Source organism: Pygocentrus nattereri, chromosome 2 (genome assembly GCF_015220715.1).
Source record: "Pygocentrus nattereri isolate fPygNat1 chromosome 2, fPygNat1.pri, whole genome shotgun sequence".
In the NCBI taxonomy this organism is placed as follows: domain Eukaryota; kingdom Metazoa; phylum Chordata; class Actinopteri; order Characiformes; family Serrasalmidae; genus Pygocentrus; species Pygocentrus nattereri.
The window spans coordinates 32,854,455-32,960,629 of NC_051212.1; the positions used below are offsets into that span (position 1 = coordinate 32,854,455).

The 106,175-nt window shown below is 39.1% G+C and overlaps 6 protein-coding genes, 1 long non-coding RNA gene and 1 gene segment (V, D, J or C); all 8 read right to left on the bottom strand.

The window, feature by feature from the left end:
- Positions 1 to 25,322: 25,322 nt before the first annotated feature.
- Positions 25,323 to 27,860, bottom strand: LOC108440849. Of its 2 annotated transcripts, XM_037545620.1 has the most exons (7): positions 27,738 to 27,860; positions 27,544 to 27,607; positions 27,066 to 27,416; positions 26,584 to 26,934; positions 26,264 to 26,371; positions 26,118 to 26,152; positions 25,323 to 25,513 (listed from the first exon to the last, which is right to left on the bottom strand). In XM_037545620.1, the coding sequence occupies exons 2-7, from the start codon at positions 27,602 to 27,604 to the stop codon at positions 25,388 to 25,390; spliced, it is 1,032 nt and encodes a 343-aa protein (XP_037401517.1). In that variant the 5' UTR covers positions 27,605 to 27,607; positions 27,738 to 27,860; the 3' UTR covers positions 25,323 to 25,387. The 2 variants fall into 2 exon arrangements, with proteins under 2 accessions (XP_037401517.1, XP_037401521.1); XM_037545624.1 differs by lacking the exon at positions 27,738 to 27,860 and having other exon boundaries at positions 27,540 to 27,607.
- An 8,288-nt stretch (positions 27,861 to 36,148) lies between these two features.
- On the bottom strand, positions 36,149 to 39,274 carry LOC108440850. The gene is made up of 7 exons (XM_037545629.1): positions 39,216 to 39,274; positions 39,027 to 39,096; positions 38,532 to 38,882; positions 38,038 to 38,388; positions 37,729 to 37,833; positions 37,571 to 37,605; positions 36,149 to 36,418 (listed from the first exon to the last, which is right to left on the bottom strand). The coding sequence occupies exons 2-7, from the start codon at positions 39,067 to 39,069 to the stop codon at positions 36,293 to 36,295; spliced, it is 1,011 nt and encodes a 336-aa protein (XP_037401526.1). The 5' UTR covers positions 39,070 to 39,096; positions 39,216 to 39,274; the 3' UTR covers positions 36,149 to 36,292.
- A 6,403-nt stretch (positions 39,275 to 45,677) lies between these two features.
- LOC119265954 lies at positions 45,678 to 46,121 on the bottom strand. The gene is made up of 3 exons (XR_005131786.1): positions 46,017 to 46,121; positions 45,873 to 45,904; positions 45,678 to 45,775 (listed from the first exon to the last, which is right to left on the bottom strand). It is a non-coding gene; the product is annotated as an uncharacterized LOC119265954 (long non-coding RNA).
- Positions 46,122 to 47,787: 1,666 nt separating this feature from the next.
- On the bottom strand, positions 47,788 to 52,305 carry LOC119262447. Its single transcript, XM_037534528.1, has 7 exons — positions 52,184 to 52,305; positions 51,788 to 51,857; positions 51,298 to 51,648; positions 50,831 to 51,181; positions 50,428 to 50,535; positions 50,277 to 50,311; positions 47,788 to 48,031 (listed from the first exon to the last, which is right to left on the bottom strand). The coding sequence occupies exons 1-7, from the start codon at positions 52,241 to 52,243 to the stop codon at positions 47,906 to 47,908; spliced, it is 1,101 nt and encodes a 366-aa protein (XP_037390425.1). The 5' UTR covers positions 52,244 to 52,305; the 3' UTR covers positions 47,788 to 47,905.
- Positions 52,306 to 60,618: 8,313 nt separating this feature from the next.
- On the bottom strand, positions 60,619 to 63,568 carry LOC119262518. 2 transcript variants are annotated; one of them, XM_037534968.1, is made up of 7 exons: positions 63,447 to 63,568; positions 63,049 to 63,118; positions 62,559 to 62,909; positions 62,092 to 62,442; positions 61,689 to 61,796; positions 61,538 to 61,572; positions 60,619 to 60,909 (listed from the first exon to the last, which is right to left on the bottom strand). In XM_037534968.1, the coding sequence occupies exons 1-7, from the start codon at positions 63,504 to 63,506 to the stop codon at positions 60,784 to 60,786; spliced, it is 1,101 nt and encodes a 366-aa protein (XP_037390865.1). In that variant the 5' UTR covers positions 63,507 to 63,568; the 3' UTR covers positions 60,619 to 60,783. The 2 variants fall into 2 exon arrangements, with proteins under 2 accessions (XP_037390865.1, XP_037390869.1); XM_037534972.1 differs by having other exon boundaries at positions 60,825 to 60,909; positions 61,689 to 61,714.
- A 16,092-nt stretch (positions 63,569 to 79,660) lies between these two features.
- On the bottom strand, positions 79,661 to 82,545 carry LOC119264813. The gene is made up of 7 exons (XM_037543821.1): positions 82,424 to 82,545; positions 82,065 to 82,134; positions 81,575 to 81,925; positions 81,112 to 81,462; positions 80,709 to 80,816; positions 80,558 to 80,592; positions 79,661 to 79,927 (listed from the first exon to the last, which is right to left on the bottom strand). The coding sequence occupies exons 1-7, from the start codon at positions 82,481 to 82,483 to the stop codon at positions 79,802 to 79,804; spliced, it is 1,101 nt and encodes a 366-aa protein (XP_037399718.1). The 5' UTR covers positions 82,484 to 82,545; the 3' UTR covers positions 79,661 to 79,801.
- A 5,465-nt stretch (positions 82,546 to 88,010) lies between these two features.
- LOC119261547 lies at positions 88,011 to 91,350 on the bottom strand. Its single transcript, XM_037533305.1, has 7 exons — positions 91,298 to 91,350; positions 90,932 to 91,001; positions 90,442 to 90,792; positions 89,975 to 90,325; positions 88,431 to 88,535; positions 88,276 to 88,307; positions 88,011 to 88,167 (listed from the first exon to the last, which is right to left on the bottom strand). The coding sequence occupies exons 2-7, from the start codon at positions 90,987 to 90,989 to the stop codon at positions 88,057 to 88,059; spliced, it is 1,008 nt and encodes a 335-aa protein (XP_037389202.1). The 5' UTR covers positions 90,990 to 91,001; positions 91,298 to 91,350; the 3' UTR covers positions 88,011 to 88,056.
- A 1,036-nt stretch (positions 91,351 to 92,386) lies between these two features.
- Positions 92,387 to 102,154, bottom strand: LOC119264814 (the record flags this gene model as incomplete). The annotated part of the segment is given in 3 exon segments: positions 92,387 to 92,391; positions 101,475 to 101,813; positions 101,992 to 102,154. Coding segments are annotated over 3 exon segments (507 nt in total), but the record flags the coding sequence as incomplete, so codon positions are not given.
- Between the last annotated feature and the right edge of the window lie 4,021 nt (positions 102,155 to 106,175).

Below are 106,175 nucleotides of genomic sequence, written 5' to 3' on the forward strand. Positions count from 1 at the left end.
CAAACCGCTCCAGTGAGTGATGGAGGCTTCTATGTGATCCAGCCAAAAGAACAAAATTGTCTGCAAATAGCAGATACGCCACAGTCTGGCCTCCACACATAATGCCCTCCTGACCCCGGCTTCGCCTTCACACTCTGTCCATGAATATCACAAACAGGAGTGGAGACTCCATGTCCTCTACCTTCTCCGGGACATGAGAAAAGCTCTCCCGGAGGTGGGAGTTACAATCATTCCCAACAGCGGCCTCTGACAGTCATTCCCAGCACACCTTCACTATTCACTAGGGCCTACCAGGTCTGATCATCATTCTTCCCTGCCACCTGATCCAACTCAACGCTAGATGGTGATCTTCCCAATCACGCCTCTCCAGGTCTCCCAGTCATTTCCAACATGAGCATTGAAGTCTCCTAGTAAGATTATGGAATCTGTAGGCAGGACCCTTTCCAGAACCCTGCCCACTCGCTCCAAGAAGGCTGAATACTCTGACCTGTTGTTTAGTGCATAAGCACATTTTTAATTTGCATCAAGGAGACCCTCTCATCCACTAGGACAAACTTCAACTGCACGGTCACCAGCCAAGGACTCATGAGTATCCCCACACCCGCCCAGCACCTCTCACCCTGTGCAACCCCTGAGTAGGAGAGGGATCAATCCCTATACAAGGGATTTGATTCCAAAGCCAACACTGTGGGTGGAGGTGAGCCCAACTATATCTAGTTGGTACATCTCAACCTCACGCACAAGTTCCGGCTCCTTACCCCCAGTGAGGTTACATTCCACATACCAAGAGCCAGTTTCTGCCACAGGGGCCTAGGCCACCAAGGGCCCCCCTGCAATCGCCCACTGCCTATATGGCACTTCACCGCTCCACCCATGCTGGACCTTGCGGGTGGTGGGCCCACATCGTCTCCCCATGTTGCCTTTTTGGGCTGAGTCTGGCCAGGTTACATTTACTGCCCAGCCACCAGGAGCTCGCTGAGGGACGCTAACCCCAGGCTTGGCTCCAGGGGTACAGTGGTGCATGAAAGTTTGTGAACCCTTCAGAATTTTCTATATTTTTGCATAAATATGACCTAAAACAGCTTTAGATTTTCACACAAGTCCTAAAGGCAGATCAAGAGAACCCAATTAAACAAATGACACAAAAGTATTGTACTTGGTCATTTGTTTATTGAGGAAAATGATCCAATATTACATATTTATGAGTGGCAAAAGTATGTGAACCTTTGCTTTCAGTATCTGGTGTGACCCCCCTGTGCAGCCATAACTGCAACTAAATGTTTCTGGTAACTGTTGATCAGTCTGCAAACTGGCTTGGAGGAATTTTAGCCCATTCCTCTGTACAGAACAGCTTCACCGCTGGATGTTGGTGGGTTTCCTCACATTAACTGCTCGCTTCAGGTCCTTCCACAACATTCGATGGGATTAAGGTCAGGACTTTGACTTGGCCATTCCAAAACATTAACTTTATTCTTCTTTAACCATTCTTTGGTAGAACGACTTGTGTGCTTAGGGTTGTTGTCTTGCTGCATGACCCACCTTCTCTTGAGATGCAGTTTGTGGACAGATGTCCTGACATTTCCCTTTAGAATTCTCTGATATAATTCAGAATTCATTGTTCGATCAATGATGGCAAGCAGTCCTGACCCAGATGCAGCAAAACTGGCCCAAGCCATGATACTACCACCACCATGTTTCACAGATGGGATAAGATTCTTATGCAGGAATGCAGTGTTTTCCTTTCTCCAAACATAACGCTTTTCCTTTAAACCAAAAAGTTCTAAATATTCTATTTTGGTCTCATCTGTCCATGAAACATTCTTCCAGTAGCCTTCTGGTTTGTCCATCTTCAGCAAACTGCAGACGAGCAGCAATGTTCTTTTTGGAGAGCAGTGGCTTTCTCCCTGCCATGCACACCATTGCTGTTCAGTGTTCTCCTGATGGTGGACTCATGAACATTAATATTAGCCAATGTGAGAGAGGCCTTCAGTTGCTTAGAAGTTACCCTGGGGTCCTTTGTGACCTTGCCAATTATTACACGCCTTGTTCTTGGAGTGATCTTTGTTGGTCGACCACTCCTGGGGAGGGAAACAATGATCTTGAGTTTCCTCCATTTGTACACAATCTGTCTGACTGTGGATTGATGGAGTCCAAACTCTTATTTGTAAAGTATTGCCAGTTCCTCAGTGTCTGCCTTACCAAGCTTTGTTTAGTCCCTTGTCTTTTATTTATTTATTTGGTGTGTGTGTGTGTGTTTTGAACTGTTGCCTGCTCTTTGGACTAATTTTTGCTCTTGTCATATTGGATACTTTTGCCTGTTTTTTTGCTGACTGCTTTTTGGCTTTTGACCTCCTTTTCTGTCCTCGACCTTGCTCCTTGGATTTTCCCTGTTTTATTTGACCACCTTTAACCTGCAGATTTATCCTTCTCATGTTCCTGTTACATACCATTGATTGAAAACACGTGACTCTAATGTCACCTTCAAATTAACTGATAATCCTAAAGGTTCACATATTTTTGCCACTCACAAATGTGATATTGGATCATTTTCCTCAACAAAAAATGACCAAGTATAATATTTTTGTCATTTGTTTGACTGGGCTCTCTTTATCTACTTTTAGGACTTCTAGGAAAATCTGATGTTTTAGGTTATATTGATGCAGAAATGTTCACAAACTTTCATGCACCACTGTAGGTCCTGGTGACCCTCTCCTGGGTGGGGTACATGATTGTCTGTGTCCATTTTTCATGGAGGGTTTTTGGATCAAGTTAGTCTGGGTCTTCACTCCAGACCTGTTTGCCATGGGAGACCCTACCAGGAGCATATTGCTCCTGACAACTTGGCTCTGAAGATCCCTAGACCACAGAAGCTCTTCTGCCATGACAAGGCCTCGATCCAGGAAGGGAGCATACTTCTTGTGAAACAAAATTCTCAAGGGTTGTGCAAAGCCGAAAGCGCCTGTGTGAGCTTACAATTGCTCCACATAACACTATGACATCTTATGATATGTTTCAGGACTGCTGGAAAATGATTCTTTCACTGTTCTAATTATGGTGACATTTCAGTTCAGAATGCTGCCACCATTTAAGGTGGAGCGGGAAAATTTGAACAAGAAGCTGGTGAACAGAAAGGCAACTGCAGCCCTGTCCTCTTGTGAACCTAAATATAAGGTATGAGTTGTATCTGTATGTTTTGATGCTTATTACTAGTTAGTATTACAGAACAACAGACTTAGTATCTTACATTTAGGAGATATTCATTGATTAACAACTGTGTGCTTTACAGTGAAATATTAGTATGTCTGCTGAAGCCGAAGTTTCTCAAAGTTGTCCATTTTTGTTTCATGGCACGCCTCTTTTTTTTACTGACCAACATGCATTGTTGCATCTTTGTCCGAGGAGTTCATTCAATTGTCATGTGCACAACAAAACCTCCTCGTGACATCAGCAGTTAATTTTCTCCACAATTAGGTTATGTTGTTCTCTGAACCCATGTAAACCTCGTCTGACATATGCTGAAGCCTTTAACAGACCACCACATATAAAAGAAAGCTGATTACAACTGACTGATAAAATTACACCAGTGGACTGCTCACACACTAAAATAAAAGGCCTTCCCAGGAGTTACATTCCTGTATAGGGCGTCCACGTTATCTGTCTTGTCTAGTCCAGTCAATCATTCAGGTGGACCCCCAGGTACTTGCAGGACAAGGTCATCTTTGACTGGTTCCATATGAACTCTCTATCAGTCTCCTGCACTCAGATTCTTCTTCATCAGGAGGACATTCTACAGAGGAAGATTTATCAGAAAACCTGATGTTGTCCAATAAACCATGTTGTGGATTCTCATATAGTTCTGGAGTCTCACTAACTGTGGCCTGATGGTCAGTTCTAGGAAAATCTGGAGACATCGAACTGCATTGCCTGGAGCTTATTTCACAGTCAGAGAGGCAGGGTTAAAGGCACTGGAGAAATACAAGAACATAATCCTGACTGTGGCTTCAGGTGTGAGTAGGCATCAGAACATTGTCCACACCTATTTGTGTCTGATGGATGATCAGTAGTGGTCCTGGTGGTCCATGATCAAAGATCTGAGCTGTTTAATTACCAGCCTCTTGAAAGTCTTCTTGATGTGGGAGGTGTGAGTAATAGGTCTGTAGTCTTTTAGGGAACTGGAGTGTCTGGTTCAATATGCCTGAAATGCTAAATGACATCACTGATCTGATATTTGGCAATCCAAATGTTAAAAAAAGCAATTTTGTCCTTTCAACAAAAATCAAACCACCTTGGGAGCCACACATTTTTATGCCCATTTGGCCACCTTGGCTGTAAATATATCTTAGTATGTGCTAATTTACTAATGTAGGCTAAAAATAGAAATTAAAGCACAGACTTAATTTGCTCTGCATTAAGCTTTAGCTCAGCTGTAGCCAGCTTTTCTCCATCAGGATACTTTTCTGCAAAAGTATAATATTTTCTCATAAACCACCTCATCGACCACAACTTCTTGTTCAAAATTTCTCATTCCACGTTAAATAATGCCTGATGCACCAGAATGTAGGCCTAACCATGGCACCATTTATCATGGAATGGGAAAATTCAAACAAGAAGCTGGTGATTGGTAAGCTGTGTTTGAGTGTTCCTCATTGCAGGAAACCAGCTGGAGTGCTCTTAAACACATAAGAGACAGATGAGAATGTTGAGTTAGCAAATATCATTAAATCCAGCATTTAAGACCATTCATTATTAAAACTGTGTTAGAACAATCAACAAAGCTTTATTTTACAGCAAAATTATTTCATTTTTACCTGAAAATCTTATTCTGTGGAGCCACAACAGGGCAGTAAAAATGCTGCATGAGGCTTCGGAGCTGCATGATGCCAAGCCTTCTTATGGATATTGCTTTCCCTGCCTCAAAATACTTTGGGCTCCTCTCTTATTCATATTAACAGATCATCTGGGTTTTCTCTGTGATATGCTTTTAACAGTTGATGTTTTTCACTGGTAAAACTGTCTGATTCTTATACATCTGTTTCTCATTTTTACTCTGATTGTGACAGTGCCTGTTGTGAAACAGGGTGTATAAAGGAACTTTGACTTACTATTAACTACATTAATTATAATACAATGTGGAATCACAGTTGGAATCCTCACTCAGCAATTTTTTTCTGCAGTACTTGATACAAAATCACTGGGTAACTTATGATTCCCATTTCAGATGGCATTTATCCAAAAAACCTGCTTAACAACACTTTTTTAAAAAAGGACTCCATCCATAGGTGAAACAATAAATCACTGTGCCAGTGGGTGCACCACACCTCTAAAGTCACATGGTCTGCAATGACTCAGTGTCAATCAGTATTAAGTGTATTAGACCAGTTAAATTCACCAACCGTCCACTTCAGTATACTCAATTTTATCAGTTCCACTTGTTTTGTTGGCCTAAAAGAGCAGGTATTATTTGGGTGATGGATTATTCTTAGCACTGCAGTGACACTGACATGGTGGTGGTGTGTGTTGAGCTGGTCTGAGTGGATCAGACACAGCAATGCTGCTGCAGTTTTTAAACACCTTAGTGTCACTGCTGAACTGAGAATCATCAACCATGAACCAAAAACATCCATCCAACAGTGTCCTATGGGCAGCATCCTGTGACCACTGATGAAGGACTAAAAGATGACCAACACAAACTGTGCAGCAACAGATGAGCTAAAGTCTCTGACTTCACATCTTTAAGGTGAACCAATAAGGTAGGTATCTCCTTTAGACTGGACAGTATGTGGACACTTTAAAAACTTCACCTGTACCAGCACAACGTTAGTATCACTGTAGTCCTAAGAATAAATAATATCTTCAATACCTATAATTAAGGTTTTATGCACTACAAGCCTACACTCTATGTAGTTGCGGATGGATTGTTCTTGCTGACACAGTCTGAGTATATTCAATGTCCAATAATCCACTCTGACAATGGAGATACAACAATCTTGCCCTGATGATTGTTATGAAGACCAAGGGGCTCATTGCAAGGTACCATATTCCAATCATCATCACTTCATTACTCAAATGTGGAACTGGTCAGCAGTTTCAGATTCCTGATTGTGCAGTGTTTGAACACACATTGTTGCCATTTTGATAGAGACTAAAGAACTTCAGAATAAAACAATAACTATAGTAATATTTACCACTACACCAAGGAGAGAGCTGAGACTGGATGCATTATTGCTCCCATTCACACACCATCTGTACTGTCCCTTTGCTGTCTATGCATTCTCATGATGCATCACCCACTTTTCACCTTGTTCTTCTTTCTCTCCTCTGCTATACACTTCCATAGCATCAGATTTCAGAACCATTGGTTGGCTGTACTTATACCTCCACATGCACACTAGTGAACACACACACTAGGGGCAGTGAGCACACTTGCCTGAAGTGGTGGGCACCTCTATCCATGGCGGCTGGGGAGAACTTGGTGCCTTGCTCAAGGGCACTTCAGTCATGTCCTGTCAGCTCAGGGATCGAATCGGCAATGTTTCTGGTCACAGCACACCTATGCCCTAATTAAAAATGAGTTGTACAACATGTCGACAAAGAACTGCAGTGAATTACTGAAGTTCATAATGGTTAACTTTTAACTAATAGTGACTTTATATTTTGTCCAGTTTGTATATGTGATCGCTGTATCTTAAGGCTCAGTAATCAGATAACTCATGTGTGATGTTATAACTGTTGCTAACACGTCTAAAATATGCCAATTATTGGCTATAGGGGTATAAAGGCGTAGAATGGATTCCTATTAATACCCTTAGTTTCAGAAGGAACATTCAATGCACATATAGTGTATGTCTTGTGAAGACAAGAAAATATCCAGAAATTTGAACCATTTCTCTGCATCATGCTATGTTTATCTGTTAGAACAATGCAAATTGAATAAGTGCAGAAGATTCATATCACTCTGCATCTGTAACACACATAAAATAAATGAACAGTTAAGGTCTGTGGGAACAACACCTCAGGTACCCTTCTGGTAGATGGTATCTGTAAAACCAGATAAACAAGTCTCCAAATATAATTTCTGTCTATGTAGTATAAGGCCAAACTTTGAAGGTTAAAAGTCAATGGTTCATTTTACTCCAGCTTACCTAGAGCCTGGAAACATTTTAGGTGAGTTAGCATGGAATAACCTTCTGTTTAATTCATACAACTGTGCAAACTAACAAACTGATACAGACTTCCTTCAGCATTACAGATGTTAATTTGGAGTGTTTATTTCTGTTTACTCTTCTTTTTTCTTCATATAGTGCTTGTTAGTCAAATACCAAACTATTAAACAATGAACATCTGTAATATTTACATGTTGAAACAATTCAGCATAACTATCCTTACACAGAGAACGGTTTTGTAAGGAAATGAAATCAGACTCTTTTGAAAACAACCAAATTTGGCAGATAAAAGCTTAGTTCAGTTGTCGTCTAATGCATTAAAATGAACTGATTTGTAGTGAAATATTTTTCTTCATAGTGATTTGGTAGTGAGGTATACCCAGCTGTTCTTGAATCTCTTGGCTGTTTCAGTAGTTAACTACTTCAAGTAGTCAAAAAAAACCTTTTTTTTCTTTCACAATTCAGTAGAATTGAACCCCAACACAATCAAATCAAACAACATTAGTGTGCCTAGTACATTACATCTGTTGGGGTAATTTACACATTGTTATTTGTGCCGTTCCAACTCACCAAGGCATAATCCAGGCAAACACTTAAAATGCATCCAGTCAACAATTCAACATTTCAAAGTGCTGCACTTCATCTCATAATGACTGAAAGCTTCCTCCATTAAATAATGGTAAACGTCAAAAAAAAAAAAAGGCCTGCACTGAGAATGGTAGTAGCAGTAAATTAAACCTGAAGCACCAAGAAATGGTGAAAAGATGTTTTTGAGAAGTGTACTATTCAGACGCATACCATTCTGATTATGAGGAGAGTGGCGCTGTTTTTATTCATTTTCCTGAAGCTGAAACGTTTTGCATTAAACTCTCTGGAGAGATCTCAGCGTCAACATTATGAACAGGAATACCTGTTTGCTTTACAGCATTCTAACCTTTATCTAGATTACTGTATTTGCTAACACTCATTTTAAAGTTGTCTAACTATAAATCACATCACAGAAAAAAAAACATTATTAGCTAACTAACCTACTTTTTCTTCATTTTGTTTTCACAGATGGCTGGATTCTATTAAAGAAGTGCGCACAATGTCATTTTTTAGCTGTTGACCTCAATGTTTAAAATAATGTTCAGAATAAGCAGAGGCAAAAATGTAAAATTTATATTAAAAAAGCTTTAAATGTTGCATCTGCATGAAGTAACGGATGTTTTTTTTTTTTAATGAAAATCCGAGATTTGACTGGGCCTAGGTGAGTTGACATGAAATTACCCACACTGTAGTTTGATTGAGCTTTCATTTTAAACTTCTCACGAAAAGGGCCATGGATTTAGTGGAAGGGACTTCAATAGAAAAGCATCCTGAAGGAAGCCTTAAGGCCAAGAAATAGCAACCTGGCCAAACTATAATGTTTGTTAGTCATCTTGGGAGGTGACATTTTAAAATGACTAAAGCAGATACAAAAAATAAATACATGAAAATCTAATAACAATGTGAGGTTGGATGTCATAAAATGCTTTATTCACATAAACATTCACATATACATAGCAATATAAGTTTATAGTAATTGCATTATCCATTAACATTTCTGAAATAAACTGAAATGAAGTAGTTATGGTGACAGTTGTCCAAACTGAATTTTAACAATTGATTTTCTTTCTACTGGGTCTTTACCTGTGCGTACACAGGCTGATCACTGCTGTTCTTTATTCTGCTTCTTCTTGAGGAGGACGACTGAGCAAAGCTTAGAGCTGCATAGTTCAAGACATCAGTGTCTTCAGCCTGACAGACCACACAAACAATAAGCTATAGAACATTTCAGAATGTGGAACAAATCAGGCTTCAGTATTTATAATTGGAATGACTGACATACTTTAAGTTCAGAGAAGTGAAATTTTACGCTTAAGATTCATTGCAGTCTCTGAAATAAATATTAGTCATATATTCAAAAGGACAAATTAAAAAAAGAGTAAAAATCACCTCATCAACTTGAACGGCTTGACCACCAGCAGTATCTTCAACAAAGAATAATGATTTAAAAAATATTCAATGAATATCACTCAAATGAGCAAATTAAGTTCAGTAGAAATATGAGGTAACAAACGCATGCTCCTATGTGTAGAACATACCTTTATGGTGACTGTTGTGTAACTTTCTGCACAGAAATAGAATCACAGCCATGGATATGATGTTTGATGTTGCTAAAACCAGAATGGCTGGATCCAAAATACCTTTCTCTATGAAAATCAAGCAATCAAATCTTTATCATTTAATTTAAAAAATCATAGAAGAAAAAATGTAATTCTCATCAAAATTAAAATCACTCAAATGTCACTTACTCAAGAAACTATACATACAACAAAACGTGTAACAATACATACAAACATACATTTGACTGTGTGTCAGATTCTGAAATGATTATATTAAATGTGGATTTTCAGAATATTTTCTCTTACCTGCAAAGTCCAGTTTAGTTCCGTTCCCAAAGAGTATCTCTCCACACATGAGCACAGCACAGTAGTAAGTTCCAGCATCAGAGAGGCTGAGGTTTCTCTTGGGGAGTTTGTAGACACAGCTCTGTGTAGGAGAATCAGTCTCAGAGCTTTTCTTACACTCATCACTCCTGTTTCCATGAGTGTAAATGATTCCTGGATGAGATTCTCCTGATCCATGTCTGAACCAGTACACACTGTGATCTCCTGCAGACACATCTGTGAGTATTGAACACTGCAAAGTTGTATCTCCTCCCAGTTCAACAGGGTCTGATACAGGAGGCTGGAGAACAGCAGAGAGACTTGAGGATGAACCTAAAGAGAGAAAAATGTTACTGATTATTCAATAAGATGTAGATTTCTGGTTTACAATGTGGAAAGATTTGGTTTTCAAACTTAGTGGCATTTAATAAACGCAGACTGTAGTAAAGTAAAACCTACCTTTGAGGACTAAAACTGTGCAGTCTGATAATGCAGCACTTGAATAATCTGCAGCTACACAGTAATATGTAGCTGAATCAGATGGCTCTGCATTTGAGATCCTCAGAGTAAAACTGTTTGTATCTCTCAATGCATTAAAGCGGCCTCTCTTGTCAAAATCATTGTGATATGTAACTGGTGTAGAACGATAAGCAGAAGCAATGAGAAGAAGCTTTTCTCCTGGAGTCTGTTTGAACCATGCAGTTGTTAATGCTTCAAAAGTTGCAAAAGGACAATTCAGAGTGATATTTTGCCCACTCTGAATGAACTTCATCCCATCTAAAGAGGCAACATCAGCATTTGAGGGGCTACCTGAAGAGACATTAACAAAAGTTAACTCTTTTAAAGCGATTTTATATTCACTGAAAGCTGTATATTAAAGACTAGTGAAATGTGCTGTCCAAGAAACACAAAATGAACATTCATGTTGAAAAAGCAGAGAAAAAGCAGTAAAGCAGTACCTAATGCTGATGAGAGCAAAACTGTTACATAAAATGGAATCATTGGCAAATTCTTCAAGTAATGTGTCTCCTGAAGAAAGAAAAAACTGTAAAAACATTCTATTAGCGTTTGTATGCATTATTATTCCTATATAGTCAGTTTATATACATTTACTTACACTTGGTAGCACAAATAATCTGTAGAGTTGTAAGTAAGACGTTTGCACCTCTACACCAGCAGCTTTATAATTCTGTGCTGAAAGCTGATTGGCTGCTATATCAGGAAGTTGAACTGGGCTCTAACAAATCATATCACTGGGTATAAATTTAGAATGCAATATGCAAATCCCTTCTACTCGGTCACAGACCTGATTTAGCAAAAAACATATCATCAAAATCCCTGAAATGCAAAAAGCTGTTACAAGTCGTCTTTTTAAATATTTTAGCAAACTGTATTAGTGTTTACAAATTGTACTGTACAGTTTGAGGGAACATGAATGCAGAGTTATGATCAAGATCACCAATTACAGCAATTTAGAAGAATAAATGGAAAAAGAAAAACTCTTTACTCTTTAGCCCTCCAAAGTATCAACCATGTAAAAGCACCTTCAAATGTACAGCATAATCTTTGAAGTCCAGTTCTGTCCCTTAGAAAAGGGGTATGTTTGTAACTTTCCAAAGCAGGAAAGTAAGACAGGGTGTAAAGTAAATACAGACTTGCATAGAACTGCAATAAAATGTGGTATAATTATGTTCCTTTACTTATATGTGTGACACCTGTGACAGTGTTTGTATTCTGAAAGGTCTGGTGTCACACATCCTCCTGTACCCCTTATAGATATGGACTCGATCTCCCAGAATCCTCTGAGAGATCACATGACTTCCAATCTTCCCATAGGCAATAAGACTGAGACGGACTCCATATCCCAAGAGCCTTGGGATAATCACATGACATCCCACATGACACTGCGCTCCTATCGGTGCGCCAGGTCTTCAGAGTTTTGATAAAGATCACCTGTGTATTGTGTCACGTGATGTACTCAGAATAGTATATAAGCCTGGGCTATAGCTTAGGACAGTTGTGAGGTATTGATTCCCTGTTGTGATCTACTGAGTGGTCTTCTATCATGGTGTATTTCATGTATGACCTCTTGCTGTTTGTTTTCTTGTTTCTGCTCTTTTTGCCCTGCCCTTTGGATTTGGTTGATGTTTTTCTAATTTTGGATTATGACCATTGGCCTCTTTCTTCAACCATGCTATTGCTTTTCCCTTTTTGGATTCATGCTTTTTCTAGTCTCTGTATATGTGTGTTTTGTGTGCCTTCCGGATTTGAACTCTGCCTGGTTACTCACTACGACTTGGAACTCTACTTATGTGGAAAACATCTTGTGTGGTGCCATTGGCAAAAACACAGCACCCAAAGGACCGCAGCAGCTACAGGCCGGTGGCACTGACGTCACACCTGATGAAGACACTGGAGAGGCTGGTCCTTAGACAACTCCGCCCTATGGTGAGCTCATCTATGGACCCACTTCAGTTTGCCTACCAACCTGGCATCGGGGTGGATGATGCCATCATCTACCTGCTGCATGGAGCTCTTTCTCACCTGGAGAAGCCTGGGGGCACTGTAAGAATCATGTTCTTTGATTTCTCCAGTGCTTTCAACACCATACAGCCTGGGCTCCTGAAGGACAAGCTGGAACAGGCAGGGGTGGGCCATCACCTAACACACTGGATCCTGGACTACCTCACCAACCATCCACAGTATGTGAGGACAAGGAACTGTGTGTCTGACATGGTGGTCAGTAACACAGGGGCCCCACAGGGGACAGTGTTAGCACCGTTCCTCTTCACCCTGTACACTACAGACTTCATGTACAACTCACCAAACTGCCACCTACAGAAGTTCTCTGATGACTCAGCGATCGTTGGCCGCATCACAAATGAGGACGACAGAGAGTACAGAGAACTGATTCAGGACTTTGTGGTCTGGTGTCTGCGGAATCACCTACAGATCAATGCAGGGAAGACCAAAGAACTGGTGGTGGATTTCCGCAGGCGCACACATCCCCCTCCAGCAGTGAACATCCAGGGAACAGACATTGAAAGAGTGGACTCTTATAAGTACCTGGGTGTGCACCTTACAGGGTTCTTGCAGGTTTCAGTGAGTTAAATTTAAGACTTTTTAAAGACCTTTTAAGACCATTCTCAGTGAAATTTAAGACCAACACAACATATTACCAGAAACAATCCAATGATCCCAGAAACTCTTAAAACATTTTATTTTGATTAATTTAGTTACAGGATTACATTAATTCAATATTAAAACAGATAATCAAAATAGTAACTTTCTTAACCCAAGCAACCTTACCAACACAACACTAGCATGTCTACATACAACCTCACCCTACATATGTCTGAGTTCTTCCTTTTTAGTACCAATCTCAGTTTGAAGGATTTTGACTTGGGCAAGCTTTTCTTTGTATGCCCTTCTCAGGGCATTTGACTTGGAAAGGAGCTGAGCCATCTTGGATCCAGCCTTGCCCTCAGCTTCTTTTGCAAGAGAATCTGCCTCTCTAGGTGGACACGTCTTCCAAGCTTTTCTTCCTTTTCTTAAGGTCCTCTAAAGACTGCTCAGTCAGCTTTCTTTTCTGGCTCTGGGATTCCTTTTCGTTCCTGATTCGTTCCTGATCCAGAAAGAGTCTGTATTTTGACCGGGCTGCACCCACGGATGCTAAGAGTTCCTTGGTGAGGGGAACCTGTGTGACACCTCCATGCATTGTGACATAGTCACATATGAGTCTGTGTGTGACAATTGAGTCCTCTTGCATGTTTTCTGCCTCCACCTCCTTGTTGACAGAAAATCCCCTTTCAACTGAGGCCTGTCCATGCGAGAGCAGCAGCAACTTCTGGCAAAAATCCCAAGCAGCTACCCCCCTACCTTCTTTTCTATTATCCCGATGAAACCAACTTATTTTGTCTAGCCATGCTGAATATGAATTTGAATGTTAACATTGAAAACGTTGGGACACACTACCTGTTTTTACCCTATGTATATATGCCCACTAAAAGGCAATACATCAGTACAATGTAAATAAAACCATGTGCAATCCATGAAACAGAGCATGGGACAGTGGAACATGTTTCAAAACATGAAATAACCCATCTACAGGGCAGTTGTTTTTTTTTTGTTGTTTTTTTACATTTTATATGATTTCACACACTAAATATTGTTTATTTCCTCTAGCTGGGATTTAGCATGCATTGAAACATTTCTCAAACTCAATGCCATGGACAGTACATGGTTGTGAGATGTATTTGTATTGTAGCCTAATTGTACAAAATGGTTTACACATTGAAAAGAAAAAGACTGGAGCATAAGTAAGGATCACTTACTTTGATAAGTTTTAGTAGATCCTGTGCTGTTCCATGGCCCATGAAATGAGAGCCCATGTACCTCGATTGCACATATCCATTGCTCCAGAACTGAACATGAAGATCCAGCTGTTTGGATTTTGTGGTTGAATTAAGGCTTTCATCGAACATTAACACATACGGCCCGGTAAGCGCGCGTATCAACTCTCTCTTGATGAAGTCTGCCAAGCCAAATCTAGATATTTATGCGATTTTGTTTTGTCCACACGTAAAAATTTTCGCCATATTCGAATCAGGGAACGTTGCCCGGAAGAGGCAGCTAATTTCACTACTACTGTTATATGATAGATGTTTTGTTATTGAGTGAAGAATCCAAAACACCTCAGATTTTGATGTTTCACTGGATCCTAATGTAGCCTGAATATCATTAGCCGAAGCGCTAGTGATACTGCGGTGGAGTCCGGTGGGACCGGGCACTGACGATAGCGAAGATGGTGGGGATGAGGCACAAAATTGCGTGATGGCTTGAGTCCGCTGAAGGCTTTTCGTGGCAAGCTGGTGTTTCTCGGCCTTGGCATGAGACTCAAGCGCCTTCACACCCAAGGTCCCTAACTGAATGGTTTTCTTGCATAGTTTGCAGTGAGCTTCATATCGATTACTGGAGACCGCTTGCAACCAACTGCGAAAATCGCTGTTATTGAGCCAAGTCTCGTTGAAAACACACTTTCCCATGTTTTACTAAGCAGCCAAATGACCGAGGCAGTAGATATCCACGGCTGTCTTTCGCGGGCAGGCAGCGTGCAATGCAATCAGGGCCGTTTCCTGCCTGCGGTTATTATGGGTTTTGTAGTTTAATTAACACGTACCAACACCTGTAGCCCCGCACAAACAGAGACAACACAGAACTGACTTCCGGAAGTTCCAATTAAACTACACTTCTTTAAAATTAACTAAGGTAAAATTTTAAGACCTGACTAAATTAAATTTAAGACCTTGGATGAAAATCTGGCTGTTTTTAAGTCTTTTTAAGGCCTTAAATTTAATGTTTTGAATTTCAGACATTTTAAGACTTTTTAAGACCCCGCGGGAACCCTGACCTTAACTGTAAACTGGACTGGTCAGACAACACAGCTGCACTTTACAGGAAGGGACAGAGCAGACTCTACCTGCTCAGGAGACTGAGGTCATTTGGAGTGCAGGGGCCACTCCTGAGGACCTTTTTCGACACAGTGGTGGCATCAGCCATCTTCTATGGAGTGGTCTGCTGGGGCGGCAGCATCTACACTGCAGACAGGAAGAAACTGGACAAACTGATCAGGAGGGCTGGCTCGGTCCTAGGGACTCCTCTAGACCCAGTGCAGGCGGTGAGAGAAAGGAGGATGCTGAACAAGCTAGCATCCATGCTGGAGAACGACTCCCACCCCATGCGTGAGACTCTGGTAGCACTGGGCAGGTCCTTCAGTGACCGGCTCCTTCACCCCAAGTGTGTGAAGGAGTGCTATCGCAGGTCCTTCCTTCCTGCTGCTGTGAGACTGTACAACCAGCACTGCTCCCAGTAGACCACATACAATATACACTTACATTCAGAATGCAAACATTTTTCATTGTGCAATAGGCTAAGTGCAATACAGATTCCTATGCAACTCTTTTATTTTATTATTATCCTTATTTTGTTGTAAATAGTCTAGAGATTTAGCTTTAATTTTTATTATTTATAATGTTGATAAGGTTTACACTGTTTCCCATTTCTACTACTGAGTGCCTTACTCCTGTTACTCTGCTGCTGCTGTAATACTGTGAATTTCCCCGCTGTGGGGAATAAAGGATTATCTTATCTTTTCTTATCTTATCTTATTAGTAAAGCCCTTTCAGTAAGTTTCATCTGCGGGTGTCTGACTGTGCTTGAAACCTTACATCTGGGTTTTTCTAAGAGCATACTACACATATTTACTCATATACACATTATAAAATCCTCACAGACAAGACAAAGTGCAGAAAATAAGATTACCTCAAACATGTATAGTGGTGTGTGGATTACAATGTATTACAGTTATTGTGAAAGGACATCAATATGTTCAGAAATGATGATTATGAATTTCCCCGACAAGCCTCCAGTTTTTCCTTCACTGGCCTCCTACAGTGAGGAAAATAAGTATTTGAACAGCCTGCGACTTCTCCCACTTAGAAATCATGGAGGGGGCTGAAATTTTCATCTTAGGTGCATGTCCACTGTCAGAGACATAATCTAAAAAAAAAATCCAGAAATCACAATGTATGATTTTTAAATAATTTATTTGTGTGTTAGGGGGGCGCTGAGAAATGGCTGCAAAAGTTTGCTCACTGCTCCAATCTATCATTAATTTAGATTCTACCTCTGTTTTATTTGTTTCAAATACTGCTTTTTTGAACTTGTTGGAAGTCTGACATGTCTAAAAGCCAAGATGTATGAGAAGTACAAAAAAAGAAGGCAGAGGCTACGAGTCGAGACTAACCGAGGCAGAAAACAGAATTTCCGCTGCGGCAGATTCGCCACTTGCACGTGGGAACCAGTTGAGTTTAGCAGAGAGATGTTTACAGCAGCTGCAAGCTAAGCTCGATGACTTAGAGAATCGGGGATGGCGGAAAAACCTCAAAATAATAGGTCTCCCAGAAAAAGCAGAGGGCTCAGAAACCCTGGCTACATTTCTTGGCTCAATGCTGCCGAAATGGTTCGATCTTCCATCGGATTCAAGGCTGGAAATTGAGCGAGCGCATAGATCGCCCGAGATCGGTCCTCCTCGCGGTGTACTGGTTCGCTTTCTTCGATATCCGGATAAGGAGGCCCGTCTACGAGCCGCATTGAAGAAACGGGAGATAAGTCACAATGGCAGTCGCTTGCGGTTCTTTCAGCAGGGGTTTTGAGAAAAAGGCGAGAGTTCAGCGAGATAAGAAACAGTTTCGTCAGATGTTTTGTGGGTTTGCGTATCCAGCCAAGCTGCGCTGCGACTACAAGCAGAAGGTCTATCTCTCCTTGACGCCCGCGGCTGCGAAGGATTTCCTAGCCAGTATTGGGAATGAAGAACGATAAGTAGTTGACTTAAAAACAGTCGTATAGATGTGTTTGGGTGTTTATAAATAGAGGGGGAAATATAGGAGTTTAAAGAGAAAAAGTCGGTCTGGCTGATGGACCTGGTTGGTATAGTAGTTATGATGATTGGAGCGAGGTTATGATTTCTTTAATGGCGCATGCTCCCCGGGTTCGCTTTTCTCTTTGCCTTGGTTGTTTGTTGTTGATTTTTTGCTCTGCGCCTGTTTGGGTTAGTGACCTAAATTCACTTGGTATGCCCTGTCAGTTGGGGATGTGCAGGGGGAGGGTTTAGTGGGTAACACTCTTCTAAATTTCCATACTGTTGCACTTGGAGTTCTTTGTTTGGTCAGGGTAATATGTTGCATTAAAACCGTCGTTATCAGGATAGTTATTTTAAAAGTCAGGTATGAACAGTTCTTATAAATATGTTTCCTGGAATGTAAAGGGGTTAAAACATGCGGTTAAAAGAAAGAAAATACTAACGTTTCTTAAAAAGGAGAGCGCATCTGTTGCTATGCTTCAAGAAACTCATTTATCAGACATGGAACATGTAAAACTTAAAAGGGATTGGGTCATTCTAATCCCAAAAAATGCGGTCTGTTACGTTTGATCCCTCATCAATAAATATGGCTTTTAAGAATTATTATGAATCTCTTTACAAATCGCAAAGTACAGCCTCGGAGATGGAAATTAGTGCGTTCTTAAATGGAGTTTCTCTTCCTACAGTGTCTGAGGAGGATGGGGTAATTTAGGTGCTCCTTTTACCCCAGAAGAGGTATTTGAGGCCTTGTGTTCGATGCCCTCTCAGAAGTCACCTGGCCCTGATGGTTATCCTTCTGAGTTTTATAAAACCTTTTGGCCAAAGCTTCAGCCAATCTTATTGCCTGTTTTGCATGATCTTATGGGACAGGGTTCAATACCAGAGACTAATTCTATTAGTCACTAATTTCCATCTCTGAGGCTGTACTTTGTGATTTGTAAAGAGATTCATAATAATTCTTAAAAGCCATATTTATTGATGAGGGATCAAACGTAACAGACCCATCAATGTTTTTTAAAGATTTAATAACTCTCTCATCTTGTTCTTTTCTTATTTGGTGTGCAAGCAGTCGATGAAATGTCATCCTAACATTACATTTCTAAATTTCTGCCCTGCTTGGTCTGCTCTGGTCAACAGTGAGTGCTAATATTGTGAAAAGGAAGCATCTAGGAACAACAACAGCTCAGCCATGAAGCAGTAAATCATGCAAACAGAACAGAGTGCTGAACCGTGTTGCACATAAAAATCACTGATCCTCCTTTGCATCACTCACTACTAGGGGTGTGGGAAAAAAAATTGATTCTTAGATGCATCGTGATGCAGATGTGAATGATTCTGAATCGATTCACGAATGTCAAAAGTCGATTTTCTAAATATTTAATTTATAACAAAATGTTGACGAAACCATCTTAAATTCTGACTGAGGCACTGAATGTAAATGTGGCACCATTTAAGGTGGAACATGAAAATTAGAAAGAGAAACTGGCTAATCTTCTCAACTTTTTAGACAGTCCTTGCGGAGTTAACTTGCCAGTAAACCAACTGCAGTGCTTTTGAATGTGAATAATGCATTATTGACACGTGACCTGCAGTCTGCATGCCAGTTCTCAGTCATTGCAAAACAGGGCTTTCACGCTATATTTCACATGTCCCATTACGAACATATTTTACTGACACAGCAATCCCCCACTCTCTACAACGAGACCAAAATCGAAGTTCTAAAATCACTATAGAAAATGGGTAGGACGGCTGTAACGTGCTTCGTGGACATCTATTGCCACAGGATCTTGTTTCACCGTAAATGCGCATTATATCGCAGATGAGCTTCAGCAACATCTCATGTGCTCCAAGCAATAGCAATGAATGACAAGGCCAAGCAGCTGCACACAAGCCTAAGATCACTATGTGAAATGCCAAGCATTGGTCGTAGTTGTGCAAAGCATGACTGCCACCAGAATCTGGAGCATGGAAACGTGTTCTCTGGAGTGATGAATCATGCTTCACTGGCAATTAGATGGACGAATCTGGGTTTAGCAGATGCCAGGAGAACCCTTCCTAATGGAATGTATAGTGCCACCAGTGAAGTTTGGTAGAGGAGGGATAATTATCTGGGGTCATTTTTCAGATTTTGGGCTTGACCCCTTTGTTTCAGTTGTAGCGGACACTCCCAATCTAGGCGAGCCAGAATCACACTGCTTAGGAGGACTCCACATTCCTGAACTTTGAGCTCAGAACTTTTTCAAAGGTCAAGCAGATGTCATCAGAACAGGATTAGGGTGTCTACAAGTTTTATGACTTAAAAGGATGTTATGCTGGGAATATGGACACAGTGGGAGGCCTGCAACCCCCTTTGCTTCACATGCTTCATACCATATCAGGCCATAAATTCTGGCCTGGAATCCAGCTGCAGATCTTCCCAAACTTTAACTAAGCTATGAATGAACAGAAATCATTCTATAGACTGCACCAATATGGAATTTCCACCATTCAATGGGATTTGGGTTCAAGAAGTCCAGAGATATCAAGAAATAGGTTGTTATGAGAATCTATAACAAAGCTAGCCTTTTAAGATTTCATTGACAAGGGACTTGGATATTGTCTGCTTTGAGTATTAACATTTATATAATCTGTAAACAATACTAATTGTTTATTAGTATTATGTGTATTATCTAAATAGTATCTATATCCATTTCTACTATTGAGTGCTAGAAATACGTAGTGTCAACTTTAATAACCAACAGTGACAACCATCTAATTGCAATGAGTTAGACCGGTGACCAATATGTATCCTGAATGTGGTTTTCTTTTATTTCCCTTGGTCCTTTCCTTTCATGGTCAATTTTATGTCTTTAACATTTATACAGTCTATAGTATAGGAAAAGCATCACCCATGTTCTTTAACATGTGTTGTGTATCAGGTACTGAGGGTTAAACTCTCCCTTATAAACATATCTGAATATTCTATTCATTCATTCATTCTGAAAGTTTAACCAATTTGATGATATAAGAATGTTCCTTTGTCTTTGCTTAAACTAACTGAAACAAAGAAGGCAGTGATTCTGGGGAAAGCGTTCCCAAAATTATGCACAGCCAATCAGGGTTGGAAACAATGAATAGCTAATTAAGTGTTAGGTTAGGAAAACCTATCAGCACTCTGATTCCACCCCAAGGGAAAGGGTCAGCAGTTGGAGCAAAACCCCAGGGCATGGAACTTTTGTGAGACAGAAAGAGACAGAAAAGACAGAGAGACAGAGTGAGCAGGAGTCAGCGTTCTCAACCAGAAGATAGCTGAACTCCTAAGTTTGTGCCGGCTTTAGTCAGAGAGACAGGCCAGAATTGGAATGCTCCAAGATCAGATCTGCTTAGATCAGTCCATCTACAGACCTTAAGTTTAGACCACCCTCAGAGAAGGAAGGTAGATGTTTCTTATCTGCTAAAGAGAGGTAGTTAGTTAAGTTAGCATCACCAGCCTCAGAACCTGGACTGTAATCGAACCGGACACAGGAAAAGAACAAGCAGTTCGGATGCCACGGAGACCCAGCAGCACACCCAGAGCCATGCACTAATCTGTGAGCAGATTAACCAGCGAAAGGCTGCCAGACGCCACCCTGAGACAGCCAAGAGACGCCACCCTGAGATGGCCATGAGACGCCTTCACCAATCATTGACGGGAAGGCACGTGCCCGCACGGCAACACAACATCTGCAACCAGCGAGGAGACAAAGCAATGCGTGAGCTCCGGCCTCGTCTTCCCGAGAACCACTCTGCCTCATATCATTTAAATGAACCACTTCATGCAAGCTATGTTGTCCTTTTAACTTTTATCCTTTTTGTTGTGTTTTGTTCTATTTTCTTTCAACTATCATTGAATGTAGGCCAGGGTAGTTTAATATTTAGCCAATAAACTTAATTTTATCGAAGCATCCTCGATGCAAGCATCTCTCTCTCTTGCCCTGATCTGTGGACTTTGCATAAATCCAGGTTACCTCACACCCTCATCTAAAGGTTTGAGCAATAATAAAATGAATATTGCATAGACCACAACACAGTTAAGGCTAGTGTAAACGCTACAGCATACAAAGACATTTTAGGCAATTTTATGCTTCCAACATTGTGGCAAGAATTTGAAGACCTTTTCCTGTTCCAGCATGACTGCGCCCCTGGTCACAAAGTGAGGTACATAAAGACATAGTTTGACAAGTTTCAGGTAGAGGAACTCCAGTGGCCTGCATGAAGCTCTGACCTGAAGAACACCTTTGGGATGTATTGGAAAGTTGATTGTGAGTCAGGCTTTCTCATACAACATCATCAACTTTCTCACAAATGTTTTTTTGACTGAATCAGCACAAAGACACTCCAAAATCTTGTGGAAAGTCTTCCAGGAAGAGATGAGGTTATTATAGCCTACTCCATATTAATGCCCATGGTTTTAAAATTGGATGTCCAACAAGGTCATACAGTTGTGATGATCAGGTGCCCACATACTTTGTCATATTGTGTAGTGGTTAGGAAAGAATGAAGGGATGTGAAAGGAATAAATGAAAGCAAAAGACACATAATTATAGACTTATAGAATTATAGAGGAACAATATTTTTATTAATAAGAAAAGTTCATTTACTAAGTGATGTTGCGTTTCCACAAAATGAACCTGAAAAATGTTTGATCTTAGTCACAGCCCTGATGGAAGGCAGTGGGAAAATTACACAACATGATCCTGACTGTGGCCTAAGATGTATTCAGGTGTGAATAGAGTCAGACCATCATCCACTTAAGTATGTCTGGTAGGCAAACAGTAGGGGGTCCTGGTGGTCCATGGCCAAAGGTCTGAGCTTTTTAATGACTAGCATCTCAAAGATCTTCATGATGTGAGAAGTGACAAGTAGGTAGTCCTTCATTGGGCTGGGGCATCTGGTCCAAAATGTGGAAAATGCTGACACTAATGTTTTCATTATTTAAGCAACTTTAAATTATAAAAACACATTAAACTTTTTTTATCATGCTTATCAGGTTTATCATGTTTAAGTAAAAATGTATGCAATAGAAAACATTATATTGCTAGAAATCTACTTAATAATAATGTTATTCAGTGCAAGATTACTTGACAAGGATTACACATATCTGCATGAGTCAAAATAGCTTCTTATATTTTCTCATAATTGCTCGTTAATTGCTGGGCAGGCACCCTTAAAACATATAGGATGATGTGGGCCTGGCAGCCAGTATTGCACTAAGAGATGGTGAAAAGGTTTTGTTGAGAAATGGGCCATTCAGGCACAATTATCCAGTTACCCAAAAGAAATGGACAACTGATGATATTTTCAGTAAATGAACTCACACCAAACAATTAAATGAAGGTCAAAGGAACTGAAAATAAAGAAACAGTACCACCATATGCCAAACTTACAGCAAAAGAAAAAACAATCTCACTTAGCTCATAAAATAAATCCAAACCACACTACTGAACAATATTTGAAGTAGCTAAAATGCTTACAAATAATGTGGTACATAGAACAAACATAGTCAGGCCTTAAAGGAGGCCAAAGGGTAATAGCGGGGTAGAGAAGGGAAGGAGGGCCAGAAGGAGATGAGGTTGGTAGTGGTTAGATTGCAAGAGGCAATTAGAGTAAGTGCTCCCTGAAGAGCTCTGTCTTCAGGAGTGTCTTAAAAATAGCGAGGGACGCCCTGCTCTGACAGCGGAAGGTAGCTTGTTCCACCATTGGGGAATCAAGTATGAGAACAGTCTCGATTGCTTTGTGTGAATATTTGGCAAAGCTAAGCGACGTTCATTGGAGGATCGCAGCGGCCGGGCGGTGCTGTAAGCCTTTAGGAGCGAGTGCAGGTAGGAAGGAGCCTGCTCTGTTAACACCTTGTAGGCAATCGTAAGAGTTTTAAATTTGATACGAGCAGCAACCGGTAACCAGTGGAGCTCAATGAGCAGTGGGGTGACATGCGCCCGTTTTGGTTGGTTAAAGACCAGACGCGCTGCAGCGTTCTGAACCATCTTCAGTGGTTTTACAACACAGGCCGGGAGGCCCGTCAGTATGGCATTGCAGTAGTCGAGGCGTGAGATGACCACTGCTTGTACCAAGAGTTGGGTGGCTTGTTGTGTTAGAAATGGCCGCATCTGTCTGATGTTGTACAGCACAAAGATCCACTGAAAGAGCCACTGAGGCAACATGGTGCGTAAAGGAGAGTTGGTCATCTGCCATAACCCCCAGGTTCCTAGCATTAACATGAATTAACATTAGCCACTGTGAAGCCATCTCTATACTGTGTTTAGGGATGGTTATGCATCCTTTTCCCGCCTGATGAGCATCAATAAAACTCTTCTGAGGTCCTCAGAAATGTTTGTGCCATGATACACTTCCATAAACATGTGTTGTGAAGATCAGACTGTGATAGATCTTTAAATAAAACAGGGTGGTCACTCACACCTAATAGCCATTCCATTGATTGAAAACACCTAATGCTGCTTTCATGTGAAGTTTTAGGTCAAATTTATGCAGAAATATGGAAAATTCTAAAGGGTTCACAAACACTTGTGCACCATTGTAAAAATGTACAGTACTGTGTGAAAGTCTTAGGCACCCAAGACACATTTTCAACATTTATTTATTTGTGTAGTATGTGTTTATTTGCTGAGAAAAGTGTTAATATTTGAATAAACAAAATGTATGTATTATATATATATATATATATATATATATATATATGTATATATGTATATATATATGTAGTGATTTTATGGATGTTGGTGTGTTTGTTTAAGCATTTTCAAACATCTCCTCGAGGAAGCCCAGTATTGTATGTAGTTAACAAGCAACTCCTGGTTTGACCAATTAAGTTGTGCTCATGATGTAATTGATGATATTAACGAGTCTCTGTGGTGGCTGTGAAGGTATCAAGAAAAAATTTGGACCCAAGAAATTCTTGTTACTTTTTATTGTTTTTATGTTTATTTGAATTATGAATATGACTTTATTCTAATGTATATTGTGATAAACTCACTGCTGAGGTCAATTGTTTAAAAGTTTGCCTAAAACTTTCGCAGAGTACTGTGTATTATTACATTACTGTCTTAAGTTTTTATCCTTGGATAACAATTTTGAGAATTCTTCAGGCAAGTTTCACCCAGACTCCAGGGATTTATAATAACTCTGTTATCTAGTTCATTGTATGAATGTCATTGTATAAAATGATTGTCTCATATGCACATAAAATCTACACCATACGTTTCAGGACTCCAAGTTCCCTGTTGTTACTGTTGATCCTGTTTTCTGTTTTCTTTTGCTGTACCTGTAATTTAAGTACCAGTAGTATTTTACATGTACTGATTCTGGGGAAGTTGTGGGGAATTTCACAGTAAATGACAGGAAGTTACACTCTAAAATGGGCGCTATATAAGTATTACCACTAATGAATTGTTAAAAGAATCATTAAATTAATTGTTAAAAGTGAAATATTACATTCATATAAAAGCAATGTTAATAAATGACAGCAGGTTTTTGGTAAGATTGTGCAGGTATAATGCAGTATTCCTATGTGACAATATTCATTCTTTAATAGAAAAACAATTTCAAAGATTACTTTTGGAACAACCTAACAAAAAAAAGCAAATCCTGAAAAAAATGAAGTAATACTGACTTGTTCAATAAAAGTGAACTATAATTTTTAGTGTTGAATTTACATCCAGTCTCTTCTCACTTCAGTCAGTAACATCATTTAAAAATCCATAATGAAACAACTAAATACAGTGGAATTGTTTTGCATAGTTATATAATTAACCTCTGAAATGACCAGGACCCACTGGTGGTTCCAAAGTGTTACTAAACTTCCACAACTTAAGGATAACTTATTGCAATCCTTGTAGGTGATGATTAAAAATCCTTAATATGTAATAAGCCTGGGATTTTCTTTATTTAATCCATGATGTAAATGGACAGGGATCAGTAATGTAGTTTGATTTAGTCATTATCTTGTGGTTTTAACAAAAAGATAAAAAATGTGTAATGTGTCACAATGTGTTAAAAACGTTGTCACAGAGCTTCAATGGAAAAGTCAAAACAAATTATACTTTATTTATGTAAAAAAATTATGCAATGTTTAAAATGTATGTATATATATTGGCTGAAATAAAACTGATAATAGTAATTCAATGCAACAAAGAAATTATACAAATGGTTTATTCACATGTGAACACTGCCACATACAGAGGTATGGTAATTTACAGTAAAAATGATTTTCTACATGAATCTGTGTGAAATGAGCACATTTACAATTTAGTTTTGATGACGGTAGATTTCCAGGTTTGATTGTAACTCTGATGTTGTCTCTACTGATGGGTGTTTACCTGTGTGTACACAGGCTGATCACTGCTGTTCTTTATTCTGCTTCTTCTTGAGGAGGACGACTGAGCAAAGCTTAGAGCTGCATAGTTCAAAGCGTCAGTGTCTTCAGCCTGACAGACCACACAAACACACATGTAGCAGTTGTGTGTATAATGAACAATAGAACATTTCAGAATGTGAAATAAATTGTCTTTCATATTTTTTAATTGGAATGACTGATTTACATTAAAGCAACAGTAAATTGCTAAAGAAATTATGAATACAGTAATAGTTTTACTATTGATATTGAAATACACACACAATTGACATTTTAAAATATGATTTGCTGTAATTGAACATGAATAATTATTTTTCTCTTATTTGTTTAATTTTCACCCTGACTTTTAATGAGAGCAACAGCTGCATATTACATATAATATACAGACTAACTGGTTGTATCACATATACAGTCAATAGCCTCTTGCTCTCCCACTGTTACATTATTTCTTGTTTCAACGGGATCTGGAGCGTTCCACTTTAGTGTTGCTTTTTTATGTGTAAAATATACAATTATGAATTAATACTTTATGCACTATATATTCTGAACCCACAGAAAACATAAATGTATGCATCTGACCAGGAATTCACACAGATGTTTTATACTAACTACAAGAAAATTACAATTTTGTGTAATTTGGAACCGGAAAAAAAAACTGAAGAAAGTACTGTAATTACCTGATATGCTTGAACTGTGTGACTTTCAGCAGTTTCTTCAACAAAAAAGTACAGAATTTAAACTTACTATTCCACTTTTTACAGAAGTGTAGAAATTTGCAAAACACTTTCAATAAAAAATATTTGTAAATACATGGAAAACCTACCTTTATGAAAACGGTTGTGTGATTTTATGCAAAGAAACAAAACCAAAGCCACAGATATGATGTTTGACATGGCTAAAACCAGAAGAGTTGGGTCCAAAACAATGTTCTCTATAATAATCAAGAAATCATATCTTTATCATTGTATCACAATTTCTTATTAATGTGATGTAAAATAAATCATTTTCAACTGTGTTGAAAAATCATCATAACATTAATTTGCATCACATAACTGCATATGTTTTACTTCTAATGAGCGGCAGATATCTTAAGATAATTACATTGTCTCTGCGAAAGCCTCAAGTCAAGAAATGTGCTCTTACCTGCAAAGTCCAGTTTAGTTCCGTTCCCAAAGAGTATCTCTCCACACATGAGCACAGCACAGTAGTAAGTTCCAGCATCAGAGAGGCTGAGGTTTCTCTTGGGGAGTTTGTAGACGCAGCTCTGTGTAGGAGAATCAGTCTCAGAGCTTTTCTTACACTCATCACTCCTGTTTCCATGAGTGTAAATGATTCCTGGATGAGATTCTCCTGATCCATGTCTGAACCAGTACACACTGTGATCTCCTGCAGACGCATCTGTGAGTATTGAACACTGCAAAGTTGTATCTCCTCCCAGTTCAACAGGATCTGATACAAGAGGCTGGAGAACAGCAGAGACGCTTGAAGATGAACCTGAAGAGAGAAAAATATTTACTGATTATTGAATGAGATGTTGATGGAGATCAGATTTACAATATAGAAATATTTGGGTTTCAAAATTTGAAGCATTTAATAAAAGCAGACTGTAGTAAAGTAAAACCTACCCTTGAGCACTAAAACTGTACAGTGTAGTAATGCAGTGTCTGAATAATCTGCAGCTATGCAGTAATATGTAGCTGAATCAGATGGTTCTGCATTTGAGATCCTCAGAGTAAAACTGCTTTTTTCTCTTTCTACATTAAAGCGGCTGTTCTTGTCAAAATTATTGTGAAATTTAACTGGTGTAGAACGATAAGCAGAAGCAATGAGAAGAAGCTTTTCTCCTGGAGTCTGTTTGAGCCATGCAGACGTTATTGCATTAAAAGTTGCAAAAGCACAATTCAGATGAACATTTTGCCCACTCTGAATGTAGTTCATCCCATCTACACATTGAATGTCAATGTTTGAAAGGCCACCTGAAAATATATAAACAAAAGTGAAACTTGTTTAAAACAGTTTAAAATTGATAGAATGTTGTATATTAGTACACAAAATAAACAATGTTGAAAATCAAAGAAAAAGCAACACTTAAGCAGTACCTACAGGTGATGACAGCAAAACATACATACAATGGAATCATTGGCAAACTCTTCAAGTAATACATCTCCTTAAAAAGAAAAACAATTCAAGACCATTAATATTAGTATTCTTTGACATTCGTATACAGTCAGTTTAAATCAAAATTCAAATAAGTGCAGTAGTTTGCAGCATATAGTTTATTGTATGTGGTTACTTACAGTGTTTGTAGGACAGGAGTAGTCTTTCAATATGTAGGTAAGATGTGTTCATCACTCTGTAGTTAAAGCTTCTCCAAGAGCAGCTTTCTTCATTTGTACTGAAAGCTGATTGGCTGCCATAACAGGAACTTGAACTGGGCTCCAACCACTCACATCACTGGGTGTAAATATAGAATGTAATATGTAAATCACTACAGCTGAGGTAAAAACCTGTGTTATCCAAAGAAATCACACCAAAAGAAACATTCAGATCCGTTACAGATTGGCTATTATAATTTCAAGATATTATTGTAGTTTACACAATTGTAATGTTCACTTTAATTTATTGACAAAGAATGTAAAAGTACCATAAAAAGTACAACATGGTTCCTAAGGTGAAATTGTGTGCATAAAAGAAGTTTCATAAAGCCTATACTCTATTCTCTTTCCCAAAGGGAAGAAGTATCCATGTAACTAAATTGAACAATAACAAGTCTTATGTCAAAGGTGTAAAGGGTCAATGTAAATTACAACTGCAAAATATAACTGCAATGGAATATAGCAGCATTATGTACTCTTTATGGTACATATTATAATGAACATAGTGTAATATATTTATATTACAGCAGTAGAATTTGTACTGTGTAATAAACATGTTTTCACATACATGCAGTGCAAAGACATCAGTCCACAAGCAAGACTACAGAAAACAACATCAAGCATTAACATATAGTGGTGTTTGGATAACAATATATTATAATTAATGTGAAAAAGCATAAACATAAGTTTAAAAATCATCAACATGTGTGTATGTGACTTATTTGTTTGGAAAAATGTGATTGTTCTCAGAAACTGGTAATGAGGCAGCATGCTGCATTGTCTAGTGTGAAGACAGTCAGCAGTAAAGATCCCCAAAAGCGCCTCCTAGAGCTACTTGGTGGAAGGAGCTGGAGATTCATTGTTTATCATGCAATCATGTCATTATGTTAAAGGGCAGGATTGTTAGAAATTAAGTAAATTTATGGAGAAACAAGTATGTTAAATTTGGAGCTGTAGTTAATAAAATATGATGGGTCTAATGCCTTGAATACTGATGGAAACTTTGCAATAATAGATGCTCTCATTAGTACAGTTGCTTGTTGTTTCATGTGTGAATGGAACTGCCATTCTTTTAAATATTAGAGCGAAGAATTATTTTTTGTACTGGACAAGTGTGGTCAGATGTGGATATCGAAAGTGATACAATAAAGTAACTTAAGTAAGTGATGGAGGAAATGGTAGAGAACTTACAATAATTTACTATATAAATATATAATTACTATAGAAACATGAAATATAAAGTGAAATTGACATTTACTAGTTGATATTTAATATTTACCATTTACTAGTTGATATTTAACATTGCAGTGATCTGCTACTGCTGGGGCTGCCTCTCAGAAGCTCAGGAGGTGCATGGCTATGTGAGCCATGCAGAGGCTCATTGTAAGACTTTATTGTTATGCATTTATTTATGTTGTTTGTTAGTGTGAATATGTGTTGCATGTTAATTGTGATTTATTTTATCTGGAGTGTGGGTGATTTGGGTTGGGGGTTGATCATTATGAGGGTGAAGCCTACAGCTAGTGGTGATCCCCCACAAGTTTAGTTCTTTGTAGTTCTGCTTTGGCACGTCTCACGGTGGAATTCATGGCCTCCCTTTTGCCTAACTCAATGCCAATGCAACAGTGGTGTCAGAAGTGGTATGGCACTCCCAGCATTTTGAAGTGGAACTGCATTACAAAGAACTGCAATGCATATGGCGAGAGAAGCTGGCAAAAAATTGTATGGGCAGGGACAGTGCTGCAAGGCTCTACAGGAAGACAGCCAGGTGAGACTTGATGGGAGAGCTGCCACAGTAATTCTCAATGATGAAGCTGGCATGGGAAGGCAAGCATGGGAGAGCTTGACGACGAAGCCAGCATGGCAGTGCTTGAGAACAGACATGGTATGGTGAGTGAGAGGCTGGAGAAAGGAAAACTGTCAAAGGCCTCAGTGTGGAAGTGCCATGCCAAGCAGCAAAGCAGTTGATGAGCCAGTACTGTTGAGAGAGAGGAAACCGCACTACACGCCAGATAAACAGAAGCCGGCCAGGAGATTCAGGCAGATGGCTCTATGCAGTCACCATCTCAGCCTTGTCTATATCCCCACTTCACAACCAGGTGTACTTACACATACCAAGAGAGGCACATCAAATGACTGTCCAGCTCAGGTCAGTCACCAGCAGTGGAGACAAGGCCCCAGCATACACGAGTGGCACTCAAACCTTAAGGCAGTATGCTGTGGCAAGTTCAATCATGTACAGGAGGATAAGGACTAGAGAACCTATAGTGTTTGTGCTGGCCAGAACTGCACGCACACAGTGACTTGGCTCAATCTAGTTGGTCAACAGGATGCTTCACCTTTTGAAAGGGGGCTATGTAGCGACCCGCTGCTCCTGGCACTGCCTCAGGAGGTTTGGCCATGTGAGCGGCCACATGTGGAGGCTCATAGTAATAGGATCATGCCAGACCTCCTAAGCCTGAGGTGGAAGAGGCACTGCTGTGCCTTGTTTACCATCCATGTTGTGTGTTCAGTCAATGTTAGTTCCTCTTAGATGTGAACACCAAGAAACTTGAAACTGCTGACCCTCTCTATAGTGGCTTTGTTGATGGTGATGGGGGTGTGCACTTTCTCTTGCTTCCTGAACTCCACTATAAGCTCCTTGGTCTTGTGGATGTTGAGAAAGAGGTTGTTCTTCTGGCACCAGTGTGTCAGAAAGCTGACATCCTCTCTGTAGGCCTCCTCATTGTCATTGGAGATCAGGCCCACAATCGTGGGGTCATCTGCAATTATGATGATGACATTGGAGCTGTGTCTGGCTGTGCAGTCGTGGGTGTACAGAAAGTACAAGAAAGGGCTGAGAACACAGCCCTGAGGAGTTCTAGTGTTAAGGGTCAATGTGGAGGTGATGTTGTCCATCTTACCATCTGGAGTCAGCCCATCAAGAAATTCAGGATCCAGTTGCACAGAGAACTGTTCAGATCCAGATCCCAAAGCTTAATGTTGAGCTTTGATGGCACAATTGTGTTGAATGCTGAGTTGTAGTCCACAAACAGCATTCTCACATACTTGTTCTTTTTGGCCAGATGGGAGAGGGCAGTGTGTAGAGTTAGGGCTATTGCATCATCACTGGATCTGTTCTGTCTGTAAGCAAACTGCAGTGGGTCCAGAGTGGCAGGTAGTAAGGAGCAGATAGTCTCTGACCAGCCTCTCAAAGTACTTGCTTATAAGAGAGGTAAGAGCACCTGGGCACCAGTCATTTAGAGTATTTACCCTGGCTGACTTTGGAACTGGCACAATGGAGGCCAGTTTGAAGCATGTGGGAACAGCTGAGAGTGAGAGAGAGAGGTTAAAAATGTCAGTAAACACTACTGCCAGCTGATGTGCACAAGTTTTGAGAGTGCATGCAGTTGGTGTTGTTGAACTGAGGTTCCACTTTAGCCCTGTACTCTCATTTGGCTGCTCTTATGGTCGTACAGAGAGAATAGCTGGCTTTTTTATAGAGATCTGTGTTTCCAGATATAAAAGCAGCGGCACATGTGTTCAGAGCTGCACAGACTTCTCAGCTGAAGCATGGTTTCTCACTGGGGTAAATATGAAGTGCTTTTGTATGCACAACATCCTCTATACACCTTTTAAGATTAAGTTAAGAGATACTGTTTTGATCCCACAACCGGGGAAATTCCATCTCCGCATTTAACCCATCCATGCAAGTGAAACACCACATACACACTAGTGAACACACACACTAGGGGGCAGTGAGCACACTTGCCCGGAGCAGTGGGCAGCCCTATCCACGGCGCCCGGGGAGCAATTGGGGGTTAGGTGTCTTGCTCAAGGACACCTCAGTCATGGACTGTCGGCGCTGGGGATCGAACCGGCAACCTTCCGGTCACAGGGCCAGATCCCTAACCTCCAGCCCACGACTGCCCCGAAATTTTGACGAATCCAGTAACACACTCTGCATGTTTGTCGATATTATTGTTTGATGCCTCGCAGAACATCTCACAGTCTGCATCATCAAAACAGTCCTGGAATACAGAATCCGATTGCACTGACTAGCAGTGGACCTCTCTGATGGTGGAGGGTACCATTTTCAACTTCTGCCAATAGGTGGGCAGGAGCAGAATGAAGAAATATGATTTGCCAAACGGAGTTTGGGGGAGGGCTTTGGAGAGGTTCTTTGCTCTGTCTGCGCGGTGCACAGATAACCCACGGCTCTATTGCCTCATTGGGAATCTCTGCTGATAGGTATGTCTCTGTGAAGCAGATGACACAGCAGGCCCATGTCTCTCACTTGAAAGAGATTCGTGGCCAGAGCTCACCCATTTTGTTGTTTGAGAACTGTACATTTGCCAGTAATATACTGGGGAGTAGAGGCCAGTTGGCCTGCTGTCTTAGCCTGACCAGAACTCCAGCTCTCCCGCCCCTTTTCCGGCATCTGTGCCATTTCCTCAGCCGGTCAGCCCACGTGAATGGGGACTCCTTGAGATTCCCAAACAATGGATCCGCTTTCAGGAACTCAAGTCCAGTTTACAGTGCCTGATCATCAATCTGATTTCCAAAAGAGTTTGTCTGTTGTAAACTAAAGTGCTGGCAACATTTAGTGCAAACATATTTACAAACACAAACAAAACTAACAAAATCAAACAGGAGTGAAGGAAGCTCACAACATGGCAGCCATTCTCGGGACCATGTTGGAGATAAAAAAATCCTTAAAGCAACTATTCTTTAAAAAAGCACCACCTACCTCCTGTAGCATAAGATTAGGGCCTACCCAATCAAGAGGAAAGGAATAATACCACACTGTCCAATGACTGCAACAGATACTAAATATCAGTTAAATCCAACCAGTCATTGAACTAAAATCACAAGAGAGATACCTTCCTACTTTAAGCTGTCCCTTTCACCACCAAAACTGTACCAGAGGGATCCAAATGCTGCCTTAGTAGGGCACAATAAACATCACCAAAAGCTAACAAAGACATGCTGTTCAATTAGACACCGGCAACCAATTACTAGGGAGAGAGCTACAGGGAATGGGGAGCCATTCTGCTGGGCATAATAAAAGCCTCCAAAGGAGTATTACACCCATCACAATAAAAGGCCTCAAAATGCTACGCCTTGCCACACATGCTTTTATAAGAATTCTGTTTTTATTGAATAGAGTGACGGTTTTGACACTTTATCTGTCACGATTGGCTCCTCCCTCTCCTCCATGTGCTTTTTGTTTATTTTTTATCGTCCACGTGCTTCTTTGTTTTGAGTCTGAGTCCTGCCCCCTTGTTGTCTGACTCCACCCCTGATCATTGCCACCTGTTTTCCACCTGTCCCTTGTTATCCTTGTTTTGTATTTAAGCCCTGTGTTTGTTGGTCTTTGTTTGCTGGATGTTTTGTTTTTTTGATGTTTGACTTTCTAGTCTTTGATTGTATCCTGTGCTCTGTTCATCATGTCTGTCCCGCGATCTCTCCGTGTTGGCTATATGAACCTGGACTGTTCCGACTATTACCCTGGATTTGCCCCAAATAAATCTTGCTTTACTCCGCACGTGCGTCCATCTCCTCGCTCCTCACATTATCCATTTGGAGGATAACTGTAGAACTTTGTTTCTGCTTCTCAGCAGTGCTACTGATGTATGTGTGAATGACCAGCGCACGCAAGCTTTAGCAGTCTTGTGGCCACCCCGCATACGTCCTGCAGTGTGAAACAGAAAGAGTGCAAGTTTATGTAAAACCCATCAAAAGCTGAAACTGACAAAAATGTGAGGATAATGACCCAATGACCCTGTAGTTGGTGCCTATGACTGCACTTATAGTGAACTGGAAATAGACTTGAATTTTTATCAATGAGAAGTGAAATATTACATGCTAAAATTTAATTCCTGCAATTAAAATAATTTATAATAATAATTTAAATATTTTTTTTATTTAGATCTCATTTAATTTACTTCACATTTTGCATGATGTATTACTGTCACAGCTGATTTTTATTAATCTGGTCCTATATGTCCAGTTGTTCAACTGCAATTATACACAGCTTATACAGTATGCTATTCATAGAAAAGCACTGCCAATAGAATGAGACGCAGACATACCCATACATAACCTTTGCCCAATGACAAGATTCCCCCAGCATTGGGCTGTGGAACAGTGGAGCTGTGTTTTCTCGGGTGATCCAAGACTTTTAGTATGAGTTGGAGTGGAGGTTGTGTTTCAGAACTAATCAATCTTCAGTTCTTGACCTTGCTAATGCTCTTGTGGCTGAATATACAATGTTCTAGTGTTAATCCTTTTTAAAAAAGTGGAGGTTTTAACTGCAGCAAAGGGGGACAACTCTTTATGAATACCCTTAATTTTAGATGACACACTGGATAAGCAGGTGTCTACACACTTCTGTACATGTAGTGTATGTTCTGTGCTTGTGAAAACAAGAAATCAATGTCTAGAGAAAAGATGCTCTGTCAAGAATTTTGAACCACATCTCTGCATCATGCTTATGCACCCTTCTCATTTTTATCACTTCTATTAGTAATAATAATAAATTTTATTTAAAGTGCCTTTCAAACACCCAAGGACACTGTACAAATAAAATGGGAAAAAGGGTCAGATAAAGCAGAAAATAATATAAAACAATTAGGAGTTAAGCAGTCCGTAACAGGTGTGTTTTCAGTTCAGATTTAAAAGTCTTGAGTGATGTGCAGGAACGCAGGGAAATGGGGAGCGAGTTCCATAACTTTGGGCCAACAACGCTGAAGGCTCGTTCACCAAACCCTTGTAGTCAAAAAAGTAGTACTTGTAGTACTTCTTCCTAAAACAATCTTTGATTGACAGGAAGGTTTGCTGACAGTGAACATGCTATTGCAAGGTTGCAAATACATTTCATTTTGGCAGATGATGAAGAAATGTAATTGCAAATGGATGACTGTTATTTCATTTTTAATGTCAGATCCAGGCCATTAAAACAACGAAATTGAAATGTCAAAAGGACTTTGCTTTCCCAGATGAACCTTTTCCAGCCATTATACACAGAAATGCAAATGCAAGTGGACATTTTGAATTTGAATTTAAAATATTATTCAGTAATGGAAATGCAACTGTAACATACACATTTTAATAAGCGTTTTAAAATTTGAATTAGAAAAAAAAACATCTGCAATATGCTGCCATAGACCTAGACAGCCCAGTATCAACATTACCAAAAATACCTGTTTGCTCTACAGTAACATTATTTTTGTCTAGATAATTATTGATATCACAGTTTAATATGACATTGAATACCATTACAAAACAACGTTAAGACCAGTTAGTTAGCTAAGCTAACTTGTCTGAACTTCACAGTAAACTTGATATATTTTATTAAACAGTACTGCACAGTACTCGCATTTGCAATTAAAACATTCTTTATAAAACATAAATAATAGTTTGCGAAAAGACCTCTCAGCATCTAACATTGCACTGATTAGCTCCACTGTTAATTTTCTTTCCTGCAGTGCTTGTTCATCTTCTCCTCATTTTACATGAAAACATACTTAAAAAAGACTCAAATGTATGCACTGAATATCTCATAACACCTCACATTCATATTAATGTCTTAAATAACACAAAAATAAGGATTCACTGTAAATCAAATGGTTTTATGTTAATAAATGACCACAGCAGGTTAATTTACTGAAAAAGTACTTGTTGGATGGAGTGTGCAATATTTCAACTTTTAAATGTAATATTTCAGTCAGTTTTTATAAGTTTCAATAAGCTTTTATGTAGTATTCCTACATGAAAAACAACTTATTTTTGTTTAACAGCCTTAATATTAATATTAGAGATAGTAGTGATTATAAAGTGTGATATGTATGGCCTCTAAACTTAAGAATTACTATTAGCAGAAAAAAATACTGAAACCTGATTTATTAAACATCCATGGTTTAATAACTGAGCATCATGTATTTCACAAAGAGACAAACTACAGAAAGATATTAACACAAAAAGTACATCCTCCAATAAAGTAAGCTGTTGGTTTTTATTGACATTAACTAGTTGATATAAAGTGAAATATTATTTTTATGTTGTCGTTATATGCAGTTTAGTTTTAGTAGTCAGTTAATCCATCTGTAAACTCAGCAGTTTAACTCAATATTTGAAATGATGAGGGGGGAACCCAGTAATCATTTTCAGTAGTTAATAACAGAAAGCTAAAAAGCATATGTGTGTCATAGTTTGCAGAAAATGAAAAATAAGTCATCACCCAGCTGGAAAAGTGTTGTGAAGTGAGTACATTTTAATATTTAATTATGAATACAGACATAAACAAAAATAAATATTTGTCATGGGCTGCAGTAATGTGAAGAAAAATTAAACAAAATACTTCATTACAAACACATACAGAGATTCAGTGATTTATAGTAATAATGACATTCCACATGAGTCTGTGTGAACACAGTTTACAGAGTAGTTATGATGACAGTAGATTTCCAGGTTTGATTGTAACTCTGATGTTGTTTCTACTGATGGGTATTTACCTGTGCGTACACAGGCTGATCTCTGCTGTTCTTTATTCTGCTAATTCTTGAGGAGGAAGACTGAGCAAAGCTTAGAGCTGCATAGTTCAAGACGTCAGTGTCTTCAGCCTGAAAGACCACACAAACACACATGTAGCAGTTATAAATACTTCAGTATATTTGAAGTTTAGATGTCTCACATTACAATTTACAGTTACTACTATCTCTAATTATTATTATTATTAGGGATGTCAAATGATAATTAGTTGCATTTCATTACATGACTGTGTTAAAAAAAGAAGATGTGTGAATATTTATGTTACTTTATACATTGTTACATCACATTAATGCTGAGCCACTTATGGTTATTGAGAGAGAACGAGACGAGATTGCCTCTCACTTTCATGCCTCTGCTTTACATGCTGTTACAAGGGGAGCTGGGGCTTTCTACTTTGCTGTTGCTTTGTTAGTTTGCTGCTGGTTGATTTATCCACAAGTCTTCTGTGAGCACTGGTCAGTCTTATCTGCTGGAGAGGTCTTCCTGCTAATGTTACTGATCTTGTTTATATTATTTTTGCATCTGTTACTTATGTTGTCGCATCAGTGGTGTGCTCTACTCACTTCAATGAAAAACAAATTTACAGCATGGCAATAGCTGGAAATAGCTTTATATTTACAGTTTTATCAAGAGAGCCAACTTGGAACAATGGAAACTGTATTTGAAGCAGAGAGCTGCAGTCACTGACTTGGTTATAGCAAGTTATATTCCCAGCTCCACATTGGATCTATGGGTGGTTTGAAGATGTTAAGAAAAGGTTAACTTAATGTAATGAAGGAGGTGTTCATTTATTACAGTAATAAGTTAATAACTTGATGCATTTGACATCCTCAATTAAAATGAACAGTCATATGCAAAACTTACAACACTCCGGTAAAAATAAGAATAAAGTACATGAACACATCTTCTATAGAGAACACACTTCTGCACACTTTAATACACACTTACTGTTTCTTTGTTGAATTTTACACATTATGTTATTGTATATTGTATTAAATAACTATTTTCACTTAGAAAATCAACATAACATTATTTTTTAGGCATGTTCAAACTTTTGCATATAACTGTATATTCTGAATTCATAAATAATATAAACATATGAATCCGACACAATTTTCACAAGATAATAAAATGTGTATTTTTAGTGGCATTTAAAACCTGCAGTAAAATCACAAAAATTCAGTATTTTAAGTCCAAAAAACAGATAAGAGTGAATTGATCACCTGATTTACTCGAACTATGTGACCATCAGCAGCACCTTCAACATATAATAAAGTAGACAAAAAATATAAAATATGTAAAACATTTTGAATGTTTTGCATTAAAAATGAGATTAAACAGAAATTTAACAATATCTCATTGTTATAAGTGTAAATTCTACCTTTATAACTGTTGTGTAATTTTCTGCACAGAAATAAAACCACAGCCATGAAGATGATGTTTGATGTAGCTAAACCAAGAATGGCTGGATCCAAAACTCTGCTCCCTATGAAATTTAACAAATCAGATTTTGACAAATGAATCAAAATTTCTAATTACAATAATGTAGAAAGATATAAGTCATTTCCATCATATATCTAAATATACATTTTTATATACATTTATTGCTTGGCAGATATTCCGATATAATTATATTGTACCTGTGTTTGGTCTGAGGCTACTAAAATGAGTTGTAAATATCTGCTCTTACCTGCAAACTCAAGTTTAGTTCCGTTCCCAATGATGATCTCTCCACACATGAGCACAGCACAGTAGTAAGTTCCAGCATCAGAGAGGCTGAGGTTTGTCTTGGGGAGTTTGTAGACGCAGCTCTGTGTAGGAGAATCAGTCTCAGAGCTTTTCTTACACTCATCACTCCTGTTTCCATGAGTGTAAATGATTCCTGGATGGGATTCTCCTGATCCATGTCTGAACCAGTACACACTGTGATCTCCTGCAGACGCATCTGTGAGTATTGAACACTGCAAAGTTGTATCTCCTCCCAGTTCAACAGGCTCTGATACAGGAGGCTGGAGAACAGCAGAGACGCTTGAAGACGAACCTAAAGAGAGGAAAAATGTTTATTATATTTATTTATTATATAAATGATTATTAAATGAGATAAATGGAGATCAGATTAATAATGCAGTAACATTTGGGTTAGAGGCATTTAATAAAAGCAGACTGTAGTAGACTAACACCTACCTTTGAGGACTAAAACTGTGCAGCCTAATAATGCAGTGTCTGAAAAATCTGAGACTGCACAGTAATAAGTAGCTGAATCAGATGGTTCTGCATTTGAGATACTCAGAGTAAAACTGCCCTTTTCTCTTGATGAATTAAAACGGCCACTCTTGTTGAAACCATTGTGGTATTTAACTGCTGTAGAACGAAAAGCAGCAGCAATGAGAAGAAGCTTTTCTCCTGGAGTCTGTTTGAGCCATGTAGATGTTATTGTGTCAAAAGTTGCAAAAGGACAATTGAGAGTGATACTTTGCCCACTCTGAATGAACTTCATCCCATCTACACAGGGAACATCAATGTTTGAGGAGCTACCTGAAAAACATAAAAAAGAAATTTATTTGAAACTAGTTAATTTTCACTGAAATCTGTATATGAGACACTACGGAAATCCACGTGATTTGCAAGCACACATAATGAACATTAATATTGAAAAACATAGAAACACTTAAACAGTACCTACTGCTGTGTGGAATAAAATAGCTACATAAAAATGAATCATTGCCCAACTCTTCAAATGACGTATCTACTGAAGGAAAATATAAAAACATTAGCACATTATCCATAAAGATGTCAGTTTTATATATATATATATATATATAATGTATGTTACAATGAAGTTAGAATGGATTTATTCTATATACTTACATATGACGGAAATAATCTTTAGAGGTGTAGGTAGGATGTGTGCATCACTCTGCACTTACAATTTCCACAACTTCTGCTCTTACAACTTCTTTATAATGCTCTGCTGAAAGCTGATTGGCTGTCATAACAGGAGGTTGAGCTGGGCCCCAACCACTCACATCACTGGGTATAAATATAGAACTTAACACGCAAATCATATCTGCTGGATTACAAACCTGATTTAGTCAAAGAAACCACACCTAAAACAACAATTTGAGGTTTTAAATGCATGTACTACGATCCTCATCACATTTAAACCACCCCCTTTTTTCGACACTCATTGTACATTTTATCAGCTCCTCTTCCTATATAGGTGCACTTTGTAGTTCTACAGTTACAGACTGTAGTCCATCTGTTTCTCTGCATACTTTATTAGCCCCCTTACCCTGTTCTTCAGTGACCAGGACCCCTACAGGACCACGACAGGTATAATTTGGGTGGATCAGAAACAGCAGTGCTGCTGAAGTTTTAAAAACACAGTCTTAATCACAGTTTTCAACATGTATCTCTTTAAACATTTCAATACAATTAAAATAGTGTTAAATAATGTGTTCTAAATATATTTACACATACACACAGTGTAAAGACATCAGTGCATAAATAAGACATCAATTCTTAATTCTGCATAAATAAGCACCTGTTCAAGCATTATCAGACAGCAGTGTGCAGGTTGCGGGTAATTGTGGTTAATGTGCATGTAGTATGTGATTTATTTGTATGGAAGAATGTGTCTGTTCTGTGAGACTGGTGATGAGGTGCACACTGCATTGTGTAGTGTGATGACATTCAGCAGAAAAGATCCCCAAAGCGCCTCCTAGAGCTACGTAGTGGAATGAGCTGGTGTTTCATTGGTGCTACACTACAGGAATAATGAATGGTGGATCAGGTACTGTCATTTGTATACATTTTGTATAAGTCAGTAAATGAATGCGACAAACACTCGACAATAATGAACAAAATTTGGATTGAGTACGCTGACCATAAACATTATCATAGGCTGTTTATTCCTCAGAACAGATTTACTCATGATCATATCATAAAGCATACATCAATCATCACTGAGTCAATTGTCAGTCTGTTACATTATGTGCCTGTTAATCATCGTCATGCCTTCCTCTGGCCCTGTAGTCCCTGATACGCCTATCGCCATCTGCCTTATGAACTCCAACTTCCAGAATCCCTAGGGAGATGTGACATGTCACCTACCTCATTACCATCAACCAATCACAGAACTCTTCACCCATCTACTTCGCCAATAGTCTGAGACTTATTGAAACTATTTGTTCACATGTTGGCTTTGTGACGCATTGCCAAAGTTTCACTGAACATACCCAGCGGCACTCTCATGGCTATCTTTGTGCATTGGCCTGCTAAATTCTCTTGACCTTGTTTGTGGTTTGCCTTTTGGACTGATTAATTCTTTTTATACTTACTGTTTACTTTTTCTTTTTACCTATTTTTATCCATTTACTAATCTTTTATATGGCTTATTGATTGGTGACAGTTTTTTGTGATGATTATATGATTGTAATGGAGTGTTACTGTGCTGTTTATAAACATGCCATGAATGCATTATTTAGTTTGTGTGAAATTTTAGTGAAAGTTTAATGTATACTGCTCAAAAAAATAAAGGGAACACTCAAATAACACATCCTAGATCTGAGTGAATGAAATATTCTCATTGAATACTTTGTTCTGTACAAAGTTGAATGTGCTGACAACAAAATCACACAAAAATCATCAATGGAAATCAAGTGTATTAACCAGTGGAGGCCTGGATTTGGAGTCACACACAGAATTAAAGAGGAAAAACACACTACAGGCTGATCCAGCTTTGATGTAATGTCCTTAAAACAAGTCAAAATGAGGCTCAGTGTTGTGTGTGGCCTCCACGTGCCTGTATGACCTCCCTACAATGCCTGGGCATGCTCCTGATGAGGTGGTAGATGGACTCCTGAGGGATCTTGTCATGATTAGCTCCTCCCACGCCATGCGCTTCTTTGTTTTGGTGTCCCAGTCCTGTCCATGTGCGTTTGTTTTGGTTTGGTAACTCCGCCCCGATTGTGTTCACCTGTCCCTCATTGTTCCGTGTATTTAAGCCCTGGGTTTGCCCCTTGTGTTTGCCAGTCTTTGTATGATTGTACCGGTCTCTGTTGAATGTGCTTGTCTGTGTTAACAGTTGTATTCTGCCGTCTATCATGTCTTACCCTCGTTCTATCCGTGTTGGCTCTTTGACCTTGGACCGCTTTGACTATGACCCTGGATTTGCCCATAATAAATCTTGCTTAACTCAGCATGTGCGTCCGCCTCCTCGCTCCCCCTTACAGATCTTCTCCCAGACCTGGACTAAAGCATCCGCCAATTCCTGGACAGTCTGTGGTGCAACGTGGCGTTGGTGGATGGAGCAAGACATGATGTCCCAGATGTGCTCAATCAGGTTCAGGTCTGGGGAACGGGCGGGCCAGTCCATAGCTTCCGTGCCTTTATCTTGCAGGAACTGCTGACACACTCCAGCCACATGAGGTCTAGCATTGTCCTGCATTAGGAGGAACCCAGGGCCAACCGCACCAGCATATGGTCTTACAAGGGGTCTGAGGATCTCATCTCGGTACCTAATGGCAGTCAGGCTACCTCTGGCAAGCACATGGAGGGCTGTGCGGCCCTCCAAAGAAATGCCACCCCACACCATTACTGCCCCACTGCCAAACCGGTCAAGCTGAAGGATGTTGCAGGCAGCAGATCGCTCTCCACGGCGTCTCCAGACTCTGTCACGTCTGTCACATGTGCTCAGTGTGAACCTGCCTTCATCTGCGAAGAGCACAGGGCGCCAGTGGCGAATATGCCAATCCTGGTGTTCTCTGGCAAATGCCAAGCGTCCTGCACGGTGTTGGGCTGTGAGCACAACCCCCATCTGTGGACGTCGGGCCCTCATACCATCCTCATGGAGTCGGTTTCTAACCGTTTGTGCAGACACATGCACATTTGTGGCCTGCTGGAGGTCATTTTGCAGGGCTCTGGCAGTGCTCCTCCTGTTCCTCCTTGCACAAAGGCGGAGGTAGCGGTCCTGCTGCTGGGTTGTTTCCCTCCTACGTCCTCCTCCATGTCTCCTGGTGTACTGGCCTGTCTCCTGGTAGTGCCTCCAGCCTCTGGACACTAAGCTGACCGACACAGCAAACCTTCTTGCCACAGCTTGCATTGATGTGCCATCCTGGATGAGCTGCACTACCTGAGCCACTTGCGTGGGTTGTAGAGTCCGTCTCATGCTACCACGAATGTGAAAGCACCACCAACATTCAAAAGTGACCAAAACATCAGCCAGAAAGGAGAAAGGTACTGAGAAGTGGTCTGTGGTCCCCACCTGCAGAACCACTCTTTTATTGAGTGTGTCTTGCTAATTGCCAATAACGTCCACCTGTTGTCTATTCCATTTGCACAACAGCTGTGAAATTGATCGTCAATCAGTGTTGCTTCCTAAGTGGACAGTTTGATTTCACAGAAGTTTGATTTACTTGGAGTTATATTGTGTTTAAGTGTTCCCTTTATTTTTTTGAGCAGTGTACTTTGATTGTGCTTATGTTCTTGGTTATAACCAGCTTAGATTAAACAGGAAAATATACGTTTGCTTATCTTTGTATGCGATCATTCCCATTTTTGATGCACACAGCTACTGTTTATTGTTGTGCCTGTGTTTCACCACTTTGTTTAAATTAAACTCTGAACTACTTTCCTGGTAAATAAATAACTAAGTAACTAACTAATTAAATAAATATTTTCTTTCTTTTCACTGTGTTATGTTTTGATGTTATTCAAATACTAGTTGCTGCCTCTATCTCCAGAATCAATTCCTAAATATTAGAAAACCATTAATATTACTTTCTTTAGATGAATTAGAATGTTACATTATTTAAAAATTTAGGACTGAAAAATTAACTTGAAAATAATTCATGAATAAGACTATTTTATGATCTTGAGGTCTGGTTCCAACTTTAGACAATGTAAATAGATGTACTAATATTACCAGTGCAACAATGTGAGCCAACATTAGACCTCCAACAACACACTGGTAACTGATTTTCTAATGCATTCTCCTTTTGTTTGTTTTCTCTTGGTTTGCTGAATCATTAAGCGTTGTTTTCACTGGAACAAAGAGGCCGAGGCCAACTCCTGAAAAACAACCCCACACCATAATCCCCCCTCCACCAAATATTACACTTGGCACAATGCAGTCAGACAAGTACTGTTCTCCTGGCAACTGCCAAACCCAGACTCATCCATCAGACAGAGAAGCATGATTCGTCACTCCAGAGAAGATGTCTCCACTGCTCTAGAGTCCAGTGGTGGTGCTTTACACCACTGCATTCGACGCTTTGCATGGCACTTGGTGATGTAAGGCTTGGATGCAGCTGCTCGGCCATAGAAAGCCATTCCATGAAGCTCTCTGCGCTGTTCTTGAGCTCATCTGAAGGCACATGAAGTTGGAGGTTTGTAATGATTGACTCTGCAGAAAGTTGGTGACCTCTGGACACTGCGCGCTTCAGCATCCACTGACCCCATTCTGTCATTTTACGTGGCCTACAACTTCATGGCTGAGTTGCTGTCGTTCCCAATTGATTGGTTGCCTGTGGAATATTTAATACAGAGGAAAGTTCACGACTGGACTTGTTGCACAGGTTGCCACCTGTGCAACAAGTCCAGTCGTGAACTTTCCTCCTATCACAGTACCACGCTGGAATTCACTGAGCTCCTGAGAGCGACCCATTCTTTCACAAATGTTTGTAGAAGCAGTCTGCAGGCCTAGGTGCTTGGTTTTATACACCTGTGGCCATGGAAGTGATTGGAACTTTTGGCAATATAGTGTATATTTGAAACCAGATTGACAACTGCCTTGAAAATGGAATTCATTTCTGTATATTTCAGTGCCATGCTCATAATGTTTGTAGCTTTAGAACACCCACCTTGAGTCCTACTGAAACTAATGAAAGTAAAAAAAAAGAAATCAAATGCACAAATATCATGAACTGATAAACAGTTTTATTTTGATATTAACAATAGACAATCAGGGAGGCTCACCCGCAAGAGTCTACAGCGTAATCATCATCAGTGTTGTAATGTTAAGATGTGTAATGCAGTACTGATTAAAAATAACATGACAAAAAAGCAATCATTACCATTATCCTTCAGATTGCTTAATCAAAGGTTATTACATTAATCTTGCACCACGTTTAAATATATTTATACTTAATTATGATACACATTTACTTTATTGATTGCTCATTTTGTTTATCATAAAGGCTAAAATGGTTCTGTACTGCATTATTGAAGGTCTATTCAATAAAGCACATCATTACATACTGTGAATATAGAAAGTAAATGTGCATGTAAGTAAATGTGAAAACAAAATGACCTGCCAGCACATTTCAGTTTACTTCCTAATCCATCCACTATGAAAATGAAGGAGAATCTCTGACTGAGACGTTTTCAAAAGCCAAGCTGTCTTTAAGTGTAAAAGGAGGATTTGATCTTCATGTTCATTTGTGATATAGTCCAGCTTTGGGGTTAAAATAGTGTATCATGTCTGTGATTTTCATCCAGGAACACGTGACTCCTTGATTTATTGATTCATTTATTAAATAAAGCCCCACTTAATCAACCATGTATTTCCTAAATGTAGTGTTCTTAAGAAATGTAGCCATGATCTGACAATGCATACTTCTGAACTGTGTACTGCTCTGACTACTGGTACTTAGGTGGTCTGTTACAACCCAATGCTGGTCATCCTGAACTCAAACTCATCATCTGTAGCTAATCTTCATCTGCACCTCTGTCTTATTATTCTGTGATCAGCATCTGTGCATGTTCTTGGTTGTGGTTGTTGTAAAATTCTGTTTTTGTGTGAATTCTCTTCTTCTTGGATTTTGCATTTCTAGGTAAAGTTACCTGGATTTTGATTATAGATTCACTTGTAATTAAGTCTACTAGTATTATAAATCCATCACCTAGCATTAGTAATGCTTTGGGTAAAGCCTCTGTAAAGCACTCTAAACCTACTGCCTCTGACTCCCCACACTTACAAGCAGAGGTCATGCTTCAGCTTGTAGGTGGTCTTCTCAGGGCTTAGTGGTCTTTCAGTTTCCTCAGAAACAGCATAGTTTGATTGTTGTTCATAAACACATGCAAAAAGTTTTCTAAAATCTGTTTAAATTGTTTTGCTTTATTTTATTAATGATCATCTTTAACAGCACAGCAGACATGATTAATAATGATATTTATCAATAGAGAAACAGCATAATCAGAAAAAAGCTGCAAGGCTGCAATCATGAAACACTGCATTAGCAACAAAAGGGAGAGTTTGAGAGAGAGCACATGGAGAGGACAGGGAGGGGCCAGTCATGACATAAGCTTTAGAAAGTTCAGTTTTGTTGGTAATAAATGACCAGAGACTGCACATCCGCCTCTTTAATGTGCTGCGGTTCATTGTTGAAACTTCCTGCTGCCAAGTTGAAAGCTTCATCACATGCAGCCTGTAGAAAGAGACTCTCTTTACCAGGTTTTACTGTGAAATACAGCTGAGCAAAGTGTGAGATTATAGCTTGAGTTAGAAGAAAGTCAAATAATCACCTGCTGCTCTTTCACTGTGTGACCAGCAGCATCTTCAACAAGTAAGTCACGAATATATTACATTATCAAACAGCGTGCATACACTAAAAAACTGCATTCATTAACAATAAAAGTCACAATTATTACTCTTAATGTAAAACCTACCGTTATGATGACTGCTGTGTTTTCTGCACAGAAATAAAATCACACTCAGAGATATGATGTTTGATGCTGCTAAAACAAGAATCACTGGATCCAAAACACCACTGTCTATAATAAAAAAAACCCAGCAAAAATTAAAAATGTAAAATTGTGAATTCATAAAATATAAATTCTAAATATTTTAATAATATATTAATGATACTATCATAATATAACAATATACTATATTATCTAAAAAAATTAGGATTAATTTGCCACTGCAATTGCATTTATTCTACTATAATATAGTGTAGACTGAAAACCTCACGTTTTGTTTTTTGTAACAATTAATAATACACTGTCTGTAATCTCTTGATAGGTTTTCTGCCTGAGATTTGGTCACATTTCAAGTCTGACAATGGATGTGAATTTGATCAGAGCTTCATTCTCAGTGTTATACAACTTTTGCAGTTATGGTATCATCTGTAACTCTGTTCACATCTTTCACAGCTTCTTACAAATTAGGTGAAAATATTTCTTTTAGTGGCCATTTAAAACTTTTGAACACATATGCTTCTCGAGTCACTTTATCTACAGGCGTAAATGACTGTGAATCAATAATATAAACCACTACTTTTTTTTACGTTGTACAACAGAAGTAAAAAAAAAGAAAAATGTCAGACATTCAGTAAACTTAAAAATGTCTTACATATCATTATAAAATATTTTTGTTGTATTTCACAAATGTTGGGAAATTACATGGTGCGTGTTTAGGACTGGATGTTAATTTAAAAGATTTAAAATATCTGATCTTACCTACAAAGCAATTTTTTTGTTTAGCAATACTAAACAAAAGTAGAATGTACCAGCTTTCAGTCTTTGCTCCTCTGAAGGCTCATGTTGTGACTCCTCATCAAGTCACTTAATGTGACATAAAATTATTTTATAATGAGTAATTTAAGCAAAAATGATATTTCTAAATATTTTACTTAAAAATGGATGTCTTATTTTAAATTGATATAGGTAGTTTTGATGTGGAAACAGGTCAGGTCAAGTTTTTGTATTCCTGGCTAGTAACAAAATGGCCATCTAGATGCTACAATAGTGAGAATAAAGAGTAGTACTGTTGTGTAAATAGGATCAATGTGCAACTAGGACACAAAAAATAAAATACTAAGAAAAACAGACAAAAAAAACCAACAGAACCTCTAACCCTCTAAACCCCACACTGTCCACCCTCATGGCCACATTCACCACTACCACCCCAGCCTAGCAAAATGTAAAATTTGGCAACCCTGGTGATAAGAGTCTGTCATGGTTTAACTGTTTGAGCAAAAGGTATTTCACTAAAAAGCACAATATAAAGAAATAATAACTTTTAAATTGTAAAGATCAAATGTTGGACAACCTGACATAAAGTACATCTTCCAAAAAAAATGTTGTGGGTATTATTAATTTTAACTACTGTTGTATTTATATGCAGTTTAAATCATGTCAGAGTCAAAATACTAAAAAGGATTAAAATATAACTTTTAACCCAGTAGCCATTATTACTAATTCAAGTCAAATGATTAAAAAGTATAACATTTACTGTATTTTATAAAACATAAAAAGTTCAATAAAAAGTGTTTATGAAGTCAGCAAATTGTAATATTATATTTATTTCCAATATATTTACATTTAAACAAAATACATGTTAAAAATACAATGGGGTAATAATAATAATAATAATAATAATGATAATAATGTGATGTAAAATGATAGAAAATGCTTTATTCACACAAAATTGACACATGCAGAGGTACACTGATTAATAATTATGATAACATTCTACATGAGTGTTAAATCACTGCTTACAGTGTAGTTATGATGACAGTAGATTTCCAGGTTTGATTGTAACTCTGACGTTGTTTCTACTGATGGGTCTTTACCTGTGCGTACACAGGCTGATCACTGCTGTTCTTTGTTCTGCTTCTTCTTGAGGAGGAAGACTGAGCAAAGCTTAGAGCTGCATAGTTCAAGACGTCTGTGTCTTCAGCCTGACAGACCACACAAACAAATATATTTTACATAGAGAATAAAGTGGTATTTCAGAATCTGTAATAAACTAAGAATCAATATTTTAAATTAGAATGACTGATAAACACAAATGGAATATTAAGTTTAAAGTTTAGATGTACAATTTATAATCAGTGCTATATTTAATATGAACACTGAGGCTGTAAAATGATTTCAATAATAAATTGCAATGAATCACATTATTATATGTTCAGTCACTTTTGTTGTAACTTTTGTAAATTGTTGTAAATTTTCTCATAGTGGAAATTTCCACTTTGCTGTCTACTTGTATATTTATTTATTGTAGTCTGCTGAGCACGTACTCAAGCCCTAAAGTTAATGATATTACTGATACTGCCAGCTCCAGCTCCAGTGCTGGCCAAAAGTATTGACACCCCTGCAATTCTGTCACATAATGCTTGATTTTTCCCAGAAAATAATTGCAGTCACAAATGCTTTGATATTAAAATATTCATTTAATTTGTCTTCAATGGAAAACCACAAAAAGAATTGTCAAAAAGCCAAATTGGATATAATTCCACACCAAACATAAAAAAGGGGGTGGACAAAAGTATTGGCACCCTTTGAAAAATCATGTGATGCTTCTCTAATTTGTGTAATTAACAGCACCTGTTACTTACCTGTGGCACATAACAGGTGGTGGCAATAACTAAATCACACTTGCAGCCAGTTAAAATGGATTAAAGCTGACTCAACCTCTGTCCTGTGTCCTTGTGTGTACCACATTGAGCATGGAGAAAAGAAAGAAGTCCAAAGAACTGTCTGAGGACTTGAGAAGCAAAATTGTGAGGAAACATGGGCAATCTCAAGGCTACAAGTCCATCTCCAAAGACCTGAATGTTCCTGTGTCTACCGTGCGCAGTGTCATCAAGAAGTTTAAAGCCAATGGCACTGTGGCTAACCTCCCTAGATGTGGACGGGAAAGAAAAATTGACGAGAGATTTCAACGAAAGATTGTGCGGATGGTGGATAAAGAACCTCGACTAACATCCAAACAAGTTCAAGCTGCCCTGCAGTCCGAGGGTACAACAGTGTCAACCCATACTATCCGTCAGCGTCTGAATGAAAAGGGACTCTATGGTAGGATACCCAGGAAGACCCCACTTCTGACCCAGAGACATAAAAAAGCCAGGCTGGAGTTTGCCAAAACTTACCTGAGAAAGCCAAAAACGTTTTGGAAGAATGTTCTCTGGTCAGATGAGACAAAAGTAGAGCTTTTTGGGAAGGAAAAAAAACGAGGCCTTTAAAGAAAAGAACACGGTCCCTACAGTCAAACACGGTGGAGGTTCCCTGATGTTTTGGGGTTGCTTTGCTGCCTCTGGCACTGGACTGCTTGACCGTGTGCATGGCATTATGAAGTCTGAAGACTACCAACAAATTTTGCAGCATAATGTAGGGCCCAGTGTGAGAAAGCTGGGTCTCCCTCAGAGGTCATGGGTCTTCCAGCAGGACAGTGACCCAAAACACACTTCAAAAAGCACTAAAAAATGGTTTGAGAGAAAGCACTGGAGACTTCTAAAGTGGCCAGCAATGAGTCCAGACCTGAATCCCATAGAACACCTGTGGAGAGATCTCAAAATGGCAGTTTGGAGAAGGCACCCTTCAAATCTCAGGGACCTGGAGCAGTTTGCCAAAGAAGAATGGTCTAAAATTCCAGCAGGGCATTGTAAGAAACTCATTGATGGTTACCGGAAGCGGTTGTTCGCAGTTATTTTGTCTAAAGGTTGTGCTACCAAGTATTAGGCTGAGGGTGCCAATACTTTTGTCCGGCCCATATTTGGAGTTTTGTGTAAAATAATAATTGATTTGACTTTTTTTTCATTCTCTTTCGTGTTTTTTCATTGCAAGCAAAATAAATGAAGATATTAATACCAAAGCATTTGTGATTGCAATCATTTTCTGGAAGAAATTGAGTATTATCTGACAGAATTGCAGGGGTGGCAATACTTTTGGCCAGCACTGTATGTGTTTAACTTGTAAATGATACTTAGGACTCAATCAACTTCGTTGATAAACAAATTTACGGTATGGCAGTAGATGATAACAGCTTTTTAGATTTATTAAGAGAGCCATCCGTGCAACTTTAGAAGCTGTATTTGGGTCAGTCAAAGTTGTTAAAAAGCATAGTGGTGTTAATTTATCACATTAATTATGAAGTTTCTGTATTTGAGTTATAAAAAACTTAAAAGAAAGTAAAATAATCACCTGATTTACTTGAACTCTGTCACGTTCGGCGGCATCTTCAACATATAACAAGTAAATCGCTCAAACATATTGCATCAGTACAGCAACAATGTATAAAAACTGCTGAGAACATTAAATAGAATATGAAAATGAATTGAACTATAAAACCTACTTTTATGATGACTGCTGTGTAATTTTCTGCACAGAAATAAAACCACAACCATCAAGACGATGTTTGATGCTGATAAAACCAGAACGGCAGGATCCAAAACAGCATTCTCTATAATAATCAAGTAATCAGAGCTTCATCACTTAACATTAAAATAAATGTAATGCATCATAGACAAGTACAACATATCCTGAAATAGAACTAAAACATCACAATAACATAAACTTTAATGCTCTAAATGACTATTTCATTGTATATCACCATGTACACCAACACTGCTGCACAACAAAAGCACAAAGAAATTCACATCATAGATCATTTGTTTTATATATTTGCATACATTTTACTTTTATTGCATTACTAAAATTCTGAAATAATTACACTGTATCTGGGGTTTTTATCTTACCTGCAATGTCCAGTTTAGTTCCGTTCCCAAAGATGATCTCTCCACACATGAGCACAGCACAGTAGTAAGTTCCAGCATCAGAGAGGCTGAGGTTTCTCTTGGGGAGTTTGTAGACGCAGCTCTGTGTAGGAGAATCAGTCTCAGAGCTTTTCTTACACTCATCACTCCTGTTTCCATGAGTGTAAATGATTCCTGGATGGGATTCTCCTGATCCATGTCTGAACCAGTACACACTGTGATCTCCTGCAGATGCATCTGTGAGTATTGAACACTGCAAAGTTTTATCTCCTCCCAGTTCAACAGGGTCTGATACAGGAGGCTGGAGAACAGCAGAGAGACTAGAAGACGAACCTAAAGAGATGAAAATGTTACTGATTTCTGATTGAGATGTAAATGTCAGAATGTAGATTGTTTTTTCAAAACTGATGTTATTTAATAAAAGTAGACTGCAGTACACTAACACCAACCTTTGAGGACTAAAACGGTACAACCTAATAATGCAGTGCCTGTATAATCTGCAGCCACACAGTAATATGTAGCTGAATCAGATGGTTCTGCATTTGAGATACTCAGAGTAAAACTGCTTAGTTCTCTTAATGCATTAAAGCGGCCGCTTTCGTGGAAACCATTATAATATTTAACTGTTGTAGTGCGATAAGCATAAGCAATGACAAGAAGCTTTTCTCCTGGAGTCTGTTTGAGCCATGCAGTCACCATCACATCAAAAGTGAGAAAAGGGCAATTCAGAGTGATATTTTCTCCATTTTGAATGTATTTCAACCCATCTGCACACGGAACGTCAATCTTTGAGGCGCCACCTGAAAGAGCACAGAAATGAATCTCACTAAAAGCTGTAAATAAGACACTATAGAAATCTATGTTCTTACCAAGTAAAGCACACAAAATGAACTTTAATCAAGTTGAAAAGCAAAGAAAAAAATAATACTTAAACCGTACCTCCTGCTGATGACAGCAAAATGATTACATACAACTGAATCATTGCCCAGCTCTTCATGTAATATTTCTCCTGAAGAAAAAGATATAAAAACTTTAAAAAGCATTTAGTTTATATAAATTTATATATAAACTGCTGTTGGAACAAAACTTCATATAGCCAAAATAATGACTTTACATATAAGTCAATGTAATCAAATTAAAGTAATCTTGGTCTTTTGGTCCATTCATCATGAAATAAGTTATTTTCCAGTTATGTCAAAGGTGAAAACCAACAAAAAGGATTTTGTTCAGACAGCAGCCATATATATATATATATATATATATATATATATATATATATAATATATATATACAGACACATAGAATGAATGAAGTATATGGTATATAGTTACTTACAGTGTTTGTAGGACAGGAGTAATCGAGTAATCTTTTGAGTGGTAGGTAGTACGTCTGCATCTCTTTGCACTTAAAACTTCTCCAAGAGCAGCTTGTACTGAGAGCTGACTGGCTCTTATAACAGGAAGTTGAACTGGGCCCCGAGCTCACACATCACTGGGTATAAATATAGTACATAATATGCAAATCACTACAGCTGGATTCCACACCTAATTTAGCCAAAGGAATCTCACCAATATAAATGTGTCAAGATTTCAAATTCAGATTTCAGTTACAGATTATATTGAAAAATATTTTGACAATATTATTTAATTTAGTCTTAACCAATTGTGAATGATTCGTGTTTAATGAATTTGATTAAACAGAGCCGAGGCTCATCAGAGCAGAGGCTTTGCAAGAATGTGAGGGATTTAGTTAGATACCGTATTTTCCGGATTATAAGTCGCACTTTTTTCATAGTTTGGCCAGGGGTGCAACTTATACTCCGGAGCGATTTATAGTCCGGAAAATACGGACTTCACGGCAACCGGGAGAATGCGCCACGCTACGTTCTCGGAAGTCATTGAATGGATCAGCAAAGCATGGGCTTCCGTGAAAACCGAAAGCATCCTGCTGGGATTCAGAAAGGCTGGAATAATTGCAAATGTAACTGACGACGAGTCTGACAAAAGCGACGAAGAAGAGGAAGCGGCGCTTCGTCCACCTCCAGAGTTAGCGGAGTTGTTCATAAGTGACACTGAGGATGAAGAGTTCAATGGATTTGATGATTTTGAGTGATATAAACTTTGATAAAAATGGTTTGATAAACTTGTTAGCATGTTCTTTGTTATAGTTTGTCATTGTTATCTGAATAACTGTTCATGTTACGTTAACTTGGATTTTATTAAATCCCCCCCCCCCAAAAATGCGACTTATACTCCGGTGCGACGTATATATGTTTTTTTTTCATTACTGTGCATTTTTTTGGCTGGTGCGACTTATACTCCAGAGCGACGTATAATCCGGAAAATACGATAGATTGATAGATAGATAGATAGATAGATAGATAGATAGATAGATAGATAGATAGATAGATAGATAGATAGAGGTACTTAACATTTTTAAGTAGAAGAATAAGGTAAAAAGCCTGATGTGAAGAGGGGCTTTATAGAGTAAACATAAATATAACTGCAACTGAATATGGTGCAATCATGTGGCTTAACTGAAAAACACTAAAGACGAACCCTTGAGGGTATCAAACCAGTGAAAGTGTGTGTAATTTGAAATGACAAATATTTACACATAGGATGAACAAATGCAAATAAAAATGTGCAGAAATCAACATCAACTCAAATATTCACATATTGTGGTGTGTGTTGTGATGTTTTGCAGTTAATGTGAATGAATATCAACACATGTATAACAATAATTAATGTGTGGTATATTATTTATTTGTGTGGAAAAATGTGTTTGCTCTGATAGACTGACAATGACATAATATGCTGCATTGTGTAGCCTGAATGCTGTCAGCAAAAAAAAGCGCCTCCTAGAGCTCCTTAGTGGAATGGACTGGTGGTTCATTGTTGTTCCTGCATATCACAGCATGAAGTGGATGGGCAGACTTGTGCAAAATATTCCCCAGTTTTGCCCTTATCATCCTCTCTGTCACTGCCTCCAGTGAGTTCTGGGATAGTGCTGTTTGTTCTGATCAATTTATTGAGACAGTTGGCTTCCCCTGCAGTGGCACTGCTCCCCAACCAGACAACTACATAGAAAAGAATGTTGGCCTTTGTAGGCTGCTGGATACAGTAACCCTGCATACAGTAAGTTGAACAACTGCCCATCCAGTGTGGTCTGATGCTGTTTCTTTGTCTGCTTCAGTCGGGTGCCCCTGCTTGTCACCCTCTGGACCAGTTGACCACCATGGAACTTCCTGATGTCCAACACTGCTCAGATAGCCTCATCTGCGTGTTGCTGACCCTTCTGATGATACTGCTGCATGCACAGACTCAGACTATTCAATCACCAACATTGTTTTTCCTGTCTCACAATACTCTGAGCACTTCTCATATTCATATTAACAGTAGTTACTGGTTTTCCTGGTAACAGTGACTGATCTTGGGGATTGGGATTTTTTTAATTAAAATCTGCTCTTGTAATGTACTTCTTTCTGAGCTTTTTGTTTCAGCGCCAGTCTCAAACGTGGATCTAACGTGCAGGTTAAATGTATCTAATGCACCCACCAATCAGCATCTAAGCTGATGTTTTAAATAAATCTGGCCAGTCAGCAGGCACAGATATGAATGACAATTGTATAAAGATTATTATTGTTGTATGTGTGTGGATGGTGGAAGAAAAATAAAAAAATATCTTATTAAAAAAATATTGTGGGACCTCCACCTGTCCTTGAAACCATTCTTGATCTCCTGGAGCTGGTTTCATGTACTGGTGTATGTCTTCAGTGCTCGACACACTTCCTAAATACATATGGACACAGCTGCTTTGCAATGACCAAAAACCTGGGCCAAGAAATTAATTTTAATATTAGACAATAATGACCTAAATAAACATAAAATGTCATTTTAAATGATGATTTAATTTATTAAAGGATAAATGCTGCTCAGCCCTACTCTATGTGAAAAAGTAATTGCCTTTTTGCTACTAAACTAGTTAACTAAGCTAGCTGAACGAACTCACAAACCAATCTGACTTACTTAAAGAAGGACAAGCTATTCAATTCAGTAATGCATGAAAAAGGTAGTTGGCTATTTCATTTATATCAACAATTTATATCACTTAGCGACTAAGTGAATGTTTCTGAATGTGCTGAATTGGGCCAGATATTCAATAATTACTCCATTTCCAGTTACCTTAGATGGAGGCATCGCACTCAGCTGGTGTGAACAATACCTGAACCCACCTTACCCTGATACTGAGAGAAGACCAAATAATGTCGAGACTGATACGAGATCAAGACCGCTAGTTTATAATCCCAAGACCAATAGCAGTAAATTAGTACATTAAAATTATTACACTAAAAATCGTTAAACAGATTTTTGTATTAAATGTATAATTCAGACACCTGATATCCTATTTTTGTTTTATTTCATTTCTAAAGCTGAAAAGGTTTTAGAATTTTGCAAACTATACCACATCACAGCTCAGTGTCAAAAGCATTAACATACTTGTCTGCTAATATGCTAATCATCCTCTTGGTTACTGTATTCCTAACACTGATTTTAATTTGATATCTAATGACAGATAACATTACAGAACAATGATTAGATCAGTCAGCGAGCTAAGCTGGCTTTCTTAACTTTGATGATCACCATTAGCTGAATAAAGCTGATCAAATAGGACTGGCTTGCGTTTCTGATCGAAACATAAACATTAATGTACTTGAATGCACGCGCCCTCCTCACCATCTAATGTTGGACTGATTAGCTCCAGTATTAGCTGTAGTGATAGCATATCTTAATGGGTACCTTCTGTTACTCAGGCCTCTTCTTTATTAGACATTAAAAACTACCACGTTTCGATGTGATTAAAAGATGCCCTGGTCTAATAAATGTGTGCTTTTTTCCTTTAAATTGGCCAGCACACATCTTTGATCAGTTCTCAAACTTGCCTGCACTGAACATTTGTAAAGCAGTCATGTAAATAATGAGTTTAATTGCTGAATGACTGCACAGAACGGAAATATTAACTAGGAATAAAAACACTAAAAATAGTATTTCATTTTAAATAGTTACGTCAATGAAATACTATTTTTAGTGTTTTTATTCCTAGTTAATATTTGTTTCATTTTTTTTTTAAATAGTTACGTCAACCTCTCCATGGATCACCACCTTATCGTGGTGGAGAGTTTTGTGTGCTTGAATGATCCTAGGAGCTATGTTGTCTGGAGCAAAAGCTCCTGGTAGGGACTCCCATGGCAAACTGGTCCTAGGTGACAGGCCAGACAAAGTGTGATCCACAATCACCTCCATAATCACCCCTATGAAACCAAAAAGGAAGGACTTGTGTACCCTGCCCGGATCAGGGTTACCGGGGCCCCACCCTGGAGCCAGGCCTGGGGGAGGGGCTCGCCAGCGAGCGTCTGGTGGCCGGGCATTCACTCATGGTGTCATAGAGTCCTTGGGAGAGGTACATGAAAGTGCTCCTCCTGGAGACTCGATTGTCCTACTGGGGGACTTCAATGCTCACGTGGGCAACGACAGTGAGACCTGGAGGGGTGTGATTGGGAGGAATGGCCTCTCTGATCTGAACCCGAGTGGTGTTCAGTTTTTGGACTTCTGTGGAAACCACAGTTTGTCCATAACGAACACCATGTTTGAACACAAGGATGTCCATAAGTGCGCATGGCACCAGGACACCCTAGGCCGCAGTTCAATGATTGACTTTGTAGTCGTGTCAGCGGACTTGCGGCCATGTGTATTGGACACTCGGGTAAAGAGAGGAGCTGAGCTGTCAACTGATCACCACCTGGTGGTGAGTTGGATCAGGTGGTGGGGGAAGATGCCGGTCAGACCAGGCAAACCCAAACGTATAGTGAGGGTTTGCTGGGAACGTCTGGCAGAAGAATCTGTCAGATTGATCTTCAACTCACACCTCCGGCAGAACTTTGACCAGATATCGGGGGAGGTGGGGGACATTGACTCACAATGGGCCATGTTCCGCTCCTCCATTGTTGAAGCGGCTGACTGTAGCTGTGATCGCAAGGTAGTTGGTGCCTGTCGGGGCGGTAATCCTTGAACCCGGTGGTGGACACCCCAGGTGAGAGATGCCGTCAAGCTGAAGAAGGAGTCCTACCGGACATTGTTGGCCTGTAGGACACCAGAGGCAGCTGGCAGGTATCGACAGGCCAAGCGATCTGCGGCTTCAGGCAAAAACCCGGGTGTGGGAAGAGTTCGGTGAGGCCTTGGAAAGTGACTTTAAGTCGGCTCCGAAAAGATTCTGGCAAACCGTCAGGCGACTCAGAAGGGGAAAGCAGTGTGCCACAAGCACTGTATGTAGTGGAGATGGTGTGCTGCTGACTTCGACTGAAGACGTCATTGGGCGGAGGAAGGAATACTTTGAGGACCTTCTCAATCCCACCAACACATTCTCCAGTGAGGAGGCAGAGTCTGGGGACACAGGAATAGGCTTGTCCATTACTGAGGCCAAAGTCGCTAAGGTAGTTAAAAAGCTCCTTGGTGCAGGGCTCCAGGGGTGGATGAGATCCGTCCCGAGTTCCTCAAGGCTCTGGATGTTGTGGGGCTGTCTTGGCTGACACGCCTTTTCAACATTGCGTGGACATCGGGGGTGGTGCCACTGGATTGGCAGACTGGGGTGGTGGTGTGGGACCGGAGGGTGTGTTCCAACTATAAGGGAATCACACTCCTCAGCCTCCCTGGCAAGGTCTATGCAGGGGTACTGGAGAAGAGAGTCCGGCTCATAGTCGAACCTCGGATTCAGGAGGAGCCCTGGTCGTGGAACACTGGACCATCTCTTTACCCTCTCCAGGATTCTGGAGGGTTCATGGGAGTTTGCCCAACCAGTCCACATGTGCTTTGTGGATTTGGAGAAGGCATTCGACTGTATTCCCCGGGGTATTCTGTGGGAGGTGCTTCGGGAGTACGGGGTACATGGCTCTTTGCTACGAGCCATTCAGGCCCTGTACAAACAAAGCAGGAGTTTGGTTCGCATGGCCGGCAGTAAGTCAGACTTGTTCCCAGTGAGAGTTGGACTCCGTCAGGGCTGCCCTTTGTCACCGATTCTATTCATAATTTTTATGGATAGAATTTCTAGGCGCAGTCAGGGGATGGAGGGTGTCCGGTTTGGTGACCTCAGGGTCACATCGCTGCTGTTTGCAGATGATGTGGTCCTATTGGGGACATCAGGCCGTGAACTTCAGCTTTCACTGGATCGGTTTTTAGCCGAGTGTGAAGCGGGTTTGATGAATCCGAGTTTAAGTATCTCGGGGTCTTGTTCACGAGTGATGGTACAAGGGAGCGGGAGATTGACAGGCGGATTGGTGCTGGGTCAGTAGTGATGCGGGCTCTTTACCGGTCTGTTGTGGTAAAGAAAGAGCTGAGCCATAAGGCAAGGCTCTCGATTTACTGGTCAATCTATGTTCCCACCCTCACCTATGGTCATGAGCTTTGGGTAATGACCGAAAGAACGAGATCGCGAATACAAGCGTCCGAAATGAGTTTCCTCCGCAGGGTGGCTGGACTCTCCCTTAGAGATAGGGTGAGAAGTTCGGTCATCCGGGAGGGACTCAAAGTAGAGCCGCTGCTTCTCCACGTCGAGAGGAGCCAGTTGAGGTGGTTCGGGCATCTGGTTAGGATGCCTCCTGGACACCTCCCTTGGGAGGTGTCACAGGCAAGTCCACCGGGGAGGAGACTCCGGGGAAGACCCAGGACACGCTGGCGTGACTATATCGCCCAGCTGGCCTGGGAGTGCCTCGGAATCCCTCCCAGGGAGCTAGTGGAAGTGGCTGGGGAAAGGGAGGTCTGGGCCTCATTGCTCAGGATGCTGCCCCCGCGACCCGAACCCCGGAGAAGTGGAAGATGATGGATGGATGGATGGATGGATAGTTACGTGAATAAATGTCTGCAGCAGGTCCACTTATTGTCAATTGTACTTTTTTGGTCAGATTTTGTAAGACTTCATCTTTGAAACTTAATCTTTGACATTAAACAATTTTTATACATTAAAAACATTTGCTTTAATGCTTTTTTATACATTAAAAACGTTTGCTTTAATGCTTTAAACATTATTATAAGTTAGGTTTTCTGTAGTATTTCTACGCCTGTAAGTGATATCAGGGCTGCCAAATCTCATGAGGTCTAATCTCACACTGTCACATCACACTTAACATTTCACAAGTACTTTGAATTCTGTCCAAAAAACGGCTTATTGATGAACCTGAACACTCAGAAAATTCCCCACTTCTCCAGCTTTACCAATTGAAAACACTCACAACGACAGTTTATTTGAATTCAAAAGGGGGTGAACATGCTAGCTAGACACTGCTGGTCCATATGAGTTGTAGATCAGTGGATTCAGGACTGATATCCATAGCAACAGTCAACCAGTAAGAAAGGTCTGTGGAAGACGAATTACTTCTGTGGTGTGTTAATGTTTCTGTACTGAAGAAGTACTTTCACTAAACACATGACAAACCGCCCTAAAACGGGAAAATGAAAAGGTAAATAATAAACTTGGTCAGTAAACTAAACATGTTGAGAACAAAGTTATTCTTTAATAAAATGTCAGGGTGCAAGGGTGGCATTCATGCCTACACACAGCAGTACAGTTTATTCTGCAAAATGAATGCAGTTCTGTCTATTTTCACTGTGTAGCTGTTAGATTTGAAATCCATGCCTATCATTTGCAACCAGATGAAGAATTTGGCCACTGGTTACCAATAGCAGGCACTTTTTAACTGGGCTGTATTCTTTATTGCATATTTTCTGTATTTGGACAGTATGCTGTCCTCATTGTAGTAGGCTGATCAGATCAGTGGTGAGACAACAACTAATTAGCAATGCTAAACAAAAGTAGAATGTACCAGCTTTCAGTCTTTGCTCCTCTGAAGGCTCATGTTGTGACTCCTCATCAAGTCACTTAATGTGACATAAAATTATTTTATAATGAGTAATTTAAGCAAAAATGATATTTCTAAATATTTTACTTAAAAATGGATGTCTTATTTTAAATTGATATAGGTAGTTTTGATGTGGAAACAGGTCAGGTCAAGTTTTTGTATTCCTGGCTAGTAACAAAATGGCCATCTAGATGCTACAATAGTGAGAATAAAGAGTAGTACTGTTGTGTAAATAGGATCAATGTGCAACTAGGACACAAAAAATAAAATACTAAGAAAAACAGACAAAAAAACCCAACAGAACCTCTAACCCTCTAAACCCCACACTGTCCACCCTCATGGCCACATTCACCACTACCACCCCAGCCTAGCAAAATGTAAAATTTGGCAACCCTGGTGATAAGAGTCTGTTATGGTTTAACTGTTTGAGCTAAAGGTATTTCACTAAAAAGCACAATATAAAGAAATAATAACTTTTAAATTGTAAAGATCAAATGTTGGACAACCTGACATAAAGTACATCTTCCAAAAAAAAATCAAGCTGTTGTGGGTATTATTAATTTTAACTACTGTTGTATTTATATGCAGTTTAAATCATGTCAAAGTCAAAATACTAAAAAGGATTAAAATATAACTTTTAACCCAGTAGCCATTATTACTAATTCAAGTCAAATGATTAAAAAGTATAACATTTATTGTATTTTATAAAACATAAAAAGTTCAATAAAAAGTGTTTATGAAGTCATCAAATTGCAATATTATATGTATTTCCAATATATTTACATTTAAACAAAATACATGTTAAAAATACAATGGGGTAATAATAATAATAATAATAATAATAATAATAATGATAATAATGTGATGTAAAATGATAGAAAATGCTTTATTCACACAAAATTGACACATACAGAGGTACACTGATGAATAATTATGATAACATTCTACATGAGTGTTAAATCACTGCTTACAGTGTAGTTATGATGACAGTAGATTTCCAGGTTTGATTGTAACTCTGATGTTGTTTCTACTGATGGGTCTTTACCTGTGCGTACACAGGCTGATCACTGCTGTTCTTTGTTCTGCTTCTTCTTGAGGAGGAAGACTGAGCAAAGCTTAGAGCTGCATAGTTCAAGACGTCGGTGTCTTCAGCCTGACAGACCACACACACAAATATTTTACATAGAGAATAAAGTGGTATTTCAGAATCTGTAATAAACTAAGAATCAATATTTTAAATTAGAATGACTGATAAACACAAATGGAATATTAAGTTTAAAGTTTAGATGTACAATTTATAATCAGTGCTATATTTAATATGAACACTGAGGCTGTAAAATGATTTCAATAATAAATTGCAATGAATCACATTATTATATGTTCAGTCACTTTTGTTGTAACTTTTGTAAATTGTTGTAAATTTTCTCATAGTGGAAATTTCCACTTTGCTGTCTACTTGTATATTTATTTATTGTAGTCTGCTGAGCACGTACTCAAGCCCTAAAGTTAATGATATTACTGATACTGCCAGCTCCAGCTATGTGTTTAACTTGTAAATGATATTTAGGACTCGATCAACTTCGTTGATAAACAAATTTACGGTATGGCAGTAGATGATAACAGCTTTTTAGATTTATTAAGAGAGCCATCCGTGCAACTTTAGAAGCTGTATTTGGGTCAGTCAAAGTTGTTAAAAAGCATAGTGGTGTTAATTTATCACATTAATTATGAAGTTTCTGTATTTGAGTTATAAAAAACTTAATAGAAAGTAAAATAATCACCTGATTTACTTGAACTCTGTCACGTTCGGCGGCATCTTCAACATATAACAAGTAAATCACTCAAACATATTGCATCAGTACGGCAACAATGTACAAAAACTGCTGAGAACATTAAATAGAATATGAAAATGAAATGAACTATAAAACCTACTTTTATGATGACTGCTGTGTAATTTTCTGCACAGAAATAAAACCACAACCATCAAGACGATGTTTGATGCTGATAAAACCAGAACGGCAGGATCCAAAACAGCATTCTCTATAATAATCAAGTAATCAGAGCTTCATCACTTAACATTAAAATAAATGTAATGCATCATAGACAAGTACAACATATCCTGAAATAGAACTAAAACATCACAATAACATAAGCTTTAAAACTCTAAATGACTATTTCATTGTATATCACCATGTACACCAACACTGCTGCACAACAACAGCACAAAGAAATTCACATCATAGATCATTTGTTTTATATATTTGCATACATTTTACTTTTATTGCATTACTAAAATTCTGAAATAATTACACTGTATCTGGGGTTTTTATCTTACCTGCAAATTCCAGTTTAGTTCCGTTCCCAAAGATGATCTCTCCACACATGAGCACAGCACAGTAGTAAGTTCCAGCATCAGAGAGGCTGAGGTTTCTCTTGGGGAGTTTGTAGACGCAGCTCTGTGTAGGAGAATCAGTCTCAGAGCTTTTCTTACACTCATCACTCCTGTTTCCATGAGTGTAAATGATTCCTGGATGGGATTCTCCTGATCCATGTCTGAACCAGTACACACTGTGATCTCCTGCAGATGCATCTGTGAGTATTGAACACTGCAAAGTTTTATCTCCTCCCAGTTCAAATGGGTCTGATACAGGAGGCTGGAGAACAGCAGAGAGACTAGAAGACGAACCTAAAGAGATGAAAATGTTACTGATTTCTGATTGAGATGTAAATGTCAGAATGTAGATTGTTTTTTCAAAACTGATGTTATTTAATAAAAGTAGACTGCAGTACACTAACACCAACCTTTGAGGACTAAAACAGTACAACCTAGTAATGCAGTGTCTGTATAATCTGCAGCCACACAGTAATATGTAGCTGAATCAGATGGTTCTGCATTTGAGATACTCAGAGTAAAACTGCTTAGTCCTCTTAATGCATTAAAGCGGCCGCTTTCGTGGAAACCATCATAATATTTAACTGTTGTAGAGCGATAAACATAAGCAATGACAAGAGGCTTTTCTCCTGGAGTCTGTTTGAGCCATGCAGTCACCATCACATCAAAAGAGAGAAAAGGGCAATTCAGAGTGATATTTTCTCCATTTTGAATGTATTTCAACCCATCTGCACACGGAACGTCAATCTTTGAGGCGCCACCTGAAAGAGCACAGAAATGAATCTCACTAAAAGCTGTAAATAAGACACTATAGAAATCTATGTTCTTACCAAGTAAAGCACACAAAATGAACTTTAATCAAGTTGAAAAGCAAAGAAAAAAATAATACTTAAACCGTACCTCCTGCTGATGACAGCAAAATGATTACATACAACTGAATCATTGCCCAGCTCTTCATGTAATATTTCTCCTGAAGAAAAAGATATAAAAACTTTAAAAAGCATTTAGTTTATATAAATTTATATATAAACTGCTGTTGGAACAAAACTTCATATAGCCAAAATAATGACTTTACATATAAGTCAATGTAATCAAATTAAAGTAATCTTGGTCTTTTGGTCCATTCATCATGAAATAAGTTATTTTCCAGTTATGTCAAAGGTGAAAACCAACAAAAAGGATTTTGTTCAGACAGCAGCCATATATATATATATATATATATATATATATATATATATATATAATATATATATACAGACACATAGAATGAATGAAGTATATGGTATATAGTTACTTACAGTGTTTGTAGGACAGGAGTAATCGAGTAATCTTTTGAGTGGTAGGTAGTACGTCTGCATCTCTTTGCACTTAAAACTTCTCCAAGAGCAGCTTGTACTGAGAGCTGACTGGCTCTTATAACAGGAAGTTGAACTGGGCCCCGAGCTCACACATCACTGGGTATAAATATAGTACATAATATGCAAATCACTACAGCTGGATTCCACACCTAATTTAGCCAAAGGAATCTCACCAATATAAATGTGTCAAGATTTCAAATTCAGATTTCATTTACAGATTATATTGAAAAATATTTTGACAATATTATTTATTTTAGTCTTAACCAATTGTGAATGATTCGTGTTTAATGAATTTGATTAAACAGAGCCGAGGCTCATCAGAGCCGAGGCTTTGCATGAATGTGAGGGATTTAGTTAAATAGATAGATAGATAGATAGATAGATAGATAGATAGATAGATAGATAGATAGATAGATAGATAGAGGTACTTAACATTTTTAAGTAGAAGAATAAGGTAAAAAGCCTGATGTGAAGAGGGGTTTTATAGAGTAAACATAAATATAACTGCAACTGAATATGGTGCAATCATGTGGCTTAACTGAAAAACACTAAAGACGAACCCTTGAGGGTATCAAACCAGTGAAAGTGTGTGTAATTTGAAATGACAAATATTTACACATAGGATGAACAAATGCAAATAAAAATGTGCAGAAATCAACATCAACTCAAATATTCACATATTGTGGTGTGTGTTGTGATGTTTTGCAGTTAATGTGAATGAATATCAACACATGTATAACAATAATTAACGTGTGGTATATTATTTATTTGTGTGGAAAATGTGTTTGCTCTGATAGACTGACAATGACATAATATGCTGCATTGTGTAGCCTGAATGCTGTCAGCAAAAAAAAGCGCCTCCTAGAGCTCCTTAGTGGAATGGACTGGTGGTTCATTGTTGTTCCTGCATATCACAGCATGAAGTGGATGGGCAGACTTGTGCAAAATATTCCCCAGTTTTGCCCTTATCATCAATATATATTGTATATATATGGTATATATACATATACCAATATGACAGATACCAATATTACATTCATTACTGATCTCTTAATATCATTCAAAATCAATCAGGAAAAAAGTTACAAAAGAATATTTCACATTCTGGTGCATTACATGAAACCTTTGCAATTCACTGACTTATTGTTTATTCCTGAGGCATACGATGTGAACTCAGTTATGTGATATTTCCAACTGGATACAGAGCCATTGGCCTCCGACCTTCACTAAGACTTTTCTAAAACACAGTTAGATCCTTGCACTGTTACTGTAGAATAAGGAAAAATAAAGAGCTTCATTTGGTGGCACTAAACCATAGGAATATTGTAATTTTACAGCAATGTTACTGTACAGTTCATGAACACCACAGGAATACGAGGAGGTATTTCAATTTGGTATACAACCCCAATTCCAATGAAGTTGGGACGTTGTGTAAAACATAAATAAAAACAGAATACATCCATCCATCCATGCATTTTCTAAGCCGCTTCTCCGTCAGGGTCGCGGAGGGATGCTGGAGCCTATCCCAGCAGTCATCGGGCGGAAGGCAGGATACACCCTGGACAGGTCGCCAGTCCATCGCAGGGCAGACAGACAGACACAGACAGTCACTCACACACTCACACCTAGGGGCAATTTAGCATGTCCAATTGGCCTGACTGCATGTCTTTGGACTGTGGGAGGAAACCGGAGAACCCGGAGGAAACCCACGCAGACACGGGGAGAACATGCAAACTCCACACAGAGAGGACCCTGGTTGCCCGGCCGGGGAATCGAACCCAGGCCCTCCTTGCTGTGAGGCGACAGCGCTACCCACCACGCCACCGTGCCGCCCAAAAAAACAAAAAAAACAAAAACAAAAACAAAAAAAAAAAACAGAATACAATGATTTGCAAATCCTTTTCAACCTATATTTAACTGAATACACTACAAAGACAAGATATTTAATGTTCAAACGGATAAACTTTATTGTTTTTTGCAAATATTCACTCATTTTGAATTTGATTCCTGTAACACATTCCAAATAAGTTGGGACAGGGGCATGTTTACCACTGTGTTACATCACCTTTCCTTTTAACAACACTCAATAAGCCTTTGGGAACTGAGGACACTAATTGTTGAAGCTTTGTAGGAGGAATTCTTTCCCATTCTTGCTTGATCTACAACTTCAGTTGCTCAACAGTCCGGGGTCTCCGTTGTTGTATTTTGCGCTTCATAATGCGCCACACATTTTCAGTGGGAGACAGGTCTGGACTGCAGGCAGGCCAGTCTAGTACCCGCACTCTTTTACTACGAAGCCACGCTGTTGTAACTCGTGCAGAATGTGGCTTGGCATTGTCTTGCAGAAATAAGCAGGACGTCCCTGAAAAAGACGTTGCTTGGATGGCAGCATATGTTGCTCCAAAACCTGTATGTACCTTTCAGCATTAATGGTGCCTTCACAGATGTGCAAGTGTGCTAACACACCCCCAGACCATCAGGATGCTGGCTTTTGAACTTTACACTGATAACAATCCGGACAGTTCTTTTCCTCTTTGGCCCGGAGGACATGACGTCCATGATTTCCAAAAACAATTTGAAATGTGGACTCGTCAGACCACAGGACACTTTTCACTTTGCGTCAGTCCATCTCAGATGAGCTCGTGGCCCAGAGAAGCCGGCGGTGTTTCTGGGTGGTGTTGATATTTGGCTTTCGCTTTGCATGGCAGAGTTTTAACTTGCACTTGTAGATGGAGCGACGAACTGTGTTCACTGACAGTGGTTTTCTGAAGTGTTCCTGAGCCCATGTGGTAATATCTGTTACAGAATGATGTAAATAGGACTGGCTTGCGTTTCTGATCGAAACATAAACATTAATGTACTTGAATGCATGCGCCCTCCTCACCATCTAATGTTGGACTGATTAGCTCCAGTATTAGTATTAGCTGTAGTGATAGCATATCTTAATGGGTACCTTCTGTTACTCAGGCCTCTTTTTTATTAGACATTAAAAACTACCATGTTTCGATGTGATTAAAAGATGCCCTGGTCTAATAAATGTGTGCTTTTTTCCTTTAAATTGGCCAACACACATCTTTGATCAGTTCTCAAACTTGCCTGCACTGAACATTTGTAAAGCAGTCATGTAAATAATGAGTTTAATTGCTGAATGACTGCACAGAACGGAAATATTGACTAGGAATAAAAACACTAAAAATAGTATTTCATTTTAAATAGTTACATCAATAAATGTCTGCAGCAGGTCCACTTATTGTCAATTGTACTTTTTTGGTTATATTTTGTAAGACTTCATCTTTGAAACTTAATCTTTGACATTAAACAATTTTTTATACATTAAAAACGTTTGCTTTAATGCTTTAAACATTATTATAAGTTAGGTTTTCTGTAGTATTTCTACGCCTGTAAGTGATATCAGGGCTGCCAAATCTCATGCACTGGCTGTGAGACTCATGTATTTAGGTCTAATCTCACACTGTCACATAATAATAATAATAATAATAATAATACTTTTATTTTATAAAGCGCCTTTCAAGAGACCCAAGGACACTGTACAATACAAAAAAAGTAAAACAGATAATACATTAAGATTTATAACAATATATAAAATAAACTAAGAAAAAAAAATATATAAAATAACAACAATAAAAATAAAACAATAATAAAAGACTTAACTAAAATAAATAGAAGTTCGAGAGAAATTCTCACTCAAATGCTAGCTGGAAGAGATAGGTTTTAAGACCGGCTTTAAAACATGATAGAGATGATGATGTACGGAGCTGTAGTGGAAGCCCATTCCAGAGTTTTGGGCCAGCAACACCAAACGCTCTATCACCTAGAGTACGGAATTTTGTAGAAGGCACAATTAGGAGATGAGAGTAAGAGGAGCGTAAAGTGCGAGTTGGAACATACATCTGAAGTAGATTACCCAAATAAGTGGGGGCAAGATCATGGAGAGATTTAAAAACAGTTACCAGTATTTTATACTGTACTCTAAACTGGACTGGAAGCCAGTGGAGATCCCTCAATACTGGTGTAATATGTTCCCAAGATCTTTTATGGGTCAACACCCTAGCAGCAGAGTTTTGCACATACTGCAGTCTGTTTAAAAGCCGGGTAGGGAGACCATGCAACACTGCATTACAATAGTCTAATCTAGAGGTCACGAATGCATGAGTAATGATCTCAGCAGCAGCAGAGGACAGAAATGGGCGAATTCTGGAAATGTTCTTTAAATGAAAAAAGGCTGTTTTGCAGACATTTTTTATGTGGGGTTCGAACGACAGTGTTGTGTCAAAAATTACACCCAGATTTCGAACCTGAGCAGAGGAGGAGACAACAAACCCTGGTATAGAGAAAGCAAGGTTACTGAGCTTTCTGGCAGTAGCAGGAGAGGAAATCAGTATGGCCTCAGTTTTAGTACCATTAAGGCTTAGAAAGTTTTCAACCAGCCAGGCACGTACATCAAGTAAGCAGTCACTTAGCACAGCAGGCGGACAGGTATGAGATGGTTTAGAGTAAACATAGATCTGCACATCGTCTGCAAAGCAGTGAAACTGGAGCCCATGCCTTCTAATGATGTTGCCAAGTGGAAGCATATATAAAATGAAAAGTAGAGGGCCAAGTACAGATCCCTGGGGGACACCACGGGACAGCGCACACAAATCAGACTTGTAGCCACCAATAGAAACAAACTGCTGCCTATCAGATAGGTAGGACTTAAACCAGGAAAGAGCGGTGCCACTTATACCTATAAGTGTCTCAAGCCTGGTAAGTAGCAGGTTATGGCAAACAGTATCAAACGCAGCAGTCAGGTCTAAAAGAATCAATACATTTAGCATCCCCTGGTCAGCAGCTAATAACAAATCATTCACAACTCAGAGTAGAGTCGTTTCTGTGCTATGGTTCCTCCTGAAACCAGACTGGAACACTTCGTACAAATCATTCGATTCCAGATGTTCGTGTAGCTGAGAAGCAACCGTTCGCTCTAATACTTTGGCCAGGAGTGGAAGATTAGAAATGGGCCTAAAGTTAGCAAAATTCTCAGGGTCAAGGCCAGGTTTTTTTAGCACAGGAGTAACAGCAGCTAATTTCAAACAGGGAGGGACCAAACCTGCAGTGAGTGATGCATTTATGACCTTGGTGATAAGGGGACAAATAGCAGGGAGACAAGATTTCACCCACTGTGTTGGAATGGGGTCTAACTGACATGTAGTGGCTCTAGATTTCATAATAAGCTCACCAACAAAACTCTCATTAACAGTAGAAAAATTAGAAAGGCAACTACCAGAGAATTGAACAGAGAGAGATTGATGATTCAATATAGGCCACGTAAAAGCAAACTGAGAGTAAATAGAGTCGATTTTCAGATTAAAAAAATTAATAAACTTTGAACAGAGATCAGCCGAAGGTGTTAAAGGAAAACAATTCAGAGGGCAGATCAGCTTATTAACTGTTTGAAAAAGACCGCGCAGATTATCAGTGGAGCACTGAATGACATTTGAAAAATAAAGTGTTTTTGCTTTTTGCAGCTCCTCTTTATAGTAACCAACATGATCCTTATAAGCGAGGGCATGCACCATCATGCAAGTTCTCCTCCAGCGACGCTCAAGCAGACGACCAGCAGACTTTAGCTTGCGCAACTCTGGTGTAAACCAGGGGGCAGACTGGGTGAAAGATACTTTGCGAGTCTTTAATGGTGCCAATTCATTAAAGATAGCAGAGAGGGTAATGTCATAGTGAGTCACAAGCTGGTTTACATTGTCACTATTAAAGTCAGAGTGATCTATCTGACTGAGCATGTCCATAAGGACAGAGGGAGAGATGTTTTTTGTATTTCTGAATGAGAACTGTCGTGAATTGCGCTGCCCACGCTGAAAACATGGTAGAACAACATTAAAAAACACAGCCTTATGATCAGATATAAACAGCTCAACTCCATGCAGGTTAGTAGGAGTTATGCCAGTAGAGCAGACAATGTCCAGTACATGACCTTTGTTATGGGTAGGAAAATTCACATTCTGAACAATGTCAAAACAATTAAGAAGATCTAAAAAACTTTTGGCAAATGAGCAGCTTTCGGAGTCAACATGAATATTAAAATCACCAAGCAGCAGCAAATTTGAGTACACAGGTATAAAAGAAGAGAGCATGTCAGAGAGTTCAGAAATAAAAACAGGCGACATTTTCGGTGGTCGGTATATGAGCAGAATTAAAACAGATCTAGAGGCAGTAATGAGCAATGAAAGACATTCAAATGAGGTCAGAGGGGGAAGTGGGATCGTTCTAACTTTAAGATTAGATCGGTAGACCACCGCAAGTCCCCCACCCCGACCTGTTAAACGTGGTTGACATACATATAAGAAGCCCGCTGGTAAAGTTTGATTCAGCGCAAAATAATCATTGGGTTGCTGCCAAGTTTCTGTTAAGCACAGCAGGTCAATATTGCGCTCCACAATAGCATCAGCAATGAGTGGTGCTTTATTATTAAGGGAGCGCACATTCAGTAAAGCACAGTTAACATTAAAATCAGTGTTCAAAGCAGGCAGATTTACGGTTTTAACGTAGTGCAGTATCCGACCACTAGCTCGAGTAGATATTCCCATAGCAATCGTACGACGACATGAGGTCCAGAGTGTAGAAATAGTATTCGCGTGCTGCTTATACATAAAAGTCCGGCCTGAACCACGGTGAGAGTATTTAGGTCTCCGCAAAATGCCGAGGTTGCGAAGATGATAAAGCGAGTCCGGGGGTTTACACCGAGTGTTTTGTAGAACATATAGTTCAATAAAAGAGTACCTTAATGTCCTTACTGCCATGCTGGAAGCCTCCATAAGAGCCAAAACAGAGACGCCGGGCCAGCAATGATTCCCGAAATCCAGTGGGCAATCCCAACAGCGCGAGCAGAGTCAGGACAGGGGCGGGTAATCCAAATGTTGACACCGGTGCCGGCCCACGCCACAGGTGAAGAGATCAAACGGTCTGTAAGAGCCAAAACAGCGACGCCGGGCCAGCAATGATTCCCGAAATCCAGTGGGCAATCCCCACAGCGCAAGCAAAGTCAGGACAGGGGCGGGTAATCAAGTACCGGTGCCGGCCCACGCCACAGGTGAAAAGATCAGACGATCTGTAAGAGCCAAAACAGAGACGCCGGGCCAGCAATGCTTCCCGAACATCACACAACATTTCTCAAGCACTTTGAATGCTGTCCAAAAAACGGCTTATTGATGAACCTGAACATCAGGTTGGGGCAGTCGTGGGCTGGGGGTTAGGGATCTGGCCCTGTGACCGGAAGGTTGTCGGTTCGATCCCCAGTGCCGACAGTCCATGACTGAGGTGTCCTTGAGCAAGACACCTAACCCCCAACTGCTCCCCGGGTGCCGTGGATAGGGCTGCCCACCGCTCCGGGCAAGTGTGCTCACTGCCCCCTAGTGTGTGTGTTCACTAGTGTGTGTATGTGGTGTTTCACTTCATGGGTTAAATGCGGAGGTGGAATTTCCCCGGTTGTGGAATCAAAAAAGTATCACTTACTTACTTAAGACTCAGAAAATTCCCCACTTCTCCAGCTTTACCAATTGAAAACACTCACAACGACAGTTTATTTGAATTCAAAAGGGGGTGAACATGCTAGCTAGACACTGCTGGTCCATATGAGTTGTAGATCAGTGGATTCAGGACTGATATCCATAGCAACAGTCAACCAGTAAGAAAGGTCTGTGGAAGACGAATTACTTCTGTGGTGTGTTAATGTTTCTGTACTGAAGAAGTACTTTCACTAAACACATGACAAACCGCCCTAAAACGGGAAAATGAAAAGGTAAATAATAAACTTGGTCAGTAAACTAAACATGTTGAGAACAAAGTTATTCTTTAATAAAATGTCAGGGTGCAAGGGTGGCATTCATGCCTACACACAGCAGTACAGTTTATTCTGCAAAATGAATGCAGTTCTGTCTATTTTCACTGTGTAGCTGTTAGATTTGAAATCCATGCCTATCATTTGCAACCAGATGAAGAATTTGGCCACTGGTTACCAATAGCAGGCACTTTTTAACTGGGCTGTATTCTTTATTGCATATTTTCTGTATTTGGACAGTATGCTGTCCTCATTGTAGTAGGCTGATCAGATCAGTGGTGAGACAACAACTAATTAGCAATACTAAACAAAAGTAGAATGTACCAGCTTTCAGTCTTTGCTCCTCTGATGGCTCACATATTGTGACTCCTCATCAAGTCACTTAATGTTACATAAAATTATTTTATAAAGAGTAATTTAAGCAAAAATTATATTTCTAAATATTTTACTTAAAAGTGGATGTCTTATTTTAAATTGATATAGGTAGTTTTGATGTGGAAACAGGTCAGGTCAAGTTTTTGTGTTCCTGGCTAGTAACAAAAAGGCCATCTAGACGCTACAATAGTGAGAATAAAGACTAGCACTGTTGTGTAAATAGGATCAATGTGCAACTAGGACACAAAAAATAAAATACTAAGAAAAACAGACAAAAAGAAAACCCCACAAACCCTCTAACCCTCTGTTAGAAATTCAGCTTTCAGGAATCAGAAGTCAGGAGACCTTCAGCGTAGACTTGATTTTATTGACACACAGGAAATGTGGGCACAGCTTAGTGGATCGCAGCCAGTCTATCACAGCCAGTCTGACTAGGGATATTTTAGGAGAACCTTATAAATACTGGAAGTTGTGGGAGGAGGATAAAGGTGCGGAAAAGGAGTTTTAGGGGGGTAAGCGAGGGGGATGAGGGTGATAAGAAGAGGGGGGTTAAGCAAGGAAATGCGAGGGGGATGAGGGTGATAAGAAGAGGGGGTTAAACAGGGGGATGATGATTACCCTATCAAAAGGACAGAGGTGCCGACTCCCTGCAAGGATGGCGAACATCAACACTCCTTGATGGTTGCCACCCTGGAGGGTTATTTTGTGACCACATCACAAAATTATGTTATGACTACAATTCTTTATTAGTGCAGAAGTGCCAAAAACATATGGTGTCTTCAGGTAGAGCTGGTCTATGATGGATGCAGGTCAGGGAGCTTGGATGATTTGCTTCTGCATGATGGAACGTCAGGTCTTCTGTGGGCATGCGTGTGCAAGCCCATGCATTTGAACCATAGATCATGGTTATGATCATTCACAGTGTTTGGATTTGTGATGTATTCATGTTGTGCTGGTGAACTTGACAGCGTCTGTTGCTTGGTAGGTCGTCCTCAAGGTCTCGTCCTCGTCTCCAATCAGCTGCGCAGATTTTCTTGAGATGCACGTTTCTTGAAGAGTTGACAAGGCATCTAGAAGTCCATGCAGTGTTCTGAGTGGATGGGGACACCGTCTCCACTGTGTGGTTCTATAGAATACACAAAAGGAACATACGCAGTGAACTGTTCATCAGCAAAATTTTAAGATTTTCATTCAGTGATTGTCATGCAGCTCCCCACTATCTGTCCCTCAGAAAAGGCTGTTATGGTGATACACAGTGTTGTGGAGTCTTCGCCTCAAGGGTAACCCCCATGATAATAGAAATCATAGTTCTTCCTTGAGGCTCTGTACATCACCCACCTCCTCTTTTACTGGCCCTTAAAGTCATTTTTGAGGAGCAGGCACAACCTTACAATGAGAAACATGAATCCATGTTTTCTTTCCTTCACATTTCACTGCTGAGTTAGTAATCAAAAGAACCTGATATGGGCCATCCCATCTGGGTTCTAGAGATTGTCTGTCATGTTTCCTCACCATGACCCATTGACCTGGAATTATTGTATGGCCACCTTCAGCTGGTTTGCTCCAAGCGCTATTGACCTGACTCTGAGCTGCCTGTACTGCTTGTGTTAGTGTTTGGCAATAATTAAGAAGTGCATCTGACAGTAAATGCACATCTGCTTTGCGGAGATCAATCACCCCTGGAACCAGCATTGGACTACCTGTTACAACTTCATAAGGACTAAGCCCAACCATTTTGTTGCTAGTTGCCCTTATACTGCAAAGTACCGCTGACAAGGCTGCAGGCCATTTGACACCCTGACTGTGGAGTTTAGTCAGTCGTTCCTTGATGACACGGTTTACACGCTCTACCTGTCCTGAAGCTTGTGGTCTGTATGGACAGTGAAGCTTCCAGTTCACCTTCAGGAGTTTACAGACAGCCTGCACTACCTGTCCAGTGAAGTGAGTGCCTTGATCTGACTCAATTTGCTCAGGAAGACCCCACCTAGGAATAAAATCCTGCACTAACATTTTAGCAGTGTGTGCAGCAGTGCCCTTGGAAGTTGGATAACATTCAATCCAGCGAGAAAATTTATTCACTATGACCAAAACATCTTGTTTTCCCTCGCATTTAGGCAGTGTGATGTAATCTACCTGTAAATGGCGAAATGGACCTGGAGGCGCTACTGTTTTAGTAGCCGGACTGCGCATCTGAGGAACAACATTGACTTGGTTACAAGCAACACAATTTTGAACAACTGCTTTAGCCTTTTCCCTGAACTTAGGATTCCACCAGGAATGTGAAAACTGATTTACCATCTTTTCCACTCCAATGTGACCTAAAGAATGTATCTGTGTAGCTAAGTAAGGGAGTAGTGACTCAGGTGCAACTAATTTTCCCCCTTTGGTCCAGACACCATCTGGAGCAATTTTTGCACCTGAGTCCAGCCATGTCCAGAGTTCCCAGTTTGGGGAATCGGACTGTAGCTTGTGAATAGAAGAAATGTCATTAGTATTTCACTCTGTATTAGTGAGGGATGCAATACTAGCTGGTGGTAAAAAACATGCCCTTTTAGCCGCTTCATCTGCAATTCTATTGCCTTGTGCTTCAAAAGAATTACCACCTGTGTGCGCTTTGACTTTCACGACGGCTAGATCTGCGGGTAACTTGACAGCTTCCAAAAGACCATGTACTAAGTCAGCATTTTTAACTGGAGTGCCAGCAGCTGTGAAAAAACCTCTATGACTCCACAGATGTGCAAAGTCATGCACAACACCGAAGGTATATCTTGAATCAGTAAAAATTGTGGCACATTTACCTGATGCAAGTTTACATGCTTCAGTTAGGGCCACCAACTCAGCCTGCTGGGCTGAGTAGGAAGGAGGAAGACTACCACTGGCCAAAGTTTGAAGACTGTCAGTCATCGCCCATCCAGATCTACACTGACCATCATTGTAAGTTGAGGAACCATCAGTAAAAAGAATCAAATCTGGATTATCAAGAGGGACATCTTTAACAACAGGATGATAACTGGATAATTCAATGCAATCATGATCACCCCCTTCCTCATAAGCATCAGTCAATGAGGACATCATAAAGGAGGAAGGGTTGTTCATTGGTGCGTTCTGAATCACCACATTAGGAGCTGTCAAAACAGCAAGCCAGTTGCCCCATCTAGAAGCTGTCACTGACAACACGTGGCCATTGTTAAGTAAGGCTGACACAGAATGAGGACATTTGACTGTGACTATTTGCTCTAGCGTCCGTGGCGCAAATGCTAACAGTGCCAGATATGTAGCCTGTACTGCTCTTAAACATGGACCCATACCATGAGCCACTGTGTCTAATTTAGCTGAATGATAAGCTACTGGACGCTGCATACCACCATGTTCCTGAGTCAGACAGGACGTCATAAAACCACAATCTTCATGCACAAAGACAGTGAAAGGCTTGTTTGGATCACAAAGGCCAAGAGCTGGTGCAGAAATCAAGGCTGATTTCAACTTTGCAAAAGCAGTGGTTGTGTTATCTGTGTGTACAAGAGGGTCATGTTGTCCAGGTTTACCTTTAAGCAGATCGTATAGTGGTTGTGAAATTGCAGCATAAGAATCTATCCAAGGTCTGCAGTAGTTGCAGAGGCCTAAGAAAGCTCGCAACTTGTGTACTGTGGTTGGCAACGACAGTGCATTAATTTCTGAGCTTCTAGCAGGCAAAATTCCTCTAGAACCCTGGGTAACCCATTGCCCCAAATATTGTACACCAGGACAACACAACTGAGCTTTGTCACGACTGGCCTTGTGTCCCTTGCTAACCAAAAATTCAAGAAGCTCCTTCAAGTCTTTGTCATGCGTTTCCTCAGTATCACTACTCAACAAGACATCATCAACATACTGAATAACAACAGAGGACTGCAAAATGTGCTCAGCCTGGGAGAGGTGTTTTCTGAGTGCTTGATGGTAAATAGTTGGATTGTTATGAAAACCCTGAGGCAGCCGTGTCCATTGGTATTGCACATCCCCCACAGTGAAAGCAAGCCAAGGCTGGCTTTGTGATGCTAATGGAACAGACCAAAAACCATTAGCCATATCAACCACAGAAAAAACACTTTGTGTTGTAGGGATACCGTCAAAGATGGTGGATGGGTCAGCCACCAATGGAGTTAGCTTGTCAATATGCTGATTAGCTACCCTATAATCTACTGTTAGCCGCCAAGTTCCATTAGCTTTGCGAACTGGCCATACAGGACTGTTGGATACACTGTGTGTTTTGACCAAGATACCTCTTTTCTCAAGCTGATCTATGATTGGTCTAATACCCTGCAAGGCCTCTTTGTTGATAGGATACTGTTTAGTACAAGGAGGTTGACGACCAGTGAGAACAACTGGTTCCATTTCTAAAAGGCCACAGTCATCCTTATCATCTGACCAAATAGGGTGATTAGCCAAATCAGATTGTTTCAAAGAGGCAATGTTCCAAACACACGAATCAGCATTAATAGACAAAGAACAGTTCAATTTTCTCAGAAAATCCATCCCAAGAATATTCTCAACCTTTCCCACCCAAAATTGCCATGAAATGGTTTTAGGTCCTAGATTAACATCTATGGGTGTAGATAAAGTTAAGGATATTCCGGCATTACCCAGTCCCTCAGTGATGTGTCTGTCTGTTAATGATACTCCTAAAGATGCACAAACAATATCAGAAAGTGTAGTAACCTGAGCCCCTGTGTCTACAAGAAATGAAAAATCCTGTCCCCTAATTTGTACATCAGCAAAAAGTTCTCTAAAAATCTCTAAAACTCTACTGATGGCACACAGATGGGCAGAAGCGGCTGGGCAAATTAGTTTAAAGCCGGGGCAGACGGAGACGTTGACACCTCTGTATATCCCTGCACTGCCTTAATTAACATAGAGAATTGGTCATGTGAAAGACCCTGGAAAGACTTCCCTATTGTATCATCCTGCGGAAATCCCTCAGAGGATCTTCCAGCAGTGTTTTCCCTCATCTTTGGATACCTTCTAGAATTGTCTGCCTGTTTCTTATGACAATCCCTTGCAAAATGACCAGTTCTATGACAATAATGGCACTCCTTTTTCTGGTTAGTGACCCTGTGATTGGGACTTGAGTTGAAGCCTTTGTCTGTTAGGACATGTACAGATGCTGAAACATGGCTTGGCTCCAGATCAAGATCCAATCTGTCCAGTTCACTTTTAAGCTCACCCCATTTAACCTTACGCCAGTTTGGAACAGCTGTCACTAGAGCCTGTCTAAGGTCTGGTCGCAGTGAGTCAACCAGTTGTCCAAAGTGTGGACCCTCAGTGGTGCAATCAATACTATCGTTGTTGTAAGTATCAATGTCACAATGACGAAGAAAAACTCTTTCAAACCGGTTACAATATTCTGCAGCTGATTCTCCTTTTCTCTGTTTACAGTTACTTATCTGCCCCCAATCAGTGGTCTTACGACATTTGTGGCTAATCCACTCTTTGAAAGCTTCCCACCCTTTATTAATGTCTTGGCCATTATCACCCAAACCATATAACACTTTATTGGCAAGCTTCCTGCTACCAGTAATGTTAAGAACTTGGCTTGCTATTGCCACAGCGTCATTAGGATGCATTGAATAAAGGTTTTTCTTTTTCTCAATAAGGTCAATGAAGTCAAGGCCCATTACCCTTGGATGTTTAAATTCCTTGGACAGTCTATCCAATGTGGCGGCATCCAAAGGAATGTGGCCAATCTGTACCCTTGTTTCCTTGACTTCACCACCCCTATTGAGGACCTCAGCAGATCTGATTGTTACAGGTCTCATTTGAAATATTTTACTCTGAGCAGATTCAGAATCTTCATCAGAGAGTGAGCAGAATGCGCCCATGTCCGGGTACAGCCCATGCAACATTGGAGGATTTTCATCCTCTGTGTAGCATGGCTGACCTGGTTGACCGTGGCACTTAGGTTTGCAGTTAGCATGTAACTGTTCAACCTCAGTCAGTGATTGTTGAAGCTTTTTGCATGTTCTTTGGGCATTCAGTGAAGCTGTTTTGTGCTTTTTACTTTCAATAGTCAACTCTAGGATCTTCCCCTCAGCCTCTGCTAACTTATCCTCCATATGCCTAAGTTTATACCCCCAGTATTGTTCCAGCACAAAAAGACATTCCTTCACAGAATCATGCTTAATCCCATAGCCCAAAGCTGTTTTGCATTCTGTAGGAGACCACAATCTATCAGTAGGAAAACCTTTGGAAGAAAAGTACTCTGACCTTTTTTTCTTATTAATATGTTTTTTGACTATGTTCTCCATTACCATTTCAAATTCAGAGTCAGTCCACTGCGGCATTTCAGTCCCACCCCTAACTAGTGTGCTCTTTTTATAGTTAAGAGGTTTCCAGGAATCTTTAACATTTTTCTGAGCATTTTGGCCTTTGGAAATCATGGTGAGGTGACTAGTGACGAGACAATCAACTAAACAAACAAACAAACAAACAAACAAACAAGTATACTTCCCTTGAAACAAAGGGTATAACAGCCACAAAAAACACTAGGTTTCTTTATCAGTGACAACAGGTAAAACTTCCCTTGAAACAAAGGGTATAACAGCCACAAAAAAACACTAGGTTTCTTTATCAGTGACAAATAAACTTCCCTTGAAACAAAGGGTATAACAGCCACAAAAAACACTAGGTTTCTTTATCAGTGACAACCGGTAAAACTTCCCTTGAAACGAAGGGTATAACAGCCACAAAAAACACTAGGTTTCTTTATCAGTGACAACCGGTAAAACTTCCCTTGAAACAAAGGGTATAACAGCCACAAAAAACACTAGGTTTCTTTATCAGTGACAAATAAACTTTACTGACTTCTCCGTGTTATAAAACCAGAATTTCTCTTTGGTTCGAAATGGCGTTTACTCACCAAGCAGGTTTCAGTATGCCATCCGGGTCACGGCACCAAGTTGTTAGAAATTCAGCTTTCAGGAATCAGAAGTCAGGAGACCTTCAGCGTAGACTTGACTTTATAGACACACAGGAAATGTGGGCACAGCTTAGTGGATCGCAGCCAGTCTATCACAGCCAGTCTGACTAGGGATATTTTAGGAGAACCTTATAAACACTGGAAGTTGTGGGAGGAGGATAAAGGTGCGGAAAAGGAGTTTTAGGGGGGTAAGCGAGGGGGATGAGGGTGATAAGAAGAGGGGGTTAAACAGGGGGATGATGATTACCCTATCAAAAGGACAGAGGTGCCGACTCCCTGCAAGGATGGCGAACATCAACACTCCTTGATGGTTGCCACCCTGGAGGGTTATTTTGTGACCATATGGTCAGCAATCAAAGGGCCAAACCAACAATGCAGGGAGTTGACCACCTTAGATCAGCAGATAGAAGCTTAATTTCTCTCACCTCTAAACCCCACACTGACCACCCTCATGGCCACATTCACCACTACCACCCCAGCCTAGCAAAATGTAAAATTTGGCAACCCTGGTGATAAGAGTCTGTTATGGTTTAACTGTTTGAGCAAAAGGTATTTCACTAAAAAGCACAATATAAAGAAATAATAACTTTTAAATTGTAAAGATCAAATGTTGGACAACCTGACATAAAGTACATCTTCCAAAAAAAAAATCAAGCTGTTGTGGGTATTATTAATTTTAACTACTGTTGTATTTATCATGTCAGAGTCAAAATACTAAAAAGGATTAAAATATAACTTTTAACCCAGTAGCCATTATTACTAATTCAAGTCAAATGATTAAAAAGTATAACATTTATTGTATTTTATAAAACATAAAAAGTTCAATAAAAAGTGTTTATGAAGTCAGCAAATTGTAATATTATATTTATTTCCAATATATTTACATTTAAACAAAATACATGTTAATGATACAATGGGGTAATAATAATAATCATAATAATGATAATAATGTGATGTAAAATGATAGAAAATGCTTTATTCACACAAAATTGACACATACAGAGGTACACTGATTAATAATTATGATAACATTCTACATGAGTGTTAAATCACTGCTTACAGTGTAGTTATGATGACAGTAGATTTCCAGGTTTGATTGTAACTCTGACGTTGTTTCTACTGATGGGTCTTTACCTGTGCGTACACAGGCTGATCACTGCTGTTCTTTGTTCTGCTTCTTCTTGAGGAGGAAGACTGAGCAAAGCTTAGAGCTGCATAGTTCAAGACGTCTGTGTCTTCAGCCTGACAGATCACACAAACAAATAGATTTTACATAGAGAATAACGTGGTATTTCAGAATCTGTAATAAACTAAGAAGCAGTATTTTAAATTAGAATGACTGATAAACACAAAGGGAATATTAAGTTTAAAGTTTAGATGTACAATTTATAATCAGTGCTATATTTAATATGAACACTGAGGCTGTAAAATGATTACAATAATAAATTGCAATGAATCACATTATTATATGTTCAGTCACTTTTGTTGTAACTTTTGTAAATTGTTGTAAATTTTCTCATAGTGGAAATTTCCACTTTGCTGTCTACTTGTATATTTATTTATTGTAGTCTGCTGAGCACGTACTCAAGCCCTAAAGTTAATGATATTACTGATACTGCCAGCTCCAGCTATGTGTTTAACTTGTAAATGATATTTAGGACTCGATCAACTTCGTTGATAAACAAATTTACGGTATGGCAGTAGATGATAACAGCTTTTTAGATTTATTAAGAGAGCCATCCGTGCAACTTTAGAAGCTGTATTTGGGTCAGTCAAAGTTGTTAAAAAGCATAGTGGTGTTAATTTATCACATTAATTATGAAGTTTCTGTATTTGAGTTATAAAAAACTTAATAGAAAGTAAAATAATCACCTGATTTACTTGAACTCTGTCACGTTCGGCGGCATCTTCAACATATAACAAGTAAATCACTCAAACATATTGCATCAGTACGGCAACAATGTACAAAAACTGCTGAGAACATTAAATAGAATATGAAAATGAAATGAACTATAAAACCTACTTTTATGATGACTGCTGTGTAATTTTCTGCACAGAAATAAAACCACAACCATCAAGACGATGTTTGATGCTGATAAAACCAGAACGGCAGGATCCAAAACAGCATTCTCTATAATAATCAAGTAATCAGAGCTTTATCACTTAACATTAAAATAAATGTAATGCATCATAGACAAGTACAACATATCCTGAAATAGAACTAAAACATCACAATAACATAAGCTTTAAAACTCTAAATGACTATTTCATTGTATATCACCATGTACACCAACACTGCTGCACAACAACAGCACAAAGAAATTCACATCATAGATCATTTGTTTTATATATTTGCATACATTTTACTTTTATTGCATTACTAAAATTCTGAAATTATTACACTGTATCTGGGGTTTTTATCTTACCTGCAAAGTCCAGTTTAGTTCCGTTCCCAAAGATGATCTCTCCACACATGAGCACAGCACAGTAGTAAGTTCCAGCATCAGAGAGGCTGAGGTTTCTCTTGGGGAGTTTGTAGACGCAGCTCTGTGTAGGAGAATCAGTCTCAGAGCTTTTCTTACACTCATCACTCCTGTTTCCATGAGTGTAAATGATTCCTGGATGAGATTCTCCTGATCCATGTCTGAACCAGTACACACTGTGATCTCCTGCAGACACATCTGTGAGTATTGAACACTGCAAAGTTGTATCTCCTCCCAGTTCAACAGGATCTGATACAGGAGGCTGGAGAACAGCAGAGAGACTTGAAGATGAACCTAAAGAGATGAAAATGTTACTGATTTCTGATTGAGATGTAAATGTCAGAATGTAGATTTTTCAAAACTGATGTTATTTAATAAAAGTAGACTGTAGTAAACTAACACCAACCTTTGAGGACTAAAACAGTACAACCTAATAATGCAGTGTCTGTATAATCTGCAGCCACACAGTAATATGTAGCTGAATCAGATGGTTCTGCATTTGAGATACTCAGAGTAAAACTGCTTATTTCTCTTAATGCATTAAAGCGGCCGCTTTCGTGGAAACCATCATAATATTTAACTGTTGTAGTGCGATAAGCATAAGCAATGACAAGAGGCTTTTCTCCTGCAGTCTGTTTGAGCCATGCAGTCGCCTTCACATCAAAAGAGAGAAAAGGGCAATTCAGAGTGATATTTTCTCCATTTTGAATGTATTTCAACCCATCTGCACACGGAACGTCAATCTTTGAGGCGCCACCTGAAAGAGCACAGAAATGAATCTCACTAAAAGCTGTAAATAAGACACTATAGAAATCTATGTTCTTACCAAGTAAAGCACACAAAATGAACTTTAATCAAGTTGAAAAGCAAAGAAAAAAATAATACTTAAACCGTACCTCCTGCTGATGACAGCAAAATGATTACATACAACTGAATCATTGCCCAGCTCTTCATGTAATATTTCTCCTGAAGAAAAAGATATAAAAACTTTAAAAAGCATTTAGTTTATATAAATTTATATATAAACTGCTGTTGGAACAAAACTTCATATAGCCAAAATAATGACTTTACATATAAGTCAATGTAATCAAATTAAAGTAATCTTGGTCTTTTGGTCCATTCATCATGAAATAAGTTATTTTCCAGTTATGTCAAACGTGAAAACCAACAAAAAGGATTTTGTTCAGACAACAGCCATATATATATATATACAGACACATAGAATGAATGAAGTATATGGTATATAGTTACTTACAGTGTTTGTAGGACAGGAGTAATCGAGTAATCTTTTGAGTGGTAGGTAGTACGTCTGCATCTCTTTGCACTTAAAACTTCTCCAAGAGCAGCTTGTACTGAGAGCTGACTGGCTCTTATAACAGGAAGTTGAACTGGGCCCCGAGCTCACACATCACTGGGTATAAATATAGTACATAATATGCAAATCACTACAGCTGGATTCCACACCTAATTTAGCCAAAGGAATCTCACCAATATAAATGTGTCAAGATTTCAAATTCAGATTTCAGTTACAGATTATATTGAAAAATATTTTGACAATATTATTTATTTTAGTCTTAACCAATTGTGAATGATTCGTGTTTAATGAATTTGATTAAACAGAGCCGAGGCTCATCAGAGCCGAGGCTTTGCATGAATGTGAGGGATTTAGTTAAATAGATAGATAGATAGATAGATAGATAGATAGATAGATAGATAGATAGATAGATAGATAGATAGATAGATAGATAGATAGATAGATAGATAGATTAAACATAAATATAAATAGAGTAAACATAAATATAACTGCAACTGAATATGGTGCAATCATGTGGCTTAACTGAAAAACACTAAAGACGAACCCTTGAGGGTATCAAACCAGTGAAAGTGTGTGTAATTTGAAATGACAAATATTTACACATAGGATGAACAAATGCAAATAAAAATGTGCAGAAATCAACATCAACTCAAATATTCACATATTGTGGTGTGTGTTGTGATGTTTTGCAGTTAATGTGAATGAATATCAACACATGTATAACAATAATTAACGTGTGGTATATTATTTATTTGTGTGGAAAATGTGTTTGCTCTGATAGACTGACAATGACATAATATGCTGCATTGTGTAGCCTGAATGCTGTCAGCAAAAAAAAGCGCCTCCTAGAGCTCCTTAGTGGAATGGACTGGTGGTTCATTGTTGTTCCTGCATATCACAGCATGAAGTGGATGGGCAGACTTGTGCAAAATATTCCCCAGTTTTGCCCTTATCATCTTCTGTGTCGCTGCCTCCAGTGAGTTCTGGGATAGTGCTGTTTGTTCTGATCAATTTATTGAGACAGTTGGCTTCCCCTGCAGTGGCACTGCTCCCCAACCAGACAACTACATAGAAAAGAATGTTGGCCTTTGTAGGCTGCTGGATACAGTAACCCTGCATACAGTAAGTTGAACAACTGCCCATCCAGTGTGGTCTGATGCTGTTTCTTTGTCTGCTTCAGTCGGGTGCCCCTGCTTGTCACCCTCTGGACCAGTTGACCACCATGGAACTTCCTGATGTCCAACACTGCTCAGATAGCCTCATCTGCGTGTTGCTGACCCTTCTGATGATACTGCTGCATGCACAGACTCAGACTATTCAATCACCAACATTGTTTTTCCTGTCTCACAATACTCTGAGCACTTCTCATATTCATATTAACAGTAGTTACTGGTTTTCCTGGTAACAGTGACTGATCTTGGGGATTGGGATTTTTTTAATTAAAATCTGCTCTTGTAATGTACTTCTTTCTGAGCTTTTTGTTTCAGCATCAGTCTCAAACGTGGATCTAACGTGCAGGTTAAATGTATCTAATGCACCCACCAATCAGCATCTAAGCTGATGTTTTAAATAAATCTGGCCAGTCAGCAGGCACAGATATGAATGACAATTGTATAAAGATTATTATTGTTGTATGTGTGTGGATGGTGGAAGAAAAATAAAAAAATATCTCATTAAAAAAATAATTAAAAAAAAAAAAAAAGTCCCTGAGTTGGCGCCCTGGCCTTCAACCCAGGTAAGTCCCTTTGTTCACCTTTTTGGAGCTTCATAAAGTGTCCATGCTCCACATGGTCCATGATCTAGGAATTTAGGGGGGAAGGGGGTGACCTGTATTAACCTGAGCTTGTTTCCCAGTCAGGCAGGAAGGAGGGAATTGAAGGTACTGGTGAAATTACAGAACATGATCCGGACCATGGATCCAGCTTTGTCCAGATGTGAGTAGACACTATGGAACAAATATACCAAAGCATCATCCACTTGTGTTTTTCTAATAAGTGAACAGTAGAGGATCATGATGGTCCACAACCAACTCTCTGAGCTGTTGAATGACTGACATCTTGGACAACTTCATTAAGTGAGAAGCGAGTGTTACATGTCTGTAGTCCTTCAGGGGGTTGGGATGTCCTATCCAATATGTTGAAAATGCTGACACTAATGATTTCACTGCTACAATCTTTTCCATTCACAGAATGCATTCCAGAACAAATGTGTATAAACTTTATCTTGGATGAGGCATTTAGAATCAGAAAACACTACTCAATGTCTATTGTAAGAAGGTCAAAAACCTATACAGCTTTGTGGTAAAACTAGGTGAAAACATGAGACAGGTAGGTGGGACAGGGATGGGGAGTAGGCCTGGTTAATTGGCAGGGGTATGGGGAGTGGGGCTGGTTTGGAGAGTCATGGGGATAGAGAGATAAGGATAGTTCCTTGGTAGGGGTATGGGGATGGGGAGAGGGGACTGATCCATTGATAGGGGTGTGGGGATGGGGAGAGAGGGCTGGTTTATTGGTAGGGGTGTGGGGATGAGGATACAGGGCTGGTTCATTGGTAGGGTATGGGGATGGGGAGAGGGGACTGATCCATTGATAGGGGTATGGGATGAGGAGACAGGGCTGTGAAGATATTAAGTAATTAATGTGACGGGAGCAAAAGTAGCCAATTTTCTATCACTTTCACCCATTCTTTTTTCTTTTACTGACCCCCCCAGCCCCCCACCCCAAATAAGGTGCCACAAGTACATTCATGGCATATTCGTTAATTCTCTTACAATTACATAGTATTCAAACATTCACTAATAAGTAACTAGCATACAGTGTCACAAATTAAGAACGCAGTCAATGATGTGTAGTGTAAACTTCATGATATGATGATGAATTCGTTCAAATACACATTCTTTCCTTTTAGGGAACATATACAATTTTAAGCATTTGGCATTTAAAAGATACCAATATTACATTCATTATCAATTCAATATCAATTCAATATCATTCAAAATCAATCAGGAAAAAAGTTACAAAAGAATATTTCACATTCTGGTGCATTACATAAAACCTTTGCAATTCACTGACTTATTGTTTATTCCTGAAGCATACGATGTGAACTCAGTTATGTGATTTTCCAGCTGGATACAGAGCCATTGGCCTCCGACCTTCACTAAGACTTTTCTAAAACACAGTTAGATCCTTGCACTGTTACTGTAGAATAATGAAAAATAAAGAGCTTCATTTGGTGGCACTAAACCATAGGAATATTGTAATTTTACAGCAATGTTACTGTACAGTTCATGAACACTACGGGAATACATCATGTACGAGGAGGTATTTCAATTTGGTATACAACCCCAATTCCAATGAAGTTGGGACGTTGTGTAAAACAGAAATAAAAACAGAATACAATGATTTGCAAATCCTTTTCAACCTATATTTAATTGAATACACTACAAAGACAAGATATTTAATGTTCAAACGGATAAACTTTATTGTTTTTTGCAAATATTCACTCATTTTGAATTTGATGCCTGCAACACATTCATAAGAAGTTGGGACAGGGGCTTGTTTACCACTGTGTTACATCACCTTTCCTTTTAACAACACTCAATAAGCATTTGGGAACTGAGGACACTAATTGTTGGAGCTTTGTAGGTGGAATTCTTTCGCATTCTTGCTTGATCTACAACTTCAGTTGCTCAACAGTCCGGGGTCTCCTTGTCATATTTTGCGCTTCATAATGCTCCACACATTTTCAGTGGAAGGCAGGTCTGGACTGCAGGCAGGCCAGTCTAGTACCCGCACTCTTTTACTACGAAGCCACGCTGTTGTAACACGTGCAGAATGAGGCTTGGCATTGTCTTGCTGAAATAAGCAGGACGTCCCTGAAAAAGACGTTGCTTGGATGGCAGCATATGTTGCTCCAAAACCTGTATGTACCTTTCAGCATTAATGGTGCCTTCACAGATGTGCAAGTGTGCTAACACACCCCCAGACCATCAGGATGCTGGCTTTTGAACTTTGCACTGATAACAATCCGGACAGTCCTTTTCCTCTTCAGCCCGGAGGACACGACGTCCATGATTTCCAAAAACAATTTGAAATGTGGACTCGTCAGACCACAGGACACTTTTCCACTTTTCGTCAGTCCATCTCAGATGAGCTCGGGCCCAGAGAAGCCGGCGGCGTTTCTGGGTGTTGTTGATATGTGGCTTTCGCTTTGCATGGCAGAGTTTTAACTTGTACTTGTAGATGGAGCGACGAACTGAGTTCACTGACAGTGGTTTTCTGAAGTGTTCCTGAGCCCATGTGGTGATATCCATTACAGAGTGATGTCGGTTTTTAATGCAGTGCCGCCTGAGGGATCGAAGGTCACGGGCATTCAATGTTGGTTTTCTGCTTTGCTGCTTACTTGCAGAGATTTCTCCAGATTCTCTGAATCTTTTGATGATATTATGGACTGTAGATGATGAAATCCCTAAATTCCTTGCAATTGCATGTTGAGAAACATTGTTCTTAAACTGTTGGACTATTTGCTCATGCAGTTGTTCACAAAGTGGTGAACCTCACCCCATCCTTGCTTGTGAACGACTGAGCCTTTCAGGGATGCTCCCTTTACCCAATCATGACACTCACCTGTTTCCAATGAACCTGTTCACCTTTGGAATCTTCCAAACAGGTGTTTTTTGAGCATTCCTGAACTTTCCCAGTCTTTTGTTGCCCCTGTCCCAACTGGAACGTGTTGCAGGCATCAAATCCAAAATGAGTGAATATTTGCAAAAAACAATAAAGTTTATCCATTTGAACATTAAATATATTGTCTTTGTAGTGTATTCAATTGAATATAAGTTGAAAAGGATTTGCAAATCATCGTATTCTGTTTTTATTTATGTTTTACACAACGTCCCAACTTCATTGAAATTGGGGTTGTAAATCAATCAAAGAATTTGACAAACACTTATAGTACGCTAACCATGTACCTTTACTTGTGACCATATCATGAGGTTTACACTAGACATCACTGAGTTTTCAATACATTAATTTCGTCACTTTAAAAGCATTCATTAATGTGTATGATTTACTTATTACACGATGGATTAAATGAAGGTTTCAGATGAGTATGCAATGAAGTGTTACTGAATTATTTAGGATTTGAATACAAATGTGCATGTCATTTCTGTAAAGAGTTTGAAGATATAAATATATACAGAAGATACAGTATATAGTATTTACTATTTTGTACATATGTAGTTGAGACTGAGCATCATCTTGCACGTGGTTAGTGTCAAACTCTTTTCTGGAGTTTCTTGAACAGCAGTGTCATTTGATCCTTGTCTGTCACACACACACAGACACACACACACACACACACACACACACACACACACACACACACACACACACACACACACAACCACACACAAAATCTAAAGATTTGTGTAAATAGATTTTTATTTTAGTAATGATCATATTTAACAGTTTAGCAACAAAAACAGTGTCATTAGAAAGTAGAAAATGTATTACACCCCAGCCAGCAAACACTGCATTAGCAACATAAGGATGATTTTATAAGCTTTAGAAAGTTCAGTTTTGTTGGTAATAAATGACCAGAGACTGCACATCCGCCTCTTTAATGTGCTGCGGTTCACTGTTGAAACTTCCTGCTGCCAAGTTGAAAGCTTCATCACATGCAGCCTGTAGAAAGAGACTCTCTTTAATATGCTGTAGTGCTAAAAAGAGCTGACCAAAGAGAAATTATAGCTTGAGTCCATCAGAACAGTTAAAAGAAAGCAAAATAGTCACCTGGTGTGCCTGGACTGCGTGAATAGCAGCATCTTCAACAAATAACAAATAAATAACAAATGTGTTGTGATAAACAGCTTGTAAAAATCCAAAAAGAAAGTGCATTTATTAACAAAAAACAATCATATAATAATTCATCTCAATGAAAAACCTACCGTTACGATGACCGCTGTGTTTTCTGCACAGAAATAAAATCACACTCAGGGATATGATGTTTGATGCTGCTAAAACAAGAATTGCTGGATCCAATACTCCATTGTCTATAATTAAAACACATATTCTAATAATCTTAGTAGACTTTAAAAATCAATATGAAAAAAAAACAGCTGTTTAAGAAATATTAAAATAACATAACATAAACTAGCACACAATAGTCTAGCTACATGCTTAATAGAGTGCAGAGAAAATGTGATGTAAAGGTTCAGTCTCTGAGAGCACATGAGGCTTGCTGTCACAAACCGTGGACCACCAAAATTCATGGTGGTCTGCACTAAACTAGTGAATTTAACATCATGGCATGCTTTTCTCAGCATACATCAGTGAATAATCAGCCTGTTTAATATTTGCCTCTTTCTAGATCATTCCTCTTCCATGCCTCAGAAGCTGCTGCTTATAATAATGACAGATGTGCAATAACAAGCATTTTCTTTTAACACATAGACCACCAAACTTAGTGTCTGGCACAAGCTATTTGTCTATTTGTATTACTGTGATTGCAGTACATGTAGATATTAAGCGTCTGTATTTCAACGGCGCACAGTTAGTAACATAATTATATCAAGACTATGACTGAGCGAAAGATCTGAGTTTGTCAAAGAATTTGAGCACTTGTATCTCTGCCAAATATCTGATCCATGCAGAGAACACACACATATAAAATTTGGTGCACTTAGGCAGTGCATTGTGAAACCAACTGATCCAAATTAGAGAGATACAATGTCACAAAAGTCCAAGCTACATTGGCAAGTGAGCTAAATGTGACAAAAGCCTGAGTTTAGTCTTCAACTCTGCAGCAATTTTGCTCTTCAGAACTAAACATGTTGCATTTTAGTAGCATGCAAAGCGGTCACACTTTCATGAGGGATTTAATTTGCTTGGAAGTCATGAAAATGTGTATTGGTTACACACCTGTATACTCTGACACCAGCGCTTTTACCAAAGCAATTTTGTATAATGATACACACATTGTCTTTTCAATTTTAAAAAAGAATAATAGTCTTTAGTTTAGTCGGCTAACCAATAATGATACACGGTGATAGTCTCACAAGAGTTTCGTGAATATATATTAGCGACTGACTGAAGATCAGCATTTTAGCTAATATTTTGAATCATGGTAAACTAAAACTGGGCTGATCTGTATAAGTGTATCTGTATGTGTGTGTGTGTACCAGGTACACAACTGTGTATGCATATCTTGTGTGAGGTGGAAATAGCTCTTCAAAAACGTAAGAACTGTTAGCCTAATTACATTTATAGTATTTATATAAAGAGGTTACTACACATATGAATCATTTTCATCCCCATCACAGACACCATTTCTTAAGACAGAAATAAATGTCATACATTTGGTGAATCAAAAATGTGTCTTTAATATAATTACAAAAATGTATTTATTTTATGGCAGGAATTCTGAAAAGTTACATAATGCATGTTTAGGTCTCAGTGTTATTTTAAAAGGATTGTAAATATTTTCTCTTACCTGCAAAGTCCAGTTTAGTTCCGTTCCCAAAGATGATCTCTCCACACATGAGCACAGCACAGTAGTAAGTTCCAGCATCAGAGAGGCTGAGGTTTCTCTTGGGGAGTTTGTAGACGCAGCTCTGTGTAGGAGAATCAGTCTCAGAGCTTTTCTTACACTCATCACTCCTGTTTCCATGAGTGTAAATGATTCCTGGATGGGATTCTCCTGATCCATGTCTGAACCAGTACACACTGTGATCTCCTGCAGACGCATCTGTGAGTATTGAACACTGCAAAGTTTTATCTCCTCCCAGTTCAACAGGATCTGATACAGGAGGCTGGAGAACAGCAGAGAGACTTGAAGACGAACCTAAAGAGATGAAAATGTTACTGATATCTGATTGAGATGTAAATGTCAGAATGTAGATTGTTTTTTCAAAACTGATGTTATTTAATAAAAGTAGACTGTAGTAAACTAACACCAACCTTTGAGGACTAAAATGGTACAACCTAATAATGCAGTGCCTGTATAATCTGCAGCCACACAGTAATATGTAGCTGAATCAGATGGTTCTGCATTTGAGATACTCAGAGTAAAACTGCTTAGTTCTCTTAATGCATTAAAGCGGCCGCTTTCGTGGAAACCATTATAATATTTAACTGTTGTAGTGCGATAAGCATAAGCAATGACAAGAAGCTTTTCTCCTGGAGTCTGTTTGAGCCATGCAGTCACCATCACATCAAAAGTGAGAAAAGGGCAATTCAGAGTGATATTTTCTCCATTTTGAATGTATTTCAACCCATCTGCACACGGAACGTCAATCTTTGAGGCGCCACCTGAAAGAGCACAGAAATGAATCTCACTAAAAGCTGTAAATAAGACACTATAGAAATCTATGTTCTTACCAAGTAAAGCACACAAAATGAACTTTAATCAAGTTGAAAAGCAAAGAAAAAAATAATACTTAAACCGTACCTCCTGCTGATGACAGCAAAATGATTACATACAACTGAATCATTGCCCAGCTCTTCATGTAATATTTCTCCTGAAGAAAAAGATGAAAAGGTTTCTTCTTAAAAAAGTGTTGAAAAAGCATATATATCTCATTTCTGTTGGAACAAAACCTCATATCCTATAAATCATATATGATTTATATGATTTATAGGAGAAGGAAAAAAAGTGCTTTACTTCACATGTAAGTCAGTGGAATCATACTTTTAAGCAAGTTTGGAGTTTTGATCCATTCATCATGAACTTTACACACAATGTAAAGGAAGATGAGCATTTTCAAATTATTGCTGAAAGGATTGAGATAGATAGATAGATAGATAGATTACTTACAGTGTTTGTAGGACAGGAGTAATCGAGTAATCTTTTGAGTGGTAGGTAGTACGTCTGCATCTCCTATAACAGGAAGTTGCCCTGGGCCCTGGGCTCACACATCATTGGTAGAAATATAATATGCAAATCTCTACTGCTGGGTTTCACAACTGCTATAGGCAAAGAAACCAATATAAATGTCTCAAGATTTACATTTAAATTAAATACATAAAAATTTAAATTTCTGTTACAGGTCTCATAAAATATTTCAACAATATTATATATTTTAGCGTTAACAAATTGCGAATGATTTGTGTTTAATACATTTAATTAAATATATCCATTTCTGTATGTTTTATTGCGTTATATAAAAGGTACACTACAGTCTCTTTCCCAGAGTAAAGGAGCACATTTACACCTTGTAATAACTGAACTCTCTTAAGTAGAAGAATAAGGTAAAAAGCCAAATGTCAATAGGGGGTTTATAGAGAAAGTTTCTAAACATAGCTGCAACTGAATATGGTACAATCATGATACTTAACTGAAAAACACTAAAAATGATTAATGAACCAGCGAAATTGTATGTATTCTGAAACTACACATATTTACACACAAAGAGCAAAGAGAACTGCCAGAGCCCTGCAAAATGACCTCCAGCAGGCCACAAATGTGCATGTGTCTGCACAATCAGTTAGAAACCGACTCCATGAGGATGGTATGAGGGCCTGACGTCCACAGATGGAGGTTGTGCTCACAGCCCAACACCATGCAGGACGCTTGGCATTTGCACCAGGATTGGCAAATTCGCCACTGGCGCCCTGTGCTCTTCACAGATGAAAGCAGGTTCACACTGAGCACATGACAGACGTGACAGAGTCTGGAGATGCCGTGGAGAGCGATCTGCTGCCTGCAACATCCTTCAGCATGACCGGTTTGGCAGTGGGTCAGTAATGGTGTGGGGTGGCATTTCTTTGGAGGGCCGCACAGCCCTCCATGTGCTCGCCAGAGGTAGCCTGACTGCCATTAGGTACCGAGATGAGATCCTCAGACCCCTTGTGAGACCATATGCTGGTGCGGTTGGCCCTGGGTTCCTCCTAATGCAGGCTGGATTCAACCTGAACATGAAGAACATGTGAACACAGAATGAAAACAAAAATAAAGCAAATGCAATTTCTAATTTTCATCACTGATACCGAGTGAGAGCAACAATGCATGTTCCATAAAAGAGTGTATACATGATATCAGATGTATAGTCAATGGTAGTAGCGTGTTCCTCTTCTATCACTAATGTCTTATATTGTGGGTAACCGGGGCTTTTCACTTGCTATTGCTTTTGTTATTTTGATACTGGTTGATTTATCCACCTAGAAATCTAGCTATCCAGTGAACAATGTCCAGTGTTAGTCTGCTGAATATGTCTTCTGGTGATGTTAATGATATTACAGGTATTGCTGCACTAGCAGTTAGGATTTGTTTGTGATGATGCTTCAAACTCAATGAACTTCAGCAATAAGCAATTTACAGCATGATAATAGATAGAAAACTCTTTGCTGTTATCAAGAGAGCCATCCCTATTAATATTAATATTAAACTATTAATAGTTTTTCAGTTAAAGTAGAGGGTTACAGTCAAGGACTCAATGAGGACAAGTTACAATATATGAGCAGCTCAACTTCAGGCTGGATGATTACATGGATAATTTGAAGGCATTAAAAGACAGTGATGTTAATTTATCATGTTAATAGTTAATAACATGATAAATTTGACACCACTAGTTTATAGTAATTAATACTAATCATGTGCAGTCATAAGCAAATGTTTGGGTGCCTCTGGTCAGATCTTTTGTTGATTTTCTATTTGAAAATAAGTTAAAACATCTTCTGCAGAGGACAGACATCTGCACATTTTAATACAGAACTACTGTTTATTGGCTGAATGTAACATTGTTTTATTGTGTAGCCTCCTTCAAGGACTAAAACTGTACATCCTAATAATGCAATATCTGTATAATATGCAATAGAACAGTAATATGTGGCTGAATCAGATGTTGTTGCATTTGAGATACTCAGAGTAAAACTGCTTTGTTCTCTCAATGCATTAAATCTGCCGCTCTTGTCAAAATCATTGTGATATTCTGGAGCAGAGCCAAAAGCAGAAGCAATTAGAAGAGGCTTTTCTCCTGGAGTCTCTTTGAACCAGGCAATCACTGATGCATCAAAATATGAAAAAGAACAAGTCAGACTAATATTATCCCTGTCCTGAAGGACCTTCAGCCCATCTAAACATGCAATGTCTATTTGTGAGGTGCCACCTAAAAAAAATACAGAATGCTGTGCATTAGACAATTTAGTAATCCATGTTTTCCAAGGTACACAATATGAATAAAAAAGATGAAAAAAGCTTACACAGTACCTAAAGCTGTCGAGACCAAAACAGTCATATAAAATGGAATCATTGCCAAACACTTCAAGCTAAAGCTCTCCTAGACAAGAATCTAAAGAGGAGGACAAAAACATTTGGTTATGCTATGAAAGCACAACAAACAACAAACATGTATATGTCCATATATAATCATCTGATATTAGAATGACGTTGATTCTATTAGTTCACTTGCAGTTTGTGAAGAATGGGAGTAATCTTTTGAGATGAAGGTGACACATGCATACTGTACATAAAACTACTAACTACAAAACCTGATTGGCTCTCATAACAGGAAGCTGAATTGGGCTATAACCACTCAGAGCAGTGGTTTAGAGCTCAACATTCTAACCACTACTGTTAACAGCTCTGCTAACTAGTAATATATGAAAAATGTACAATATAAATGTAAATTTAAAGAAGAGAAAATTTTAGGTAAACATGAAACACAATGTGGTGGCAGTTTAGTTTCTCAATAATCCATCAATAATCAATTTGGAGTGAGCATTTTATACAGATAGACAGATACACAGTGCAAAGACAAATTGCAGAAAGTAACATCAATTTGCATATTTAACATTGTCACGATTGACTCCTCCCAGTCCTCTCCATGTACTTGTGTTTACCTCCCAGTCCTGTTCATGTGTTTTTGTTTCTTCCTGGTCCTGCCCCTTTGTTTTCAGACTCTGCCCCTGATTGTAACCACCTGTGTTTACCACCTGTGTCTTGTTAACCCTTGTTATCCCTGTTGTATTTAAGCCCTGTGTTTGTCCTGGTTTGTTGCTGGTCTTTGTATTCTTGTGTAGTGTATTCTCCTGTGGTGTTTTGTTAAGCGTTGTTCTTCTGGCCTCCGTTGTGTGTTTCCCCAGTGTTCATTTTCATTATGTCTGTCCCTTGTTCTCTCCATGTTGGCTCATTGACCCTGGACTGTCTTTACCCTGATGATGGATTTACCCTTAATAAATCTCCCTTCTCTCAGCGTGTGCATCCACCTCATCATCGCTCCCCAGCGTTACAAGCATACTGTAGTGTGCAGATTGTTAGATATTGTAGTGAATGTGAAAGAACATTAACATGTATGTTAAAAACATTAACATGTGCAAAAACACAGCAGTGTGTAGTATGTACCTTATTGTTGGTATGGAAAATTATTTTTTGTTGTGAGAGACTTACAGCAAGGTAGCTTGCTTCATTATGTAGTCAGAAAGCACTTGGCAGAAAAGATCCCCAAAAGCACCTCCTAGAGCACCTTTGAGTGCTCTTTGAATGGAAATTCAAAGATGTGACCCACTGAGATAACTGAGATGAAATAAAGAAATATTTATTGAGAGTCTTACAGAAAGTGGTGTTCAACTGCATAGACAAATCAAAGAACTCTGAGCTTCACATAGCCCCATATCTCCTATAAGGCTGCATGAAGCCTGCCCAGCCACTGGAGCTGAGCCAATTAACTACTGACACAGCAGCCTTTGGCCAGCAGGATCGATTAGCTTACTCAATTGGCTCTAGTGAGGCTTCGTTTTCTCCTTATCTGGAACACTCTGCACTTCGAAAACACAAAGACAACAGGAAGCATCTGCTGTTTTGTATGTGCAAGAGTGCAGCTGTTACAACACTAGAATAGAGAATATATCACACAGAAAGGCATAATACCATATTTTTCCTCACAGCCTCTTGTGTATTTTGCCATGGGGAGTAGACAGAATTGTTTAAAATGGTCTCCAATTTTGCTACCCTCTTCTTATATGTCACAGCCTTAGTAGGTCTTGTGATAATGCTAGATCATTGAGGCACTTGGTCTCCCCTGCCATAATAATGTTTCCTTAAGGCCTCAGCATACTTCATCATCATCATCATCATCATCATCGTTGTTGTTGTTAATGTATTCTTCATCTCATCACTAATGAACAAGACCCTGAGATACTTAAACTCCTCCACCTTGGGCAAGTCCTTACCACCTTACCTGGAGTGGGCATGCCATCCTTTTCTGGGCTAAGACCATAGACTCATATTTGGAGATGCTGATCCGCATACCAACCACTTCACACTCAGCTGCAAACCGCTCCAGTGAGCACAGGAGGCATCCATGTGATCCAGCCAAAAGAGCAACATTGTCTGCAAATAGCAGGGATGCCACCCTCCGGCCTCCACACATAGTGCCCTCCTCACCGTGTCTTCGCCTTGACACCCAGCCCATGAATATCACGAACAAGAGTGAAGACAGGGCACAAACGCTAACACTGAAAGGGTCTGATTTAATGCCGAGTACACGAACACAGCTCTCACTCTGGGAATACAGAGATCGAATGGCCCGGAGTAGTAGCCCCAGCACCCCATACTCCCGGAGGACCTCCCACAAGATATCTCAGGGAACACGGTCGTAAGCCTTCTCCAAATCCACAAAACACATGTAGACTGGGTTGGCAAACTCCCATGTTCCCGCAACAATCTGTGAGAGGGTAAAAAACTAGTCTATTGTTCTGTGGTTTGGGACGGAATTGTTCCTCCTCAATCTGAGGTTCAACTATCGGTCAGACTCTTCTTTCCAACACTTTGGCACAGACTTTCCCAGGGTGGCTGAGCAATGTGAAACCCCGATAGTTGGCACACACCCTCCGGTCCCCTTCCTTAAAGTAGGGACCACCACCCCAGTCTGCCAGTCCAAGGGTACTGTTCCTGAGGTCTGTGCAATATTGCAGAGGCGTGTCACCCACAAGAGCCCCACAATATCCAGAGCCTTAAGCATCTTGGGACAAATCTCATCCAACCCTGGTGCCTTGCCACTGAAGAGCTACCACAGTGACCTCCACCAGGGAGAAGCCTCCAGCCCTGACTCCCATGAGGGAGGCATGTCTCCTGGATTAAGGAGTTCTTCAAAGTGCTCCTTCCACCAACCGACAACATCCTCATTTGAAGTCAGAGTTTCTCCACCCCTGCCGAATATAGCTTGGGCACAGCAACCCCGACCGCTTATCCAGAACTTCCAGGACCTCCTTGTTTCCAGAACCTCCTTGAAGCCGAACAAAAGTCTTTTTTCATGGCTTCACCAAACTCCTCCCACGGCCTGGATTTTGCTTTGATTTTTACTTATTACTGATCTGTGACATTTCATCATCACAATTCCCTTTTCACTCACTCATGGAATCGTTCTTCTGAAAATACCTTTTATTTTTCAGTCTCCTATTTATTAGCTGACATCTGTAGAATTTTTGCATGATGAATGTAGTGTCATAATAGTATCTTTCAAACAGAAAATATTATTTCAATAAAATTATGTCACACTTTTAAGGCTTGATGTTTTAAGGGATACAAACTATCTTACTTACAAAGTCCAGTTTAGTTCTGTTTCAGAATAAAGATTTCATGGTTGCATGTTGTCTCCTCACACATTTTGTCTGTTATGGTATCAATACATTGTAATGGTAATGTAAATTTTAATTTACTTAAAAACGCCAGCAGCACTGCTGTGTCTGATCCACTCATGCCTGCACGCCACACACTAACACACCACTACCATGTCAGTCTTACTGGACATAATGGTCTGCCTTATCTTTGTATACATACACACACACACACACACACACACACACACACATTTTCTAAGGCGCTTCTCCCTCAGGGCACATATATATATATATATATATATATATATATATATATATATAGCACAGACATTTCTGAATAAATTAAACAAAGTGAATAATTACTATGTATTATGTATTATTATTATGTATTACTATGTATGTAATCTTTTATGTAGTAGTAATCAGAGAGTAATCAGACAGGATCACACAAGAGAGTCTACACCATTTCAGATTGTTCCTCTACTTCTTTATGGACCTTTCCTGCTTTAACATCATGCTGTCAGTGTCAGTGTTGTTGTGCAGACCACTTAAAAAGCGCACTGCTATATTTATAATTAACATGACGAAAAATGCAATCAGTAACATAATCCTTCAAACTACTTAAAGAGTAAATAAGTAAGCATGTAAGAATTTATTTATAAAGCACTCTAAACACAACCTAAGTTGACCAAAGTGCTGTACATAAAATCAATCCCCAGGACACATTGGGTTAAGAACAATAAAACAAATAAAATACATAATGAAAGTAACATGTAAAAAGAGCTTAGAAGAAAGAGAGAAAGAAAACTAGCAGCACCTAAAGAGTGTAATCAAAGTTTATTATAAAAGTCTTACACTGTGTTTATACATAATTAAAATGTATATTTACTTCACTGGTTCCTCATTTTATTGCCATAAAGGCCCAACGTGATACTGTGCTGCACTACTGAAGTACTGAATACTGTTAAATACTGGGAATGTGGAAAGAAAATGAACACTAAACTAATAAGTAACATCATAAAAGCAAAAATAACATGCCAACACGTTTCAGTTTCCTTCCTAATGTATCCACTATGAAAATGAAGGAGAGCTTTGTCTGACTGAGCTGTCCAGCTTCTTTTAAAAAGCTACGCTGCATATCTTGTAGACTAAAAGGAGCTTTTGATCTTAATGTTTATTTGTGAGTTCAGGGTAAGAATAATGACAGATAAGATTTTCATCCAAACAGTTTGATGACAGATCCACTAAATCAAACATTTTAATCGAAAATTTTAATCGAAAATCTAGCTGTGATGTGATTTTGCATACTTCCAAACTGTGTACTGTTTGTTACTACTCAACACTGGTCATCCTAAACTCAGACTTGTCTCTAGCTGCTATTCATCATCTGCACCTCTATCTTGTGTTGCTGTGTTTAGCATCTGTACATGTTAATCTCTTGCTTTATATTTTCAAGTTCTTGACTGTGGTTGTAAAAACACTGTTCTTATGTGAATTATTTCCTTCTTGGAACATTTGTTACATGAATTTTGATTATAGATTATAATAATTGTTAAGTCTGATAGTATTCTGAATCCATCAGACAGCGTTAGTGACGCCTCCTGGTAAAGCCTTTATAAAGCACAGTTAACAAGCTCCCTCTGACTCCCCGCACTTACAAGCACCACCTTACATCAGCTTGCAGGTGATCAGTGTCAAAGTCTTCTCAGGGATTAGAGGTTCGTTTAGCTTCCTCAGAAGCATCATCGTTTGTTCCTTGTCTTTCACAAACACATGCAAACAGGATTTTAAAATGTATGTAAAATTATTTATCTTTTATTAATGGTCATTTTTAAGAGTATAGCAAAAATGATCAATAACTAGTAGCTTTACAAATAGAAAAATAGCACAGTTAGAAAAACTGTAAGGCCTCAATCAGGAAACACTGCATTAGCAACCGAAGGGAGAGTTTTATAAGCTTAGAAAGTTCAGTTTTGTTGGTAATAAATGACCAGAGACTGCACATCCGCCTCTTTAATGTGCTGCGGTTCACTGTTGAAACTTCCTGCTGCCAAGTTGAAAGCTTCATCACATGCAGCCTGTAGAAAGAGACTGTCTTTAATATGCTTTAGTGCTAAATGTAGCTGAGCAAAGTGTGAAATTATTGCTTGAATTCATTGGAAAAGTTCAAAGAAAGTGGAACATTCACCTGATGAGCTTGAAATGTGTGACCTTCAGCAGGTTCATAAAAAAACAAGCAACACAAAAACGTATTATAGTGTTAAACTGATTGCAAAATTCTCACCTTCTTTACAACAAAAGTCAAGCAATAATCAGTCTTAAAGTAAAACCTACCTTTATGCTTTCTGCATAGGTATAGAGCCACACTCAGACATATGACGTTTGACACGGCTAACACAACAATAGTAGAGTTCAAAATATTTGTCTCTATGAATAACAAACAAACAAATAAATAAGCAGATTTTAATAATTTGCTTCAGTGAATATTCAAAGTATAAACATAGCTATAACAATAATAATAATAATAATAATAATAATAATAATAATAATAATAATAATAATGGGGGAATCACACTCCTCAGCCTCCCTGGTAAGGTCTATGCAAGGGTACTGGAGAAGAGAGTCCGGCTTATAGTCGAACCTTGGATTCAGGAGGAGCAGTGCGGGTTCCGCCCTGGTCGTGGAACACTGGACCAACTCTTTACCCTCTCCAGAATTCTTGAGGGTTCATGGGAGTTTGCCCAACCAGTCCACATGTGCTTTGTGGATTTGGAGAAGGCATTCGACTGTGTTCCCCGGGGTATTCTGTGGGAGGTGCTTCGGGAGTACGGGGTACATGGCTCTTTGCTATGAGCCATTCAGGCCCTGTACAAACAAAGCAGGAGCTTGGTTCGCATGGCCGGCAGTAAGTCAGACTTTTTCCCAGTGAGAGTTGGACTCCGTCAGGGCTGCCCTTTGTCACCGATTCTATTCATAATTTTTATGGATAGAATTTCTAGGCGCAGTCAGGGGATGGAGGGTGTCCGGTTTGGTGACCTCAGGGTCACATCGCTGCTGTTTGCAGATGATGTGGTCCTATTGGGGACATCAGGCCGTGAACTTCAGCTTTCACTGGATCGGTTTGCAGCCGAGTGTGAAGCGGCCGGGATGAGGATCAGTACCTCCAAATCTGAGGCCATGGTTCTCACGCGGGAAAGGGTGGAGAGCCCTCTCTGGGTCGGGGATGAGCTCTTGCCTCAAGTGGAGGAGTTTAAGTATCTTGGGGTCTTGTTCACGAGTGATGGTACAAGGGAGCGGGAGATTGACAGGCGGATTGGTGCTGGGTCAGCAGTGATGCGGGCTCTTTACTGTTTTCTGTTTTCTGTTGTGGTAAAGAAAGAGCTGAGCCATAAGGCAAGGCTCTCGATTTACTGGTCGATCTACGTTCCCACCCTCACCTATGGTCATGAGCTTTGGGTAATGACCGAAAGAACGAGATCGCGAATACAAGCGGCTGAAATGAGTTCGGAGTAGAGCCGCTGCTTCTTCACGTCGAGAGGAGCCAGTTGAGGTGGTTCGGGCATCTTGTTAGGATGCCTCCTGGACGCCTCCCTTGGGAGGTGTCACAGGCAAGTCCACCGGGGAGGAGACCCCGGGGAAGACCCAGGACACGCTGGCGTGACTATATCGCCCAGCTGGCCTGGGAGCGCCTCGGAATCCCTCCCAGGGAGCTAGTGGAAGTGGCTGGGGAAAGGGAGGTCTGGGCTTCATTGCTCAGGATGCTGTCCCCGCGACCCGAACCCCGGAGAAGCGGAAGATGATGGATGGATGGATGGATGGATGGATAATAATAATGATGATAATAATAATTGTTGTTATTATTGTTATTATTATTATTATACAGAAATGTATGTTCTTTTTTGCTCTTCATCATTAAAGACACTCAATATTCAGGACAGCTGCCAACTTTTTTCAACTACTTTGTTGAAATCTATGAACATGTCTAGTTGTAGCATCATAAATTATTATTATTACAATTATTACTGCACTGTTCATATTTGCACCAACAATTACTGTAACAATTACTGTACTGTAGATATTTGCATATCTATATTTATTTACTACGATACTGTCCATATGTATTTTATATGTAAATGATACTGTATTTTGCACTTCTGGTTAGATGCTAACTGCATATTGTTGGCTCTGTACTTGTATCTGCACAATGACAATAAAGCTGAATCTAATCTTGAATCTAGTCTAATAAAAGAATCATTTCTGGCATTTATCTGCAACATTTAGTTAATTTTACTGAACACGGTGATCAGTGATTTCAGAATTTGTGATATTGTGATATATTTTTTAGTATTTTTATAATTTTTTATAATGTGGCAGAAAATGCATAATAAATTTTTTAGGGCTTGATGCTTTAGGAAATTGAAAATATCTGCTCTTACCTTCAAAGTCCAGTTTAGTTCCACTCCCAAAGATGATCTCTCCACACATGAGCACAGCACAGTAGTAAGTTCCAGCATCAGAGAGGCTGAGGTTTCTCTTGGGGAGTTTGTAGACACAGCTCTGTGTAGGAGAATCAGTCTCAGAGCTTTTCTTACACTCATCACTCCTGTTTCCATGAGTGTAAATGATTCCTGGATGGGATTCTCCTGATCCATGTCTGAACCAGTACACACTGTGATCTCCTGCAGACGCATCTGTGAGTATTGAACACTGCAAAGTTGTATCTCCTCCCAGTTCAACAGGATCTGATACAGGAGGCTGGAGAACAGAAAATCTGCCTAAAAAGGGAAAAAGATTGTGATTTTTGAGTAGGAATTTCAAGATGTTTCAGTCTATTATTTAAGGGTTTTGCAGTGTAGGAAGCTGCGGGCAGCTTTGAAATTGATGGGAATAAACAAACCTATAGCACAGAAAATGTAGACTCATAAATGTAATGATGAAGAGACTAGGACATACCTTTAAGGACTAAAACTGTGCAAGCTCCTAATCCAAGGTTTGAATAATCCACAACTGCACAGTAGTATGTTGCTGAATCTGATGGTTCTGCGTCTAAGATATTCAGAATAAAACTGCTGCGTTCTCTTATTGCTCTATACCGGCCGTTCTTATTAAAGCCATTATGAAAGGCTACAGGTGTAGAGCGAAAAGCAGTAGCAAAAAGAAGGGGCTTTTCTCCTCGAGTCTCTTTGAACCAGGCAGCTGCTGATGCATCAGTGGATGAAAACGAACAAGTCAGATTAATTTTATCCCCAAGATGAATGAACTTCAGCCTTTCTAGAGAGATAATGTCTTCATTTACTGTGGCCCCTTAAAAAAAAGAAAAAAGAAATCTAATGAAAACTCACCAAAACTCTAATCAAATACTAAACTAATGTTGAAAAACCTAAACCGTACCTAATGGTGTTGAAAGCAAAGCAATTACATACAATGGAATCATTGCTGAACTCTTCAGATAATGTATCCTGGAAAAAATGTCTTCATTTACTGTGCCGCCTTAAAAAAAAAAAAAAGATAATACATAAAATAATAATTTACTGAGTACTTTAAACAAACATTTCATTAATGTTGAAAAACATATACTTGTACAGTACCCAATGCAGTCAAATCATTGCGAAGTTCTCCTGAAAAAAGAAAAAAAATTAAATAAACACACACACACATATATATATATATATATATATATATATATATATATATATATATATAAATATATATTCAAAACAGGTTACAAAATGCTGTGTGAACAGTAATGCAGTATATAGTAAAAACGGTTTGTAAATGTAGTGGTATGCCATTTCATGTACTGTGAACCAAAATAAATGTATTTTATTAAAAATTGTTTTTATTTACTCACAGTTTTTGAAGGACAAAGTCAAACGTCTGAGTTGTAGGTCTCACTCTGTACTTAAAACGTCTACAAGAGCAGCTTTATAATACTGTGCTGAAAGCTGATTGGATCAGATAACAGGAAGTTGTGCACCATCCACTCACATCAACAGGCATACATTTTGAGCTTAATATGCAAATCACTACTGCTGGGATGCAAGCCGTCATCAACTAAACTAAAGAATCAGACTTAATGTATGAAAATCTGAATTAAGAAAGTAAAAGATTTGCAGGATACTGTAAAGCAGGGATTCTCAGAAGAAGTGTAGACCACACTGAGTTTGGACCCATTACACAGCGTTATTAGGAACTTCTATTGGCAGAGTACAAGCAAAGCCGCATTCTCTCTCACTGTTAGCTCACTCGCTTATTGTTTGCTCTTTCTTGCTGCACATGTGCACACATAGGCGGTATCCCCCACCAAAATAAGAGCCCAAAAAACTTAGTAACATGTAACCAGAGGTCGGTAGAGTAGCCAAAAACCAAAGTCAAGTAAAAGTATTGTTACGTAAACTATTGTTAAGTAAAAGTAGTTAAAATTACTACTTAAGTAAAAGTAAGAAAGTATTTACCAAAAGACTACTCAAGTGCAGAGTTACTTTGCCAAATTCATTGAATAATCATAATAGAACTGCAAAATCATAGCTTTACTTATCACATACAAACACCAAACAAAAATGTCCAAAACATATTTTCCCTTCAAACTACTGTAATAAGCTGTAAAATGTAAAGCTATGTGCAAACTCTAATAAGGACAAATTCCTATACCCTTTTAAAACAACAGATAGTAATAAATGAAATCTTTAAGAACATAAATAATGTGAATAAAGTAATTACAAATCCACTACAGTAAGTTCAAATTCTTGGATCTTATGCTTTGGCTTTTAAATGCCAAGTGAACAAAACACATCTTTTTATTCCACTTCTAAATCATTTTCATCTTCTGACTCATCATCAGGAATGCTGACATCTCCCTGCTGTTCATCAGTGACTTCTTCTGTTTCCTCCCCATACACTCGAAATACCTTCAGGAAGTTTGAACCACTATCTGTAGTTGTCCTGGTGATCTTCTCCTTGATGTGGTACTCTGTATTTCCTCAAATGCAGAAGCAAGAACATCATAGGTGTGTGTACCTTTCAGGCGTCTACAGGGCAAGCGAGTTCCTCTCTAAAGAGGTCGGGTCAATCCAGTGACAGGTGACACCCAAGTAACTATGCTGTCTTACAGACATTTTTTTGATGATTGCTCTCTTCATTGTCTGGGCAGCTTCTTGCATCTTCAAGCATAAGGTTTTCCTTGTCATGACTGTACACTGAGGCTGCAACGTTTGTACCATTCTTTTGAATGATGGTAGTTCAACCATATAAAAGGGTTGAGTGCCTTCACAAATAAAATTAAACAGCAACTTATCTACCGTGGCTTGCATTACGTTTGGGACAGAGAGGGAAAATGCGTTTGTCCCCTTGGCATTCTTCATAGAAGGCTAAATGAGAATATGTCTTCAGTTTGTTGGGATGAACCCTCTGTTGAAGAAAAAGTTTCAAATTAGGCTTCAGGGTTGAAATCCAACTCATTACAAAGGCCCGTTTAAAAAAAAATGCCAGCTAGAGAAAGCTTTGGCATTTTGTGTGCAGTGGTCACTATTAAAATGACTAATATAATCACTACTAAAATAAAACAGCTTTTAACATCAGCGTCCTGCATAATACTCCTTGCTCGCTAGTTAGCCACCTGCCACAGTTAGCTATCTGTTAACTCCTCCACACCCCATTAGCCAAAGCCATTACTTACTGCAACATGTTTTCTCAAGTTGGATGTCGAGTTCTTGAAAGCTGAAAGGTACACATATTTTAAACTGGCCGAGAAGGCAGTGCATGACATAACTACTGATTTTGGTAGCCGGTAGAGAAAAACGTTGTCTGGATATGAGGCCAAGGATGCTCTCCTTCCATATGTTGTCTGTTTGAGCCATCACAGTCAAACAACGAGCTGAAATCAGTGGTTCCGCAGAGCCCACGGCTGCTAATGACTAGGTACCTGTAGTTTTCAGTATACATATGAGTGCATTTGATTGGTCAAATGAAGTCACGTAAGATGCTTCTGATTGGTGAACGGAGTTGTGCAAGATGATTTTGATTGGTGAAGGGAGCTATTTAAGATGTGTATGAACATAACAAACAAAATGTGCATTGAATTAAAAAATATTTACAAATGTAATAATCTCTTTTTTAAAAACTCTTTAAAATACAGTTTGTTTAAAAAGTTACTTAAGTAACTGTACAGAGTAAATGTAGCACGTAACTAGCCACCTCTGCCTAACCCAAAGTAACATGATGAAGACATTGTAACTTAATAGGACCCCAGAATGCTTTGAGGCCACAATATAATTATGGTCACTATATTATTTTTACTGAAGAATATATTTACCACATCTTATCTATGTGCAGCGCACACATATGATTATATATTACCTTGGTCCACCATATTTCCCTGTAATAATCAACTTACACTGAGCAATTCAATGTTAATACAAAAGCGATTTCCATACTTCCTGAAAGAAGATATAAATCTTCCATCAGACTCACAGTTTCCATGGAAATCAAATGACCACGGCCTTCTTCATATTGACAGCATCAATACTACCAGTCCTCTGAATCAGGCGTGGCCAATCTTATCAGATCAGGCAGTTCATCCAGGAGACTCTGTGACTCTGCAGTGTTCAGTACTCTGTGCGTCTGCAGGAGAACACAGTGTGAAACCTCAGCCTCTGTGATGCTGGTACTCACGACTGTGCTGTGTTGATGGAGACAGATACTGTTTGGATGTGGTACACATTTAGATGATTTACTCAGCCGTAAATTTAGAAGAGTCACATTTGTTTTCTAGATAATTATTAAAACTATGTTGATTTTGTCGTGGCTCGACACTTGTTTGACCACCAAGCCTAAGTACTATTTATGGTTTGTAAAATAAAACGAATTCAATTGTTTGTTGAAAGAAAATAAAAAAAATCGAACGAACTAAAAAATGTGAGAAGACTCTTCAGAATTCAGAAGTGCAGGTCCTTTATTTCTTAAGCATGGAGAATGTTCTTCCAAAGGCCTTTGGACAACACTCACACATATACAGAGTTTGTACACATGCTTTATACCCTCGGTGAAGATGGGGTGACATCGCCCCACCTCTTTTTGTCATCTCCTGATTTCAAAAACCACCATTATATCCAAATTGACCTTCATAAGTCTATCATATA

Coding starts and splice junctions, on each gene's coding strand:
- LOC108440849 (XM_037545620.1), bottom strand. CDS start 27,604: ATGTATTACTTGAAGAGTTTGCCAATGATTCCATTGTATGTATGTTTT. Junction 26,935..27,065: donor TACAGTTTTAGTGCTCAAGG/GTAGGTTTTACT, acceptor TTCTCTCTTCAG/GTTCATCTTCAAGCGTCTCT. Junction 25,514..26,117: donor ACACAGTTCAAGCATATCAG/GTAATTACAGTA, acceptor GTGGTCTGTCAG/GCTGAAGACACTGACGCTTT.
- LOC108440850 (XM_037545629.1), bottom strand. CDS start 39,069: ATGATTCATTTTTATGTAGCTATTTTATTCCACACAGCAGTAG. Junction 37,606..37,728: donor ATTACACAACAGTTATAAAG/GTAGAATTTACA, acceptor TATATGTTGAAG/GTGCTGCTGATGGTCACATA. Junction 36,419..37,570: donor ACATAGTTCGAGTAAATCAG/GTGATCAATTCA, acceptor GTGGTCTTTCAG/GCTGAAGACACTGACGTCTT.
- LOC119262447 (XM_037534528.1), bottom strand. CDS start 52,243: ATGCAGACGTACTACCTACCACTCAAAAGATTACTCGATTACTCCTGT. Junction 50,312..50,427: donor ACACAGCAGTCATCATAAAA/GTAGGTTTTATA, acceptor TATATGTTGAAG/ATGCCGCCGAACGTGACAGA. Junction 48,032..50,276: donor ACAGAGTTCAAGTAAATCAG/GTGATTATTTTA, acceptor GTGGTCTGTCAG/GCTGAAGACACAGACGTCTT.
- LOC119262518 (XM_037534968.1), bottom strand. CDS start 63,506: ATGCAGACGTACTACCTACCACTCAAAAGATTACTCGATTACTCCTGT. Junction 62,910..63,048: donor TTTGCTGTCATCAGCAGGAG/GTACGGTTTAAG, acceptor GTGCTCTTTCAG/GTGGCGCCTCAAAGATTGAC. Junction 60,910..61,537: donor ACAGAGTTCAAGTAAATCAG/GTGATTATTTTA, acceptor GTGGTCTGTCAG/GCTGAAGACACCGACGTCTT.
- LOC119264813 (XM_037543821.1), bottom strand. CDS start 82,483: ATGCAGACGTACTACCTACCACTCAAAAGATTACTCGATTACTCCTGT. Junction 81,463..81,574: donor TACTGTTTTAGTCCTCAAAG/GTTGGTGTTAGT, acceptor TCATCTCTTTAG/GTTCATCTTCAAGTCTCTCT. Junction 80,817..81,111: donor AACTAAACTGGACTTTGCAG/GTAAGATAAAAA, acceptor TGATTATTATAG/AGAATGCTGTTTTGGATCCT.
- LOC119261547 (XM_037533305.1), bottom strand. CDS start 90,989: ATGAAGAGCTGGGCAATGATTCAGTTGTATGTAATCATTTTGCTGTCA. Junction 90,793..90,931: donor TTTGCTGTCATCAGCAGGAG/GTACGGTTTAAG, acceptor GTGCTCTTTCAG/GTGGCGCCTCAAAGATTGAC. Junction 88,308..88,430: donor ACACAGCGGTCATCGTAACG/GTAGGTTTTTCA, acceptor TATTTGTTGAAG/ATGCTGCTATTCACGCAGTC.